This window comes from Plectrocnemia conspersa, unplaced genomic scaffold, assembly GCF_051122295.1.
Source record: "Plectrocnemia conspersa isolate PC_06_02 unplaced genomic scaffold, ASM5112229v1 ptg000012l, whole genome shotgun sequence".
Classification (NCBI taxonomy): Eukaryota; Metazoa; Arthropoda; class Insecta; order Trichoptera; family Polycentropodidae; genus Plectrocnemia; species Plectrocnemia conspersa.
The window spans coordinates 3709669-3853847 of record NW_028277176.1 but is presented as its reverse complement, the minus strand read 5'-3'; the positions used below and the strand labels follow the sequence as shown (position 1 = coordinate 3853847).

The window sequence follows — 144179 nt, the reverse complement described above, 5'->3', positions numbered from 1 at the left end:
TAACATACGCTTGCTCGGTGTGGAGTAACAACTATGTGGCAATCACCCTGAATCGTCAAAAATTCATAAACACTAATGAAATTTATGTTTTTACGAAATTGTATAAAAACAGTGTCATCTTGAGTAGATTGCAGAAAAGTTTTTGTAGACAATACAACTAGCAACATGACACTAAAATTTTATTTTTGGCTTTAACGAAATTAATGATTTTAAAGAAATCCATTACTCCTACAGCATTAGAACATTTTTTGCTTAAGGACTAAGTTGTTATTTTATTGAGCAATGAGCATATTTATTTTGAGCGCAATGATTAATGCTTATAGATTATTGAAAGATTTGGTAACGTAACAGCAATTTCTAATTTTTGGAAGTTCTCATGTTTGTTTTTTGGAGAATTAAGCTTTTAACTCAATCCATTACACATGCAGCACTAGAATCTATTAATAAGATAATAACAGAGTTCCTGTACTGCCCATTAATTACATGGTTTCCTATTTTATTTTAAACTTATAACATACGCAAGAATTTGCTATTGAACTCACTACTTGTGAAGCTCACACCACAACGACACAGATCCAGTATAAGTCCAGACCTTTAAACGTACACCACCGAAATACCACCACCGATATTTTTGCAATAACAATAATTTAAGAACAACTAATCTCAAATATTGGAAATATAAGCACATTTTCCATATTTACAATTTTTTCATTGGCAGAAAATATGCATGAAGAATTTTATTGTATGATAACTTTAATATTGAGCTCTTCTAAAATAGATATGATATTTCAAATTTATATCATCAAACTAACAATTTGTTTATTGGTTGTCATAAGATCACTGAATTACATCTTTCAGCACTATAAACACTTGTACGAGGTGCAATAATTTAAGCAGCTCTTTTTTTGATTCAACTAATACTGTAATGCCATTAACAAATCTCACTTAACTTATTATGTGTCTATTAATTGCTATTCCACCTATTCAAACCTCAAGGGCTTTCTTTATTTTGCATTCTCCGAATACATGTATTTTGAAGGAACAGTGAGAGTACACACCCCTATCTAACTCCAATTCCCAATTTAAACTTCTCTGACAGAACATTATCTACCTTAAATTTAACGAAAAAACTTATCTACATATTATTTCAAAGGTGCTTAACTAGTCGATTGCATACTTTTGATGTAAGAATCATAGATCAAATTTATTTGGAATCGCATTTTAATTGGCAACCCAACAAAAGCGCGCAGGACAAAATGACGCTGTCAAAAGCGCGCGATCAAATTCATGACACGACAAAAGCGCGCAGTTTTAAAAATGTTTTTAATGTATTTTCATATCAATAAATATATTTTCTCCCAAAATTTATTTTTCAAGTATCATCCTATAGTTTATATTATCACACATAAAGCTGTATTGCAGCGTCTTTTAATACCCAGCAGTTGGCTTCGTGCCACATCGATGTTAATTTCAAACTAAATGAACTTTGGTTGTAATTTGCTAAACCACATGCGTTAACTGCACAAATGGCTGTCTTCTCGTTTTATGCACTTGCGAATAGTAAAACATGCGACATTAGCACTATTTATTGCTAAACAATGCAACTTTGCTTCGTCTCAAATAAACCTCCGTTTTTTTATACATCAACTGCGAAACGATTGTTTGTTATAATAATATACATACATAAACGACGTTTGTTGGTTTAAATTTAACGGCACAACCATAATTTCCACAGAACGGGGCGTAACTGCAGATTAAAACCGCATTTGTATGAATTGCTCGTTTTGTTCGCGTTGCGTTTAACTTTAACTCATTTATAAATACGTAATGTCTGTTTGTTTATAAACAGAGTTTTGCTTCATCCGAAAACTTGTTATTTTTGAATTAAAAATGGATGTTTAGTCATCCGTTTTGAATCTAAAAATTTGCAGGTTAAAAAAAAAATATATAGAAAATGTAAATGCATGGTTTTATATTTTAAAAACATTGAATAATAAATTTTGTATTCTATACCTAATCTAAAATATTTTAAATATTATTATATAGATTGTTTAAAAAAATATAATTTATAGAGGAAATAACTGCGTTTTCAAAAATGATTGTCATGGAGATTAAGAGAATAATTCTCTATTTGCTCGTACATACAAAGATTATGAAAGAAATGATTAGGTCATAAAAACAAGATCATCTCTAAAGTGGAAATGTCACAACCCTCTTTCTTACAAAATAAAAAGCAATAAATAAGTTAGTGGGTCAAGAACATATTTCATGACATACATCGTTAAAATTTTTAATCAAACGGTATTTTTACTAATTTTTTTAAAGAAAATAATTACGAAGCATTCAGTTTATTGATTCACTACTAATTATTTCTCAATTTGTTAGAATTTACAACTATTTATGTAAATACTTGATTTAAATTAGTATATGATTAAATTAAATTCTGCCTGTTTTTATTGAGTTTATTTATTAGATTTTAGTTAGTAATTAAATTAATTTTTTAATAGTCTTATACAAATGTAACTTAAAAAAATAATAATTTATTGTGTATTTTTAAATTTAATTTCGATCAAAATTTTATAATAAATGTTTTTATTAGTATTGCAATAAATAATTAATTGGCTTAGATGTTTTACCTGTGATAGGTTATTATTTTGAAAAGCAGCTTTATTGATCATTAATAAAAAAAAACAATTTCATTACAATTTTTTCTACCACCAATATTAACAATAACTGATATATCAATATTAATATAAGAAAACTCTATACTAATAGTGGGTGAAACGATAAAAAAATTACAGTGTTATTGTTAGCAAAAAATCATTGATCACTTAAATAAAAAAATTATATATACATTTTTAATGGTGATTTTTCTAAATTTTTTTATCGCATCATATTTATTGAACATAATAAATATATTTTATTTTATAAAATACAAAAACATTAACGAGAAGCTCATTAAATATACAGGAATAAAAATAATACAATGTATTAAATAAGTTTTATTTGTTTGCAAATGATTAATCAAATCCAGAATGTTTTATATTTAGAGAGGTTAAAAATAAAATAATTAAATCTACAGTTCTCAGAACGAACAAATACCAGTATTACAACGAAAATATGGGTCGTTATATTTTTATTGAGACTAGGAAAAATTGCTTTTAAACATAAATTCCTGGAATCAGAAACATTGGCTAAAGCAATAAATATAGAAATATTTGCAATAAAATCAAAATAATAGGGATCACAATTTTAATCGAAAAGCTATTTACAATACAATGTAAGGTATTTTTACTTTTTATCTTATCAAATAGATTATTTCTGATTTTTCTCTGTGACTCGTATTGAGAATTTAATTGCGTTTATAAATCAATTTTACTATTGATTTAAATAGGTACTTTAAGCTTAATGCCATGAATCGTATATTCCACAATTGATTAACGATAGATCAATGGTAATTAATACCTGAAAGACTATATGGACCCGATCGTTTTTGGAAGATCGTAATTTGTGATTATAAAAATACAATTAAAAAAAAAAATTGAGCCGCAAAATTTACTATAGCAAAATTTTTACGAAGTGAACAAAATTGTATAATATGTTACATGAATTTATTTAAAAAACTACGCTAACTAGAATCATTTGTAAAGTAGTAGATGATTCTATACATTTTGAACGAAAAATTGTGTTATTAATAATAGTCCTAGATGGGGAAACAAGCAAAGATAGACGATGCTGCAGAAAAGAAAGCAAATCCTACTTAAACTATTCATTAACTGGTCGAGAAACTAAAACAGTCCGATTGAACAGTGCATAGACGCATTAAACAAATTGGGAAAGCTTGGAAACAATGTGTATATGTATAGAGCGAAAAAAACAAGTAGGCGCATATTTGCATTATTTAAGAGCTTCTGTATCTTAAAATTAAGTTGCCTTTCTTGATAATTTAATAACCAATGATTAACAACAGTCGTGATCCAAAAATCATGTGGTAAGACCTACGTCGACACCCGGGCATACAGTAAAAAAAAAGTTTTGTGTATATGGTGGGACTTCAAAAATACTGTGCATTACGAAACTCTCGAATCTGGCAAAATAATAATAGTAAGATTATATTGTGATTATCTGGTTGGTTTGCACGAGTAAAAAAAGATCTGCACTTATCCACAAAAGGTAAACAGTTCTACGATACGACAATGCGCGTCCCCATGTAGCAAAATTGACTCGGTAAAATTAAGGAACTGCGCTGTTTTTATCTCATCCACCTTAATATTCAGACCTTTCTCCCGACTACTAACACTTCCTAGACGAATTTGTTTTAAAATGGGGCTATCAAAGTAATTTTAATCAAAGCCTGCAACATTTTATGCTAATGGAATTAAATAAATTATTGAGAGGTGGATGAAGGTTGTTTAAAAAAAAATGTTTTTTTATTTAAAATACGACATTTATTTAGGAAGTACCTATTATATTTTATAGTCAACATAAATTAATGCTAATGTTAATAAGGGTAAACGATATAATATTTTTTTTCTATACGTAAGTTTTAAGCACAAAGTTACTTAAGGATGTGATGTTAAAGGTGCACTGCCTTTCCAAGAATAGCAAAGTTAAGAAGATGCCTGAAAAGTTTTAATTAAAACGTCTTTTTCATACTAGATAATCTATAATATTATGCAGATTGAATGTGTGTACTTAGAAGGTTGCAGACCTTTTATTAAAATGTTTGTTTTTAGCTTGTAATACGTTATATATTTTACTTAATAAAATGTGAAGTGTAAAAACTTATATTTTTCAAGGGTACGGCAGTCAAAGGGTTAAATATCTTTATTATTAATGTTCGATTGCTACAAACCGACTGCCCCCGGAGCTGTTTGGTTCGTACCGGACATCCAATCGAATATATACATTATTTATTGTGGTAATTGTGACTGTTGCCCAGGGCGGGCATGTTAATTGGCCGGATAAGGGTGGTTTCGTAAACTAAATGATTCGTGATTTAGATTTCAAGCTTTTAGCGTGTTAAACAAGTTATTCAGATTAAGAATATGTATATCGATGTATCTTGAGTTAAGGTGTAATGTATATAAATGTTCTGCTCAAAGGATAATTGGCAAACGGCAAGAAAAAAATATCATTTATATTTTTGTTAATACATCTATTAGTGTATTACATAAATAAATAGTATATTTCTTACGACTATGGAGCTTTAGTTATTTATAAAAGTATCTGTGGAGGTTTTAACTTGTTATAATTTAGAGGTCGTTCTAATGATTGTTTTGAACAAACTAAAACAAGTCTCGAAAGTTATGCCACATACAGTATTTTCACAACAATGGAAAATATATCTCGTGACCAAACATTTTAAGAGTCAACTAATAGCACATCCTTTCCGAAAATTAAATCACTCAAAAGCACAGCTAAAATACTACGCTTTGTTTGAAAAGAATGTGCGATGAACATCGCGTTCTAACGTGAGCATAATACTATTGTTCGTTTACCCTTAGTTATCGATCGCCGGGGTAGCCAGACATTTGGATTGTTGAATTTTCGACTCCTGATTTTAATGTAGCAATTAAATTAAATTGAATCTAATAAATCATTGCGGTATAAAATTAATTATTTTTGATAACCAGAAAGGATTATTACAACAGAATCATATTGTAGGGAAATTTAAACTTTACATTGAAAATTAACCAGAACACATCCGATGTTGGTAAACAGACTTGTAGAGATATTGCTTCATGATAATGCGAGACCTCATACTTAGCTAATTTGAAATTTTGCCTCATTCCCCATATTCTCCCCTACATATTTTAACATTTTTAAACTTTAACCCTTTTTTTGAAGTCATCACGAAAATCACCAGTACTCATTGGGCACTGCCATAAACCTTTGAGCCTAATAATATTGTAATTTAGTATAATTTAAGGCAGTAAATCACTTGAATTTATTGAACCATAATATTTTTTTAAATATGGCATTTAGGCGTCCAGTGTCCACCACATATTAACAAATTTCTAAATGGCGCACAAAAATATCAGTCGCGGTGAAAAGGTTAAGATCTTTTATTCGAATAAGAAAATTAAATAATACAAACCTTTGATGACTGCACAACGGCTTTAAATTAATAGTTTAGTAAACGAGGAATTCATTCATTGTTAAATTGTTAAGGAAATATTATAAAATAAAATACATATGTAAAGTACTTTTTTTATTACAATTAAACTCCAACGTTTAATTGTAATAAAAAATTGTTTATCTAACAACAAAATTTTCAAGGATAATGAATATTAATAATATAAAATATATATTCTGCTTTAATTGCACTCGATGTATCAGTTAAAGCCTAATATTATAAATTGTGAATACGCGCACCAGTTAGAAATACGCGTTCTTCGAAACGATAAATATGCTCTCAGGTACCAGCCAAGTTTATATTAACAATTTCCAAGAATCTCAGAATGCTTGGAATGCTATGGACTAGCTTGATTCTATTTTTATTTTCCAATCATAATAATATTTTTATTGCAAGTATAATAATAAGGTTTTCGCAGAAAACCTTTCACCTAAATACACCACGCTTAAGTAAATCGTATAAATAACGTATACAATTATTTGGTGCACTTCCAAGTCATGTCTCTAATTTGGGCATAGGTCGATTTTTCGTAGGTTTCCAACGTTGAAGCTTGAAGAGTCCAAACATTGTGATATTAATATTTTGTCCGCGATGCTACTTTGTTATACTAAAAGTATGGGATTTATGGCGTTCACACTGGCAATATGCCAAAGCCATTGTTCGCTGCAAAAGTACGTCGCGGCATAAACGATTGAGTGTAACTAACATGTTGCCGGCCAAAGACCCAACGATGTGTCCGTGCACAAAAATATAATACTACATCATACTGCTACATAAAAACGAGTCATTGAATATAAATTGAATTTATATGTATGTGTATGTCAACGAGTTCGATTAAGATCTGCACTAGCTTGTTATGAGTTTCTGAAGTAATTCAATTTTATATATCGTAGGAGAAAAATGAACGTCGGGTGTGTTGCACAATATGCGCAGAAGTTATAAAGTGCAGTTAAGGATGGAAGTAATCGAACCGTTTTCAGTTGCCACTGACAGGCGCAAAATTGGCTTGGTGATTGAACTGTATGGGGTGGATTACCATCGGCTCCCTATTTATGTAAGTAAACATCTGTGTATGTTTATTTCATGTATTGAGCATGCATATGTACATATACGTGCTTGTATTTTATTTCTTAATATTTTATTTAAATAGTACAGAGTAGTAAGCTTTCAAATTAATTTTATAATATCATTCCTACAACGTATGTTAAAATTTTAATATCAAAAATTACGACATAATAAATAAATTTTATTTTGATATATACCAAAGAACAAAGCTCAGCAAACTACAGCCCGCGAGCTGGAAATAGATTTTAAACGTGAGCAATGTACAATTTAAAGAAAAATAGACTTTATCGTGTCAGATGCGGAACCGGTAAAATGCAAGGTATTTAAAGTAAATTATTTATTGTATTATAAACCAGCAGATACTACGTGGGAAATATCTCAAACTTAAATGTGTTATTGAACCAGTTCTGTCAGCTGTGAACAATACCGTTCCAAATATCTTATTTTATTAAAAATAGAAGCTTAATATCCTGACTTTTAGTCATGTTAAAGTTTTATTGATTTTTTTTTAATTTTTATGACATTTTTCCGTTTATTCTACGAGACAAATAAAACAATTTAAATGAAAATTCATCAGAATATATTTTAATAATTAAATTTCGTTAAATAAATTATATTATTATCATAAACTCACGTTAAAATCAGTGACAAACAATGATAAATTAGACAATATTGCGACAACACAAAGCCCTCATTACAACTAGAACTAAAGAGTTTCCTATATATAACACGCAAGGATTCTCTGGTTCTTTGTTACGAAACGGTCACAGGAAACAATATATCACTAGAAGACAAAAAGCACCGTAAAGTCACAACTTTCCCGTTGCACAATTCGATCTCGGAGATGTCCATCAAGCAAACGTCACTTTCAAAAAGCGTATACATATTTCGTTGTTCTAAGAAGCGAGTGCAACGATTGGCTGGATGATCGCTGCATAATTATGATTGATCAGCAAGCTTTGCAGCCCTGAATTTAAAAGGCTGGCCTTTAACAAGACACCGGCAGATACTCAAAGAGACTAGCAGACACACATCCTGAGAGGGATTCCACTATACGAGCACCGCAGCAGAGAGAAACCAACCTTTTTACCAACTAATCAGAACTTTAATGATCATACACGGACATCATCCCTGCGCCACCTTCTCCACCACTACTCAAAGCAATTATATATTTTCATAAGTAAAGATTATTACTAAAGACACGATAGATGCCTAAATTCATAATAGTTTCGAATAGATAAAATTGTAAATTTTATACAGTATAACGATTTTTTTGGAGCTCAACAAACTTTCTCTCTGGTTTATGGGCCATATGAAAATATTTATATATTTTTTAGAATTAATTACAGAACTCGAAATTGATTGTTTACAAGATTTTTAATGAAATCTCGTTTGAGTGATTCTAGGACAAAATCTATATTATCCAAACAACCACCAGATAAATTCTCTAAGTAGGTCGCAATCATCAACAACGAGGACACGGACTGGAATAAATGAAAAAGAAGACATGCAACCTATTAGAGAAAAATAATAAATTTACTTTGCTCGCAAGATCCAATACGAACGCTCATGCATATCAGGATTTTCAAAGGATATAACTGTTCGCGGCCAAAACCGTATGCAGTGTTTAACGACTAGACGGTATAACGGTTCTGCATGCAGCCAGTTAGTTGACAATACAACCGCGCCGGGCTCAGCAGCGCTGCAGTCGTTGATCCTTAGTTATGGTGGAGACGACAGCCGAATGCGACAACAACTGCACAATTTGTATACAATAGTACACACGAGAGACTGCTCTGCGAATAAAAGCGGCCGGCTCCATTGTTGTACTCTCTCACATCCGAAAGGGTCAAATAAATTAAGTCTCACCTGTATGTAACGCTGCACACCCACTCGCAATCATCTTATAGAAATAAATTTATACTAATACAATTTATATTATAAATATAAACTATTAGCTAACCTAATATAAGCCAAGCACACACGCACGGATCTGTCTGTCTGAGTTTGGACAGTCGGTCCCTCACTATCGTGAGGTACCGCAGCTAGTAAGTGTATAAATACGGGACCCTCAACTTTTAGAGTTTTAAATATATTTTTAGATTCATTCTGATATTTTTTAAATCTAGTTTTTGTATTTATTTGTTGAAATTGTATATATAAATCACTGTGTAGCTGTGCGCTACAGTGTAGAATATAAATTTGATGAAAAGGTACACTACACTGCATACCTTTATTGTTATTTCCTAGATGGTTTAGTTTTAAAATGGCTGCTTAAGTAATTACTAAGGCAACATATTATATTTTACACTACTATCATGTTACCAAACAATTCAGTTTTGTACTTCCATCCTGAGATGTTAATCACCCATTAGTACCATTGAAACTACTCTTTGTTTGGAAAGGACGCACACTAGACCGTACATTCTACAATATGCATAATAATATTGGACCGTTTTTTTAATGCAGAAACATATTATTCGTGCGTCTAATAAGTGATGCAATTGGCTCACAAAAGAGACTGCATCGAATTGTAATTTCTCTGCTACTGTTAAATTTTTGCACGTTCGTGTTCGATAGACATGCGGTTGTGCCAGCGTTACTGTGTGAATTAACGTACTACATGAATTATTACTTGACAAATTTTTAACAATTATATAATGTAGTTCTTTCTGTGTACAGACTACAACATACATTTAAATATTTTGAAAATATGTTTGAATAATCATAAAACAAAACATTTATGCTATTTAAAAAGAGGTTTGCAACATATATATATATATGAATACAACAAAATTTATATTATTTAAAAGTTGGTTTGACAACTGGGCTAAAAATAATAATAAATAGCATCTGTTACACATCCAATTAAAAATATAAGACTGAAAAATATTTCATTCTACCTGACTGACCACTTGTATATTTGTTTCAATGCGCTTAATTATATGTCATTGATTGTGTTGTAGCGCATTTTTAGTATTTTTGTTAAAATCAAGTTTCTCTTAATGTATCTATATTGAAAAAAATATAGCTTGTTATATTGCTATGTTATGTTATTTTAACTATGATGGAAAGTTTAAATTAAACTGTTAACTGCCAGAAACATATTCAGATCGCAAAGGGTTATGTTGAATAACGGCCTCAGCTTACAAAGCTAAGACTATAACTTATGCCCTAATCACAAATACGTCCGATTTAAGTTACGACGCGCGATTGGAGAGCAGAAAATTTATTTTTCTAAGTAGGTGGATGTGAGCCGCCGACACACATAACAGCTGAGGCTTTAACTGAATGAAATACACGGTACAGAAAACTGTACTATCTCACTTTATCCCAGTGTTGGTATATGTGTGTTTAAAGGAATTTATTAGATAAACGCATCGTGCCGGGGCGTTGTTCTGAATAAAGCACGGAATAAACTTGGGTATAATAAACATATTTAAAAAAATGTTAAATGATAAAAATCACTTTTTCAATATTTAGTGTTTTTATCAACTTAGTTGATTAAATTTAAAATTAGCTATATAATATATTTATAAATGCAAAAAATTATAATAAAGTATGGACAATGTTGATGAGTGGAGAAATGTTTTTGAAGATTAAATTAGCTATATAATATATTTATAAATGCAAAAAATTATAATAAAGTATGGACAATGTTGATGAGTGGAGAGCACAATGATTAAATGATAAAAAATAATAACATATGAGCCGTTGATTTTGAAAGTGGTGCAAGTCCATTTTGTTAAAAAAAAAGTGTTAGAGCTAATTTTCAATATAAATTATTTTTAAATTTCTGTTTTTAATTCATTCTCAATCATATCTATAAATAACAGGCTAAATTTTTTACTAGTCATTTTTTGGTCAATGATTTTAAAAGTGAGTCAAGTCCACTCAAAACAAAATAATTTTAGTTAATATGTTAGTTACTTTTTAAGAAAAGACCGTAAATAATATAAAATGAGTATATTATTGCATACTGATATTTTTAAATCAGTTCAAACGCAAACCATTCATCCAACAATAACATAATATGGTCTTGCCCCACTTTCAAAATCAACGACTCATGTGAGACACATGTGAGACCAAAGCTGAAAATCTCAAAAACTCAAGAATACCAAATATATAATGCAATGAATTTTTGATATCATTTTTCCATGTTTTTTACTGTATTATATACTCCAAGATGGCGAAGTAGTTGGATATATGCTATAAATATGGCGAAGAACGAAGTCTCGCGATTAAAATTGGCACGATAAAATAACGAACATACTTTATGGAAGCATAAATTTGATGCTGGATTATCAATTAGTAAGTGTTGTTTTTAATTAGAAGCTTGTAAGCCGCTGTTCGCCCGTTGGGTGCATGTAATCGTTTATGGGATAGATGCTAACCTAGCGAGTTTCCTGTTTCGCTATAGATTGGGCAATCAATTGTAAATAACATGCGTTTAGCACTAAATAAAGTAGCAAATATAAATTTTGCTTGAGTCAGTATTTACCGTTGATTGCTAATCGGTAAATATTTTTTTTAATTAATGAACTGTAGCTGCTAGCTTTTTAACGTGTCATCAAAAATCATCGATTTTGTATGTATTAATAAATTATAAAATATAAATATTCTTCATTAAATATCATTTGATACTTAGATCCAATTAATTAATATTATATTAGTATTACAGAAAATATAAAAATAATAAATTAATTATGTTATTACCTAATTTTATCACATAAGTAATATAGTAACTATTCTATAAGATTTTACAGCCACAAAAAAAACTGTAAATATATTTTAAACATGGCGTGCGAACAATAAATATTTATTAACCAGCCGTGCACTGTTTCAATTATACGGACTGTCGGCGCCTCTTTCGGAGTCTGGACCTCAAATTAACGCATTCGCATACATTTTTCGAATCCCCACAAGTTGGACTCGGTACACGATATTCCCACAAAAAGCCCGAAACCGGTATTTGCATAAGACCGGTTTCTTGCGGTGCGTTTACGGTGGCATTGATTGATGCGCTCTGCGCAATAATTAGATAAGCGCTGAATATAAAAATTGAACTCGCGAACGAGCTTTAAGTTTTCTTTAGAGGGGCCATGATTTATGTGCAGATAATCGACTAGTAGAGCTGTAGATGAATAGTGTTAAAACTAAGTATATGGAGAAGGAGAATCAGTTGGTTATTTATATCCAAATAGGAAAGTTAATTGGTGGTATAAAATAATCAGTTTATATAATGATTGGAAATTCTTCATATTTTATTGCGTTAATATTTTATGAAGTACTTTATAAATTAAATAGTATATTTTAATTTAATATTTCTAGATAATAAAATGTTCTTAAGAGCGCGGCATTTTCCACGATATGTTATGTAATTGAGATGGTATCACTAGTTTCAACTATTTGAATATCAAATAGTATAGGATTAAATATTTGAATATTAGAATATATTCATAAAGTTATAAAAAAAATTAAAAATACAGTTTTTATAGTGACAACATGTTGATTCAAACTTTAAATTTCATTGAAATTATTCCTGCTGCAAAAAAGACTCATCTAATTCCTGTTTTTGTAGACTTTATGTCAACAATAGATTGCAGCAACTTATTCAGAAAAAAATCCACAGAGAATGCATTAAATTATAAATGATTATTGGACAAGAATAAGTACAATATCATTGGAGCTGTGTTCTTGAATTTCAGGAGAACTTTTGAAACAATAGGTAAAAGTATAATTTTAAATAAAATAGATATTATAGGAATAAGTAAAATAGTGTTAGGATAGCTAACTAATTATTGAAAAAAAAATCAAATGGTGATTTCAATTAGAAAATAATATCTCACACTTGATAGTACATCATTAAAAAAAAGCTTTTCAACCTGAAATTCTGTATATTATTGCAAAATTTAAAAATAAAAACGTTACGGTATATGTAGATAAATTAGATAACCCAATAATCAAAGAACTTCTTAAAAATATTATCCATTAACTAACGAACATTTTTACGGATGCTTGTTATTTTGATATTTCCTCACCATTTGGAAAACTGGAATGATTCACAGATTTAGAAACTAGGGAGAAAAGCTACAATTCGGATAAGTTATCACCGTATTAGTTTATTTTCGTCATTAAGTTAAATATTTAAAAATAATATTTGAGAAATAATTAATAAAAATGATTTTTTCATTCCAAATATTTTGTATAAATTGAAAATGGTTGCAATGGTTTCAAACTAGTTATTTGTAATTTAATAATATGTATACTTAAATGTATAAATGATTTATAAAAAATATCTATTTATAATATAATATAAAATGCACTCACCCAATTTTTCGGCGTCCTTTTTCTGTTTACAACTGTCACGGACACATTTATTTTTATCATTACACAAACCACACTATATCACTATTTGTATTTATTTTGATTATTTGCACATTTTTTTATTGACACTATTCACATTTTTTTATACGTATAAAAACATTCATCACAACTTCTGCACATGTATGCTGTATCTTTCCTTATTCCACGCGCAAAACAAACACGATATTTTCTTCTCACATGTTTCTCACCACATTTTATTGGCTGATGATTTTAAAGCTTATCCGAAAGCCTTACTGGTGGATCGACAGCACGGTAAGATGTGGAAGAAACTGGTGAAATGTCTTCAAAATCGATACATTTCACTTAATTCTGCATCTATCCTTTAGCCTCACTCAAAAAAAATCTTTGAATTTAATTTTACTGTTACGATTCAAATTTTAACAGACACGAACGAAATAAACAATGCACACTGAAATAAATGAAAAAACAACATTTTTTTGTTTATTCCGTTGTTTTTTTTAAATATTATGTAACTATGTAACGATCAACGCTTTTTATATATTTATTATATTCATTATATTATACATTGAGGCTTATATATTGTTTGGCCGGTCGTTCTAGTTTTTTCGCGAGTCTATCACCTGGCTATTCGGCCAGCCACCGGCCACCAAGCAAAGTTCGGCAAAAAAATCCCCGGGCGGTAAGCTGTTAATTTATTACATAGGTTATCATGTTAAATAATGTACCTAAACTAAATGTATGAATATTTATTATAAAGGTATGATAGATAATAGTTTAAAAATAGGTATTTATGTTTTAGTAATAGTTGATAATATAAAATATTTAGGAGTAATTGTAAATAAAAAATAAAATTTAAGAAGCATACAAAAAAATTTACAATGGTATTATAATGATCCACTTCAATTATTATGTATACAATATTATAATATATTCATAATAAATTAGATAAGACGATGTTGCAAAAAATACAAAATAGGGCAATTAGAGTAGTTTATAAATATATTGATTTAGGAGAGATGCGTGCCATTAAAAAATCTGAATAATAAAATATATGATTAATTTCTGGAATTTCGGCAAATAATATTTATTTTTCCAATATTTTATATGCGACTGCTTATTTGTCAGCTTTTATCTAGGCTTTATCTGTCAAAAAAACTTAAAAATAACTATATTAATTCCGCAAAAAAAAAGCTACTATAAGATATATATGTGTATATAATATATAGCAACGGTACAGCTAAAAAAAAAGTTGTTTAATTGTGTTTTTAGAATTAGGGCAATATTCATTTAAAAAAATTAAATAATTCATTACAAATATAAACGATAGTTAAAGAAATAAATGAATAAAAAATTATTAAAAAACTGGCAAATATATTCGGTATTCGAATAATTAGATTGAAGTCTTTAGTTAAAACTAATAAAAAAAAAACAGTGAAGAAAAGTGAAAGTGAAGACTGATTAAGAGCCAATTGCGTGACTCTTTAGCTTCACTTCTTATTCATTCCATTGTGAAATCCTAAGTTTCAAAGTTGAGCGACCGTCCAATAATTACAAAGGATTTGTACAACAATTCTTATTCGGTGCAAGGGTTATCTATGTTTTTTTTACGGGTTTTTAAAAGTCTATTGTGCGATTCTTGGGTGTTCCTAATATGACAACTTTGTTAAGCCATACATGCAGCTTTCTAGATAGTAATATTTTAATTTAATAAATGTATTTAATTTTTTTTTAAATACATCAGTTTGCTTTGACGAAAAATTGCTGATTAGTAAACCCTCTTAAACTGAATTTTGAACTCTACGTTTTAATAATATTTTATTTAGGAAAGATAAGGAAAATTGCTTTTACTCTGAATTACATTTGAAAGTGAAAATTCTCTCTTTATTTAAATTATATTTTTGCTACTCTTTGAGGTTTCTCGGTTTTGATTGCGTTTCATTTTGATAGTCCATCTGTGATTCACTTTCTTTATACACTTAATTTTAAATAATAATTTTTCACGATAAAATGTCTCTTTTTAAAAAAAGTATAGTTATTATCCTCTTCTGTATTTTTATTATTTATTTTGGGTTATGATTCGCTGTGTTATCATAAAAAGTTATACATTGTAAAACATTTTTTCCTATTATTTAAAGGGTCTATAGGGAATACTTTTATAGATAAAAAAATGTTGAGCAACGCGTTTTTTTAATATATAATATATATATATATGTCAGTTATATTTTTGCATTAAATGTTTTATGTTTCATTTAAATACGTTTCATTTGCTTTCGATCTTTATGATACATTAGAGCTAACTATTATTAGGTTAAGATTATTCTAGTTTAATAAATAAATTAACTATATAAAGCTTACTCAGCTATTTTGCTTGTGTACCTTCTTTAGCTACGGCATTTTGCCCAAAAATCACGAATAAATAGTAAAAGTTTTGCCAATGCGTTACTGTGGTGCAAATTTCCAGAGCTATTGTAGTACTGCCTTTTTGAAAAAAACATAATATAAAATTAATTGCGAGATTTTATGTGTTGATTATTTTGTAGTGTAGATGATTTCCATATTTGCTGTTTAAGTGGTGGTTATGATGACTTCTCAATCTGTGATTAATGACACAGGTGATTCACAGCAATTCATAATTGTCAGCGACTTCGTTAAACAATTGCTCAGAAATTTCTCTATGATACTGTTTTTATAAAAATTTTAATATTTTTAGAACAAAATCAAAATTGATTCGGTGACATTTAAGCTACATTTTTCTTAGTAAATGATGAGCTAGACTGCACATTTCTCTGTAAAAATGTCTATCATTCATAAGCCCTATTTGGATACAGCATAATCATCAAAAGTAATTATGTATTTATGCCTCTACAATCAGTATGATATGTTATATTACATACCTATACAATATATAATACAATATTTTAAAATTCTTTATCTTAGCTACCGTATTGTTATCAATAATACAAACACTAATTCAATATCGATCGGATATTTTCAATTAACCGAACTGGTTTGCTGACAAGTCGGTTTCTTCTTTGTGATCAGATTAAAAAAACTAGACCACCCAGCTCCGTGACTTATACGGAGCAGACGAATACACTGTGAAAGTTAAAAAAGCTCACAGAGAGCGCAGGAAACAGAGAAGTGACTCACTCATTTAAAACTGGTCGCAGAGCATGTAAAAGCCTTCCTGTTTTGGGACGACAATATATGTATGTACTTAAGCAAATTATACGTATTTTTACATACAGGATGTATTTAATGATTAATTTTAAAACATTTAAAACAATATAAAAAAACATATATTTATTTATTTACAGATACAGAAATTAAATAATATAATTTAAACAGTTAAAAAACGTATATTTTAGAATACAATACTTTACCTCAAGAATATTACAATATAACGAACACATTTTGTAAATGTAAATCTTAAGTATAAGCTCGATGAAAAACGATATTAGTACAAGTTCTCGTATCGACTATATTTATTAATATGATACCCAGGTACGTTTGAGGAATGCTCTCCATTAAATCAATTAATGCATGTAAATCAAATTCGAACGTGTAGTGTCGAAGGTTGACTATAAACGTTTATCATGAATATATCATAGAATATTTAAAGCGTATCATAAAATGTGATGTGTTGTGTAAGTGAGCATAACGGCATATGAAATATATTTGAACATAAATATTTTTCAAACATATAGTGAACAATTCATGCCAATGTTTCGGAACAATCTCTCGATGTTTTCATATCTGCGAAATGTATGCGGGAAGCATTGAACAAAGCGAAGGGCAATAAATCGGTTTTGGATATATGTATGTACGCAATGTTCAACTTTGAGATATGATTAAAACCACATAAAATATTAATATTTATTTTTTATACTATGTATTTTAATAATATAAATATATTCCTAATAATTTATTAGGAATATATTTATATTATTATTAATTAAGGAATTTATTACTTCTCAAAACATAATATGTGAACAACAATCGGGATTCAGAGAAAAGCATTCCACTGAAACTGCATTACAAGTAGTGATAAATGATTGGCTGTTGGCTAAGGATACAAACAAAATCATTGGAGCAGTTTTCTTGGATTTCAAGAGAGCCTTCGAAACAATAGACAGAAAAATAATGTTAAAGAAATTGGAGAGTATAGGTATAAGTGATATAGTTTTAAGATGGTTTAATAATTACTTATATAAAAGAAAACAAAAAGTTAAAATAAATAATGTATATTCTGAAGAGAAATTAGTGTCTTATGGAGTACCACAAGGGTCTAAATTGGGACCATTGTTATTTGTTTTGTATATTAATGATATAGTTAATAACGTGAAAAAATGTAAAATTCATCTATTTGCGGATGACACATTAATGTATTGCATAGGTGATAACATTAAAGAAATTGTAAATAATTTAAATAATGAATTAAGTATATTAGAAATATGGTTAAAGAATAATGTACTTAAATTAAATGAGAATAAAACTAAATGTATGTTTATTAATTATAAAAATGTGTTAGATAATAGTACCAAAATAGTAATAAATAACTCTAGTATAGAAATAGTGGATAATATAAAATATTTAGGAGTAATTGTTGATACAAAATTAAATTTTAAAGAACATTGTAATTACATATTAATAAAAAATAGTAGAAAAATAGGTTTATTATCTAGATTAAGAAATATATTAAGTATAAATACAAAAAAAATAATTTACAATAGTATAATATTGCCCCATTTTAATTATTGTGCAACACTGTTAAATATGTTAAATAAATTAGATAAACAAATGTTGCAAAAATTACAAAATAGGGCAATGAGAGTAATCTTAAATAAAAATAGATTAACTAATTGTAAAAGTATGATTGATAGATTAGAATGGTTGAATGTTCAAGAAATATTGAGTATGAATGTTTTAGTATTTATATATAAGTTAGAAAATAATATGTTACCAGAATATTTTAATAAGTATTTAATAAGAAATAAAGATGTACATAAATATAATACTATAAATAGAGAAAATTTAAAGATAATTAAGTATAAGAAAACGAGTACGGCTAGGGGAATTATGTACGGAGGTTTTGATTTATATAATAGTCTTCCAAGAGAAATCCGAAACAGCAAAAATATAACGGGTTTCATAAATGGAATAAAAAAACACCTTCGTACATATAGAAAAAAATTATAATATTAAGACTTTATTATTGTATATTTTTATTTTTTCTTTCTCTTATGTATTTTTTATATATTTTTATATATGTTTACTAAATTTGTTAGATGTAAAGATTAGCTATTAAGCTTAATAAATTAATAAAATAAAATAAATAAAATAATAATTAGCCCCAATATATATTTTTTATAACTATTTAATTTATACAGCAAACTTTGGTTAAAGAACAAAGACTTTCCAATCTACGAAATACAGACGAGTTAAAGTAAATTTCCGATCGAGTCGACAATGAAAGCTAATTAATGGATAAACAATCAACATATATTAAACATAACTCATTGATCACAAATTCTAGTAATGGTGACTAAAAATAAAAACCAAAATTAGTATGACAAAAGAAGCAATATATAAACCACTAAAAAATTAGTAAAAGAATATGACAAATATTTGTTTGAAGCATAAATATTTTAATTTACTTTAATAAATTGCTTCTTTTAATTAATAAAATATAATATTACGTCAAAGAAGTTGTAAAGACTTGAACGCATAGTCAAACGCCAAACCCTTTTCGCGATTTTCATATACATATTTAGATTTTATAAGTAAATTTTTATTTAGTATATATTAACTGTTCTTATTTATTATCTACAAATTTTAATTTGAATCGAAAATAAAACACACAGAACATCGAACTCCAAAGGAAGCTTTCCACCTCGTCGCTGCTACATTAATTTATTACATACACAAACGGGAATCGAACCATATAAAGTCTTTACGATGGCAACATAATGACACAACAAGTGCCGCGCGATGAACCAATCATTGATTTTTTATATACGTTTTTTTTCCTACGACACTGCGTCAGTCATAAAAATCAAACATTTAAGAACAACATCATTACCATAGATTATATAATGCAAACGAACGACCGTGGAAAGTCGTCAAAAATATTTTGATGCATGACGGACTCTTCAAACTGGTACCTGTAGCAATAAAAAGATTTGTTATCTGCGATTATCTAAATCGTAACGTGTGTTCTAATTATTATTTTGACTATTCGTGTACGCGTCGAAAGACCGATTATGTAATCCGGTCTAATGGTAAAAACCAATACTAGATCAAGTTTACTATTAATTGAATTATAAATCACGAGATTGACATGCGTTGTATCGATTTGGAAACGTCCCACTGATTGATATCTTATAAATAAGTATTTTAATACGAATCGGTATGTTTATAGCAATCGGCCCACCGGATTAATCGAAGTAAATCTAAATCGATTCCATCTGTAATAGCGGAAATGAAATCTATATCAATTACTTCTTCTGATTTGATTGTATCAGTTTTACATATTTATTATATAAAATAGCGAAGTGTATAAATTGCATCCTGCCATAATTACGTTTACATAGGAAATACCAAATAAACATCTCCGAAATTACATAGTTAGCGTCAAAGTTATTAATAAATTATGCAAAATGACAAAAAATAATTTGTATTTAATTAGATAACAAATATTTATTCAAACGCACAAAGAAAATATAACGCTTATCATACTTATATTATAAATATTTTTTATTAATAAAATCTATAAGGCATTCAGACATAATTTTCAATGAAACCCAATAAGACATTATAATAAAGATTTCTGTATTTCAATTGAGCCAACGTGTTCAACTTAACCATTAATATAAACCATAATTCCAATAGAATTGTGCAACATTCTATTGCAATAATGCAATAATATAAACAGTATGCAAAATCAGCTTTATTCAATCGAATGAATGCACAGTGATGAACAAATTCACTGTATTATCAACAAACACGTCACGACGTATTTAATTAACACATACAAATAATCATATTAAATCATAATCAATAAAAAAATACTACCTATTTTATAAGACACAATATGTAATAATTATACTATATACTTATATTATTTTTACCAAATAATTCTAAAATTTGCAGAGCATAGATATAAAATATATTAGCATTGCATCAAAATTAGAAGGATCCTAGAACACTAAAGTCAATAACGGTATCCATAGTACTAACTTTCAGTTTATACTAAAATCGTTAGGTCGCACTTTAACAAAAAAAGGAGTCAGTGCAGATATATTCACCAGTAGATCCTAACAAGCATTGCTAACTAATACGATTTTAAATCTACTGGTACACACTCTGGTTTAGCCCCATTGGTCAAAGGATCGAAGGCCGAAAGTGACATGGGATTTCTCCTACCTCTTAATAGTAAATAAGCAAGTGCACATAATCATTTCTGTCAAGACGAACACTATCTTCAGTCAAATTTTTCATCGTAGAACTTAGCTTTCAACATGGAATAACGATAGCTCAGTTGAACTCACACCAGCGGAGCTACGCCGAATCGATCAAGACAATGCATCATAAGAAGCGCGTAAAAAAGTATTCGCCTTTACTTCGGCCATCCGATCTGATCCAGCCGAACAATCCTCAATATTTAACACAATTTACAATTTCAAACTGTTGTGTTTTAAACATAATTTATGGGGCCTCAAGAATTAGGTAGCTTTTTTTACATAAAAGTGTGTAAAAAAGAGGTTTTATATTTTTATTTTTTGCGATTTAAATATCTATAATATACAATTTTTAACTTGTTATTTTTTGTAGCGATAAACAGATCAACGCATATATGAAAATAGAAACACAAAGAATAAATAATAATAAGTGAAATATTGATAAAATAAAAACCTGATTTATTTAAATTTTTGCTGTTTTTAATTTGCGCAATTAAAATATTTTAAATTAGTCAAATTTCATTAGTTTTAAATAAGTTTTGGATAAGGATAAATAAAAATAAAATTTATCTTTTCATTTAAAATATTATTATCGAGACATATATAAGAACACGATAGATCACAGCCGATAATAATTCAACTCGGCACTCCAGCGAAAACTTTTAAGACTTGCTATTTCGGCGTATACATTTCCATATATATGTAGTAATTTAGAAATGCTTATAAAATAAACTGTAACCAGCTTTTCCAGTGTTTATTTTGGCTGCAAAACCACGCCCCATTGGCCTCAATTAATATTTGACTTAAAAAATCACATAAAAAGAAGCTTAGCTTAAGTCTTCACGCCTTTGCTACGGTGCCAAATTACTGTATTTAGAATAAGTTGTATTAAACATACATAATATCAAAGTAAATATTATATACACAATACAGAATCCTACATTGTTCTTTAAAATATGAATTATATTCTTGTAAAAATCGTTGTTACAAAGCCATTAGCTAATAAAATATTTAGAAAATAAACGCAGCTACTACTAATGGACAATAATTTCGAAATAATAAGACTCTACTAGTCGTATAATGCCAATTGTCACAAGAAATAACAATGCTTTAAAGCACTCTCTTTTATTTTTAAGCAATTAAAGTATTTATGGCCAAAATGTCATTATGGCTTACCGCCCTTATGATCTCCATTGTTAAAAGACAAATAATTGCGCACAAAATACTGACCATATTTTTGCCACTAGATGCGTGCCAAATAGAGGGGATTAATTGATTGGTGATGAGTCAAATGTGCTGAAGAACACACATAAAAGACTCGTTTTTAAAAGTCGTTTCACACATGATGATGAAGAAAACAAAACAAAAATTTAATTCGTCATTTAATCCTGGATTTTACAACATTAAACCAATCGTTATAACTCATAGAAAAGCCTACTCAATCGAAACTTGTACCTGATTTATATTTCTTATTGAAAAATGCTTACTTATTGCACAATACATACATCTATACACAATGCAAGTCACAATAAATAAATACCCAAAATTAATAGTACATGACTTGCAGCTGAAATATTGCAACAAATAAAAATTTATTGTATATTAATTTTTAGTAATATAATGCTTTCTATTTTAAATGTTTTTATGACCAAAAAATCTTATATTTATAGAATCATAATAAATTTAATAATTTATTTCCTACAAATAGCTATAATAGTTTATCAAATATAAGCTTTATAAGTATACATATTTTGTATATTATAAAGTATTTATAGCGCCTTTTAATAACCGATTAGCTAATAGAAGCCATATTAAAAAAATTCTAAATTAGCTACATATTTGCTTTGTAAATCATAGAATATATAATTTATTTATTTCCTTAAGAAGATCTTGATTTAAACGCAAATGCGAAATAATAGAATAGTCCTCGTATATGCATAGACGTGTATAATAAATATTATTCAATACGTAGGCGTTCGAACAAGCTATAAACAATATTCAACATCTGAAAAACCATTTGTCTCGAAACGAAGTCGGCACTGGCGGACAAGTCTTCCATGCAATTATATTATTTATAGAGAGAATAAAGTACGACGGCCTTTGTGTATGACTATGCGACTTTTTGTGTAATTTACACGTTCATTCATTATCTCTGTCGAACAAGAACGACAAAGTTGTTTTCCACACAATGCCGAACACAGACCGTTTTCTGCTACTGTGTGAAAGTTGAAATTGTCAGCCGAGATTCATATCTGGTGTTCATTTGCATTTGCAATTCATATTAAGCGTGTTGATAATGTGTAACGCTTTTTTTTGTTGTCTGTGAATTATGGACTCATTTGCAATCGAAAGTGGCGATCGGATTACTAAATTTAATTTTGAAAGTCTTATTTTTTAGTGAAAGAAAACGTCTAATTATTGTAGTATCTCTGCGCATATTTTATCTATTAGAGCAATTTCTCTATTTCTTCATTTTATGTATGTATAATATACTTTTACCTCTCGTTTAAAAATAATGAACAGCATAAAAAATCACTTTCGAGTTTTAATGTTTAATATCGTTAAACGTAATGATTAAATTATATACATTCATACTAAAACTTCTATTTAAACAATTTTATTTCATTCATAATATAAATAATTCGCAATACAGGCGGCCCTCAACTTTCGCACATAATTGGTTCCTGAAAATGTGTGCGAATGTTGAATTTACGAAAGTCGAGGGAAGTAAAAAAATTGAAATTGTGTGTATTTTAAAATATTTATTTATCAAGTAAATATAAGAGACACGTTTAAGTGGGGTTTGCGGGTGTTTCCTTTGAAAAGTTATCAAGAGTTAACTGTTTTCCACTATTCTTTTTCTTTTCTTCATATAGTATTTTATAACATGCTATGTTTTTATTGATCGCCCTACGCACTTGAGATATGCGTTCTCCATTGGGATCACAATCTTCCATAATATTTAAAAATTTGTCAAGGTGCGTGAAGGCTTCATTCATATTTTTCATTGTTAAAGAGTTTTCCAAAATAAACCTGTCTCATCTACATTAAATATTTGGCTAGAGGAACATTCTCCATCTTCAATAATTTTGGATAATTAGGAAATAAATTCTTTTGCAGCATCTTTATCCGCATCAGCCGATTCTCCCGTAAACTTAATATTATGAAAAGAATACCTCATTTTAAAATTATAAAATCAACCGTTACTTGCTTAAAAAACCGTGTTAAATTCTTTTTTTAATCTATCCTTCCAATCTTTGTGCAAACTAAGAGCTTTTGCTTGAATACTTCAAATACTCAGAGGGACATCTTTTTGATGTTGGTCATCGATCCACGATGACAAAGATTTTCCATTTCATCAATTTTTTTTTTGCTGTGTTTTTTTTGGAAACATATCTTTAAAGATTGCGAAAATACATCTTTATTTTTCACAATTTTGAACGTATTTCTTAATTATATTTTTATTTTGCAAACTTGAACATATCGTAGACCTGTTTGTATCATACAAACGTCCGATTGAAGCAAAAGATTCATCGCTATCAGAACGTCTAATAATTTCCATCTTTGTCTTGAATCATGTGAAGTTTATGAGTCCTTGATTTATTTTTGTTCGTATCAACACAAGTTTTTCCGTTTCTCACTCGTGTTTATAATTTATTTAATTTTTTTCTTAAAAAAAAATTAAATTTAAAAAAATTGTTTTTTTTTTTAATGTGCGAAATAGCGAATTGTGCGAAAGTCGAACGTCCGAAAGTCGAGGGCCGCCTGTATCTTTACTATTAAACCTAAAAAACATGTGTCTGTAAAAAGAGTTCCTCCCAAACGGACAGTAATGATGTGACATTTGCACATATCATTCTGGCGGTCATTTATATGTCAACTGAACAATTTTCAACTTTCAATTTTAAAGTTGAGCGTTTAAAGTTGAGCTCAACAGCAACGTGATGATGACCGCTTGGCAATGAAACCGCTTATGAAACTGAACGACGACCGATCCCGTGCTACTGTAACATTTGAAAACAAGAGGCTAAATATATGTATATAGCCAAGTATTTAAATCAATTTGTAATGTCTAATGCTTTTGAATTTATCCTAGGCAGCGCTAGTATATAATAAAATATTAATAAGAATCTGTTTTTTTGACTTTATATATTTTTAACACTTACTCATACACGTCGGAGTCTGCGCTGGAGTGTTGAGTTGAATTATTGTCGGCTATGATCTATCGTTATGTGTGATACTAGACGAATCTAATGTCTCGTGCTGTGACTTTTTATATAAATAGTATTTTTTCTTTAATAGTAATTATTGTATTTTAATCTTTGCCTTACCCTACATATATTTTATTTTAATTATTTTTATAAATGATACTGTTTTACTTATTTAATTTTTTTTAATCTGCTTGTATTTATTTTTATGCAATAACTATAAAATTTTAATGTATTTTCGATATAGTATATTTTACTGTACAATGTTTTTTATGAATGAAATAGCTATTGTATTTCATTCATGATATTTAGTAGCTCAGACAAATAGCAAAACACACCTTATGAATTATAATATTTTATAAAAATACTCGAAGTAAAACCCACACACGACTTTTTCAAACATAAATGATGATCATTGGTAACAGTCTCCTTCAACTCACGATTGACGATGATTATCAATTCAGACACACTGACAATGCTCGCAGAAAGAGCATTATTCCCAACGTGGAAGCGATTAACAGCCATCAACATGGTACGTTAAGAGGATTTAAGTCACTGTTGTGTTACGAGTTAGTACCTAACATATTCTGGATACATAGTCACGCTTTATTCTTAATAATAATTAAAACTGAGGTTCATTAGCAACGACTGTAATAACACCACTTTCTAAAAGAAACATTTTTTAACCAACATTTAAAATAAAATAAAAACAGTTTTGTGCTTGGATAAGATACAAAATAGCTTTATTGTTATGATTTTTTAGCAATTTGTATTTATTTTTAATAATAAAATATCTTATTATTTTAAAAACTATTTTCTTTGGAGTTCGGTCTTTTAATTAAAACTATCATATTAATTTCGTTACATATTTGGCTATCAATCAAATCCTTTTACCAAATAATAATAAAATTAAATTTTTAAAATAATAAGAGATATTATAAGCTTTGACTATTTTTATTTGTGTAATAAAAAAAGCTAAGTGTTACGTCACACAATAATATATTTTATTATGACTCGCATATATTTACAATATACTATATAAATAAGTACTATTATTTACATATATTTATTACAACTCCAAGTTTAATGTAGAAAGTTGGCAATCCACTTTAGCTCTTTCCTGTATGTAATATAAACAAACAATAATTTTAAATATATATTAACATAATTCAATTACATTTTATCATTATTAACTACATAGCTAAAAACAATAATAAATTTTAATTTATTATAAGACTTTATTAGACATTTATAACCAATAACTCTTCATCAATAATCTTCATTTTCATTATAACCTCAATATACTTTTCATGTTAATTTTACATATTGCTATATTTTATCGTTTATGTTAATTAGTAATGTTTTACCATCGTAACATTTATAACCACATATATAATTAATATTTAGTTCGCAATGTATTTATAGAAAAGACAGTCAAAACTTAACTTTTCTGTTTACTATGTTGAAAAAAATATTTTATATTTTTTTTCGATTACGAATGAGTATTCGGGGTATCCAAATTATATATCCTGATTCAAGAATGCTGCTAACAAAAGTTTAATAAAGGATACGAATAGCTGACGGATCGTCAAAGTGAAACCTAATAACGATGCCATTTTGAAGATTTTGCTCGATGTTAAATTAAGTTTTTCACCGAGATCGTAGAAATATTTTTAAAGGGAATGAGATCGGGAATATGCTACTTTCAGGTAATAAAAGGGTTGACGAAAGCCAGTCTATATTGAGAACATAAAGCACACTAAAGAAAAATGCTAATAAACTGTTGTTTTACTCTAAGGAAGAAATTCAAAACATTTGAAGCTCCGCTCCCGATCACTGTTGCTTGCTCGCGCTATTGTATGATAAAGGTAATTCATATTAATATAAATAGGACATGTTCTGAATTCAGTTATTAATTATTACTTTTAAAATGTAACTCTTGTTAAAACTAGCGGCGGTTATGCTTTAACTTATTTAAAATACAACTTCTCTTTGCGGTGTAAGAGAACTCCTGCGGGGACAGTGTTTTGCATTCGAATATCCTAAGCAGATGTTAATGTGGTTGCCTGAGGTGGTCAGCATTTATTCATATCCTCGGCAGGTGTCCCAAGGAAACAGCGGGGAGGAGAGATCCTTGTCTGAAGAGAGACAACGATCCGCATCCGTTTTTGCTCTCAATAATTGCCCGTTCAATCATAATAAACCAAATAAAAAAAAATGCTGCACGGTCGTAAAATCTGAGCGGATATCCTAAACGAGATAATGAATTACTGTGCGTTATAAAAAATGTGGCAAATTGCTACTATTGTTAATTATATTTTCACATCCACTTTCTCATTTTCATGGGAAATTAAATGCTTCACATAATTGCAAAGAATCTTTCGTTTTGAGAGTGGTGTAAATTTTCCACGTCGCATAGTGCTGTCTTAACGCATAAAATTAGTTACAAGGGACAATAGCTACATTTTAGATATTTTATTTAAAAGATTTAATATTGTTCTAAAATAATAAGCAATACAGCAATGCATGTGTTATAGCGTTTGTAACATTTATTTCATTCTTCTTTAAATCGCTTTTGTGTTTTTATTTGAGACAGAAACATTCTTATTTACCACAAAATAAAGACACGGTATTTTCGGTATTTCAAATTTTATTTTTCAACTCAGTTTATCGTTCATCTCCCTGTCGTTTTTCCTTAGTTTTTCAGAAAAATGCAACCAACGAAACTCATCTAGCGTGTATTCAAAAACGGTAGCGTGACTGACATCGTTGTAAAAAATCTCGGTAAAAGTTATATTTTTCTAAGAATTTCACATTATTTTTTATACATATGTATAATACATACGTATTTACGGTTTTTCACGTTAAACGTTTCGGTAGAACGTAGCGAAGTAATTACTCGGCGAGGGCCATAGGTTATGCGTTGTATGTGCGTCGAAACGCTGACTGTGTCGTGCCAATAGAGGAAAACGTGAGTTATGATCTGAAACTAATTGAACCATGATAATAATAATAATAATAATAAACTAGAAAACGTAATCGATGAAGGATGCTTTGGTTCAAAATAAAAGAACAAAGGATATCGTAATGCTTATTGAAGAGTAAAATAATACACAGGCGTTTGTTAAACAAGTTTTTTTCACAAAGAATAGTAAAATAATTTTTATTTTATCGTCGATTTTATATTTTATTATTTAATAAATTTATCGTTTTCTAACACTAAAAATCTTAGACTTAAATACCATAAAGAAAATATTTATTTATATATTTATATTAAAATCATCGCGACCATTGTAAAAATAAATATTTCATATATATCAATGTAATATAAAGTAGTTCAGTTCAGCCCTTTTTATACATACAATAAATAAAAGGAGCGGAACATTGCCTTTAAAAGCACCCACTTTTTAGGTAATACTTTCACAATTATCATTATTATTCAAATGGATCAATAATTTGTCAACTGAATTAAATGCAGAAAAATAAATAAATATTACATTAAGTTTTATGTGGTTATTCCTATAAGAAAATCTAGAAAAACAGTGTCAAATCTATCCCAAAAATATTTTTTAAAATATGTCATTTCGGTAAAACTATATCGGAATACATTTTCACTAGTAAATATATATTCTTACCGGTGAAAATATAAATTATCAGGCAGTTACTAGTACAATTATATGATTTTAGCTTTTTAATATATAGTATATTTACATACTTATAATTATGTATTTACGTCCGATGTATAAATGTTGCAGTGAATATATATATTTTATGATAAATTTATATTTTCACCAGCAAAATTCAAATGCATTTTCACCAGTAGATATATTTCTACTAGCGAAAATATAATTTTACTGATAGGAGCTATTATTCTGCTTTGAAATGTCTATGAAGCTCAATTTGACAGTTGCGAAACGTCCATTTGCTGTTCAAACCTAAACTTAACTTAATGAAAGTTCTAAAACTAATTATAGTCTTACAACTTTTATTAGGTCATGTTACTTTTTTGTTATATTGTATATTTGTTTATTTATTATTTTTACCAATATATATCTGAATTTTTAGCTCCAATTTAAACTATTAAGTTCTATACATATATTTATAAAATAAATATATATCTCATGTCTTTTTCAGGTCTTGCCTCATTGGCGTGAAGCTTGATTGGTTCAAGCGGCACCTGCTCCGTCGGCAGTTAGCTCTTGAAGACTTCTTTAAGAGAGATACTCCTCGGACAACATTCCAGCCGCGACCAGAATCGAGACTAATTAGCATAAGGTCTAATCCCTACGACTATAAGACAGGCCTGAGCGTTTGCACAGCTTTGTATGCAGATTCTACTTCAGATCTTGGCGCTGTGGAAGTCAGATAAAGCCCTTCGAGCCGCCACTAACTAGTTAAGATAAAGTTATTTATTATTGCGGAAAACCTGAGCTTAATATGTTAATTTACCCTGATGTGTGTATGTTAGTAGGTAGGTACTACTATGCACCTACAGTTTGCATCTTCATCTGGTGCACTATACAAATCCTTTGAGGTATTCATGAGCATCGTGATTAATCGCGCTCGGAGGCTGAAAGCTCGCGCCGAGCTTTCGATGAATCGGCGAAAAGTGTAATAAGCTCGGCGATTTAAAATTGTTGCGAATCACTGGCCGCAATTATCCACCGCGTTCATATTTTTATATCCGTAAGAATCTTTAATCTTTATTTAAGTGAAGTTTCCATTTTCATAATAATAAAACATGTCGGCTAGATTATTGCTTCTACTTTATTATCAATAATTGATGCAATAATATATGGATAATAAGAACGGGAGTCAGCAATCTTCACGGCTATATTCCACTTTTAATATAATTGTGAATAATAATCTAGAAATTATAACTGATAATAAATGCATAAAATATATTTTACAAAAATATATAAATTACTAACATATTTTATTAATTATTAAATAATAATATATCTGACAAAAATATACGTCATTTCAACACAATTTTCATCCGTGAGACTAAAAAAAAAATAGGGTAATCTAATCTGTGAAGATCTATTGAAATTAACATTATATATTAATTACCAATTTTAATCTATGTACTATGTTTTACTAAATTTATATAAAACTGATGCATTAGGTCAAATTAAAACATTTGATTTAAACCCTATTATACCACGGCAAAATTTTTAGAAGAGCTACACAGATTAATAAGTATTTTAGTGCACATCACCTTTATATTTTATTTTTAAGCTCTTTATGATGTTGAGGGCTAACAAATAAAGCTTTTTCCAAAATGAGACTTAACGGCGTCCTCTTTCGCCTCGTTTATTTTAAAGTACAGTGAGTTGTATTGTCATTTAAAAAATTAAAGAAAGAACTTATATTTACAATTAATGGCTATAACTCTAATATATTAATTATATAATTTTAAAATCTAGTTTTTATTTCAAGCAAATGAAACTATACACACGTAAACAAAGTAAATATATTTAATTATAATTAATAAAAATAAAAATAGAGTCGGCACGATGATTTTCGAACCTCTGCTAATGAATTCTTTTGTTGTCGACCAATGAAAAATAAGCATTCAAATATAAAACAAGATGGTCGACATCAACATGACAACAGTTTTAAATAATTATTATTTGTAACAAAAATTTTCTACGCGACAATTTCATTAATTTGTCATGTGTGTTGTTCGATTTGACTGAATATAAATATTTGGATTGCAAATTAACCAGGTATGTTATAACTATGAAAATGAAATATATACATAATGTGTGTAAGGATTATAAGAATACATTGATTAATCTAGATAAACAATCATAGAACAATCTTCGTAATGAAATCTTCAAATTTTGAATTCCCGTCGACGGGCTCCGAGGCCAAAAAGTGAGTTTTTTCTTTTACAATACATAAAAATTATCATTGCTTCTGATTTAATGCACATATTTGTTAGATTTGACGAATTGCATATAAACCAGGTGCGTTTTAAACGTTAACGTGTAATATATCCTTAGTATGTATGAGGATTGAAAGTTAATGTTGATCAAATCTGCGCCGTCGCAGTGGGAACGGACAGCTTATAAATGTGTATTTTCTTGAATGTTATCTAATAGACAACATTTTACAAAGATTATAAATATATGATTGCATACCTGGAATAATCGATAGTCAAAATATCTAAGAGTGGCTTATTTTTAATTTCGATATGGCAAAATATGTATCTATGTCATGGTTTTATTTCAATTTTTCTTCTGTGCAATAATTTCTCTTTTGGAACAGCCAAATTCAGGATATTCAGTTACATCAAACTTATGTAGTATGTTCTTTATAAAAAGATAATACTTGCTGACAGTGACTTCAACTTTTTGTTTATGTGGACCCATTCTACGTTGTTGTCATATAGGTCATCAAATTGTTCTATCATTGTTTCTGAAAAATAATTAAAAGCATTTATCAAGAGTTAAACATTGAACACGTTATTACTACTAATATAATCCATTAATTAAATTTAAACGACAACTGAAGAACAAAATTAAAGGAAATTACCGTAGAGGATTAAACACGTAGATTGGCATAACTTCTTAAACTGATAAGTTTTACGTCATATTTTAATTGTTTGCCATACGTAAATGTTATTAGATCTTTTATTGCTTCGGAGAATTAGCTGTAAACGATACTATATAGTGTTTACACTAATATGAGATTTTTCATTATTACTACCATTGTAATATGTTTTATTAACTTTGGTATGTATATCTTTAATTGCCAAATCACTGCTGTGTCTTTGAATATTTGATCCTAGAAAGTCAAATAGTAATTTTGTTAGAATAACCGTGATATATTATTCATACAACCAAACACTTACTGGCACACTCATATTTTGAATCATCTTCAATTAACACTGTATGAAAAATGCTGTGATTATAACATATTTCACTGTTTATTTAATTGCACTAACCTACACGTGGCGTGCGCTTGACAGATGGCAAGAGTTGTCATATGTAAGCAAACATCAAAAAAAGTTTGGGGAAGTCCCAGTTTTAAGCGCGCTGGAGAACGAACGACGCAATTGATTTTATAGATTCAAGTTGTAAAACACATATCAAAATATGTAAAAAAATCATCAAGTTCTAAAAAAAATATTTTTATAACTTTAGAAAAATATATTTAGTTCAAAAGAGATTTTAAATATAATATAAATAATGTAGATTTGTATTAACTTCTCCATACAAAAAAAAAGTTAATTTAAATTTTCCCAATTTAAATTTATATTTTTTAGAAAATTTTTATTTTTATTTTATTTAAATTAAATATTTTTTAAATTATAAGATTTTAGGATTTATTAAAAATATTTTTTTCAACCTTAAAATATATATTTTTCTTTTGAATATCAAATATTTTTAGATTATCATAGATTTTAAATATGATTAGTTTATTAGACATTTTAAATACAGTGAAAACTTTTTACACTTATTAATTATTAAAGTATATAACGCTGTGCAGAAAAAAATTTAAAAGAATGTAAATTAAAATATTTTTTAATAAAAATAGACAATGTTCCTAAAATTATTGATATTTTTAAAGCAAATATTGTACTCACTGTACGTTTTTGGTCTAAAACAACAGATTAGGAGATCGATATTTTCAGTTTGTTTTTTTCTAATTAGTAAATGTAATTAAAAACTGGCTTTTATATTTACACATATAACACATTTTTTTAAATATAAAGTAACTTATGATAAAAGTATGATGAAATTGTGTTAAATGTTATTTATTTCACATAGTAATATAGAATACAATTTTTTTATATTGATATGGTTATTTAAGCAAAAAACATTATTTGAAAAAAAGGGACCTCAAACACATAAAACACACTCAAACACAATCAATGACTTATAATTGCTCACATTGAACAAACTATAGATCATTGATTGTGTTGTAACGTCAGTAAGGTGTAACAAAACATTTTTTATTATAAGTCATATTTCCGAGCAGATGTAATAGATGCTATTTATTATAATTATTTATTTAAACCACAAACCTTCTTTTAAATTATACAAAATGTTACGTTTCAATATTATTTTTTATGTTGAAAACATTTTGCTATTTTTTTGTTTTATTAATATTTAGTTAAGTTGCAAACCAATTTTGAATCGTAATACAATGAAATCTCTTTGTAACGAATACCGAAATAACGAAATTTCCAGTATAACGAATTTTTAATTTGTCCCAGAACTTTAATTGTAACGAAGACCGATCTTAGTACAACGAAATATTTTGTTCCGAATTTAATAATGACGTTACAACTTGACACAATATTTCGCTGAATTCAGTTTGACCTTGACTTGTTGTGTGCCAGGTGTGTTCACAAGCAACATTCAAGGTGTTTCGCCTACCCTCAAAATTTATTTTTAAGACATTTTTTTAAGAATTTTTATTGTGTTGAAAAAAAATTGATAAAAATCTGTTAATCTTATAAGAGGTTATTTTTATATAGTTGTATATGGAAATAAAAATAAAAATATATCATCTTCCTTACAATCAATGTAACGAGTTTTCAGTATACCGAATTTTTTTCTTCGGTTCCAGCTTCGTTATACTGAGATTTCACTGTACAACATTTAGTTTGATTGTTATCTAGCTAAGTTTTAATCTTAATCTTAAATGATATGCAATATTTAGTTTAATCATTAAATACCCAAGTTCAATCTAACTTTAAATAATATAAAATGTTTTCTTCTCGAAATTTTTAGCTAAGTTGTAAACCTATTTTCAAATGAAATAAAATGTTAAGTAGTTTTTATAGATTGAATCATTTTGTTTTTATAGATTGAATCTAATTTCAACCATTAAATTTAAAAATAGATTCATAAAAATCAGAATGAAGCAAAAATAATATTTAAAACCTAAAAAGTTGAGGGTCCGGTATTCGCACACTCGCTAGTCTTTTAATAAATTTATTAAGAAAACACCAGATATTTATAACTCTTATAGTATATACTAATACCTTTTACATTTTTTTATTTTTATATAAATTTAACTTTTATATACATACCATCCAATTAAATTGTTTTAAAAACGATTCACATTTGTATTAATCAATGTATAATAAAAGTAAATTAAATATCTCAGCACCTTTAGTTTACTCAATTGACAAGACAATGGACATATAAGAAACTACTAGCTAACCATTTGAGTACTTAAATTCTCTGAATCCAAGTGGATAATTACAATACAAACTAACTCTATTATACTGCAGAGAAATTTAAATCAACCAAAACTGTAATAGTTTGTAACGGCAATGATTTTAATTGACATATTAAATAGCGAGAATGTTTTTATTTTCATTTAAAGCGACTTTCTTATAAAAATATTAAGAAATCCCAATATAAATGTCGTATTTTTAAAATTTAAGTTCAGGTGTAATGAGCATGTGTAATATAGCATGTGATACAATATATAGAACCATAATATTTATATTTGCTTTTAAACTTTTGGATAATTGTTATATTATTTATTATATTACATTATAGGCTACTAGATAGAATTATTGTAATGACGGTAAATTTTTTGGCTTATTGAGGTTAGTAAGGAATTTTATTAAAAACAGCGATAGAGTAAGTTCAGTATTTTACAATAAATAAATTAGACAAAGCTATCGATATAAAGATCTTTAAAACAAAAACAACTAAATATGGCAAATCAAAGTATTAATATTTTTGTAGTTAATTATTTGTACAAAATAAACATACATTTACATATGTATATACATATATTTATTTAATTATATTTTTTAAATAAGTCTTACAGTGAGAAAAAAATAAGAAAACTTAAAGATGCTTGTAGATTTCATTGATTTTTGTATAGTATAAACTAATAAATAAATAATCTTTGCGAAGTATAAATTAATATAAATATTATTTGTTAAGTATAAAGTCTATAAATACGCGTTCGTAATTACAAAAGCCTAAAAAATATGTTTGTCACTAATATAAGCTTCACACTCACTATTTCCCGCGAGCCCTGCTCCCGACCGCTCAAACAAGGTCAATGAAACAAAACAGTTTTTCGAACTATACATTATTAAATATTATTAGTAGCATAGAAAATATATACTTTAGAATACAACTTGAAGAATTATTGTTAAGTTATTTTCTGTATACATTATTTTTTAACAACAATTAACAAAAATATAAAAAAAATAGTATAGGGCTGATAAAACATAGCATTTTCCCCCAGATATAAACTGTTGCTTAACTAACTATTATTATAAATAATATTATTTCTTCAACATTTAATTATAAATATAATTTTATATCTTTATTTATTTATGTAGATCTTATAGTTTGATGGCACTGGAAGTTGTTTTTTCAGTTTATTGTTTATTGGGATTCACTATTCTAGAATAGTATTGCAAAGGTAGTAAAATATATTTTAATTAAGACATAAACTTCTTTTTTTACAGTATTTTACGACTTTCTTACTACCGAGTAATGATAACGTAGTTTCAAGAAACAGGTGTTTAAGCGTCTTTCGTATATTGAAAACTAAGTTAAACTTCTTCTACGTGTTTTGTAATAATTAAATATAAGTTCGTTTAACTTTTACACTAATTTTAACATATAATTATTTTATTTTATGAAATATCTAATTTTAATTGTATTTTGATAGTAAATTTTTATTTCATATTTGATAGTAAATTTATCATACTTTGATAGTGAATTTTTATTTCATATTAAAAATAATTATCATTGTATTACTTTCACATAATGCATGGGTTTTTAAGATGGTATATTATTTTTTAATATTAATTTAATTTGCAACCTTAGTTGTTCACTTTGCTTTCGCATATTTAGAACAATAGTTCAAGTACCAGGAATCATGATAGCCTCTCGGGACGGCTTTGTAGCGATTTAGCTAATGTCTTATTAAAGTATTCAAGCGTACTTCACGTCCCATAAGTGGCACAAGAAGAATCAAAGTGTTATCTAATACTCCGTGTAACGGCCTATAATAAAGCACGATTTGCCAGTGCTTTAATAAATTGCAGGCAATAATTTCCATGCACTTATAGACGATACACGTAGAAAAAAAATCAATATTCATAAATAAATAAATAATTATGTTTCATAAATGGTATGATATTTTTTCTAACTGATATTATATGTAAATTCTCATTTGTGAATGTGACGCAATATTCGCACTGTGCAATTTAATATTTTACGTAGCAAATGATTCAAGATATAATGATATCGCCAGAAGAATCATCCTCATTGCGGTCTCGCTTTGAATACATATGCAGCTGCTTATTTCTCTTTATTATCGTTTGGGTATGTACGAGAATTTTAATAACAATAATAAAAAAGTATTAAGGTGATGTAATTCTGGTGCTGGAATAATATTGCGACTGTTGCGGTCGATGCCGAGTGGCAAAATTACATCTGCCATATGGATTGATATTTCCAAATTAGCATTGTAATATTATATTATCAGGTATAATAATAAAATGTGTCTATTATAGAAAAAATAATGCAATTATATTTATGATTGTACATTTTTTATTGTTCATACATTTAATAATATATATAAACATTTAAATTTAGTAATCCCAAAACGATTTTCGTTTTATTAATAAAGTAAAAAAAATCATTCGAAATATATTTTTTTAAGATATACCCCTTTACTACATCTATGTCATTTTTTAAATTCGATTAGCATAAAATGTTGGAGGCTTTGATGCAAAATATTTCGATAGCCCATTTTTCACATCATCTGCATTGTGAATTTATTTTTCATTTAGGAAGTGTTGCATCGATTAAAATAAATGGTAAAATCTGGAAAATAAGTTGGGTGAGATAAAACATTTCAGCCAAGTTATTCGATTTTATCGAAAACAAATTTCACTACATGGGGACGCGTATTGTCGTGCTATAGAACTATTCTGTTGATAAGCCCAGGCTTATTTTTTTATACTTCCTTGTGCTGAGGGTTTAAGAGTTTCGTATTACAAAATCTCTTTCCAATCCCACCATACACAAAAAATATTTTTTTTACATTGAGTTTTGCTACTTGACATTTAGATAACCACTGTCTTTTACCATGATTGTTGTCGTACAACATCTATTTCTCATCTCCGGTTAACAAATGATATAGAAAACGATATGCTTAAAGATCCATAAGCTCTTAAGATATGATGATACGCACCGATTTGCTGTCTTTGCCTAATTTATATGGAATCAATATACTTTATCTTATGGGTTCATGCACTATTTAATTGGAAGCTAAAATATACATAAAGCAATGATTATTCGTTGTTCGGTGAACAGATAGTCGCAGGTTGGCAATGAGACACAGATTAAATAAAATTTTAATATTTAAATAGTATTTTCGGGGTGAGTTTGCAGCCTAATAAATGCCAAAAAGCTAGTAAAAGTTTATTTAATGTATATAAAAATTACCGCATATATAGAGGAACGTGTATGTGGTGAAGTTGAAAAGGCCGGTCATGGCCGGTCTAAGAACTTTCGCTTGCATGCCGAGTTGTATTATTGTCGGTTGTGATTTTGGCGGTAGTCGTGTTGCTTTCTAAATGGTCTGCTGATATCAATCGTATCAATTTAGTCTCCTTGATCGTCTCTTCTTATCTCTACTGCTGTAAAGACGTCACAGATTTACAAAAAAAAATTGTAAATCTGTGACGTCTCTCCTCTCTGTGACCATGTGTCACATATTTTACAACGCTGGTTCGAGACAGCCACATTTTGCCACATTTGCCCTGTGTCTTTATACATTAATTATATAATGAAGCTTAACGAACCTCGCCCTTGGGATGAGAATACGGTCGTTTTAAGCAAGTCTAATGCCTGCACTACACTCTCTGAAAGTTGTCCGAACCGAAGTTACAACTGAAGTCGGTTTAGAGCTACGAGTTCGAGTAAGCGGGAATGACGTCCGGACGGCGGCTTCTATCACGTACAGCTGGTATATTTGCGCGCGATCGAAAAATGTACCAAATAATCGCAATTTTTAAATTATCATTTTATTAAGTTTGTGTGGGCACTCACCAATACAATATCAGTGAAAACTTTTCGGTCGTGAATATTCAATTTACACAAAATCTTTGTCGGCTTTTGAAAAATGCCATAAGGCATAAAAATTATACTTCAGAATACGAACACCACATCTGTGACTATCCTAGAATTTGTCGCCATCAATTCTAAATAAGAATTCGTTATGGTGTGACATTTATATAAACCGATCTAGGAAAATACATAAGGATATTGGAAACGATTTTTTTAACAAAATCAAGTACCACTAATTATTTTTTAATTATTTAATTTTATATGAATAAAAATATAATAACGATATCTGTTAAAAGAATATACTATCAAAAATATAATTAAACCCTTTTGGTGCCCTAAAATATTTAAAGTTGTCAGTAATAGTCTGTTGAAGTCCCCTATAAGCATGTGATATTATAACTTGACCACATGACTACGATGCAGCACTCGACATGCGTGCTAACCATAGGACGCCTACGCGCATACCGAACCGAGTTACTCGTTCTATCTCAGTTTGCGAAAAACCATATCATTATCTCTCTCACTCTTGTCACTTAATACGCGAGAGAGCGAAAATCTCACCGCTCGCGCTCGAAAGAGCATCTCCGACTTCGGCCCTTTTGCCGACAATGTTCGGAAGTGCTCGAAGCTGGCTAAGTCGACTGAATTACCCCCACTTTACCTTCCGTTCTCGGTAACCTTGGACAACTTCCGAGAGATTTTAAAGCGGGCAGAACCGAACTCGACCGAAGTAACCCACTATATTCTCCGTCCTTGGCCAACCTTGGCGAACTTCCAGAGAGTGTAGTGCAGGCATAACGTTGTTGCGACAGAGAACTATTGTAATAAGCTAGCATGTCGCATGCACCCTAGCAGAAACAAAAATATTGTCCACCAAATAAATAATATTTTTTCCTATCATTATCTTTCGAAACATCCCTCATATATACATATACATGTACATATGTTTGCTTATGAATATACGAGTATGTATTTTATGTTTAAGTCATAATTGCCCCAATTATGTTTCTCAACATTCAACCCACATTCACACCCATAACAAATTCATCGTCCATTCCACCAAACGACCAGATATAAATTCCGCCTAAATTACTTCATATGACAAAGGGGGTCGATTAACGGCAGGGGGTCGCCGCTAACCACAAATGTTTGGCACCACTGACCCGCTGAGCGTCATCATCAGATATCCGATGCCATATAATAACACAAATTACATGTAAAAGTCAAATTGTCGTGTTTCGATCCGTCTCTCTCTGGTAGTGCCACCCAAGATGCGCTCTCACGACTGACATTCTTACATAGACGGCGGTGGTTTTGTCATCTTCATGATGTTCGATTGCCCTCGGAAAGAAGTGTTTTTTTCTTATTCAACAGCAATTGCGGTCTTGAATCAATCAATCTGTGTGATTGTTTCCGTGTTGAGGTATTGTGTTACACAATAATATTACTAGCTATGTCACTATCCAGATTTCTCAGAAAGCCTCGAAAAGTAATTAAATTTAATAAGCTCTCTCAATTTATTTTTTGTACATATTTATTTTTAACAATACTGCATTTAATTATTTTTACTTGATCAGAACCAAGGGGACTTTCTTAAATCATTTTGGTGACTTGAATTATGTAGATATATTTTTGATAAAGACAGGAATGAACTGGTCGTCTCAAGTGAATGGATAAATATGAGTTTAGCTCAGGGATGGTCCGTCTCTAGTCAAATATTTAGTTCTAAATATGGAATTTTCTGGATCAGGGTTGGATTTTGTGTGTTATCTTTCATTTTAGCCTGGTCGGCGTAAGCATAATAGGTTACAACGGAGTAATACGGTACCAATCAGACCTTCAAAATATTTACAAAGCTAAAATTAATCAGATTGAAAGTCTGGGAACTAATTAATTATTTATTATAATTTAAAAGCAAAAGATGTCACCTTGCAGCTGGAGCTAGTTTTTTATAATAAAGTATTTCTTAATTAAAAATTGTAATCTACTGATCCTAATTCATGGCTTCTACGGTATTAGGCCTTACGGACTACACAATTCAGACCTTTTTGGAGCTTGGTAGACGGGACATAGTTCTACAAAGTATCGATATTTCTGTGAAGCAATTGTCTGTAGCGTTCTCAAAATATTTTTTTCTATGAAATGCGTTATACATTTTAATGACGGTTACTTTTATGATTATTTTTTTTATTTTAAAAATTAGGTGTCATACATTTTAATTGGTTTGTTCGTTGAAACTTTTTAAGACTTACTCGTCTGAAAATATTGCATTAGTTATCTACATGTTTTAAATAATTATTTGACCACTTTTATTTATATTCATCAACGAAAAAGCCATAAAATATTTATACTTTTTGAAAAAAAAATGTTTGCCTAATCGGGATATTTATTACGTTACTAAGTCATAAACGTCGGCAGGTTGACTGATCTCTCAAGTACCGCCATATAAATAATAGCTTAGCGCTCGATGCAGATCGATGCTTAATAAATACAACTTTATTTAAATGTTATTAACAACATTTTCGCAATTGGCAAGCGCAATTGTATTATTTAACATCATTTATGTGCCCCAATGACAAGCTAACACTTTTTTTAAATATTTTACGGCAACAGAATTTCAACTGTAACGATTGACCAGGTTTGATAAAACTGTAGTGGATACTACCAGTGCTAGATCATTACACAGACACTATAGCTTTTTTTGGTGCTTATTATATTTCATACTGTGTAATAAATAAAGAATCCATTTTTCATTATAGGTATTAAAATGGTTCGCTCTTATGCTGTGACAGAAATAAATGCAATTTTCTCGAATAATTTATGCGGCACCCATATATCTAGATTGTTTTCTTGCCGATTAGTTTTAAATGGTTCAATATTTTTAAAACATGTAACAGCAAACCTTCTTGCTAGTTCAGATGAATCTGCTTCTATCACAGCTTTCAGCTGCCCACGTAGCTCATTTTTAAAATTAAAATCGCAAAAACCAAACTTCTTAAACCAGTGTCGTACTGTGTGCTCATTAGCTACATTATTTCCAAATACATCGCTGAAATTTTGAGCTGTCTGCTCCAAATTGCTTATTAAAAAATATTACAATTTACTTTATTATGGTTTAAAAAAACTTATCTTAATACAAATAATTCTTAAGGTACTTTTACAATTAAGTAAAACTAAAAACTGGTATAGTGAAATGTCAGATATATCGACTTTCATGCTTAAGAAAATTCACACCTAATAGACTAATATATTCTGGCAGATAAAAATAATTTAACATGTAACATGACCGAGTGTTAAAATACGCGATATAACTGGCAATAAAACCCATGCAAACTCGAGTATGAAAAGTAGCTTATATAATGTAGATTTAGATGTGTTAAAATGTTGAGAAGTGCAATTGTGACTGTCTTGACAGTCGTGACAGTAAAAGTATAAATATTTATATTATGTTATATACGAAACACTTTATATTCCAAGTAAGTACTAAATTGTATCATATATGTTTACGATTTTAATGTATAATATATTTACTTCTTATTATATAATATAATATATTTAAATTATATTTTTATAAATATGTTACGTAATTTAATAACTGTTTTAATGTACCTATGATACGCTAAAGTTAAAATAATTTAAATAGTATAAATTTAATTTAGTTAAGCCCTTTAGTGATTGGCAATTATAGCACTTGATATTAAATCAGTGTCTCTAAATAATATTTAATTGAATCAAGATAGAAGGTTTGGAAATGGAGTTAGTTTAATTTCAAAATATTTAAACCTTGCAAAGTAAATTTGAGCAATTTTTACATTAATGAATAATGTGTTATACCTAACTAAGTTTACGATTCGTCTCCGATTTTTAGGAATAGCCTCTAAAACAATATTTTTGTGTCACTATTTATTTTCTCCTATAAGTGAATAAAAAAAATCCAAGGCTCGCCTTAATAATAAAATTCTATATGCGACACATTATAGAAAAGCAGTAAAAATGGAGCAAAAATTCATATCTACTATTTAATTTAAAAAATCAATCATATGTATTGATAATAATAAAATATTAACAATATACTATATTCATATTATATGCATGAGCATTTATTGGCTGTTTTTAATCAAAATTGTAAAAAAATAGTATTTTTTTTTTAACAATTACTTTTTAGGAAAAGTAAGAATTAACTCTCCTTCTAAAATATCAGTTAAAAACATAATATCAATATATTTTCATTAAACAAAATATCAGTTTTATTAAAATGCGGTAGCACACATTATCTTTAACACTTTACAGTTAGATTGCCTAAATACGAGTAATCGAGGCATTAACAGCTGGTGACGCAAATATGCGTCATTTATAAAACCATCGTTAAAAGCCGCTAATATGCTTCATTCAAAATTTTGTATATGTATTCAAATGCCATCAACTTATTGACGCACTTTTTTCTCTCGCAATTCACCGAATTTACTTTGATAAATCTTGGCGTAGCTCTGTCTTAGCTAGATTAAGCTTTCATGTGATAGAAGTAAAGTAGTATACATACTTGTTGCCGTTAAAAGGACGGAGAAGTATTCTAAATGAAATGTCGTGAGTTTTCTACTGCATGTGTTTCAGCCACACGCATATTTTTGTTGTTTTTAGAGTTTTTTCCAATTACTTTATTAAACTGAAAGATAAATCAAATCGTCTTGAAAGAAAGACTACACACAGTATTTCACGCAACAATTCATGATCAAACAACTACTTTAATAATATACAATATTGCACGAATTTTACGTTATTTTTATTCCCATAAGTACCATCAAAAAAACTACTTTTTGTGTGGAGAGAACGCACATTACTATTGTTCTTCAACTCTTGATTACCGATCGCCAGAATGGCCATCTAAGGCGTGTCCAAGAAGTGATGCAATTATCTCGCAATTAAATCTGCAATTTGCTAGAGCTGTTTGGGATCAGCATTATAAAATATGTAACACTTGGTTACATAGAGAGAGAGATGCAGAAGGTAGAACATACAGAAATGCCACAGATGCAAAGACAATACAAAAAACTGCATTGACACTAAATACATTAGTGGATCATCCATAAGTCCTAGCTGTATCATAGTCATCACAGCCCGCAATAATACAACTCGACACGCCAGCAAAGACTTTTAAGCTGCAGTCACACGTCACACCCCTCAAACCCCGAAACTATATCGATACTATTTTAGTAAATAGGGAAGGTGCTTTGATCTATCCTACTCTCCATGATTCGGCTAATGCGATATTTAAGGGCGGAAACAGACTATGTTGTTGCTACTCTGCTATTATATATATTGCTTGATTAAAAACTATTTTATTAACAGCTAGAGATTTTGTATTGATAGCAAGGGGTACTTATAAGTTAGGTTTCCACTAACCACAAAATTTATACACGTCTCTATGTATTTGCATAGATACTGACTGTAATTTTTAGTTCATTTAAGCAGTGTATTCTGTTCATTGAATCGGTGTATACTGGCATAACACCGACGGGAATAATAAACTTGTTTTTAGGAAGTCACAAATACCTATTGTATTTTTTATAGTAAGTTTTTCATGCTTTTAACAGTATTTGTGCTCAATGGGTGGTCCCGACACGTAAATTTTCGCTTAAAGCGAAAACTGATTAATTCTTATTAATTGATAATTTACTGACTAGAATTATAGTGATTTTATAAAATAGTTGAAAAATATGATATTTTCATAAATTAAACAAAGTTCAGTCGTGAATTACCACTTGATTTTTTAGCAGCTGTTTTAATAAAAAATAATATTTAAAACTGTAATGGTGGTTTACTAGTGAAAGAATCAATAGTCTGTTTCCTTTCTTTACCCAAATTGTGTTTTTTTTTAAATGTGTATGGTATAAAATCAATCTTTATGTCTTTTGAAACTATATGATAAGAATAGGCAATGTGAAAAATCGCATTAATAAAAATTTAGTTGCAGCAAAACCATGAATAAAATCATGTTTATTACTTATTGTTTAATTGTTATTTTAAACCATTCGTAAAAAAATGCTTTGTTATTCCTAATATATTTATATAATACATATTAGTAATGGTTTCTGCGTAACATAATTATAATAAATTACAAAATAATAATCAAGTACAGTGTGTATGCTATGAAATTTAATTGCGGTGTAAACGCTAAGATTATAGAGGAGATTATCTTACATGCGACTAAATTTGCAAAAAAGCAATTCTTTTGAGTTGTTGTTGCCGAGGGAAATAATGTAGAGAGATTGAGATCTACAGAGCGTTGCAAATCGCAGAGAGCTTTGGCAGAATGTCATTGTGTTTTGGAATGGCAGGTGAAAATTGATACTGAATTGTGTGCCGTGCGAAAAGATAAAAAATGTAATGAAATGAAGAAGAATAAAAAATGTTGAAATCAAGAATGTTTGGTATTTTTCTTTACTGTAATGTATCTTTGTTTATATTATTTGTTGAAATATATAAATATATATAATCGACCATATCAAAAATATTCAAGAATCTGGAATTCTATTGTGCCAATTTCATCTGAATCGTGACAAGTCGTAGGATAACTGAAATCTATCTATCCCAATAACTGAAGTCTATCCTTCCAAGTCACATGGAAGACAATGGCAAAAACATGTTCTAAGATTTTCGCCTGATTATCTCACTGTGTGTACACGAAGCGCCGGGTATTTTATTTATAACCCGACTCGGCTTTAAAGTTAACGGCGACTCGTTAAACATTCGACACACAATGGCAGTAAACTTCAAAATAGTTTTCAGAGGATCAGACGAATCGATTATATCACCAGACCGTGGAATATATGCGAAGTGATGGAAGTCTGTGTTCCGAGACTGACCAAAGCACGGTATTAATTATTCAGAATATATTTGCTATCTGGCATCAGATTTTAATGGAATATTCTCTTGTATATTAATTATTCATAAAAACTTGACCTGAAATTATTTTTAATTAAAATAAATATGACACAATGTACTACAATATTTTTGATACAAAAATAAAATAATTCGATTTATAAGTTAAATTAATATAAATTCAACATTTGAAGCATTATATGTTTTTAATGTAGTGTTATAAATTCGCGGCTACTAGATGAAAATCGGTATTTATCGGTCAGATGACTGACCGTATGGTTTGAAATTATTTTTCGGAATGCTGACGAACAAAATAGATTCCCCTATTTATATAATTATGCTAATTAGTAGTTACAGCATCACGAAAAATGGTAATCGCATCTAAAAATAAGTATGCTGGATCAAAACTCGTATGATCTCACGAACAAATAATATAATATATAACAGTAGGTTTTGTTATAAAATATCTTATAGCCTTTATATTAGTTTTAAAATTGAATATTTTCTAATAATAATATATGCTTTTTATTATCTAGTTGGTATGCATTGAAACCGATTATTAAAACATAAAATTTTACTATTGATGAAAGCCGCTTCATGGTAAAACCCGATGAGTATGTTGGCACAATAAACTTTATCGACTTATTTGAACTTAATAAAGTAATGCATGTTTTAATTTAGTTTTTTCTATATATATAAATTGTTAAAATATAATATAAATTTATATTATATAAATTATAGTAAATTTTTTCTTTAATAAAAATCGATATTTTGATTATTACAAAAACATAGTCTGTAAAGTTAGGCCTTAAGGGATTGACGAGAGCTTGCTTTTAAGAACGCATTAAAGTATTAAAAAATATATACATATTTTATGTATTAAGTTGTTATTTTAAAACTTTTTTTAAAAGTTTTATGTTGGCATTCACACGAAGGCATAATTACAAGTACTCACATAATGATTACTTGTAAGTAATGATTATTATTTAAAACAAAAACACTGCAGTTAAATATATATATATTTATTGTAATGTGAATTTAATAAGTATACAAAATAATTTTATTTTCATAATTTGTTGTATGACTTACAGTTCTACAAAGTTCTTTAAATTACTTGATGTACTAGGACAGATAAATTCACTTGATCACATGAGACGCCATGAGTGAGCAAACACGCTCCAGCGGTCAAGAGCGAGTCTCGCGTATAGAATGCCTAATTTCACTTTAGGACTATGCGTCTAACATTTTTAACTTAAATCAATGTTAAGTATAGATTATATCTAGACAACAATAATTCAAATCAACGCATGTCATGTTGCAATGGAATTTTTACATATGATCTATACTTCATCTTACATTATCTAGAAACAAATTACTATGATTTAAGAATAAATACAAAAATAAATTATTAAATTCTAGAGTTATGGAAGGTTATTGCCATTTTCTATTGCTGATTCATTACTGAAAAAATCATGCGATTGTTAATCTCTATTTGAATCGGTCGGATTTATTGCCTACCTCGGTTATGTTAATGTCGCATTATCCAGTTAAACTTAACCGTAGCTTCAAATAAATCATCCTTATTTACAGTAGGAATCCGGACGGCCGCGTCTGGGCAGGTGCATTCTAATAAGTGGCCTAAACTATATAACTGCAATCACGCAAGAATGTGATTTATATTAATCTCGTTTTAGAGATTGGCTATCGGGGCACATGCGGAAGAGATACAAGTTTCGCGCACTCGACTTTCCGACCCTGGCTTAACCGTGTCTTCCTGCTCGTTTTATGATAGTACCTACAAACATGATATACAGGTGGATTGTATCTAGATAATAATATCTTAATCAAATAAATTCAGAATATAATTTGGAAATGTGGTTATAACATGTATGTACTATATTGATTTTTTAAGCCAAGCACATAGATAGCATAGCGTCGTTAATCAACTAAAACCTATTATTGCCTTTTAGTATGTTTTTAATAACCTGTCTTTATAAAATAAATATATCAATATAACTACCATTAAAAGAAATATTATAAAATTGGGTTTATATGCCGTCCGGACGGCGGCTTCTGTCACGTACAGCCGGCAAATTTGCGCGCGATCGAAAAATGTGCCAATTAATCGCAATTTTTAAATTGTCATATTATTAAAATTACGCTACTGATAATTATTAAAGTTTGTGTGGACACTCACCAATACAATATCAGTGAAAACTTTTCGGTCGTAAATATTCAATTTACGCAAAATCTTTGTCGGCTTTTGCAAAATGCCATAAGGCATAAAAATGATACTTCAGAATACGAACACCACATGTGTGACTATCCTATAATTTGTCGCCATCGATTTTAAATATATAAGGATATTTTTTTAACAAAATCAAGTACCACTAATTATTTAATTTCATATGAAAAAAATATAGTATTGATATCTGTTAGAAATATTGTATATACTATCAAAAATATAATTAATCCCTTTTGGTGCTCAAAAATATTAAAAGATGTCAGAAAGAGTCTGTTGAAGTCCCCGATAAGCATGTGGTATTATAACTTGACTACGTGACCACGATGAAGCGCTCGACATGCGTGTTAACCATAGGACGCCTACGCGCAAACTGAAATTGAACCGAGTTACTCGTTTTATCTCAGTTTGCAAAACACCATATCATTATCTCTCACTCTCGTCACTTAAAACGCAAGAGAGCGAAAGGGGAAGTATCTCACCGCTCGCGCTCGAAAGAGCAGCTCCGACTTCGGTCCGTTTGCCGACAATGTTCGGAAGTGCTCGAAGCTGGCCAAGTCAACTGAATTACCACCACTTTACCTCCCGTTCTCGGTAACCTCGGACAACTTCCGAGAAATTTTAGAGCGGGCAGAACCGAATTCAACCAAAGTAACCCACTATATTCTTCGTCTTTGGCCAACCTTGGCCAATTACCAGAGACTGTAGTACAGGCATAAGAAAAACTATTTTGTTATGATCGATCAGTATTATAATTATATAAAAATCACTAATTTTGATTTTCCAGACACGATAGAAATTGAAAAAACACCTATGAGTCTTAAACCCTTGTTTTAAAATGGTTAATTGCACCGCAGATACAATTTTAGTGTCATATTCCTATTACAGTTTTGCCAAAAATATTTTCTGGCGATGCGTTTAAATACATGTAAATAAAAATGACTCTTTAGTCATTATGACTTTTTTGTTGGTTTTTTGAGGTTTTGTTGTATTTTGTACAATTTAATTGCATCAATTTATGATTTTTTTGATTAGTCAGGACCACTGACCGCGAGAAAAAAAAACATTGAAAAAATAACTAATGTAGAAAAAGCTTGTCATAAATACGCATTGACCGTGAAAATGCACTTGTCTCGCATACGCGTTAAAAGCGTAAGAATCTAAAATGCAATTAGTAGAGACACGTATTTTAAACATTTTGATATCAAATTTTCGCAAAGTATCTCATTTAAAAAATTTAAATATATTTTCTTTACATACTTTGTGCTTGCAAAATCAAAGTGAACTTCAAAAAACGGCATTTATTCCGAAAAAAATTGAGACAAATACGCTAAACATGCTTAAAAAATCATATCTTACGAAAAATTTATTTTCTATTATGCTGATGGTCGTGACGATCTTAAGTGTCAAGTGATTTGTATCATTAAATAAGCCAGTAACAACGATTTTTTTGTACCTTTACACAAAATATTAGCATTACATTGATAATACCGATAGAAAGTGGAATGCAAAAAGATAAGTGCAGTGTTGCCAAATCTTTGCTTGCTCAATGCGGTCACGCAAACGGTTGCTAGTCCGATTCCAAATCATTGAGCGAATGCGATCAAAATTTAGTCTTTGATGTATTCTAAAATAAAATATTATATATTCTGTTATTTTATGTACTTGTTTTATATTTTACAATCTTCTGAATACCTATTTGCTTTTAATTTTATTCATTAATCGGTCTTTGCGTATCTTTAATCTCAATAGTCTTAATAAAGTTTATTACCAAAAATGATTTATAACACATTGATATTGTGATAATTTAATTTAATTATAGTTGCTATTTCATTCATATTTTTTTGAACAATTTTTCGAAAAGGTGAATAGTTCAAAAGTAATGCGACAAAACAGTTTTAGATTCCATAAGAAAACAAATATTATTTTTTGTATTATACAAACATATTTTCATTCATTATTTAACACTTCTACATGAATTACCGCTATATGGTAATATGTTAAGAAATTATTTTATTCTTTGACTCTTGAAACTGGTATTGTGAATTAAAATATGGCAAATCACTTATTTCTTGCATAAGTTTATAATATTATGTATTCAACGTTTTTTAGTGTAAATATTGTTAATGGAGATACCGACATTACCATAAGTGGATGTAATTTAAGTCGTCGAGTATATCATACTACTTGTATTTTTTTAGTATACGTAATATAAATCATAAACATTTAAATATGTCTACATAATGGAGATACGCATTCTTTTTCAACTATATTTTTTTAATTAAAACGTATTTTGTATATTCTTGGTAATAAACTTGAATAAAGGTCATCTGATTAAAACATAAGACAATCTTGTAAAGGAAATATGTAAAATATAAATTATGAGTACGCATTAAATGTTTTAGAGCATAATAAAACGTATATAAAAAGATTTAAAACAAGTATATTTAGTATGCATATATGTATGTATTATACATATAGAGAAGAACTGGATAAGATTACTATTATATTGTATTGTATTAGTAAAAATCAGTACTAAAATATATAGCTAATATTTTTCCATAAAATGCCTGAAATTACTTATGAGTATGAGCTTAAATATCTTCAATATCATGTAAAAAAATTATATTTTTTATTATCGCAAAAACAAGATAAAAGTAATTTTATTTTGCGTGTCAAAAATCTTCTTGTATATTTTCCAAGAAAGTATACAAATAAATTATTAAATAATTTAAAGTTAGTATTACAGCAAGGTCTAATATTTTTAACATATATTTCAATTTTAATATCACTTTTATTTTTAAAAGCGTGTCACGGATACTCTTTATCGTCTGATCTCAAAATAAATCAATTTTAACGTTTTACTTTCATTGCATTCTTTAATAACCTAAATAATTTTATTTTTAATCAGTCTAAAAAAATATATGACAATTCAATCATAAGATTTGATTCAATCGCTCAAAGATTTTATTCAATTCAACTTTAAACTAGAGCATGAAAAGGGCTAATGTTCGTAACGGATTTTTCCATCAAAAAAATATACGTATTGTATTTATTTATATTTATTTTAGAGTATCTCTATAGTGACCGGTCAACTATATTACACTGTAGATTGCCTTTCGATTGGACAAAAATGAAAAATTATCTCTCGAAGCAACAGCAGCCGGCGCAAATGAAGTGAGATGATGAAAAAGGTGCACAACGGCTCTCTCTGATAACATATTAAATTTTGCCCTAACTAGATGCTCGTTTCCTGTGCAGAAATTTTAATTAAAAGCCTTTACGTCCAGCATCTGTTGTATAATTGTTTACCTTCGGTGTTTTCATGAAAAACTAAAAAAAATATTAGCTATAACTATGTATTGTACTTATCCATTTTTGATACGTTCAAATTTAATTAACCGTTTTTTGTAATTGCTTTGAATAATATATTAAAAATAACAGCTTCATTGAAACCAGATTTTGTTTATTTAATATAGTGTTCTTGTTAAGTGCGATAACGTTTTACAGTTAAATAGTCCGAGTTTTATTGGCCGGTTTAAGAGCTATACGTGTTGAACCTTCTAAAATTAACCTGTTTGCTAGTTTCTGAAGTAAGACGTAATCGCTTGTTGAATCTGCGTTACCCGATGGATGTTAAGATTATTTTGGTGCATAATTATATATTCATTGGAGTCGTTGTCAATAAATTAAAATGTTACAAATAAATCCATCTTAAAAATGTGTCAAATGAATACGAAATGCTGTGTGTGATTCAACCATAAATTTGTCACAATAATGATAACTCATCTTTATAGTTTTAGTTCAAATTTAAATAATATAATAAATAAGCTTTAGTTTGTATGTAATAAAATATTTATTTCGTGTATTTTTTTTAAATAACATAATTCAGCTATAATATTGAGTGCTCAGTAGTTTTATCTAAGCAGAAGATCATTGATCTGATTTATGATGTTTGTTACTTGTACAATTTGGACGTGGGAATGAGCACATATATTGTAAAATATGTAGAAAAATTAAATAAAGGATTTACACCGTAATCCAAGTGTTTCGCTGGTCCTTCGACGTCAATGTTATAATTTGGCATTCTGGTTTTTCAATCTTTCTCATTCATCGAGATATAAGAAACTTTATTTTCAATTTTTTACTTTCTCGAGTATTCTCAAGAAATTTTGCTAAATAAAAAAAATATGTAATATATAATTATTGGTTATAATAATACAGTTTATTATTGTAGATATCTTTATATACATAAAAATGTAACATATGTATGTATATAAATATATCTAGAATAATATATATTATTTATTTTTGCAATAATTTTTCGCAAATATTTAAAAATGTATTTTTCTGGACTTTTGAAATTTTGATAAATAAAAAAAATGTAATATATAGTATGCGAATTTATTAATACAGTATATTATTATTATATATATATATATATATATATATATATATATATATATATATATATATATATATATATATATATATATATATATATATATATATATATATATATATATATATATATATATATATATATATATATATATATATATATATATATATATATATATATATATATATATATATATATATATATATATATATATATATATATATATATATATATATATATATATATATATATATATATATATATATATATATATATATATATATATATATATATATATATATATATATCTTTATATATAATATTTAAATGTCTTTACTGTTTTTATTGTTGCAATAATTTTCCGCATATATTTAAACATTATAAAATAGCTTTGATAATATTAGAACATTTATCATTTTGTAAAACATATTAATAGGTATATATTATTAAATCAACAAGTTTTTTTGAAAAAGTTTTGGTGGAAAAAAACTTTCTTGAAAGTCCCCATACATTTTTAAATCTGTCGATTCCCACGGTTTTTTCTTAACTGAATATTATTGTAGTGCTTAGATTAGTAAAGCAAAAATTATATAAAATTAGAGTACTCAAAAAAATCGGTAGCAATTTACTAAGAAATTGCAAAAAATGCATATTTTCAAACATCTGTCACGGACCCACCCTTTCTCATACAGCTTTGACAAAAATTCAGTAGATGTAAAATATTCAAACTTTTGTACAAGTTTATTTATGTAGCTGGCTCTCAATTTTCCTACTCTCTCACTCGTCTAAGCTTCTCAAATGACCATTATAAAAGATTTGACGCTTAGTCACATCTCTGCAATAATTTGTTGTTTTATTAATAATAAATTTAAAATCATTGAAGAATGGATGTTTTTTATTTAATTCATTAAAGAAGTTGATAAGGACTTATCTATATTCTTATATTTTAATTCGAAACATACACATTCTATGCTTATAATATATAAAAATCATTAAATTAAAAATAATAGTATGTAGAATATAATGTTTTTTATTTATTACTTCTTCAGTTATATATGTAATTATATAGCTATCTAGGGTACCACAAAACAGTGAAAGATCAACTGTATGCTTCATAAGATTTCCATGTCGTCTGGACGAAGTACCGTTACACGAAATAGCATGCTTGCGTGCGACACCCCTCCCACTTCTATTTCTAGAGGATCAGCATCAGTTCTGGATTGTTAAATGAATAAATTTGATTAACCTACAATACCACTAACTTTATTCCATAATTTTGCTACTTATGTATCTGATTTTTTTTTAATTTTGCGCAGAATTTCAAAGATTTTTTAAATAAATATAATTATTATAGACATTATTAAATGTGTTCCTACTATTGTTGTTTCCAAAAGCAATAAAATATTTGTATTTATTATAAGAAAAGAGCATTATTATATAATAAAAATAAAATGGTGAATATTTCTTTAGAAGCGCAGGGTAACACCCCTACGGTGTATGGCTGAGAGGCAAATAGTAGTGGATTCTAATTAGAATGTAACGGTAAACCGTCGAGCTCGATAGGGAATTTTATGATGCCAACTGTATATGCATGGCGATTCCGCTCAAAAGGTTAATATAGTCATTATTTTTTGTAAATAAATGTTAAACTATGCTTTAAGGTATTTCGAAAAAAAAGCACATGGCAAGAAAAGTGAAAAACCAGTTAATTTCTGATATAAAATTAGGTCCACACAGCGATAAATTTTACAGTATTTTTTAAGGGCTATTTTTAATTGCAGTATTTGTCAGCTCTTAAAATTATTTATTGTCAGTAAGATTAGATAATATATTAGTTATTTATCTCTTAACTCTTACCTGTTTTAATAAATACGGTATAGTATAACATTCTTGTAGAACTGACATAAATATTACGCAGTATATATATTATATATATATATATATACTTTTTTATTCTCGCAACGATGTCTATTAAGGAAGTAGTAATTCAGAATAAGAGATCACTAAAAAATATCTTTCCGGTAATATCCACATAAACCATCGCATTTTTCTCTCTGACCACCGCTCCTGCCTCTTCATGGAAACCTTCTTGCATTGACCTCCAGCGGTTAATACCTGCGAGATACCATCTAGACAGGATCCGCCGGCGACTCTGCCAAAGCAATTCGCGAGCCACAGATTGATCTCACATCGTGTGGGTGGAATCAGGTGCAGTGCCGTTATGTTGGCTCAGGGAGCGTGCCGCGAAATACATTATATATCATTGACTTCTAATGCCGACTCTAATTTGCATACACCTTTTCCGGCGAAACTCTCGATGATTGCTATGATCCGGGGGCTGTTCGGTCAGGGCCTTTACTACAATACACCCCGGGGACATTGCATTCAATTTGCGAATCAATCACGCCGCACGACTGTGATGGATGAATGCAAATGTGAGGTTGTCTGCGGATCTGATCTGGTAAATATTATCTGGCGAGGAAACAACCGCCCTTTCACCCACCGGTCGGGTTGGGTTGAATTGGACGAAAGGCGTGTATGAAGTGCCACGCATAATCGTTAAGTGCGATATTGAATTAGAGAAAACGGAGGATAATGCGATAGAAGTGTTTATAGCCATGTCGTTTGTTTGTGGATATGAATGGGAATAGCATTAAATGGAACGATGTCGGTTAGATGCTGTTAGCTAGTTGGATATAAACGGGTTTTTATTTTTAGCAATTGTACATTATATGTGCTTCCAACAGAAGCTTATTTATGAGTTTCTATAATGTATATTATTCTCGGCAATATATAAAAATATCAAATAAAGTACGCCGCCATACAATAATATCATCCATGAGCCCTAGCGGTGGCCCGTCGTATTGCGTTAGCTGAGTTGCGATTAATTCTATGTATAAAAATTAATTAAAAGACGGCGAGATCTTTTGTTAAGATATTTCTGATCCTCGAATCTCATACTTCCGGAATCATTACATTATTTTTTATATATAAATTTAACTGTGGTCTGATTTCAGTCACGGTTCGCGTTCGGAAGTGAGAGCGAACATCCATAGCGTTCTTGCATCCATAATCGATTATCCGTAGCTAGTTGCTCAGCGATTCTACGTGCGTGTCGGTATGAAATCCAAAAAAGTCGGACATGTCTGTAATTTAATAAACTTTCGATTGTTTTTTGCTCAGTGAGAAATCGAAATCACTGCTTGAATTTCGTTTTCTGACCTCACAGTCCGTGTCGACGGCGCCTGGCTAAAAACAATAACGAACGTGATTTTCTTATATAATATAATTCCATCTCACACTAAAGCTTTTCAACCCAGATAAAATATAAGATAGGTAATTGGAAAAATATTTTGCCGGACGTTGTGAGTACACACAACACTAGATATAAAACGAAACAACGTATTTTTGATTGATCAACTGTTACTATACAAGGTTTGATCGGCAACTACTGCTATACAAGGCCAGACAGCTCGCGCGTGACGTCATCAATGAGATGGATAATACAACAACAGAGCTATATACAGAGTTTTATCACTATATAAATTTATAAATGTGTTATAAATAAATATACACAAATAATTCTAGTCTATTTGTATATTATTAAAAACTTTGAACAGTATTCATACTTATTAATAATCCTAAATAATCCTAATAAATATCTGTTTTCTATCGAACAGATCATAGGTACATTTTTTTTAAAACTAGTCTTTTATTTTACATATAGTATATATTTACAACAGATAGTCTTTTTATAATATTAAGTACCTAAACAAACTTAAACCCTAATATATCACATAAGTTTATAATTATAAAAACATATATAGATATTTAGCTACCTGTTTATGACTTTTATTTATAGATGAAAATTTGGTAAAAACATGTTTTCAAATTGTTATTTTTATTATTATTTTTAAATATATATATATATATATATATATATATATATATGCATTTTTTTACTTTATTAACAATGGAGTCTTAAATACTTAATCAGCCAATGCAAACATAGGTTGTTTATTGTGACTGCCCACCGGTATCCTTTTTAACGCATTTTTTCAAGCTGTAACTAGAGCTAAACTTGCGCCTCTCGCTCTTAAGCATGACTCTAAATTCCTCTTTCTCAATAATGATGGTTCAGGATTAAAAATGTAATCATGCTTCTGCATAATTCAGAATGAACGGGCCCATGCTCTCAGGGGCACCCCGACAAAGCCGCGCAGGACAATCCCGCGCCGTCATAGCCGCGTAAAGTCAAAACAAAATTCATTTTATAACATGGTTTTTATTTATTATTAATTACAAATATATATATAGGAAAAAGGAGGCGTCTCGCTACCGCTCGCGCCGACTTTCACTGTAGAACCAAACAACCTAACCTTTGTTTAATGATATTGTATTGATTTATTTTCATTTCGGTATATTTTATAACTGTCCAGCATCATCCAATCTATGACTAACTGTTCAAAAAGTGAATCACTAGTGATAGAGCTGTCCACAAAACAAAATAATTAGAATTAAAAAAAATATTTTCTTTTATTTTATTCAATTTTATAATTTTGCTTTGCGCGGCAATGTCGGCATTGTATTGCGCGTGATTGTCTTGCGTGGCTATGTCGGGGCGGCTTAGTCGGCGCGGGATTGTCCGGCGCGGCTTTGTCCCCGCTCTCAGGCGACATATCTTCACTTAAGGTTTTTTTTAGTACGATTCTATTTTTCGCTTGTATATATTCTCAAATATAATACACACTGGTTATTTTACCAAAATACTATATTTATAAGCAATGAAATTTAAAAAAATTGCATAATTTTAAACAAATATTTATTTTTTATAATAAAATTTCAAAATATACGAAATATCTTAATTTTCCGAGAACGTTTAACACCAGATTTTTTCCTTTTATTTATTTAAGCAGGCCTAGGGCTTCCAACGATTTTTAGAGGCCCTATGCCTGCCTAAATAAATCTTTAAAATTCGGACCAATTATTTACTTTCAAATACACGAGCTAAATTAAAGAAATTGTCAACAACTCAATTAGAATTATTAAAAAGTATATAAAATTGTAGTAATTAAACCATCACTTTAAAATATTATTTAATAACACTTTTATACCATAAGAAATTAGAACAGGAAAAATTAAGCTAAATTCTAGATTTCAAATAAAAATATCTGAAGCCAACCTGAGTTGAAATGGAGTCGGAGTGTCTTCATTGCGTGTCAAGTTGTATTATTGTCGGTTGTGATTTTTGTGGTGCAGATGGGATCTGTTGTAATCTGTTCTAGTGATGTTTTTTGGATGATCCGCTGATGTCTCTCGTATCGACGCTGTCTTTGTGGGGTTTCTCTCCTTCTGTGGCTAAATGTCTCATATTTTAAAATTCTGGTTTGAGGCAGCTCTAGTGAGTCGCATATGAAGATGTTTGCGAGCCAAGTGCGTCGCTTCTTGGAAACACTCATGAAATGAGTTCGTGCCTTACTAGAAACGGTCCAGATCTATTTATTATCAGTAACTAAATAGTTCAAATAACAATAGGGTAGCGCAGTGTATAATATACTGTCTATCGCACTTTCTTTTACTATTAGGTGGTCCATGAAATATTTTAGTGTGTAGCGCCACTTTTAAAATGGATTGATTTATATTTTCCTTTGTTCGAAATAGTTGTAAATTTTAACAAACTGTGCAGGTGACTATAACAGCTTCAAAATCACAATAAAATTATAAATTTCACCATTATTGCTGATCTCGATGTTGTCGTACATTAAAAACAAACCAAACCTCTTGAAAAGTGTTTATATTAATCATTACGTATTTAAATCACTCGCTAATCACTGTACGTACGATCCTTCAGAATTGGAACACGACAATTTGACTAAACAGTAATCCCCGTCACAATAACGGTTAACCATTATTATGATACAGTGCGGCCCGAGATCGTGATTCAGACACACGACCGACACGCCATAATTTATTGCTAATGCGTAATTGATACCCGATGTGTTTGTTTTACGGCCCAAAAAAATAAATAATATCGCAACCAAAAAACATCGACATACTCCTACCGGTCACTAGAGTCACGTCCGTCGATAAAAGCTAACGACCCCCATATACAACCAACGTACCGGTAGGTCCAAAAGTAACCGGCCTAATTACATATGATACAGATCTTTTATTATTTAATCATATTTCAACGCACTTTTTATTATCTCACTATGAATGTCTCAAATTGTATAATGATAATATCTGAGGCTGTGGTTCATCTGACGAAGTTTGAGAATATAAATTAATACCCTTTTTTGTGTAGTTGCTGAATCATATTCTTGTTAAGTCTTCTCAGAGTATATCACATAATGTTTTGACGAAGGTTTTTAATAGCTTACAAGTAATCCTGATTATTTAATATTATTATTTTTTATTTATACGTTATAAGAGCTGATACTTTTAGACCTTTCGATACGTATATTTAATATTTAGTGCCGATTTTATGACGGCATCAGATACGATACAAAATCGCTTATCACTAAAGACAAATTGCGCTATCCGTCTTGGGTCAAGAGTTTATTTCTAGGGAGGTAAGACGATCTTTCCGTTAAGGTCATGTGTGTAAGTCATAGTAATCTATCGTGGCGAAAACCGGAATCAATCTAACCGCGTGCTATCGTGCGCTATCTGACTTTGCATTGTGTGCAAAAATATGAGACGGTGACATATCGCTTTTTATTAACAGTTAGATGCATATATTTCAGTGGTCAGATTTATAGTTGTTGTCAATGTTATGGCTGTGTCACCCGCTATAAAATAAACGCGTGTATCTACTAAATTTATCGCAAATCAAACGCAGTGGGGCTTATTGGTGATTAATATATCATGGCTTTTAATACAAGCGAAAATTTAATTAGCATAATGGAATTTTAATATGGTTTATTTATCATATATTATAATCCCTTCCAATAGATATTGACTCGAATTTCTAAGCATGTAAATTTTCTTGAAAACTTGTATAAATAAATACACGGCGCACTGTGGGGTATTTGCGTTGTGGGCAGCCAAAATTATTTATACACTTTAGTTGATTCCATAAGTGCTCTTAGTCAAATATATAATATTATAAGTGTTAAAAAATACATTATAGAAAAAAAATTTTTTTTAAAAAACTTAAAAAAAAAACTTTTTTTTTTATTTTTCATGAAATAATTCATGAAATTTTATTTTAATAAGTATTCAAAGTATTTCTTGAATTGTAGGCCCGAGGAAGAGGAATTCCGTGTTGAACAGTCGTGCGTATTTCGCCGCGTCAAGTGTTAAAAATAAAAAATAAATTGTATATGTCACAAAGTTTGATATTTGCTGTTTATTTAACAAGAAAAAGTATTTGACTAGTATTTTATCATACTCGGTATCGTTTTCATTTTTAAATATGTGTATATTTGATGATTCTAAACAAATTTTTATTTTATTAGTACGCAACCCACAATTTGAGGTTTACTGATTTTACCATGGTGATCGTATTATTAAAAAATAACAATCATTATAAAACCGTATTTTAAATTTGACGTTAACTCGTCACCTAATTAAAAAGTTATAATAGTTTAAAACGTTTAGGTCCTAACTTTTGCGACTAAGCCCCGTCCCATTTTTAAGAATAATGGTATGCAATGTGTTAAAAACCGCAAAAATGCGGCAATTTTACATGTATCATAAAGAGAGAAACCTAAGCTTTATATTGTATATAAAATCTACATTAAAAAGTGGTGGGAAATATAACTAATGAAATCAAAATTAGAAAAAAAAATAGGAAGAAGTACTAAAAAATGGTACTTATTCAAAACAACATTGTGTGTTTAATATGACAGCAACTGCAACAAAAAGCTATGAAACGTAGAAACAATTACCTGATTTATCATAATCAATGGTTTGGATTTTTAACTGTACTTAAATAAAATTATAATAATTGTCCAATGTACGAGTATACAATCGACGCCGAGAAAACGATGCGTGCACTCGAAGGAATGACTGACTTCCGACCGATCGTGGGGGCGCTAGCGTTATGCAAGGAGTGGGGGAATTGTTGATTATTATGCGAAAAATTATCAGCTTTACAGAGCAACTTTTTTTTTACCTGCACTTAAATTTTCATAATTGACTTTTGGCCGCCCAGATCGACCAAATACCCCACCGTGCGGCGTCCATTACTAAGGAGAGCGGCAACCGACGCGCCCTCACTGCCGATCTGCGCACGAGTCACGCCAAAGGCGCGAGGCCCGCGCATGCGCATCTCAATATTTACCCCTGAGATTGCAACAATATCCTATGAAATAATATTTATAAGAATATTGTAAACAGTAAAATAAAAAGTCAATATAATTTTGAAACATAATATCGATACAACCCAAAACCGTGGTTTAATGATGATGCTAAAAATTCTTTTAAGAAAAGAGATGAGTCATACAAAATTTCTAATAGATATTTTATTTATATAATTAATTTTGGACTACCTAGGATTTAAATTTGAATTTTAACTTGTAATTTAGGTTTTGAAATGAATTATTATTATATTTAATGTGATTTTAAAAATATTTAGAATACCCTAAGAGTGTGATGAAAATATATACGTACATATTTTGTTAAAAAAACACAATTAAATATTTGAAACTTTCATTAAAATAATCTTATCATATTAGATATGTTATAGAAAAATACATTTTTTTACAATTTCGTAAATTTTTTGTCGTTTTTTGCCTAATACCAATTTATTTATTCGCAGTAAATAATTAAAGGTGTTGTAATCATACACATGTTGCATTCAAATATTTACCAAAGAAAATTACCACATTTTGGATTGAATATATATGTGTAAAATAATGTAATAATAAGTCTATCTCTGAGAAAATGTTAATACCTTTTCGATAAAATTGTATTTGAATATGTGATCCTTGACACGCGAACTCCGAAAAGCCTTTGTCAAAGATCATTATAAATCGAATTTGTAACAACGACGTTCTTAAAACATTTTATTTGTTGCTCTTCACCCTTAATTTTTCGTTGTTTTTTAATCTTAATTTAATGACTTCGTATATAAGGTATTATTGTATCGGCCAACGCTGACAAAAAAAGTGCGGTTGTAGACAAATTTTTTAGTTTTTCGCTGCGCAACAAAATCTTGATAATTTCTTACTTCTTGAAATAAAATAGCTATACAATCAAAATCTGCGCGAATAATTACTTATTTTCAAAACAGTTATAAAAAAATGATAAAAATTTATATTGCACTCAAAATTTAAATGACAATCGATCAGTGAAATATATAAAAAATATTGTTTTGTGAGCCCTAAGATATTTTTTCGATTTAAAAATATATATATATATATAACGAAGATAAAAGGTTAAAGCAAAACATCCACAAAATTTGAGCTACTTGACAAAACATACATTTAGATAATATGTAGTGACGATGGACGCTTTTCGCTTGGCGACGCGACGGAAGGACGTTTTCCGACCGGCCCCTCAATCACTTTCTTGTAACTATGTAAGCATTTAACTCTTTTGTAACTATGTAAATGATATAGTTAAAGCATTGTTTCATTGTCGACCCTAAAAAATCCATTACTATTGTATGGTTTTCATAAGAACAATATATCCTAATTTTGAAACCCCATTATCTAATAAAAAGGAGAGGATATAATAAATAAAAAGGCAATATATAATATGTAAAAAATGTATAAATTCCGTTCCATTATACATTTACTTTTCGCAGTGGCGTAGCTATGGTGGGGCGGAGGGGGCGGGCCGCCCCGGGCGGCACTTGCTTGGGGGCGGCATATTCGCGATGGGATCGTCTAGTGTGGTTCTTAACCCTGAATGCACTAAAACATATATAAATCCACAAATAACAAAATCTTAATAATAATAACCAATTTATTATTTTAAGAATTTTTTATTTTATGACCCTGCAAAAAATTATGAGGGGGGCGGCAATTTTAAGGATTGCCCTGGGCGGCACATGCCCAAGCTACGCCACTGACTCTTCGATATTCAAATAATTAAAAGTAAAGATTGTTTGTAAATATAATCATCTTTAGATAGGTTTATAACATATTACGACCGTGTAACGTTGAGTATTTCAATTTGGATTGTGACGGTGGCATGTGTTGAAATTTTGGAAAAAAATCAGGCATTACATATTGGACGATATATATCTACAATATACTTTTTTTGCGTTTTATTCGACACGTAACGATTCGATTGAGCGTAAAGTTGATTTCGAAAGGACTTTCACAAAGTTAAAATTGAACCGCATATAAATAAATAGCCTGTCCAGCCAACAAATTCAATTAAAACTAATAAGGAGATGACCAGTTTGTTTTGCGGCGCCAGAACTGGATCTAATGCCTTCTTGTGGCCAAGTGTCGAAACGAATGTTTGCTAATTACTGGCAGAGTAACAGAACTAGCAACCACTGACCATTGGTCAGGTTTCCACATGCAAGTTACATACATAAGTGGAAAAGTTGAAAAAAATCATGATAAATGATCGAAACGTATCTCCGGCGCGATTATGACATTATCATAAAATTACTATAAATATAAATTATTATTTTATTATGCGCGTGTCGATTAATAATAATTGTTGAGAAAGCTTTGCTTTATTGTAAAATATATGACCAAATTTTCATATGTCGTCTGTCAAACGCTGGCAGCCGGCAATTATATGCTGATTAAGCGGTTGTGTGACATTTGAGTAATTCGGACTATAAAAAATATAAATAATAGTGCGTGTGTTTTGATTGATAATCCAATTGGTTGATTGAGCGATAAATCGTTAGTTTTACATATATAATATTATATTACATGCTTTATACTATATATTATGTGTAATATAAAAACGTAATGACGAGAGTTCCCATTCAATATACATATATTATGCACGGTTTTTTTAATATTAGATAATCAGATAGATTCACTGTTTTTTTTAATTAATTTGATCGTTAAATCAATAAATATATTACAAAAATTTAAAAATAGCAATTTAATAATAGTCCAGTTAAATATTTATCACATGAATTGTTTATGATCAATTAAGTTTGCTTCCCTTAATTTTTCAGTGGTTACAATGTATGCAAAGACAAGCTCTGAGCTTAATTGAAAAAATATATATCTTTTTAGAACCCAATGAAGGTTTAAAGCGTATTTTCTCTGAGCGTTTTTCATAACTCATAATTTTATTATAGTACAATAGTTAAAAAGATCATTAAAATAATTGCAGTATATGTTTTTGCTCCGCTAACCAGTGCTTAATAAAAAAAAGGAATTTGCACTTTAACCTGTTAGGTGAGCCAAAAAGCGGTCAGCCCTAAATATCTTCATGGAGCAGGCAGCACAGTTTCTAAGATTACACAAAATTCATAAATTAACGAGACACTGTAAAATGCGATTTAATTATGTATATATTAGATAATAACAAATATTCTAGGGTCATCCAGATCCATCTGACTACTAAATTATACCTATTGATTGTAAATTTTACTACATTATAAATGTCATCTATGTTGTTAAATTGCCGCTGGAATGCTGGTAACAGTTTATTTTATAGACATACATAAATAGAGAAACGTAGATGCCGCTATTAGGCGATGAAGTTGATCTGGCAGGTCTTGAAAGTCGAAGAGTATACGTTGGAGTGAGTGTGATCTGTCGTGATGTGTTCTTGTGATGATGTTGGATGTCGTGATGTGTCTTGTGCAGTGATGCTGTGACGCCGCGTCTCCCCTCTATGACCAATAGTCACATATTTTATAATGCTGGTTCGAGACAGCTCTAGCGATTCACAGATAAGGATGTTTGCGGGCCAACTGCATCGTTTTTTGGACACACCCAAGCAGGATATGTGATTCACATGGCGATCCTTAAAATTTCTTCCCCCCCCCATACATTTTTTGCAGGGACATAAATTCAGCATTTCTTAAAATAATAAATTAGTTATTATTAAGCTCTTGTTATTCGTGGATTTATATATGTTTTAGTACATTCAGGGTTAAGAACCACACTAGACGATCTCATCGCGAATATGCTGCCCCCAAGCAAGTGCCGCCCGGGGCGGCCCGCCCCCACATAGCTACGCCATTGCACCCACGACATATGTTCACACCTTAAAATGTAAATGGTACAGATGGCCACCCCAGCGATTGGTAAAAAAAGGGTAGAATAGCAATATTATTCTGCGCAGGATAAAATATATCGTATAGCGCAGATTCTTTTCAAGTAGTAGTTTTTTTCTACGGTACTTATGAGTGATTAATGTCCGTGAAATATCAAGATCACGAAATCTCTTATCCATCGTTGTGAAAATACTGCGGGTAGCTTAAAATTCGAGACTTGTTTTCGTTTTTTGAAATGGTCGTTATAATAACCTTTAAATTATAGCAATATGTGTAGTAGTTAAAACTCTTCAAATATGTGTTTTTGTAGCTGATTGATTTACCCAGTTGTAACATATTGGGCTAACGCCTGGAAAGTTAGAACAAAATATGTAAAAATAAATAAAAAAACATAAATTTGTCAGATTCATTAACTAACCCCCTTCAGATTAAAAGATTAACGCTTATCATCATAAAAATGGTCAGTTCCACACGCGATAAAATATTTTTTTTCGTTGAAGAAAAAATGGGTTTCCGCGTTAAAAATATACCATGTGAGACCATTAAAGATGATGGTTAATCATCTTGTGAGTATATAAGGCAGATTGAAAACGCGCGTAGCCGTTTCCAATCTGCCTTATCGGTCAACATAAATTTATTTTTGTAGAAATTCGCCACCTAGACCTCCAACTTTGGTTCAAATTCGAACGAGCAAAGATCGCAAAAACCACTACTTCTCTATTCTCAACCACTGGTCCAGCTCGTCGCTCAGAATCCAGAGCGACCCACTTCTAAGACGCCTGCAGCCTACGGACGCACCCATGGACAACCGTTACAAAACGTGTGTATGTGCAAGAATCAATATTTTTTTATTAAACTGAAGTGCAAAATCTTGTGGTATATATTCATCTGTTTGACAAAGATGATTTGTGCTGCTATATTTGCGATGGTATCTCCTTATTTAATTGATTTATAGATTGCCGACAATTCATAAGAGCTTATTAATATTGCACAATACATGCTATTTTCGTTTGTGTGTTTGTGAAAGGTCCTTAACGTTCGAAAGTCGGTCATTTTGCGCAAAATCTCAGCTTTTTAAGGTCCGATAAAACGTCGCTTTTCAACACTAATTAAAATTTCAGCATTTTATAAGATCGCTTTCGCTTGAAACGGTCCTTATTTAAAAATGCGACGGTTCTATTTAAGAGCTTCGAAAAAGAATTTTCGCCGTGGGTAAGCGGTGCATAAAAAAAATGAACTTTTTAATATTCAATATCACTTTGCATGAATAAAATATCTGTTTAAATAGGACAAAGTCGTTTCAAAATTAAAATTAAAGCACATTTTTCAGACAATTTTACTTGAAGCGTAAGATGTAATTATTAAGTAATTAAAAATTATATTTTATTTTTACCCGTTGAGCTTCTTTAGTCTTTATCATTTACTTTGTACTGAAACTAACTTAGAATAATTTTTTTTTCGAGAATAAACACAGCTATGTAAAATAAAATAATATATAAACTTGCAATAATTTTATAATATATTTAATAAAAATACAGATTTTATTACAAGATACCGTTAAAGTTTTAACAACTTTAAAAATAAATTGAATCAATATGAATTTAATAAAGCTTTCAAGTTTTGCATTATACGCAATAAAAGTGAGACAATTATTTTGTAATATGCTTTATTTTTACTGTAATTTTCTATGTTGAGAATATTAACGACTAACGCAATAAATGCTTACTTTCAAATAATTTAATTATAAAAATAAGTTTTGGAAGGTTCTGCGCATTGTTTTAATCAATAATAGACAATAATATAAATAAATATTAATTAATAATTGCATTGAATGGATATTTTTTATATTTGATAATTTAATAATTATTTACAAATAATATTTATTTTATTATAGTGCGTCATATTTTTTGATATTATGTGAAAAATTTCGGTTTAAAAGCCTTATTATATTTTTATTATCCCCCTGTGAATATAGCACAGCGTTTTAATAGTACAAATTTTCCAACACAAGGTTAACAAAATACATACATAAATATATAAATCATATTAAAGAATATACAGCATAATTTCATTCTAAAATATCTTGAATATATTATTATAGTTAACATATTATAAAAAGGCTTTATTTTGCTTTTATATAAATTTAATGTATTTAATGAATTGTACATTAAAACAAAGGTGCGGCGACATTAGCGCGCCGACATTAGCGCGCCGACTCTAGCGCGCCGACGTTAGCGCGCGGGATATTATTGCTCAATTTATTATTTATATATTTAATGAAAAAACAAAATACAATAGTTATAAACTTAAAACATTTATTCTGCAAAATTTAAACATATACACAAAGGAATCATATAAACTTTTTTTTTTTAATATATACACATATAACATGTAATCTCCTTATCTTATTATTATTGTGTTAACTCTGCTTTCTTCAAATCACTTGCGTATTATATAAATAATTGTTCACTTCAAAACTACCCGGCAAAAGATATTCTCGTGTATTTTCCATGAAAATCTAAATTGCTAAGGATAAGCAGTTTGAATATCATTAAAAAATTTAATCGATAAAAAAATTATGGATGGGATTGTACAAGTACCAGTTTATCTTAAATTTGATGTTATTTTGGCAGAAAAATGATTTGTAATTAAATGGTCAGAATTTAAATCAAATTTTGGTCAGAATAAAAATCAATTTTCAGTCAGAGTTTTATTAGCAAAATGTTCAGAATATATATTAAATGGCCACAATAAACGATTAGAATAAAGATAATAAGCGGTAAGAATAAAAATAGTATACAGTCAGAATAAAAATAACACATGGTCATAATAAAGTAACTTGCTGCCATAGTCACATATCTTACGCAGGAAACTTGAAGTTAACCTATTTTATCATCTCATTCCAATTGTGGTACTAACATAAGCGTCTTCGCTTTTTGAACAGTTAGTCATAGATTGGATGATGCTGGACAATTACAAGATATACCGAAATGAGAACAAATCAATACAATATCATTAAAAAAAAGGTTAGGTTGTTTGGTTCTATAGTGAAAGTCGGCGCGAGCGGCAGCGAGATGCCTCCTTTTTCCTATATAAATTTGTAATTAATAATAAATAAAAACCATGTTATAAATGAATTTTTGTTTTATTTTAGAATGTTACACTTTGATTATCATTCACCGTAATGGTCGTCGTACCGAAGGTCTAATAGTTGGTGTTGACAAGAGCTGTTGATTCAGCGTTGGCGCGTCAGAACTGTCAATATGTAAACGACAGACGCCATCAAACAATTGTACTTATCTTAAACGATAACACTATTGCCAAAATTGAATCTGACCATGTGGCAACATAAATATTACCATTTAATATTAATTCTGACCGATCCGATTTCAATTCTGACCAATTAATATAAATTATGATAATCTAATATTTATTCTGACCATTTAATATTTATTCTGACCACTAGTATTCTGACCATTTACTATTAATTCTGACACATACAATATAAATTCTGACCAAAACCATGTTAAAATTTTGACCCGAAAGAGACGAGCCCAGAAAAATTATCTTAGGTATGTAAATTTCTTTAAATATGTAGTCAAAAATATAAAATAAACTTATTTTGCGCGCTAATGGCGGCGCGCTAATGTCCTGTGCGCTAACGTCGGGGTTGTACTGCGCGCTAATATCCCGCGCGCTAATGTCGGGGTGCCAAACAAAACCTTAAAAAAATATGAATACAACAAAATAGTAAATAATCCTTTTTTACTCACATTTTTTGAGTAGGATTTGCTTTTTTTCGGCAGCTATTTTTCTGTCTTTGCTGGTTTCCCATATTCAGGACTAATTCGATATCGTTTCAGGATTACCTAATGTTACTAATGTTTATTATGCATGTTTGAATAATTCAAGAAATCAGGTATTAAAAAATGTTCTCGTTAAGCATCTCTATATATATACATATATAGTGGCTTAATGGCAGTATTTTTTAATAAAATAATAAAAATGGTAACTTTCAATAACCACTATAATATTATTACGTTAAATATACATACATATCGTTATAATCTAACAGAGGTTCTCAAAATATTTTTGTTGAATTTTATTATATCCATACGATAAAAAGTCACCCAAAACAAGCTCTAAAAAACCTCTACCTTCTTGTGTTACCTGCGGCCAAATGTCGTTATGGCAGACGTTCCTCAGCCAACAAACTTTAGAGAAGCTCACCTGCGAGCTATCAAGTTAAATTACATAATAATATTAAGTTTCGGTATCGTGTTCCGCCGTGGTCACAGGAAGCTACGATCGATTAGAAGTTACTTATCTTTGGATTTGATCGTCAACTAATGCGCGATTAATCTACAGCCTCCTCCAGTCTGAATTTAGTGAGATATAATGTAAACGGTTCACACGCAAAATATGGTAACTTTATCAAATTCATATTATTAAATTTAAGTATTATATTATGTCTTTATAGTCGATGAGATTTCAAGCTTAAGTTTTTTTTTCCAGATCTCCCGTTAAAGTGCCTTCAATATCAGAGGTTCTATTGTCGTTTTTATTTGGTAAGTGTAACAAGTTTCAGGTCAATCTGCTGGGGTCCGAACAATTTATCGCCAGCAATTAATCGTCAGCAGTTTACCGCCGCATAAATGATCGCTAGAATATTTATCGCCAGGTATTATATATAATTTATATAAATTTATTGGCAATTTTAAATTTAAAATATGATGTATAAATACAGTTTTTCCAATGAAAATTAATATTTTAAATATCTTCAAAAATTAAATAATTTAACAATTTTAATACTACTACTATTATCTTTAATATTACAAATGCATAAAATTGATTATTGTGCTTCCGAAAACAATTATATCGTTATTTCTTTATTTTGTTGTCTTAAATATAATATTAGTGTGTATAATATGAATACACTTAAACAAATTGGAAGACTTAAATAGCTGGAGGGCTGATTATCTGAGGAAAAGATTGCTATCCATAAAATTTGAGATAGAACATTGTCGTTCTGAGACGACTTTTGCGCCATCCATATCACAATTTGATAACAGCAACGTCGCCTGTTGGTACATCCTTTGAAACGTCTCCGAACGTAATTAATTGTCTTGGATCATTAGTACTGTGCACTCGCGAGTGTACATTAACTGAATAAAAGCTCAACCTTTTGTACGTCCGTTGCATTCATAATTTAATTATGCATTTTAGCTACGGTCGCAAGCTTTTGAAACGTACGAAAGTAAATACTCCGCTCGTAATGATTCAGAATGCACTAAAGAGTCCGCTGTTGAAAAATAAATTTAAAATGTAATGAACATATATAATATATTACATGGCGGTTCAGAATAGGAACTGTTGATCTACAGCACCACTAGATATATTTAAAAGCAATCAAATATTTAACAGCAGCTTATTTTTTACCATGGCTGTCATTATGTTATGTGCACATAAAATAATTATGGAGACACGAACATAATTCTACGTCATAAAGATGTTTGTACATATTCCTATTTTATGTATGTTGCGGCTGGAAAAGGTGTTTTGAGAAAATTAAGTGCGCTATAACATTTGCCAAAAGGGGTGAAGTCTAAGTTCATTACTCATGTTACATCTATGCATATAAAAATGGAAATGTATTTGTTTGTATACTATTAGAACGGATTGTACCATTTTCAAGCGACTTTTCTGATATATTTTTAAAAAAGCTTAGACAGTTTCATAAGATTCAACAGAGTTCAAAACTTGTATATATTATTTATTGTCCATTGAATAAAATTATTTATTAAAATATTAGTTTTTGAGCCATTAGCTAAGCTTTTCATCGACTTATTGTAGCTAAAAAATAATTTTGTCGTAATTATTAATATAAGTAATTACGTGCATCTTGACAAATTTAAAAAAAAACATAAACTACTCACACTATACTTCCGTCGTGCTTCATGCCAAACGTATGTTTGCTTTCGTCGCTTTTGGGTTACATTGTTGCCAGTGTACCACCTATGCCATGGCCATCCAAATAAATCGTTTCCCACAATTTTTTTATTATTATTTTAACATTTTGTCTACATAAATCTAAAAATGTATAATAAAGTAATTTAATTTTATATTAATAATTGCTCCATAATTAATAACATATAGGTATACTACAAAAATATGTTTGAGAAGTTATACATTTTAAACTGAATTACGTTTATTAATCAATAGCATACTTGCGACTGATTTATTAAATGTAATCGCCGCTGATTTTAATAAGTACGATACAAGTCAACGAAACAAAAGATTTTTAAGTATTAAAAAACAAGGAATTTACCTTAGTAGCAAAATTAGATTAGGTATATAACTAGTAAAATAATAAATAATTATGAATTTATGTATATGGATATTCTTGGACATCTATCGGTGATTACTATAAGCTCTTATTTTTGTTCAAAAGTACTATAGAAGTTAATCATATCGACAATAGATGTCTATGCTTTATTATAAAATTATGATTTTTAAGTTTATAAAACTTTTAAAGGGTTATCGACTGATATTATTAATAAATGTATTTTCTATATATTATCGTATATTTTATTTAAAATAAACTGCTTCAAACTTATTTTTAGAAAAACAGGTTTAGTCGGTTACTAGTCTAGAACGATTTTTATTGTCAGTAGGAAAAAAACATGTCGAAAAACATATAAAAATAGTAACACATTTAAATGCAGGTGTGGATATCTCAGTTGCTATGTGTTGGTCGTCAGGTGAACTTCATTTTGCGCTAGAGGTGCAAAATTTTTATCTTATTTTTGAATAATTTTACTGATACTAATCACACTAAAGAAACAACAATAAAAACATTTAATCTTTAGTTTAAACAATCAAGTGTTTTAAATAATATTTACATCAACGTGATTACTGATTAAGTTATAAACAAAACTGTTAATGAATGTACAATAAAAACCTGAATAATTGATTCGTTAATAATAATATTTAAAACTAATTATATAACCAGTTAAACATGTAATTACGATGCAAGTGAAAAAAGATCTGATAACAAAATTCAATATTTACATTAAAAATTCGTTAAAATCGTATCATAAACGAGTAATCTATTTGCTATCATTATTAAATTTAAACTGTTGGAAATCTGGTGAGTGAAATCAGATATATAATGATAGTATTTAAACTATTTCTTTTGCAATCCATAACCTCTAACCTCTTTATAATAACAATAAACAAATTAACGCTGATTATAATTTATTGATGGAAAAATTAACTTTCGTTAACATTTAAGAAGCAACGTTAACTATACAACGCTAGTTTTAATTTGTTATTTATTCATAAACCAGATTTTTCAAATCACCTGATGTGAAGGTCGAGAGTTGTATGTGATTATCACAAACAATTTTTATTTAAAATTAACTTTGATATGTTATTTGTCACACAGGGCAGGATTTGCTATAATTAATATTATGCCCAATTTATTAGGCAAAAGTGTAAGACAAAATGCGACTTTTGTAGCAAAAATTGTAACACAATTGAACACTGATAAATTTCGCGTTCTACGAAAGGGAAACCCATAGAAATGTTTGTGTTATCAAGTTCAAATTATCTCGAATAAATCTTGTAAAATTTTGGGTTCATGGAAAAAACAGAAAACCCCAGATGGTATTTCACAATTCAAAAAGATGGGTATAAAACTCCGTCTCTAGAACTTAAAATCAATATAACGCAAACAGTCATTTGAAACCGTGTTATTATTATACGTATTTATATTAATAGATTTAATTACTATAATAAAAGTTATAAATGGATTAAGGAGGAGGAAAGAGTTACTTAATAAAGTATAAATTATTAAAATTTATCATCACTCTTCTTTTATATTTTGTTCTATGATACCGCTAATTACATTTTTTCAACAGGTCGTTGCTATTTGAACGGAAGTAGTATTCAATGGAATATAGACATTAATCATTATTAAAATCATAAAATTTTATTTTAATAAATATAATAACTTATCTTTAAATCTTGATCTGATATTTCACTTTGGATGCCATCGATAATGCATCAACATTATCTGAAACGTACATATTTATATTATAACATATTTATGTTTTTAATTATTTTAGACTATTTCTAAAGCGCTTAATAGAGTCATAATAACAATTTTGTTTCCATATTTATAAAAATTAAATATTTAGTAAAAAAATGCATAAAAATGTTAATTGTAAACAATTTATATATTGAATTTAAAAATCTTTTTACATACAACACCGTTTATACCTGATATAAACTTATGTTTTCAAGAGGTAAAAAAGAAGCATATTCTTAATGTGAAATACACAGATACTAATATGCACATCAATGTAAAAAGTATCTAATTTTAACGAATCCAATGTTAATATTACGTATACGATAGATTAATTATTACACGTGTGAGGGAAATTGTTAAATTTACACTCAAAGTGAACTTGTGAAGCTTCATCTTGTGCAAGTTTGACCGCTTACCACTCAAATGAACACGAGTCATTTGATACTTTCGTCGAGTCGTGTTACCTGGGGGAATTTATCATATATATTTTACATTACAGCTAGTCTGTTGAAGACGACTCAACGTGCTACACATTTTATATAAACACCAGTAAGTATTTTATATTTAAAAATCAATATATACATTTACATAATTTTTTTATTGTTTTTTTCTGTATACTATATACCTGAGCTTAACCTTTTGTGACCGTAGCATTGAATAAATATATTCAAAGATCATTGAACCGTGGTCTTATGTTTTAGTACCAAATCTTCTCGATATGAAATATGAACGGAACTGAAAATGAACCTCTATTGAATAATGCAGCAATCAAATACTCAAATGGACATAATTTACCCAACGGTTTGTCCAAATCATCAGATGAGAATACAAAACCATCAGATAGAAATATACAAAAGTAAATATATTTGTATTTAATTAAACATGTATTATTAACTATATATGATGTAATTATTTTAGTCTTGATCTAAACCATCCATTAACATTTCTTCAAAAGTTGTCCTATGGATTGGGTCACGTTTACAATGATTTGTGTGCAGCAATGTGGTTTTCTTATTCGTTACTGTTCTTCCAAACTATATTACAAATGGAGGCAGCTACTGCAGGATCTATGATGTTATTAGGTATGAAGAATTTTATTAATTTATTTTTCAATATAGAATAGATTGAGTTATACAATTTATCTTTTCTTACTTCGCTTAATTTCATCAAACTTGTGGTTTTTTATTGACACTTATTTTAAACTATTTTAATGACGTTATATATTTTATGATTGCCATTTAAATGTTATTAGATTGTTAATTCGTATATTTTATTAGAAGTAATGGAACATGTTATATTTATGCAATCTGAAAAACATGACTTTATTTTAATGTATGTATATTTTTACTAAGCTAATTTCTATAAGTAGCTAAGTACCTGCAATGAATGGCTTCAAAATCAATACACGTAAAAATCTATGAATTTGATTTCTTATTTCATAGATGACGTAAGTTGTTGCAAGTTAATTTTAATCAATATATAATATATTTGTCGAAGAAACAGTTTATGTTATTCAGTTGCGTTCTTAAATTCCTTAAATATAAATGAATTACCAATATACAAACTAAACCTTACAGCTGGTAACCTTTTTATGCTGTTGAGGAATATGTATACACTAAAAATATGCTAAGTAATGTGGTTGGTTATAAAAACATCTAACACCTTCATATGTGATTGAGGAGAAGATACTGATTGGCATGTTTTAATGCGATAATGTCTAATTAAGGTGATAAAACTCCAAGAGTCTTTAATTCTTGATTTACTGTCTCTTCGTAAAGTTACAAAAAAAATTATAGAGTTGAATACTTCTCTCATAATCATTTTTTATGTTGCACCATTGCGAGCGAATCCAAAACACCTCTATATGCCGGTAGATTAACATAATTTACCAAAGCACATATTTTATGTAATAAAAAATGTTGAAAGATATCATAACAAAATGTGAGCAAAACCCATATGAAATATGTCAATAATAAAAATACAATTATAAATGAAATCACAGTCAGTGGAGTGCTGTGTTAATCCTTAATATTCATAAGTAAGAAAAATATGAAAATATTTGGGTTACATCCCTAAAACTCACCTTAAGAGTCAAGACAAGTACATACAAGCAATATGAAATACAATAAAATAGATTTACAATAGATTTACTACAACAGCTTGAAACACAATAAAATAGATTTTATTACATTGCTTTATAGGTCAAGTAATGGATGCCATTGCGACTCCAATCATAGGATTTTTAGCTGATCGTTGGGGTAGTAAGAGAATATGGCATTTAGCTGGTAAGCAAATCAATAGCGTAGTCTCTATTCTAATATACTTTAATAATAATATTTTTATTTCAAGGAACTGGCTTTGTATTGTTCAGCTTTCCAATGATCTTCTCCCGTTGTCTCGGATGCTGGATGAGCTCCACTGGAACGTATTTGACCTGGTGGCAACCTTTATACTATGCCATTGTTATAATACTATTTCAATGTGGATGGGCAGTCGTTCAAATATCACATTTGGCGATGATACCTATTTTAACTGACAGTTTAAAGGAACGCTCCGAGTTAACGGCAATCAGATACACAGCATCAGTGTGCTCTGGAGTTACGGTGTATCTGATCACTTGGGGAATTCTACATTTAGATCAAACATCCAAGACTACTTTAGGACCTGTTGACGATTATAAATTTCGAGTAATATAGATTATGTTTATATTCACCAAAGATGAGTTTTTATTTATAAAATATTATTACTTTCAGAATATTTCTCTATTTGTGACTGCAATCGGTTGTTTTCTATCTATCGTCTTTCACTTTGGCATCAGACAACAGATGGGATTCTTTAATAGGAAATTATATACAAAAGTAGAAAGCATTGAAGATAATAAACATCAAAACAATATTACCATTGATACCAAAAATTCTAAGAAAAAATCTATTGAGATTGTGAAGATAAATCTTCTTCTATCACCACTACTCTATCAAGTTGCTACTTTGTAAGATAATTTGATTTTTTAATATATCATACATATTAGCAATTAAAATATATTAAAATATTTTTTATAGATATGTAGCTTCTCGTCTATTCAACGCACTAAGTTTAGTTTACGTACCATTATATTTAGAAGAAAGATTAAGTTCGTTGGATTCAGTTGAAACTATTGAATCAATAGCTAGTGTTCCTCTAGTTTCATACATATCTTCATTTGTAATATCCATAGTGTTGAAATATAGAGGAACTTACTTCAACCATAAGGTAATGGATCAATAACTAATGATAATTATCAGTGATATTAATCAAAATATTTTTTAGACTGTGTATATATTAGGTTCTGTAATTAGCATTAGTGCTTGTGTGTGGATTGCTACATTCTTGGGATCATCTTCTGGACCAGCACAACTTTATAGCGTCGCAGTTTTGATCGGTATATTAAAAACTATCTAAAATATATATAGATTCAATTAAATATATTTATTTATATTTTTAGGTATTGGAGGGGCTATTACAATGGTCACTAGTTTGTGCATAACTGCAGATTTGATCGGACCTAATTCTGAACAAGGAGCTGCTGTATATTCGGTTGTAACGTTTGCAGATAAATTGATAACTGGCATAGCAGTCGTCTTGATAGAACAATTGTTAGTAATAATTATATTAAATTTCTTCATATGTTTATCTTATTCTTCATTGTGTTTCAGTAAATGCAAAGAAAGAGCTGATTGCCCAGATTATTATCGTCATGTGTTGGCTTATATTTGTGGAGGAAGTGCTCTCTTAGGAATTGGAACGTTATTAATTTGGAAGATTTATACAATTTTCAATGAGATGTGTAATAAAAAGATTCGTCCTACATAATAAAAAATGTTTTAATTGAGCAATGAGTTTTATTCTAGGTTTAAATTATTTTAATTATAACTAAAAATAAAATATATTATGTTAAATTGAATAAAAAAATATATGCTCTTGCAAAAACATAATAACAATTTTGTAAGAATTTAATATTTTAAAAAATAATTTAAGGACAAAATAATCAACACCTTCATTTAATAATTTAATTTAATTGGTGAAAAAGTCAAAGGTACAAAATTTCGTTACTCCGTCATTAAATAATATACCAAAGTGTTTGAAAATATTCTTTGCTTAGTATGTCATGGGGGTACATATGTGCATTTTTTTGCTGCTACGACAATGACGAAGAGTGTAATTACTACAATTGGATACATTTACTACTTAGAATGTATCTAGTATTTATAATTAACTAAAATAATTAAGTTGTGTAAAAATAGTTAAATTTCGTAATAATGACATTACTAAGGGGGGGGGGGGTGCTACAAAGTTTAAGACAATTGCTACTGGTCTCATTCACCGTTATAATAAATTGCAGAATGACTATCGGAAGTAAATGTGTAAATATTAAAATTGCTTTTGTGGTTTTACATTAAATAGTAGCTTATTTTGTAAAAATATTAAAAAAATAGCGCTTACTCATAAAAATCCAAAAAAATCGATTTCATGAATAAATACACTTCGAATTTTATTTTACTAAAAAAAATTATGAGCGCCACCTAACGAAGCTGTGCAATTGTGTCAGTGGCATCTACCGTCGTTATGGAAAATACAGTTTTGCCAAAAAATGGATCCGTGTCTGTTCCAGATATAACAACTGACATAGTTTTTACATTATTTTATATCTTTATATCAAATATATAACAGCTCAAAATGTTTTGAAGCAACCAACACAATTGTGAAAAAATTACGTGTCCATTATGACGCATTGGGATAACATTTATGGCCATAAATCATAATTTAAAATAAATAGTAGATGACGAATCATGAGTGCACAGTTATGACATCAACACAAAAATACAATTATTCCGATGAAAAGCCAATAACAAAAAGTTCGATTGAATGGTAACGGTTTACTTTAATCATGACGTTACTAGCTATAATACGTCAAAAATGACGGATTTTTTTATTTCTAAGTTCTTGCTTTACATTAATTATTTTTATATCCTAAGAAAAATAATAAAAAACAATAAATATTTAAATTTTATTTGAAGTATTTATTGTTCGGTAATGAGGTTATGAAAAAACAGTGCTGTCTGGTAGCGTTAGGGCTGATTTACACGCTGTCCAGTTCACTGGCGCCTTACCATTTACACATGGTGACGAACATTGTTGATTAATATTGCGAAATAGTGATAGGACGGTTTCATACGTGCCTGATGGATTCACCCGGCACCGGGCCGGTGCCGTGTAGTGGGGATGGTATTGCATGGGCTAGAACCTACCATTTCAGATCCATCCGGCGCCGGTTCGACGCTGCCCATACACAGGGCCGGTCCAAGCGGCAGGCAGTACAGGCGACCGCCTGGGGCGCTAGATCTTGTGGGGCGCCGTGATACCAAATAAAGGCGTAATATTAACTTTAAATTATTAAACAATATTGTTAAAGAATATAATTTAATATTATTTTTTTGTATACACTACTGTGCACTCTTTAGACACGCGTAAAAAATCGCGACGAAAATAAAACTACAAATTCTTAAATACCCACAATCGCAAAAAAGAATATAGTGTCAAATATAATATTAAATTACTTTAATTTGAATTATATTTTGTGCTCGTGAAATGAGTTATTAAAGTATTAATGGGGGGAAGGGGTGCAAATTTAGTTTTTGCCTGAGGCGCCAAATAACCTAGGGCCGGCCCTGCCCATACAACACCACCCCACTACACGGTGCCGGGCAAATCCATCCGGCAAGTGTGAAACCGGCCTTAGTGACGTACATTGTTACATAGAGAATTATGTATTTTTTTAAGTTAACTAAAATACTGTAACGCGATAACACAACAATTCAGACATTAAATATGTCTAAAATGATAATATTTTATGCCGCAGCCATTGTATTATTTATTATATATGTTCTTTTGCAGCTTTAAACTATTTTGTTACCATAAAAGATTAATGAATAAATAGTACATTTTAAGTGGTATTATTTATTATATGTCGGGAATAGTGCATAATTTGTAATTTAGATATAAATTGCTGCAATTGAAGATTTGGCCCAAATAAGAGCAGTCGTTGGCCAAAATACGCAATGACGTGTGACAGAAGTGCCAACATTCTCAATTCATCACAATTACAATTAAATAAAAACGTAAACTCATATATTATTGATTATCTACAATATATTAAAAAAATACGTAAAAAAATAAAAAAAATACAAAGATTATAATTTTTATTTTAAAAAAATATTTATAATTTTTAAATCCTTTTAAATTTATAATAAAAATATTTAATGTTAGTAAAAATATAATTTAATATTTTAGGTAAAAATATTTTATTTTTTTATTTTGCGGATTGAGTAGTTATTTAGTTATCTATATGTGTTTTTGGATTTAAATGTGTAAAATTTGTATTTTTAGCGATGGTGTGAGTTGCGTAACGTCGTTTTGCGTAACGGTTTTTCGAAAACGCTCGTTAGTAGCGTCGCACCATAGACAATCGCTCGTGACGTGTCTCGCTCTGCGCGGCGGAAGCGGAAGGCTCGGCCTCAGTGGCTCGGCCGCGGCGCACCTGGCGGATGGCAGGGCGCTCCCCGCGCCCCTCAGGGCCCACCAGCCCAGCGGGAAACGCCAAGCGTCGCCGCCCTCTGAGCCTGCGCCTTCGTTGACCCCGAGCGCAGATTCTCTATTGCTGCGGCGCGAGGCCGAACACAAAATGGCCGCCAGCGGTTCGGCGGCGAGTATCGAGTGGACGTCTTCCAGAGCCCCCGCGACCCTCCAGGGGCCGACGCTCTCGCCCTCGTGCTGAACAGAGATTCTAGACGCGAAGCGACGCCGACGTGTTACGTAAGCGGCCGGCCGCCGCCGATCGCAGACATGCGTCAGGTACGATTTTCACCAGATCGCTTAGCACTGCGCCCCCCGTTTCGAATCCGCCCGTTTCTTTGGGCCCGTTCTTTCCTCTATACCATATAATCGCTCCGTTCATTTCTCTCCATCAGCCTCGAAACGCAAAATCAAACCGTTCTGCCTTCATATCTATTTGTTTACAATCGTATTTCGATCAAATTATCAATGAAAACATCCGTGTTCCATCGTTTTTGTCGTCGGAATCGATTCTGTGACCTCTACACGACCTTGCGGCGCAAAAAGCGCGAGAATCCCAGGTGGACCCTTTTCCGTAATTTAGCTTTGAAATTGCATATGCACACTTCATAACCTCCATTCTGACGTTTATCTGTATTTTTGCCATGTTTTTATACTCATTTCGCATTATATATATCGATCAATCCGACATTTCATCCCACAAACTGATTTCAAGTCGATCTCTATCTGATTTTAGTGACTTTTTCCAAGTTTTTAGTGCTCCAGCTCATCTGATGATAGCTCCAGATCGCTCCAGTTCTTACAAACTCTTCAATGCAGCTTTCCATAGTGGAGATCTTCGTATCGTTCGACTATTTTATCGCCTAATTGACACCGATCTTCCAGTCCCTCAGGATATCACCTCCGTTTGATCGGCAGCTAATATACTTCGAACTGAAAAATGTTCCGACGTCTTCGTTTTACTTTTACATACCATATTATTGATCTTATAAGCATTTTCAATTGCAGTTAATTCATTTATTTGATATTTTTCTACTTTTAATTATTCCAAAATTTGTCAAAATAATATTTTTAATAAATTAATTCATTTTTATACTTTTTACATGTTTTATAAATATTTATTTTTTGCTGTATTTTCTCTTTTTATTTCATTATTTTGTATTCTTCTTTTTAAAATAAATTCATTAAATTTATTTTTATATATTATTTTATTGTTTTAGAACGGAAGTGCGTCCGGATCTGGCAGTGATTCCGGCAGCGACAATGACAGCAAAAGTAATTCTTCGGGTTCGGGGTCTGGATCGGATAGGTAAATTAATATGTTTAATTACTTATTTTAATATGGCTGAATTAATGATATAATTAATATTTATTAAAAATGTATTATATTGTATTTTTCCTTTAGATTACAACTAATTTCAGCTTATTTTAATTACAAATTACGATTTATTAACTGATTTTATGTAACTAGATGAAAGAAATACATGCATATTTAACAATCAATAACTTTTTATTTAGTAAAAAAAATATTAAGAGCACGCTTTCTTTTCTTAAAAATACCTTTCTATAAATTGTACGATGTACATTTCACTTTTTCAAATTATAAAGAATTACATTTCGGTTTACATTTTTATGACATTTATTTCTATTCTAAACTTAAATGAATTTACTATTGTTAAATTTTCATGTAACATTTCCATTAAAAAGTTAATAAATATTTATTCATACAAACATTTTAGCATTTCTGTGACTTCTCATCCCTAAAAATTCTTTAAATAATATTAAATTTCCTCCATTTGCAAGATCTATTCAAGATTTATTTATCCACAGCTCTTAAAAATTGTTGGTTCATCTGAATTATTGAATTCCAATCCGGGCATTTAGGATCAAATTGAATTCATAGCTGTACTAAATTTTAACAAATATAATTGAGAATATTTAGGGCAAACCCAACAAAAGAATGTTTTGTATAAACGTTTGAGAATCATTAACCTTCAACTAATTAGGTATTTTATGAATTATAAATAAAGAATCTGAACTCTTATGGCGTGGCGATATATCACTCCTCAGATTTTTTCCTAAAAATACAAAGAAGTGACTTATTGCTGTGCCAGATTTATCAAAAAAATTAATGGAAAGTAATGTCGCTCCCGTATTTCTCACACACGTTCATGAGTTCAGAGGTATCAACAATAACCTGTTGCAAGTTGAATTCCCCCTTGATGCTCTTCAAGTTCTGCAATGCAAGATTATTTATTTATTTAATTTATTTTGAAATCAACTTGTTATTAATGTTATTCTTCGTAAAATGAAATAAAAGATAAACCTTGTTGAAGTCTCTTAACCGGGCATAACGCTTAAAGGTGGGGTAATTATATTTCATACATAACAGACGTGACTCAATAGGAGGGACGAAGTTTGTCCTACTTATATTGTATCATCACAATAGACAGTGCGTGGCCGTTTTATGACGAATTTTAGTCATCTGCTTTGTGTTCTGTTTATTTTATGACTAATAAATTTCACTTTTAAATTTTAATTTGACAAATTTAACTGCACGTTCAGAATCAATTGTCAGGTAGTACCGACGATGGTAATCCATGAGACGAGTAGACTCTTGATGGTATATAGGGGCGTCCTTTTTTGCCTGACAAATGAAGGGATTATAGAAGACGAGAAAATATACACAAAATACTTAAAACATTATCTGAATATATAACTTATTTCTTGCACATCTAAAAGTCGAAACATAATAGATTTTGTTTTACACAAAATAATGAAATGGTTAGCATGGACACAATTTTTTTTGACGTTCTATTAAATCCTAATCTTTTTATGAAATTTTATTCAGCATTTAAAGGGTGTTATGGGCAATTTTTTTTGTGTTTTGGAACATCTTCAAGTAACGCAATCAAAGCAAATTTTCATGTCAGTTTCAAGTTGTTCAAGCTATGAGTAGCTGATCCGATTAATATCTTTAAATTTTGTTTTCGACCATTATCACGCGTTGGGAGGTAACTTCATAAGTCATGATGGTAATTTATTTTAATAAATGAATATACACTCGAGAGTGAGTTAAATTTTTACTTTTTTCTTCCATAATTATTTCTGTTATTTATTTATTATTATTTTATATTGCATATATAGTAAATTATAGAAAAAAAATTATTGCTTTAATTTATTTTACAACTTTTTTTAAATAATATGTTTTAATAGTTATTTATTTTACATATTATTTGACTTTTGTGGAACTTTTTTGTGTTAATTCAGAGGCTCTCAAATGTTTTTTATAAAATTAATATAAAATATTTTTTGTTATGTTAGTTCATTTCGTACTCTCAAAATTATTAACATAAAATCAAGTTTAAAATAATATATATAACGTTTTTTATTTCTTATTTCTTTAGTTATATATGTAAATATATAATTATATGGTGTACCTTAAAACAGTGAAAGATTGTCCACCATGCATGTACAGTGATACCGCTCAAAGGGTTAATATCACAATATGTCAGCGGTATCACGGTAAGTCAATTACTAATATCTGGAAGACCCGAGTTCGAATACCATACAAATTTAAGTAATTTTAAAATTCTATTGCGTCTGGGAGATCGGAATTACTAATTATTATATAACTAGCCATAAAAATGACTGACTTTTTACATTTAAATTTTAGATTTACATTTATTAGTTATTTTTATGTCCCAGTGGTATACAAATCAAAACAATTCTCTTTTATAAGCTATTTTTATATTCAATTTTTATTATAAAATAATAAAACGTTAATAAAAATTCAAATTTTATTCATAATATTTTTTGTTCAGTAACTAAATTAAGTGAAAATAGCGCAATCCAGTAGCGTTAGTGATGGACATTGTTGATAAAGGTTGCGAAATAGCATCAGTGACACATTGTTACATAGAGAAATGCTTAATTTTATTTCCTGCGTCATTAAAGATTAGGTTTTCCTAGTTTCTCCTAATCTCTCAGTTGAATATTGTGATGATTAATTATAATCGAGCTAGGTAGTGCCATATACGGTATAAAAAATATTTGATAATGAGCTTGTTACGCTAACATAAAATAGTCACATTTAATCACATTCTGAAATACATATTCAAAGTAAATAAAATTACGTCATATGTAAATAAAGTGACTAATATTTATTTTATATAAATTATGATTGTAAAATGTCAAAATGTCCATCTAAGTAGTGGTAAAACTTAGTACGAATGTTCTAGAGACTTGTACAAATTGTGCTATAATATATTTTTTTAAACGATAATGGAGTCTTTTAAAAAAGTCGTATTTACTATATATAAACCTAAAATCATCAGTTCTGTACATCTACCTAGACAAAACATACTTGTATTTGGCAGATCTTTTAAAGGCGCAGTGAAAAACTGCGTTTGCATTGAAAAATCATACATTCAAGGTGAATTAACGTATGGCTTCCAGAATGTTAGTTAATAGTATTGTTTGTTAATCCATTAGGTTTCATTCGACCTTCATTTAACAGATATATGTTTCAATGTGAACGTATGTATTTGTCTATAATTTTTTTTTATCCATTGATTGTAAAATCCTAATCCTGAAAATGCTTTGCTGTTTTAGTTTGTTTTGATATGCCAGTATGTCATAATGTTTATTTCAAACAAACTAATAGATATTTTTTTTTACTACTTATATGACCTTGTGTGAGACAACACTAAGTACTAACTTCAATGTAATTACACGTTCGTGTTCGTCAATGAAATATAGCGCCCTGAATGAATTATTTTAAGTGTCGAAGGAGTAGATTCAAAAAATAGAATGTGCCTAATAAAAGAAATAGGGAAACAATTTATAATTTAGTGCTGTTTCTGTATAAGTTAAATCTTTGTCATTGTTAGTTCATAACGTAAACTTCATGAGTAAAAGACAATCTGATAAAGTCAACGAAGAATTTCATGACAAATTGTTTATTTTGCGTTGAAGGTTACTTGGTGAGCGTGTTTTGTAAACAATTATGAATGCAAATAAAACTAGCTCAAGGCGATAAACTTTCATTTTTTATCTTTTCAGCGATTCAGGCTCCAGTTCCTCCAGCTCCGGCTCGGATTCCAGATCAGGGTCCGACCGGGGAAATGGCTCTCCGAAGCGGAACACTTCTCCTCCGGCTGACTCTTCGCCGAAGCGCGATGAGGACGCTTCGTCCTTCCAGGGCGAGCAATCGGAGAGCCTGTCGTCTCCCGAGAAGCAACCTCGGAACAACAAGTCATCGGAGAGTTCGCACTCCAAGGCCGGATCCGAGACGTGGGAGGACAATTCGGAAATGTACGGTATTAGGAGATCGAACAGATCGCGTAAGGAACCCGAAAGACTGAAATTAGTTGATAGTGATTCGAGTGATCGACAAGCTAGCAAGCAAACTAGTAGAACATTTAAGGGGAAAGGTTATTCTTCTGGATCCAATTCTGGGTCTTCGGATAGCGAGGATGGCCGACCTCCGCCTCCGCCTAGCAAGAGACCCGGACAGAAGAAGGTCACGTTAAAGAAAAGACCGCCGAGGAAACGGAACAGATATTCAAGTGAAGAAGAATCGACCGACGGTAGCGACGATGAAACCAGACGGTAAATTAAAATGAATAATTATTTATGAATAATTCTTAATGAATAATTTCTTTATGATCTAGGGCGGTTTCTCGGCGCACCACCACCGCAGCCGCCGTTAGCTATAAGGAAACTAGCGATAATGAAAAGACAGATAGCTCAGATCTTCTGGAAGTGGAAGGACCGGAACCTGATCCTACTATTGAAGAAGAAAAGGTTGAAACCATCGAACGAGTTCTTGCACAAAGACGTGGCAAGAAAGGAGGTATGTCTTAATAACATAAAATTGGATTAGTGCCATACAGGTTTAAAAATACCTCACTATTTCTTCTCATGTGGCGTTTACATTTGGAACGCAAATAATTTTGTTATTTTGCTTTTTTGTGGGGTTTTTAAATTTATATTTTGGATTACTTATGTATTTATTTGTATTTCAGTTACTGGAAATGTTACAACTTGTTACTATGTGGAGGAGAATGGGGATCTCAATGCTGATGTAAATTCGAATGACGCTGATGCCACTGAACCTCAGTACCTGATTAAATGGAAAGATTGGTCTCATATACATAACACGTGGGAATCTGAACAAACTCTTAAAGATCAAAAGGTGAAAGGCATGAAGAAGCTGGAGAACTTTGTTAAGAAAGAGGCTGAGTTAGCATGGTGGCGGCAGCATGCTGGCCCTGAAGACATTGATTACTTTGAGTGTCAACTCGAGTTGCATCAGGAGCTCCTCAAAAGTTATTACAACGTTGAGAGGATAATCGGTATGTATATTTTAGTTTACATCTTTCTTCTTGTACCCTCATTATAATTTGATTGGATTACTTCGGTTTCTCTCCTAGTCCTTTTTTATAATGTAAGACTAGTAGCATTTTTGGTTGCGTCTGTTCATCTCTGGTGAAAAAACATATACAGATGTGGTCAAAATAATGGTTTCAATAATTATTTAGTAATGAATAGAGGCAATTTTTCTGGTGACTAGCAGTTAGATTGTTAAAAATATATCACAAATACTATACGGTCGACCCCATTAAAGCGTAGAGATTGGGGCTTCGTTATAGGAATACTATAATCATAATTTTTTCCATAGCTATACAGAAATAAATATTTTCTTGCTGTATTGTGATGAATATCCCTGGAATGCTATAGCGCTGCGGCGTTTCGCCTGTCACAGAATACGTCTAGCGAAATCAAGGGACGAATAGTAACAAAAACTACGCTATAGGAGGGAGTGCTGAATACGTTATAGGAAACTTCGCTATAGGGGGGTTTAGAGTACTAAAATTAGGTGTGACGCTTGTAAGACACAACTTGTCTCGTTAGAATCAGGTGCTCGCTTGTAATCTGATTTTTGCGGATAGGAAATTTCCGAACAAGATTTTTACGGATACTGATTATTCCTGACAAAAAATTATTTAATAAAGTTTATACAAATATTTGGACTGTTCAACCTCCGAGTTCAATGTGAATTATGAATCTTTATTTCTATTGTTAAATTTTATTATTGTTATGTTATAAAAGAGTAATGAGTCACCCCTTATCTGGTTCCTGGAAGTAGTTTGTCATGGCACATGGTCGCCAAATATTATTTTAAAAGGTGTTTCCACTATTTGTAATCAAATTGTATTTCTGAAGTACTGATGTTCTCTTTGTTCTTATTCAATATTTAATTTATTGTTTGGATATCTTTCAGCCGAAGTTACAAGAGAAGATGGTAGTGGACTCGACTATTATTGCAAATGGGAGTCATTGCCATATGCCGAAGCGACATGGGAAGACTCCACTTTGATCCTAAACAAATGGCCCATCAAAATTAACGAGTTCAGAAGTCGTGAAGACTCTCGGACTACTCCATCTAGGCACTGTAAAGCGCTAAAATATAGACCCAAGTTTCATCAGATTCGGGAGCAACCCGAATACATGGGCGGTGATAAGGTATTTCCCAATTTTTTGTCACATAATCCAACAATATTACATGTGGTTTTTCTTGCTGCAATTTCAGGCTCTGACACTAAGAGATTATCAGCTGGATGGTTTGAATTGGCTTGTTCATGCATGGTGTAAAGAAAACTCCGTTATATTGGCAGACGAGATGGGATTAGGAAAAACAATTCAGGTATGCTTGAACGGTGGCGTTCATATTTTTTGTTAGGTAATGGTATTAATTTCTTCTATTGTTTTTTTAGACAATTTGCTTTTTAAACTATTTGTTTAAAGCGCAATCCTTACATGGGCCGTTTTTGTGTGTCGTTCCTTTGAGTACAATGACTGCTTGGCAGAGAGAGTTTCAATTGTGGGCTCCCGAGTTAAACGTAGTCACTTATCTCGGGGACGTCATGTCGAGGGATATCGTAAGATTAATTATATGGATTTATATTTTATTACTTATTTGACGTTACTTACATTCAACGTGTATGTGTATGTTTACAGATCAGACAGTTTGAGTGGATATTCTCGAGTTCAAAGAGACTTAAATTTAATGCAATATTAACTACTTACGAGATAGTTTTAAAAGATCGGGCGTTTTTAGGTTCCTTTAGTTGGGCCGCTTTGTTAGTAGACGAGGCCCATAGGTCAGTATTAATAATTTGTTTTAATTATGTAGAGATTGAACTGTGTTATTGACGATTGTGCTCATTCTAGGTTAAAAAATGACGATTCTTTATTATATAAGGCTTTGAAGGAATTTGATACGAATCATAGGCTGCTTATTACCGGCACTCCTCTCCAAAACTCGTTAAAGGAGCTTTGGGCTTTGCTGTATTTCATTATGCCTGGAAAGTTTTCAACGTGGGAAGAATTTGAAAAGGACCATGAGAATTCGGCGTTAAAGGGATATCATAAACTGCACGCTCAACTTGAACCATTCATTTTGCGTAGGCAGAAAAAAGATGTAGAGAAGTCGCTGCCGGCTAAAGTCGAGCAGATTCTTCGGGTCGAGATGACTTCACTACAGAGGCAGTATTATAAATGGATATTAACTAAAAACTACGGCGCTTTAAGGAAAGGCTTGAAAGGTTCGACTGCATCATTCTTAAATATTGTAGTGGAATTGAAGAAGTGCTGCAATCACGCTTTGCTAATCAAGCAAACTGATTATGATGCTAGATTTGCTCACGACGATCCTGTTCAGGTAATTGATTATTTATTTATTGTAATCATGTTATTGTGTACGAATCATATTAATGAATTTTGATTATCTTCAGAGTTTTGTACGCGGTTCTGGAAAGCTTGTACTCTTGGATAAATTACTCTGTAGATTGAAAGAAACTGGACATCGAGTCCTAATTTTCTCGCAGATGGTGCGGATGTTGGATATACTAGCAGAGTACTTAACAAAAAGGCATTTCTCGTTTCAAAGATTGGACGGTAGTATCAAAGGCGAACTGAGAAGACAGGCGTTGGATCACTTTAATGCCGACGGTTCTCAGGTACGGTACATACATTTTTATATTATTGTTTTTAAGTGTCGAGTGGGTGAACTAGCTTCCTTCTGCCGTATATTTTGTGATAAAATATGCAATTTAACCTCTGTTACTCTAAAAATGATCTTTTAGGTTTATTACCGTTCAGTACATGCGTACACCCACTGGAACAAAAAAAGTTTGATCTATTTTTGCTACGGTTAAACGATATTTATAGTAAGGATATTTAGTATTGATCGAATTATTTGTTGATTTAATAATGTTTTTGCTAATTGCAGGACTTTTGCTTCTTGTTGTCGACTCGTGCCGGAGGCTTGGGAATAAATTTGGCGACGGCCGATACTGTGATAATCTTTGATTCGGATTGGAACCCTCAGAACGATCTCCAAGCTCAAGCGAGAGCGCATAGGATAGGTCAAAAAAATCAAGTATGAATTATTTCTGGTTTGAATTATTGCATATGTTACTTTTTCGCAATGATTAAACTTATGTTTTATTGTAGGTGAATATTTACAGACTAGTTACGGCTCGGTCGATCGAAGAAGAGATTGTAGAGCGAGCGAAACGTAAGATGGTTCTGGATCATTTGGTCATTCAGAGAATGGACACGACCGGTCGCACTGTACTCGATAAAAAGGGTTCGGGAAACGCCAATTCTAGCATACCGTTCAATAAAGAGGACTTGAACGCGATTTTGAAGTTCGGCGCAGAAGAACTGTTCAAAGACGAAGAGGACGGAGACGAGGAACCTGTGGTTGGTTTCAATTTTCAGGATCGATATGTTTTTAGCAATGTTTTTTGAATGATGTTGATTGTAGTGCGATATTGACGAAATCTTGAGGCGCGCCGAGACTCGCGACGATGCGCCCACAATGGTGGGCGACGAGCTCTTGTCCGCTTTTAAAGTTGCCAGTTTTGCGTTCGACGAAGAAAAGACTCCGGATGCGAAGACGGAAAACGATGATGAGAGTAAAGATTGGGTAAGTTATTTTTTTTGTGATTTCTCTTCAAGTCGTATAGAATATATTATAATGTTTTTGTGCGTATTTTTAGGATGATATTATTCCTGAAGATTTTCGAAAGGCCGTACAAGAAGAAGAGAAGCATAAAGAAATGGAAGATCTATATTTACCGCCGAGAGCGAGGAAAACGCTTCAGAATCAGCAAAATCAATCGGAAGCTGCAAGTGGTATTTATAACCGCAACAATTGTATAATAATAATAATTTAGTTGGTAAAATAATTAATAAATTTATTTATTTATTTTAGGTAAAGATCGCAAACGCAATAGGTCTGCTCCCCCCGTCGGTGATGATGGAGATGGAAGTGAAATTGCATCTGAAGGAGACGGTTCAGAACACAGCGATGACGATAGACCGAGAAAGCGAGGTCGACCACCGACCACAAATAGAGAGAAGATCAAAGGATTTACTGATATTGAGGTTTGTTTTTCTTTTCGGCAATGAAAGTAAACTCACAATAAGTCACGTTAAACGATTAACTTGTCTGTAACATAAGTTAATAAAAACAGGATCTTATATGTGAATATAATTTTATAGATACGACGGTTTGTCAAGAGTTACAAAAAATTTTCTGCACCACTCAAACGCTTGGAAGACATTGCCTGTGATGCAGAATTGCAAGAAAAACCTATGGCTGATTTGAAGAAGCTCGGTGAAAACCTCAGAGATCGCTGTCAGGCGCAATTAGCTTCTTTGGGATCAGTAAAGAACGGTCAACAAGAACCTGCCGGTCCCGGAAAGAGAAAAGCTCGCATCACTTTCATGCTCGGCGGAGTCACTGTAAACGCCAAGACTCTTAGTCAGTGCGAAAACGAGATGGCGCCCCTCGATGAGATGCTACCTTCTGATACTGATGAAAAATTAAGATGGCAGCTTGATTTTAGGTATGTTAACACTATTATTAACTTTAATATTGACACTTAATTGTCGGGCTACGGAAAATACTGTTTTTTCTGGACTGTTGTTATCGATGGGCAATGGAATTTTCCGTTTTTCCCTTTCGATACGTGAACACTGACTACTGACGTCAACTGTTTTTTGAGCGTTTTATGATTCTTAGGGAGGTCATATTGAAAAAATAATGAAGGAAATATAGGAGATTTTCTGGAGAAAAGTAAAAGAAAAAATCAAGTATAAGATTTGGGTTTTATTTATTAGTTTTTATTTACGTCATGATACTTCCATATAAACTTTTTTTAATGATGTTTTATTGGTACACAGAACAAGATCTGCAAACTTCGATGTGGATTGGGGAGTCAACGAAGATTCTAAATTGCTCTGCGGCATTCATCAATACGGCATGGGCGCGTGGGAGGCCATCAAGATGGACAAGTCAATAGGGTTGGGCGATAAAATTCTGTTGAACGACGATCGTAAACCGCAGTTGAAACATCTGCAGTCCAGGGCCGAATACCTCTTGAAAATATTGAAAAAATTAAAAGATCTCAAAGCTGGAAAGGTGAGGAAAAAAGCGACGAGAAAGACAAAAGTGGTGTCGAAAGAGATAATCGAAAACGATGAAGTCGTCTCTGGAGACGAAGGTAAAAAACATAATAATAAAGTCACTAAAAATGAAAAGGTCAACGACGATTCGAATCATCCCCCCGATGATGGGACCAACGATAAAAAAGATAAGAAAAAACCGAAAAAGGAGAAAAAGGAGGTCAATAAAACTAAGAACAACAAAAAGAAACCTGTGGGTCCGATGCACTTTACCGCCAACAATGAACCGAGGGCTTTAGAAGTCTTGGGCGACTTGGATCCATCAGTTTTCGAAGAGGTACTTATTTGATTATATTTAATTAATTGTATCGTATATTAATTTTTAAATGTTTACAGTGCAAGGAAAAGATGAGACCGGTCAAAAAGGCTCTTAGAGCGTTGGATAATCCAGATCAGTCATTATCGGAAGCTGAGCAAATGAGTAGAACGAGAGCGTGCTTGCGACAGATCGGAAATCAGATAGATACGTGCTTAGAAAATTACCACGAAGCAGAAAAGAAGCTCGAATGGAGGAGTAATTTGTGGTATTTCGTTTCTAAATTTACGAATTTTGATGCTAAAAAGCTGTACAGGCTATATAAATATGGATTAAAAAAAGGAGACGAGAAAGAGAGCAAGAATGATGGAAAAAATACACAGGATCGCTCTGGTAAAAACTCGCACAATGCTAACAGCGGTGATCAGCATCATAATAATCATAAAGAAAGAACGGAATCCGGTAGCAATAATCATAATAAGCAGAATAGACGAGAGAGGGATAGAGATAAAGAAAGAAACCGAGACAGAGAACGCGATCGAGATAGAAGGGATAATAAAAGGGAAAGGGAAAGAGACATGGGGACGTCGAAGCAAAGTCCGGGAGTAAAAAGAAAATTGGAAGAAGGTGAATGTGATCCAGATCCAGTTGAGAATAAAAGGTTAGCTTATATTAATTTATATGCCTTAGACATTGTGTATAATTTTGTTAATTTTACAGAACTAAAGATGTTGAAGATAAGGATCGTTTATCGAAGAAGGGAATGGATCGTATCGGTGCTCACGAACGCGACAGAGATCGATCCGAGGTCAGAGATAGAGAGAGGGATAGGGACAGAGAGAGGGAAAGGCGTGATAGCGGTGGAATGAGGGGAGGTCCTTTGAATCGCTATTCAGAAGGGGGTCCACCTCACCATGGCGGATCTTGGAATCCTCGTTTCGATAAGAGACCGGCTGCAGATCCTCGCTCGTACGAAAGCGGAGCACAGACTCATCGTCCTTACAGAGGACCTAGAATACATGATAAGAGAAGGTATGTTTTATGTCTTAACTATGTAAGAATATAATTATTATCAAATATATATTATTCATTAAATTAAATCCTTAAATGCACAACTGCGTTGTAATGCTATGTTCCAAATCTTGCACATCAATCACTAGTGTGTGGTTATTTCTGTATTTATTCCATATGCTATAATATGAAGCTGGTGTTTTACAGTGCAGAAGGCTTATTTTACTTTTATCATTTTAGATTTCAACAGTCATACCAATCTCATTACGGCAGCAGTGGTGGCGCTGGAGGTGGCGGAGGAGGCGGTGGTGGAGGCGGCGGCGGCGGCAGCGGTGGTGCATACTATCCAGGGGCGAGTGAGAGTTCGCCCAGTGTTTATGGATCACATCGTGGCTACCCTCAAGAATGGGGAGATTATCCCGATTACCATCAGCCGCTAAACTATGCAGACAGAGAGAGAGATTATCGCCGAGATTATGATCGACGTCCTCCACCTTCATAGTACACCTTCAAATCGACTTTGAGTGCGTCGATTACAACATCATCGTATTGAAGCAATCGCTAATATTATTATCTAAGTTTACATGTATTTATTTGTAAAACTAGTGAGAAAATACATCGCTAAATATATTGATAGATATTCTAAATGTGATATAATCGTGACTATTCATCAAATTTCAATGTACATATGTATATAGTTGTATAATTAGTGCGTGATTATAAAATAATATGCTGATATGAATCTACCTCGACGTTCATTCTCGAATTGTGAACGGCGGTTTTTAGTGGAAAAAACGAATTCATATTTATGTATTTCTTATACATAGTAATGTGATATATAATGTGTGATTCGGATTAGACTATACTGTACTGTAACTATAGTTCGACACCAAATTTAACAAATACATTTTATCGTTAAGGTGCTAGAACTCTTTTTATAATATACAGTGTTAAATTATTTTTTAAATGAGTGTGTTTGTTAAATAATTTTAATTTTTGCTCATTATTTATTATTGTATTATTTTTTCCACTTCAACATCTGCAATTGTATATCTGATGTGAATATTAGTAATTTGTACATAATATATTATCTGGTTGACGTACGCGCGTGTAGATAGCCTGACTGTTGTGAGATAAAAATTGTATAAAAAGAATGCGTACAATTTGTGTATCATTCATATAAAGTAATTTCGTGTAATTAAATTTTATTTAATAAAATTTATTTTTTTACTACACTCGAATTGTTTTTCCGATTTAATTTTTGATACACAGCATTTATTTTTGTATGCTATCTAGTAGTGTGTCAGTGAGTTTTTTTCTTAATGATTAGAAACGCTGACATTAATTTCCATGGATATAATAAAAAAATATATATATATATTTATAATGAATAGTTTACGTATGGCGCAACTGAGGATTTATGTGTCGGGGAAAAGAATATCATCACTGTTTTAGAGTACGATTAATGTAAAATGTAATTATCATGTACCATAATTTTTATTTTATTGTATCAACTGTATAATAAAATACAGTATAAAGTGAACGGTTTTTTTTTATTTATTATTATGAGTTAAACCAATTAGGACCTAAAATTATGATTGAGCGAGACTGACTCAGGGCTCTTGACAATATAATAAAGACAATAGTTTCTAATCATATTAATATGGCAGTAGTGATTAGACTTATAGGCTAATGGGCTGAATAGCAGCATGTAAATATAAGCTTTTCTGGAAAAATTATAATTTTTGTGAAGAATTTACAATATCTATGGAAGTAACATAATTTTTTTTAAAATAATGCGGAACCCGAAGATGATGTTTTATAATAAGACGTCTCATTGAAAAAAACAGCAATTGGATTTATATTTCAACGTAATTTATTTTACCAAATTATTTGAAAGTCATAAGAGTGCAAATGAGCAATGAAACTTCAATTGAGCTTAAGAAACAATAATGCCGATATTTCAGAAGAAACAAAATAATTTGTGATAAAGCAAAAGGACTACTTTTTAGGCTTAGAAGCTCAAGATCCAGGGGACAATATTCATTCAATATTCGCTCGGTTATCTACCGTTCATATTAAGACTTTAAAATTATTACAACTTACAATAAGTGAGAATTAAGTGAAGCATATCTAAACCGAATTTCGACCAATAGGAGGGCGTAAAAAAGATAACCCCTTCTCAGAAGCTAAATATCCACGTTAAAAGCAATAAAATTGTGCCATCGCTGTGGTAGTGCGTACATTCGGTAGTCTAGCGTTCATATTATGACTTTTATAATAATATTATAAATTAAACTAGGAACATACAAACCGAATTTTGACTAATAGGAGAGCGCATAAAACAATTATCCCTTCTCAGAAGCCAAAAATCCACGTCAAAAGCAATAAAATATTGCCGTCGCCGTGGTAGTGGGTATGCTCGGTAATCTAGCGTTCATACTATGCATTTTATAATAATATTTAAAATTAAATGAGAAATATATAAACCGAATCTTGTCTAATAGGAGAGCGCAAATAACAATTATCCCTTCTCAGAAGTTAAAAGCAATATAATCGCGCCATCGCCGAGGTTCCCACTAACTTTTATATATGTAGTAATATATGTATTTGCATACGATGTATAAATATTACAGTGAATGTGTATTTTTTGGTACAGTAATATTTTCACTAGTAAATTCCAAATACATTTTCATCTGTAGATATGTATTTCTGCAAGCGAAAATATAATTTAACTAATATGCTGCTCTAAAATGTTTATATAGCTTAATTTGACAGTTGCGAAACGTCTATTTGTGGTTCAAGCTAAATCTAATTATAGTTTTAGAGCTTACATGGCAAGTCCAAAATACAAATCAAGCCAACTCATCTCTTAAGGGAAAGTAAGCGAAGAATAAGTGCAGACAGACACCGCATTTTACATATTGCTCCATAGTATGTCTGCATTTCAATATTACACTATGTTTTAAAAATATGATAGCCATCTTTACCGATATTACTAATGACTTCTAATATAAAAGGGTATTCAGAAGTATATTCAGACCGAATTTTGGTCAATAGGAGAGCACAAAAACAATTATCACTTCTCAGAAGGCAAAAATTCATGTCATCATCCATCAGCCAGCTTCTCCACCACCGCTCGGAGAATAACAATAATCGCCTACAATAGTTTGTTGCTTTATATTATAAAATAAAATTCATTTCCAGTCTTACTAGCTGCGAAGTCAAACCCCTTAGGGTTAGAAAGCTTAAAGGCTTATACTTCAAATTGAATGAATTAAATATTAAATTACAAGGAAAAATTTATGGTATATGATAGAATGTTTTTAGACAAAATTTTTTCTGAAAATCTTAAAAAAGAAGAATCAAATCACTTTCGTAATAGAAAAAAATGTGTCAGAAATTTCAGTACCACAAATTACGAAAATTATAGTTCAATTATTATAGACCTAAATGCGATATTTGACTACTGATTGCAAGATTTTAAAGAAATTTGTTCAAACTTTTTTTTATTGTGTTATTTAACCACTATGACGAATTATGGAAAACTGTCATATTATAGTGGCCAAATATGTCTTGTTATTTTTTTTTATGTATGTTGAAGAGAGATTTAAAACATATTTTTTATTTTTATTAAGTTTTTTTTTATCAGAGAGTGATCATAAGGGTTTAAATCCTCTTCCTCGAAATTCGTTTATGCTATATTGTCCGTTTAAAATAAAATATAGCTACATTTTTCTAGAGAAATTTGCAATGAAACTAATAAAAGCACAATACAAAGCATTAAAATTGGATAATCTAAAAAAATGATGGATTATCTTCCAGTACACTATTACGTAGACAGCCGAACGCGTAGAACTACACACAGTAGCAATTCTGGAAAACCTCCCCTATTTCGGTCGTCCGGGATAAGGGCGCTCTAGCGTTTCAGTCTGAGATGTAATTAAGATGCGAAGGCACCTCGAGGCTTCTCGTGGAGCTTTTGCATATGTACATATGTACATAGGTACCTTATGTGTAATTGTGGACGGGTACGTTCTGCGACTCGTAGATAACCGTTACGTCCGGCCCGCGGCTCCCGATTGTAGGGGGGGCAACGTGACTTGGAATGAAAATTTCACCATTTTGTTCTAATGTATTCTCGCTTTTTTCGTCAGAAAAAATATTGATTGTCTCCCACCGCCATATTTTTCGGTTTCAGGGTTGGCTTCTGAATGTCAGCCATTCGAAATTAAATTAAAATATTTAAATAAATTATGCTAATCGTCGGTGGAGGGTGGGGGTTGTTTTTTCGCCCCTGCGAAAAAAGGATGAATTAAATTTGCGTTTTTACATATATAATATATATTATTAAATTTCGCCGGATGCGTTTCGTTTTAAATTCGAGAAAGTTGGAAATGGCGGTGCGGTAGATTCGAAGATATTTTTGTGGTCGAGTAGTGGCAGTAAATAAGGTTATGATTTACCCAAATAAACGCTGGAAAGGTAGGTAACAGTTTATTTTATAAACATATACATACATAGTATATATATAAAGAGAGAAATGTAGATATCGCTATAAAGCAGTGGAGTTAAAGTGGTAGGGCTTAAAGTCTAAGAGTCTTCGTTGGGGTATCGAGTTGTATTATTATCGGCTGTAATGTTTGTGAAGCAGTTGAAATTCGTCGTGAGGTGTTCTCGAGTTATTGCAGTCTTCTGTATCGTCTCTGCTGCTGCGACTCCGTATGGCCACGCAACTGCGTTTCTACTATATTTTATCTTTTATTAAATCTTCCGTTGTAGCCTGACAGGCGTAAAGCCCAATGCGTTACAACGGGGAAGACCACCGCCAGACTGAAAGTTTGGAAATCGGTGACATCTATATTAATAATTATAAATTATTATGTGTAATATAATTTATAACCAATAGATGTTTTTTTAATAATAGCGATTTTTTATAAATACATATTTAAGTGCTGCAGCCGGGGCTCGAACCCGCAACCTCAGAGTTACTAGTCTGATACATTACAAACCATGCTATTCCGTCCTTATTATGTGACCCAGTGTCACATACTTTATAATGTTGGTTCGAGACAGCTTTACGAATCACGTATGTTTGTTTGCTAGTTTGCGATGCAATTATTTCGCCTCTTGGACACACCCACGAAATGTATTCACGCATTAAAATAGAAACAGTACAAATGTCCACTCCGGTGATTGGTATCCAAAGGATAAAAGAACAATAAACGCAGTCAAGGCCGGCTTTGATGTCGAGATAACATTTGTTCTAATGCCCCGCGCATAAAGGGATCTCGCATACTGCCGCAAGGTAGCGTCTTTTCATACATAGTATAATTAGGGATACCAAAAGTCAATTTTTGCGCGGTATTGGGGCAAAAAAAAATTGACTTTTGGTACTACTAAATTATTTTATATTTTTAAAATGAACTATAAACAAAAATGAATATAATACACAGAGCTTTTTAATACGATTAACATTTTTGTTATAAAAGTTAGCGTGAAAAATACGGTCCCAAAAACGGCACTTGAAAGATGTTCCGCTCGACAGTCTAACAACGTCGCCTGTTAATCGTTATAAAAGTTAATGAAGGGCCTTTTGGGTGGTGGTGTCGGGGGTGTAAAATTTGTCCACGGCCGCATACAAAACTTCAAACGCGGCCGTAAATTGAAAAACTTTTTGTCGCCATAGTTAAAATTCGGACCCTTTTCATTTTAAACGAGGACCTATCCAATTTCGCTGAAAGGTGAGGAGAGTGAGATATGTATATTTGCCGGCAAACAAAACGCGCCCTTAGACAGAAATATTGGCCGTGATAGTAAATTGAGTTGGATGTTTAAAATTGTTTGGCTCACTTAGTCTGACACTTTTATTGTCGGACGATTTAATTCGGCCTCAGTCTTTACTGCTGGCGAAATCGACGTCAAATGAAGCAAACGCGGCCCTAATGGCGTCGAAGTGGTTGTTCCGCGAATTCCCTCTTTGGCTTGTTGAAATAATGTGGTAAAATTATTATAATTGAGCGACGGGCTTAAGTAAAATTTGAAAGCTTTAACTTCATATTTATCACTTTATAACAATTTTTACGCAGAACGTTAGAACCATTTAACCGTTGACGAGCTCTGATATTAAGTCGCTGAGTCCTTTGTCAATATTCATTAAAATATGGTTTCAATAATAATAAACTGATTAATTAATATGTCAAAGCTCAAGTCATGTCCGCAAAAAACTTTCATTCGGGTTATTGTTGTCTTGACTTTCTCGATCTGGGATTTTATCTTTATTATTTAACAGATTTAACTCTTGAAGATTCAGAGAAACTACCTAGCTAAATCAGATTGGAAAATCGAAGTGAGAAGCGTCTGATTTTTTCATGTTTACAATTACGTGATGAACGAAATTCCTGACGGAAGGGAGTGTTTGAGTATGGCAGTGTCTTAATTCGTCTCGAAGTCATTGGACTCTAAAAATAGGCTTTTGATAACCGATTGAGTTTCAGTGTCATGTCTTAAGGTCTCTGATGCCTACAGAATACCTGTACCATCTCAGTGGATATATTCTCTATAGTGTGATATAGTTTGACGTTAGCCCTGCATATTGTAGACTCGCAATGAATTTTAATAAATATTAAAAAATGGAAAGTCTAACTTCTCTTCTAGTTCTCTATCTTCTGTACAATGTCAATGATTCTGAGTGGAGACAGACTCTTTGATATTGCCTGATACAGATATTATTAGATTTTTTGCACGTATAACTGCGTAACGATAGATTCAAAATCGGTGGACCCTTTTCTTTGATCAAATAAGGATCACGGTTTTTATGCTTTGGAACTGTTATTAAACGTCCATTCGGATACACATAACCGTTATTTGTAACCGTTAAAACCATTTTAGCGCATCTATAAATTTCAATGGAACGGTTATTTGTGATCGCGACGGGGACCCGACAAAGCCGCGCCGGACAATCCGCGCCGACATAGCCGCGCAATACAACCCCGACATTGCCGCGACGATAAAGCCGCGCCGACATTGCCGCGCAAATCAAAATTATAAAATTGAATAAAATGAAAGAAAATTATTTTTTTAATTCTAATTATTTTGTTTTGTGGACAGCTCTATCACTAGTGATTCGCTTTTTGAACAGTTAGTCATAGATTGGATGATGCTGGACAGTTACAAAATATACCGAAATGAAAATAAATCAATACAATATAATTAAAAAAGGTTAGGTTGTTTGGTTCTACAAAGAAAGTCGGCGCGAGCGGTAGCGAGACGCCTTCCTTTTCCTATATATATTTGTAATTATTAATAAATAAAAACCATGTTATAAAATTAATTTTGTTTTGACTTTGCGCGGCTATGACGGCGCGGGATTGTCCTGCGCGGCTTTGTCGGGGTGCCGATCGCGACATAACACTATATCATATTTTTCATTATCATTGTTAAATATTTGATCTGTGTATAAAATTCTATAATATATACTTCCATCTCAATTTGTGAAAAAATGGGATATTGCGACATCTGCTCATGATTTTGTGACCCCGTGCGTGATTGTAACGCACGTATTCTGAGCCGTTTAAGTTTTTTATACGGCTGATAAAAATAAACAACATGTGCAAGATTTATACAGATAAAAAAATCGAACTATCACACTATAATCTCTTAAGAGATAATGTGATATTAGCCAATTTGTTACTTTATTGCTTACGATCCTGCTATTACGGTTATGACCAGACGCTACTAGTGCGATTTTATGATTGGATTATTAGTTGCGATATTAAAACTGAATATCCATTTACGATCTATCGATTACGCCTGCACCATACAGTATCAGTATAATACAGATATAAAATTTAAGATAACTTTTTTAGAGTCTGTCAAAAATAAAACCGAATCAACTATTGTATTACACTTTTAGCTAAAGCTGTAACTCTTAATACGTAATAAATATACATTATTCTTAATATGCTGTACGTATATTTGTACTTAGGAAACAGACTCATTTCCCATATAAACCACTGTTTCTTGGGTGATCGGAATTAGTGATTATTATTTAATTATAATTTTGTTCGATCATCACATAGTAGATTTTCTTAAAATTTACCAATCTCTAATGATAAATAATTAATATAAAATGTTTTGAATGCTCCAGAAAGCATCACGAGAGCACATCACACTGAATCACAGCTGCTCCACAGGAAACACAGCCGACAATAATACTGCTCGATATCCCAGCTAAGATTCTCTGCCTTCCAAGACCTGTAACTTTAACTTCACCGCATTTTTAAATATGTGGCCTCAAAATTGAAAAAAAATAATCAGCTGTAATTATTTAAAATAGCAATATAATTGATTTAAAATGGGATTATTAAAAGAATTTATATAAAATATGATAATATAATACATATAATAATTTACCCATATCTACTAATACTTTAATGTAGAATGCCTGTTATTTTTTCCAGTCGTTAAGGCGACCATGTAACGACATGCTCAAGCAGGCGTCGTCGTTGCTCGATATTTTGTTTATTGTGTAGCAAACAATGGCGGCGAGTGATTGATCGATGTGCAGGTACCGAATGTGCCAACATCGCTAATGGAAAACTGGCGAGAGGGAGTGTGTCAACTGTACGCCCCACGCCGGAGGTAATGCACTGTAAACTGTCGGCGTGCATGTTAGTCGACCGATTTTCATTCACGTCCAACATATGTGAAAATACTACGTTCAAATCTCAGAATAACGCCTAGAAAAGGTGTGGTTGGAAGTGAAGGAGACGAACAGGGATATCAAAATGGAGAAATTTTCCTTATTTGTATATGTCATCGATTCGAGTTTCAATCCAAAAATCTTATTAACATTGAATTTTAACTCAACAAAGTTTATTTCGCACCTTGATACTGATAACTTGACTGACAACAGACAATGATACGGTTGGTAGATATTTTTATTGCACAAATGTATACCGTTATATATGTACATCTGGTGTCAGTGTCGGGCGTCAGTGTCGAATGCAGGAAAGTCCAGATGTCTTTGTTGATACACGGATGCCGCTCCAAGTCTTTTTTTATATGATCTGCACGTCTTTTTTGACAAATGGTAAACGAGCTGATTTTGGATAATTAGGCCGTATGTTAGTTTTTGCGCAGGTGTATTTTTATATATTTATTCTTCAAAATATGATTGAGCAGCAAACCTTAAAGCCCTAAAGTATATAAGGCCGGACTTCAACGAGGAGAGGTAGATAATCAGAGAGTGAGACAGTCATCCAGTCAGGAGACAGGCAGTCAGAGTCACCAGCAGACGCGCCCCTACCGACAGACGCGCCCCTACCGACAGACGCGAAGAGACGACCTGAACTTCCGAACGACCATTACCACAAGAAGAACTACCTCCTGACATTCGATGCGGACAGCCTCAAGAACCATGAGAAACGTCTCGCCAATCGTCAGTCGCACTCATGTAAATATATCAATAAAAAGTCTTACTAGATTCACATTGAGTCTCATTGACTACGAGGTCAATCACCCCTAGGGACTTCTTGCTTAAATTTTTTTTATCTATAATTACTCCTAAATATTAATACCAATGCAGTAAATTAAATTGTCGTATGCAAACAAATGTAACTTACATTTTTCTATATTATTTTTTATATCATTAATATATATTGTAAACAACACCTGTGGTATACCGTGGGATATTATTTTCGCCCAAAGGGTCCAGTCTGGATTTCGGACGTTGCAGTTGTACCAAAGATTACGTGAAGAGGGAAGCGACGGTTTTTTTTCGTACAAACTCTCGTGTTTTCAAGTCGAGGAGCTCAGTTGAATGTTCTGGACGAAATGCTGACGGAATGGAAGTTTCAGAATAGGTACTGTATTTGTGATTTTATACATGCGGTCTGCCTGTGTCAGGTTTTGTGCACCCCCACTTTTTACTACAAAGGCCAATTACAAAGATTTACAAATAATAAATAGATTTTTTATTATCTGTTGGAGTTAGAACAGGTTGCGATGCAGCAATCTGTTCGAATAACGGATAATAAAAAATGCTGCTTATGTCAATGTAAAATAAAGTTGTGTGGCGACTGTCGACCACCATGAACAGTAACGCACAAAAAAATGGCAATTGTCTCATTGTTAATGCCCGTAACCAAGAATGTTCACCATTAACAATGAGACAAACATCATGGCACAAGAGGGATTTCTTTTGACCACACAACACGGGTTGTTAAGAGAATCCCTTTTGTGACTAAACGGTGCGGATGCAATTAATCATCACAACAGCAAACCCTTTCCGTAGAATTCGAAAGTCGGAGCAAGCAAAAACTCGCTTCCAAATATGCAACATCCGATTTCTCGAATTCTACGAAGCGACTCCAGCGATTGGCTAGGAGATCGACGCACAAGCGTGATTGGCCAGCAAGGGTGCATCCCCTAAAAGAGTATAAGCCCGGACTCCGACGAGGAGACGGCAGTTGATCCGAGTTGATCCGCAGTTGGTACACAAGACCTTGGCAGAGGGCCCAACGACAATCCACGAGAGTCAAGCGAGAGTCGAGACGCTGAGGCACGAGACAGACCAGACGCCAGAGAGTGGAATCAGCGGCAGACGACGACCAGCAGCCTTCCTGAGGAACCAGCTACGCGCCCCCACCTGACACTCCTGACACCTGTCGCATGCAGCTTGAGCCATCCTGAGCATCATCAACTGCACGAACTCCGACATCACGAGAAACGTCACGCCGTATTCGTCCATTAACAAACTTGTAAATATAAAATAATAAACAGTCTTATAGGATTCGACCAGGAGTCTCATTGGCCGCGAGGTCAACCACCCCTAGGGTTACGCACCCTAAAGTTGTATTTCTAATTGCACCAATTATGAGTGCTTCTGACTGATCCCTTTGAATTTATGTTGTACGATACACAGTGGAACTCGTCGGACAAAGCTCTCTGCCTAATGATATTTGGTTTATGCTGCTTTTAACGCGTATTATACGATAGGTTATTGTCTTATAGCCGAAGCGTCAATTTCAATGAAAGCAATAAGCGAAACGCATTGAATTTAAGCTGTTTGTTTTGCAATATACATACATACAACATAAATAAATGCTCTTAGCGTCGTCATCCCATTAACCGATAGAAAAAGCGTTAATATTTACTGATGAATATTAAAGTAATTTCTCTATAAAATATTTAAAAAAATAGTAATTCGAAACTGAAAGTGAATTCGACCATTATCAAAGTTTGGTTTCCGTTTTGGCCGACTTTTGCTCAACCGCCTAGTTTTGCGGCGAAGGAGCTTTGCGGTTCGAAGCGTACAAGGGTGGAATGTTCTGCCATTGCAGAAGTGAGCCGTGTTACGGTTCAAACGCTTCCCCACTTCACGGAAAGGCAAATATTTATCCGGGGCGACATTGTGAAATTAAACAACCATTTTATACCCACCGGTGTGGGTATGAAAAAATTCCCCTTGAAAAATTCTTCGCCCGGAATCGGCTTGAAATTCGTCTGAATTGCACAGATAACGAAGTCCTTTGAGCCTCGGATGGGACAATTAAACAAGCCCGAAAATCCCGAAAACATACATTCCCAAATGTCCCGTCGCTTCCTTTTAATTTCAGGGGACTCACTTGCCCATTGTCGGCGAACCAGAATGGTATTGTTTCGGACAAACACGACGGGCGATAGATATTGTTATCGTTCGAGGTTTTATTGTATTGGATAGAGAGGAATGTATAAAGCCTTTAAAACGTTCTACATTAGCCGCAAATGTTGCGAAACAAACTTTCGTTTCGAATAGTTTTTAACAGAATTATGTAGGACGGAATGCTTGTGTGTGTATTCGGTTTTTGTTTTTAAACTGGACAAAACAGTTCTGATGTGGTATATTTATATTTTTACGTTCATTATAAAAGTTCCACTGGAAAAATGTACGATACTTTTATATACAATATGTATAAAATAGGCCATTTACCATTTAAAACCATGTTTTTATTTGTTTATATATTATATTGAATGACTCGTCTGACCATGATGACCAACTCATCTGTGTAAATAATTGAAAATAATCAATAGGTTGTATACAGTTTACGGGAACTTGGGGCCCAGGACATTTATCACTTGGTGGAAATATTGCTATTTTTAAGGTACATTGTCATTACTAGTTATTATTCTCCAATTTTCTAATGTGGTGCGATTTGTTGGAAGTATCGTTTTTTTCGCTATTATTTTAATTGCCTGTATTCCATCTTCGATTCAAGCCAACATGCCTAATTTCGACGTTACTTTCTTTACTATCATCATTGGAAGATGAAAAATCAAACATAAAATCCTCCCCATCTACAAAACATATTATCATTACAATCACTATATTCAGCGATAGCACTGTTTTTTTTACAATGAAATTTAAAAAAAAAATTTCACAATAAAATTTAAAAAAATGAAAAAAATAGTAATTAAAACCAAGTTATTAATCACTATAGTCTTATTTAGACACAAATTATGGACACCCGAGACTCTGTCGAAAACCCAATAGGCAATAAAAACGTCAACGACACGTGTCTACCGAAGGACGATCGCCAACCATTGCCTTCGGAGAAATCAACGGCACATCTGCATTTAAATTTAGTCATCAAAAAAACCCCGACTTATCGCGATAAATGAGCTCTCCCCGGCTTGATTCGAGTAAAAATAATATTTTTTTGATAAAATATGCTTCTTGAAACTCTTGTCTACAACACTGCAAAAACGCCATTCAAAACATGCTCAGGAAATACCCAAAAATCGACGTTATATTTCATTAATTGAAATGGTGCGCCTGACGCACCCTACGAGTAATATAGAGCCAAGTGATGGTGCGTCACACGCACCTTACGAGCGGAAAAGGTTAACTCTGTTAACTAGATAGATTTAGAAGTATTACTGTTGATAGATCTTCTAAAAAGCTCGATTTACAATTGGACCAGAAGAAAAGATACATTTTGAAAATTTATTATCCAAGCTTAGAGACACAGAATGCCATCGAAAAAGTTTCGATTAGCTAGAAAGTAAACCAAAACGCAGTTGACCCTGTGCTAATAGAACCACCCTTGGATTTTTATATAAAAGGCTCGTCACCAATACAAATATTTACATTTAGAGACACGATGCGCAAATATTGGAACATATCAGAATGATCGATTAAAAACGATAATATATTAAAAACATCACTACATTATAAAACATGTCACATATTTTACCTAAGCTTAGGATTTTAAAATATAATTTTCATGTATGTACGTATATGTATAAAAGCTCGTAAAAATAGCTAATATATTAAAAATATATATGACAGTCAAAGACTCATATGATTCCTGTTCTTTATATACACATGTAAATAAAATTTATTATTGATTTTATTACGTAACTTACATGTTAATATAAAATTAAGCTATTTAAAACACATATCACTGGCTATATTCTATTTGTTACCAGCTGAACATAAATACATATATTTACAAATACCTTGTGTTGTATTGAAAGAACAGCGTCCAATTTCAAAAGAGTGTTGATTCATGTATATATATTGTAGAATACTATTCGGTTATTTTCTGTACATTGCATCATTGATCTGTTAACCCTTTGAGGAGTATCGCCGTACATGTACGGCGGTCAAACTTTAACTGTTTTGAGGTACCCCAGATAATTATATATTTACATATAATATAATTGGTATATATTTACATATATAACTGAAAAAGTAAAAACATTGTAATTATTTATTTTTTTAATTTAATTTTTTTGTAAATGATTTCTGTACAAAATAATACCATTAAATTAAAGAGTACGAAATAAATAAATTATTTTATTATTTTTTATTAAATAAATAAAAACGAATAATATATGATAAATATGTAAAATAAATTAACAAAATTTTATAATAGAAGTGTATAATTAATTTAAAAAATTATTAAAACATACTAATACAAAATAGCAATAAAATTTACAGAATCGTTGATTTTTTTTATTATTATTTACTATAAATGCAATATTAAATAATAATAAATAAATAATTATGGAAATATACGTAAAATTAAATCACTCTTAGGTGTATACTAACAAATTAACGGTTTACAAATTAATTCACTACTCAAAGGGTTAATAAAGACAGTCATACAAATAAAAGTCTTCATAAGCTTCATTTTATAGAAATATAGTTTGTCTAATTGGTTTTAAAAAGGTTTAAAATATTTAGTTTTAAATCATTTTTCCTGATCTTTAAACAATTCGACTACAGAGCGTCTAGAAAGGATATTTGTATTTTTTTCGTAATGCTGTATAATAAACATTGTTTTAAGCTCGTAGAATAAATAGTTTCTAGGAATTTATAAACAGTTTTTAAATAATGTATATAAGTTTAATTTAAAAAACTCATATTTTTTACTTTAAACGTAATACGTATGACTTTTAAATCCTCTAGGATTTATTACATATTTAGATAACAGCTATTTTCACAGAATTTCAAAACAATCCCACGTTTCAATTATTTTCTTTGAAACAAAAAAATAATTTTGCAAAGCCTTTACTTTTTTACAATAGTTCAGTTATGGGTCGTTCATTATACGGTAGGCGAATTCCCAAAATACACGCGTTAGAGCGCCACAGTGACGTCACGATGACGTTTCACGCCGGCGCCAAAATCAGTTCCACAAATACTCACAGGCGTCGCTTCAAACGCCGCTGCGACCGAGGGATCAGTTGGTCATAGATTGAATGATGCTGGACAATTACAAGATATACCGAAATGAGAACAAATCAATACAATATCATTAAAAAAAGGTTAGGTTGCTTGGTCTATGGTAATAGTCGGCGCGAGCGGCAGCGAGGCGCCTCCAATATGACGCTAGAAAGAGACGAGTGAATGCTAGAAAGAGACGCGAGATGTGACGTCGACATGGCGCCCTAATGCAATATTAAATAAAGGCATTTCAATTAGTACAAAAATTCGAGAATAATATAATTAAACACGATTCGTAAAGAGCAAGTATATATTTTGGAATATAAAAAATATTTTAATGACTATAAAATACTGACATACATACATCTGGTATGCAAGTACTAAAAGCTCTCAGCTCCCTGATGACTTATTTTTAATTGATTGAGGTTAATATTCAATTTCAATAATGTTTAGTCAATCACGCTTTTAATTACTTCTACAATATATATTATTATGTTAATTATTTTTGTGGAACATTTTATTCGCGGTTTAACATTTAAATGTGGTTTTCCGTTTACAAAACGGATACTGTTAAATAGTTTTTAGCGCAGTTAAACATATACGATACTAATTGTAATTAAATTATAATATTAGATCAGAAAAATTAAATTATTAATATTCTGAATATGTATCAATATGATAACAAAAAAATCTTAAATACAGGTATCTATAATATATTGCATCAATATTTAACGGTATTTAAAAGTTTTAATGTATACTAGAATACCGGTATTGAGAGTCTTAAAGGCAAAGGAAAATTAATACAGCTATGTATAATTTGTTTAAAGTCACTTAAACTGATAATATATTAAAATAGCACAGATACAAAGAAAATGATTTCTGAATATGAAAGAGTTCCGATTTTTTTATCTACATATATAAATGTTAACCAAATTTCTCACACTATTTCTATCTATCTTATTGTGTATGTATTAAATGTATTAAATTTATTTTAAAATGTAACAATATTTTATTCTAATCTAACGTTGATTTTTATATTAAAAAATCAACGTTATCAACATTAAAACCATTGATATTTAAATAAAAATATGATAAAATATAATAATTGTCGCTTGAGACAAGTTGCACCGAAGCGATTTTGATGCTGTGTTTGCACTTGGAAGCGCTGTTATTTTAACTAGGTAATTTAATGTCGGATGCTGTTAAGCTATTCATTTTAAAATATCTAAGAAAGAGGATACTATGTATTCAGACTCACACTCAATCACTTGATGCTAAGTACTCATCATCCTTTCTACTGTTACATTTACCGTCAAAACACTGTCACAAAGTCCTTTAATAAGATATTTCAGTATTTCTTGATATTTCCATTAGTGTCTCCGTCGCCACAATGTGTCACACGAGAGCGTTTCGCCACAATAATAATGCTGGGCCATAAAAATACTTGTTGCGACACTTGCACAGACATTAGGGGCCAACTTTGTACGGCCCAGGCTTTACATGTTTCATTATCACCGCGGAGAGAAAGAGCCCCATAAAAAGTTACCCCGCGAAGGCTGTAAAACACGAACAACGCAAATGATAACGCTGTGTGATTGATGACGTGACGTTCTTTGTTACAAACGTGTGGGGGTGATGTAAATGTAAAAACATGGCACCCGGATTTGTGTTCAGATTGTAAATATCCGATCTCATTGTTTCACATTAGATTTAATTTTTATAAATTTTAACTTATATAAAATAATGAAGTAGAGAAAGCAGAAATTAACACATAAAAGAAGAACATATTTTTCATTGAATTAAAAATCTGGTAGAAATAAAATACTACCCAATAATATAAGTGGAATCAAGAAATCTGAAATGTCAATACAGATAAATACAAAAAAGGATTTAGAAGAGGTAAATCAATAAATTAAACCGGGGAATTTTCTATGGAAATTTCACATATTTTTAAAGCTGCATATAATAAATATAAATTAATTTTATGCAGCATTTGCTGTATAAGATTATCTAAAGTGATGATAAAACTTTTAAAAGGCAATTTCCAGAGTGAGAAATCAGAATTTTATATATTGTTTTAGATCACCTCCACAGAGGCTCTAAATATTTTTATAAATAGTGCGAATCCGCATTTGTGTGAATGCTAGGGTCTCCAATTCGAGTAATCGAGTACTCGATACTCGAGTATTTTTGTCTATTTTTCAAGTACTTGATAATCGAGTATTTTGAAAATTACTCGATTAATACTCGAAATTAAAAAATTTTGAAATATTTCAGAAACAAAAATAACTTTAGCTCGGTCCGGTAAAGGTTAACGTCTTGCTTTTATTTGGCGTTTATGCCCGAAGTCCCGAGTTAGAGCGGTTACTATCAGGTATAATTTTTTCATAGTTCCATAGTTGCATAGTTCCGGTCGTCGGCTATGTTAGTGGGTACGATGGAGAAATTTCTTTTGTGTTTTCTGTTCGACAGTCCCGACTTATCTAATTTATGGCAATGAACAATATGAAATATCAACAAAAAAAATTTTTAGGTTTTATGACTATGCAATTGTAGCGTAAAGTGTTGTAAATTGTTTACACTGATCCCTCAGCTTAAAATATAAATCAAAACAATTGTGTGTTTTAAAGGCATTTACAGTAAAGTCAGTTCTTTGCGAACCGTTTAGCTCTAGAGTGAAAGGGATTCACCCAAATACATCTTCGAAGGATATAGATTTAAATTCTTCGCATTAATCAGAAGGAGTAGAATATTGTACATTGTTAAGAAAAAAATCTATTCAAGAAGAATTACAAAATGCTATTTTGTCAATAGTCGAAGGAAATAAGAGAAAAGCAAAGAAGGGAATGAAAGAAGAGAACATAAAAAGAGAGTTCAAAAAATTTGATATTTATAAAAAGCGAACAGATATAAATTAGAAGCCTTTTCCAACGCGTAAATGACAATAAGACCAACATCAACAGCAACGGAAAGGGTTTTTTCCATAACGGGAATAATAAAACCAAAGGTTAGCAGTAATATTAAGTTCGAGACACTTTTTGCATTATTATTTTTAAAAAGTATGTTCGTGAAGTTAAAATAATTGTAAAAATTAACATACTAAGTATTTTATTTACTTATTTATATGTGCACGAATTTGAATATTAGCTATTTTGGTACATTTGGTAAATACTCGAAAGTACTCGAGTACTCGAGTATTTTAAAATTTTAATATTCGATACTCGAGTAGTTGATGGTTCGAGTAATTGGAGACTCTAGTGAATGCTCTGGCATACTTTCAGGTCATCAGCATATAATAAATATCCCATAGAGAAAATCTATATACTATGTCACACTATTCAGATTGTTTATAAAATAATAAATATATACTGTGCTTAGAAAATTATTATCTCAATCGATCAATTCAAATTTTATAGTATAACAAGATTATATATGTCGAGGTTTTAAAATCATTTTCAGATTCCTTTAAGTCTAGTATTTATAGACGACCACACTTTGACAACAACTTCAACAATATACACTCAAGATTTCGTTGAACTGATTTCTAAACGTAGATGAACTAATCAAGTAAGCAAACTTTTGAGAAACTAGAGCGTCTAGATATTGCACCAAAGTTGTAAATTTGATTCAACTAATATTATTATATGCTCCAGTTAGAAGTTATTTATTACATCACATACTGTTTGGTTAGTATATAGTGTTTGTTAGATAGCATTTTAAAGTCTTTAAAAGAGTTCTATGGTCACGTCGACACATGAAGCGAGAAGTTGGCGCTTTGACGGATGGTCTTTCTCTGTTGAGGGGTTAAATTTACCCCATTCCGTTACTGGTTTTCTCGCTGAAAACTTGTGTCGGTTTGACGACCATTTTCCGGCTTTCGTTAATTGCAAAGTCTTGTTTTTAAAGCGTTTAAACAAGTTTTGCTTGAAATGTTCGTTAAGCCTAAGATAATGCATTTCCACTTATTGAAAAAATAGTTTTTAAAAATTGAGTCACAACTATATAAAAACACGTCACAAATATGTTATGTTCCTCACTCCTAACTATATAACATAAATATATAACACTATAATAAAAAAGCATGCATCGATTTTCAATCATGTTTAGTATTTATGGTTTATGATGTTTTGATACAATAGTTTTCAATACTGTTCTCCATTATGTCCAAACGATACTTTCAATCCAATCAATGTAATAACTGACTCTTGTATATACACCAGGGATTTTTACTCCAAGGCATCCAATACCAAAGGAAGTAACACCAGCTATAAAATTTCCGCCATCTGTTAAAATAGCTAAAGGTCCTCCACTATCGCCCTAAAATATTAAAAAAAAATTGTAAGCTCAGTTATAATTTTTTGTAGTAGGTATAACGAATTTTAAAGTTACCCGACACATGTCTTGTGTGCCGTTAGCTCCAGCGCAAAATTGTGAATCGATTATCCCATTCGGCAGATTTCTTCTATTTTTATATCCAGCATTGCAAGTTACATTATCTACTAATGTTAATGTAACTTTTTGAAGAATATCTGAAGATTTTGCTGAAATAATTTTAAAACAGTATATTAAAGTAAACTGTATTTAATTCATTATAAATTTATAAACATTACAGTTTTTCATAAGAAAATGATAAACTGCTTTATGATTACTGTTTAAATTTTATGCCTAAACTACACTCTCTGGAAGTTGTCCGAACCAAAGTTACAACTGAAGTCAGCCGAGATCTACGACTTCGAGTAAGCGACCACACTGTCGCAAATTTAATATGCCGTTCGGACGGCGGCTTCTGTCACAAACAGCGCGCGATCGAAAAATGTGCCAAATAATTGCAATTTTTAAATTGTCATATTATTAAAATTACGCTACTGATAATTATAAAAGTTTATGTGGGCACTAACCAATACAATATCAGTGAAAACTTTCGGTCGTATATATTCAATTTACGCAAAATCTTTGTCGGCTTTTGCAAAATGCCATAAGGCATAAAAATAATACTTCAGAATACGAACACCGCATCTGTGATGATCCTAGAATTTGTTGCCATCGATTCTAAATGAGAATTCGTTATTGTATGACATTTATATAAACCGATCTAGGAAAATACATAAGGATATTCGAAACGATTTTTTTTAACAAAATCAAGTACCACTAATTATTTAATTTCATATGAAAAAAATATAATATTGATATCTGTTTGAAGAATATACCTTCACAAATATAATTAATCCCTTTTGGTGCCCTAAAATATTCAAAGATGTCAGTAAGAGTCTGTTGAAGTCCCCGATAAGCATGTGGTATTATAACTTGACCACGATGCAGCGCTCGACATGCGTGCTAACCATAGGACGCCTACGCGCATACTGAAATTAACCCGAGTTACTCGTTCTATCTCAGTTTGCGAAATACCATATCATTATCTCTCTCACTTTCGTCACTTAACATGCGAGAGAGCGAAAGGGAAAGTATCTCACCGCTCGCGCTCGAAAGAGCAGCTCCGACTTTGGTCCGTTTGCCAACAATGTTCGGAAGCACTCGAAGCTGGCAAAGTCGACTTTACCTCCCGTTCTCGGTTACCTCGGACAACTTCCGAGAGATTTTAAAGCGGGCAGAACCGAACTCGACCGAAGTAACCCACTATATTCTCTGTCCTTGGCCAACTTCCAGAGAGTGTAGTGCTGTCATTAAAGTTGTTTTTTTTTTTAAAAACAAACAAGTTGAGTTTGACTTTATTATACCAGACGCTATAGATTTGTTTGAAACATATTTACATTTTCCTGTTTCACCCCAACCAAAACCATTAAATATAGATGTTGGTGGTACTATATTATTCTCAGGTTTAACACCAAATGAGAAATCATTCCTTTGCAATAAACACGCTATCTCAATTGTTTTGGTGAAGCTACAAAATTAAAAAATTCTAATTAATAAAAATTGTAATTTATCATTCGACCTACTGCATTATATTTTTTTACTAATTACTGAAAATTGTTCATATATTATTAAAATATTGCTTTTGAAACACAGTAGGATACAGAAACGACGCAGTAGCTATTGTATTTTTAAAGCCAACTTGTATTTGTGTATGCGATATAGAAAGCTCTTACCTAACTTTTCCTGCGAGCCTTAATAATGCGATATCATTGTATTTAACAGGAGGCTTATATTGTGGATGTACATATATTTCAGCGATTGCTACATCTCGTGAGTGAGTCGAAGATTCCTTTAAATTAATAGTACCTAACTTGACTATGTTCGGATTTATACTGTAAATTAAAAATAAATTTAATCAATATGTGTTTTATTTATATTATTTAAAAGCACTAACGTATTTAATCGAGGATCTATTGCTGTTGTGCAATGAGCTGCAGTCAGAACATATAATTCACTGATAAGTGTGCCTCCGCAGTTCCAAGCGTAGCCTGTTTCATCTGCCAATAGCCATCCAACTGCAACCTATTTAATTGTAGAGGTTAATTTTAATCGAAGTTAAGACAAGTAAAGTTTTTTTAATATGTGCTCATACCACGCCAGCAAATTCACCATCAAATGCATCCACACCTCCGCCGCCCAAAATTTTCGGAGAATTATAAACATTGCTTAGACAAACTTGGATAAAAAAAAAATTTATTAGTATTTTAATACCAGATTTATTCTTACTGTTTAATTTGTTTTGCGTATCAAGTAGGGCTAACTCTTTAAACATGTGTATTTAACCGATCCTAATAACTGCAGTAAATGATCATTACGCATTTAGCACATTAATACCTGCACTACACTCTCTGGAAGTTGTTCGAACCGAAGTTAATGACGTCTGGACGGCGGCTTCTGTCACGTACAGCCGGCATATTTGCGCGCGATCGAAAAAAGTGCCAAAGAAACACAATTTTTAAATTATCATATTATTAAAATTACGCTACTGATAATTATAAAAGTTTGTGTGGGCACTCACCACTACAATATCAATGAAAACTTTTCAATCGTAAATATTCAATTTACGCAAAATCTTTGTCGGCTTTTGCAAAATGTCATAAGGCATAAAAATGATACTTCAGAATACGAACACCACATCTGTGACTATCCTAACATTTGTCGCCATCGATTCTAAATAAGAATTCGTTATGGTGTGACATTTATATAAACCGATCTACGAAAAGACAATATTTTAAACGATTTTTTTAGCAAAATCAAGTACCACTAATTATTTTTTAATTATTTAATTTTATATGAAAAAAAATATAATAACCAAGTCGACTGAATTACCCCACTTTATTAATTAACCACGGACAAATTCCGAGAGATTTTAGAGCAGGCAAAACCGAACTCGATCAAAGTAACCCACTATATTCTCCGTCCTTGGCCAACTTCTAGCGAGTGTAGTGCAGGCATAAGAAGAAAGCCACTAAAATTGATATAGTTCTGTGTTCTGATAATAAAATAATATAACTAAATGACAATTTATCATAAAAATTGTACTTTTGCAAATATGTGGTCAATAACTAATACTCATGCCTTTATATGTTGGGTCTAGAATACCTAGTTGAGGATGTTAAAGGTTATTTAAGCGTTTTAATCAAATTTATTATTTAGTTTTATTATTAATTCATGGCCAATTTAATTTATGGGTTTCCGTCACTTTTTATCAAGACTATCGGTTACAGAAAATCATGCATTTCGTGAAAATTTTCTAATATTTTATTTTCACAAAAAAAGTAATTTGAGAATTTTAATAAAATATTTATCTAAATTATCAATTGGTGCAATATCTTGTATAAATTTAGGTAAATAATGAAATCTCGAAAACGTAACGAAATTATCAGGTTACAGGGTTTGATATAGAAAAAAATATATAATATTAGAAAAAAAAACAAAAAAACACATTAAAAATACAAAATCTATCAAACCTAATTATTAGACCTTCTATGGAATTTCGCATAAGTGAATTTAATTCCACGTGTAAAAATAAAGCAGAATAGCTAAAATGTTAAAAATATATTACAGTTTAAGGCCAGGTCTCCGACGTTTCCTGTACTCTTTGTCTTCAATAAAATAGGTTTAGGTCTCGGACAACAGACGATCGGCGTAAAACCTTTATAAACATTTGTATATTAAATAAATTAGTAATATTAATACATAACTTATATATTTTGATAATATTATACCACTAAAACTACACGTCACTGGCATTATTTTCTTTGTTTTCAGCTGATCTTGAACAATTGGACATTGATACATATATTTACAAACACCCTGAGTTGTACTATTGAAAGTACAGCTTTCCCCTTCTAAAGAATCAAACATATATAATAAACACTATATATTAAATATCTAAAAAAAATATGCACGTGTTTACCAAATAGGTTTAGTCTAGGATTAGTACATTGCACCACTGATCTGTTTATAAGAACAAACAAAAAAATAAAAGTTTTTATTAGCCACATTTTCTAGCAGAACAATAGTTTGTCTAATTGATTTTAAGAAAGGTATTATATTTTTATATTGGATTCTAAAAAAATAATATAAGCTCAAGCCATTGAGCGCAACGACTGAACTGAAGAGAACTGAAAGAGTTGTATGCAATTATAAACTCTTTATCTAGTTTAAAATTCTATGTACAGAGCATTTAAGAAGTTTATTTGCAGTGTTTTTATTCATATTAAAAAATATACTCTATTGAAAAAATACACAAAACACAAAATTGTAAGTATATTTAAATTAATAAACAAAATACTGTTTCACAACCAAATATTTTTTTTTTGCAATAAAAAAAAATATTTGCAATAAAAAAAAACGATTTAAATTTATTAAAAAATATTGAATTAATCCTTAAAACTTATGTAAACCCCGTAAATTCTAATTAAACGTATTTTAGTCTTTTAAACTTTTAATTTGTCCTAAATATTTTTTTTATATTAAATATTTCTAGATTCACGCATTAGTCGCAGCTTTCCGTTTTACCATTATTATTTTATTTTAACATACTTTATTAGGTACAGTGTTTGTATAAAAACAGCAGAAAATACAATTTATAAGGTCTCATTTGGCACACAGTTCATCCGGATTTGCACCAGCCGCAGCCCTGGTCCAGCTGAGAAGCCCGAAATCTAGAGTTTAACCCGATCTTAAAAGGCTGATAAAGGTAAAATAATGTATTTATCAATATAAATAATCATTCAAATTATATTTGTTTCAATAAAAATGTGGCGGATTTAATAATAATTTATAGTATTAAAAACTTTGCCTTTTACAAATAAACGTCTGACCACTAGGTCAGCAAAAGTATAATACTATTGTGAAAAATGACATATATTTGCATACATATGACAACGAATTACGCAATGTCTACTATTGTCGTTTACAATCAATGACCATGCATAATTTTTGAGAGCGATTTATCAATAACTTGTATGCGACGACCGGATGTTCAAAAACAAAACATATTTATATTCGGTTATTTTGCAATATTTGCTAAATATGTTTGTGGTTATATGGTTTTATAAGTACAAATATTCAATTACTTTACATTGTGGTGTCATAATAACCTTTTTACGAATCGCTAAATATGTCCTCGTATCGTTCTCTCATTGGTTCTAAAAAGTAATTTCACCTCACTATCTGCACGAGCAATAACATCCACGACACGCGCTCAGGGACAAGCACTGACGCCTTCCAGAAGGAGATATTCATGTAGTTTGTATCACTATATAGAAATATATATTTTTAATTACATTCTTTAAATAATATATCATACGTGTAAAATTGTTATTTACCTCTGAATAAACTTGCCGAAGTATGTCGATTTCTCGACAATAACCCTTATTGCAGTGCAGGTAGAAACAAAAATAACAAACAATCGTATTTTATTGCAACGTATATGACGTTCTTCTTGTGACTCAGCTCTAGCATGCGCCAATGCACATATGTGTGTAAAAATTGGAAGGTCTGAAGTTCAATGTTATAGATCCTATTAAAAATATCTATTACATATTAAAATTAAGTACTAATTTCTAACATATTATAATACAAAATTAAATGTATAATTATATGCATTTTAATAAGTCACATTATGGTGAAAAATATGTTGTATTATAAAACGCAAATTGCATTTAAATAATATAACTATACAATACTAAAAGCATACATCGAAATCCAATAATTTTTTTTACGTTTTGGTGCTCACAATTTGCGGTTTATGATGTTTTGATAAAATGGTTTCCATTATGCCCAAACGATACCTTTAATCCAATCAATGTAATAACTGACTCTTGTGTATACATCAGGAATTTTTACTCCAAGGCATCCAATACCAAAGGAAGTAACACCAGCTATAAAATAGCTAAAGGTCCTCCACTATCACCCTAAAATATTAAAAAAAATTGTAAACTCAGTTATAAATTTTTGTAATATAACGTATTTTAGAATTACCCAACACAAGTCTTGTGTGCCGTTAGCTCCTGCGCAAAATTGTGAGTCGATTATTCCTATTGGCAAACTTCTTCTATTTTTATATCCAGCATTGTAAGTTATATTATCTACTAATTTTAATGTTACTCTTTGAAGCATATCTGAAGATTTTGCTGAAATATAATTTAAAACGATGTGTTAAAGTGTACTTTATTATTTAATTATAAAAATGAGGCGTGTGGAATATTAATGTATATTTTTAAAACAATGCGTATATTTTTTTATATTGTCTGTATATTCTAGAATTCATAAGGGCAAATGATTGAAAATACGAATGGAACTAATACACCATAAAATAAAATAAAATGTGAACTTTTATGTTTTTTTTAATTTAAATGTAAATTTGTATTTCCTAGTTTTTACTGTTTAAACTTTTAGGTAATGTTAAAAATACACAGTTGTTGAGTTTGACTTCATTATTCCAGACGCTATATATAGGTATTAAACATATTTACATTTTCCTGCTTCACCCCAACCAAACCATTAAATACAGAGCTTGGTGGTAGTATATTGGTGGTAGTATGGTGGTGGAGAAATCATTCCTTTGTAATAAACAGGCCATCTCAATTGTTTCGGTGATTCTATAATACAAAATGAGGCATTTGCTAATTAAAAATATATTTAAAAAATGGTGATGTATCAATCATACAGTTATTTTATTATTCCTTAAGAAACGACAATCATTTTAGGATTATCAAATATTAACAACGTTTCTTACATATAAAATACTACTTTTGTAAATAAATAAAAACGGACTTTATATTTTAAATACATGAAATATTTTTATTGATTATTTATTAGCATGTCTGTAATACACCTCGGATTGTTTAAACCAGGGCTGTGGAGTCGTTAAAAAAAAACACGACTCCGACTCCGATTCCGATATTTACCAACAACACGACTCCACTCCGACTCCTACTCCGACTTCGACTCCGACTCAAAAAAGTTTAATTTTATCAGGTATTTTTGGTGTTTTTCTACACGTTTAATATTCATACGCTATACACATTCATTATTACGCAATTAAAAATTCATAAATTTCATAATTTAAAAAAATGGTCGGAGTTGCTCATTTTTCACGACTCCGACTCCGACTCCGACTCCACAGCCCTGGTTTAAACTTATGTTTAATTTCCGTAATATCTACCGTAAATTGTTTCTAATTAAAACTTGCTGTATTCCTGAGGCTAATTCACAATTAATCTTTTGACTAGTTAAGCAAACATAATAAAAATATTTAAATTAATGAACATTTCCTGTCTAAAGTGAGTTATAATATGTATTACTGTAGCTATAGATATAGACTAATCTCATTGCATGAAAATGGCTAGAATATGTAGAGCCAGAGACATTTATGGTGAGAATAGGTTAAATAAAGATAATGGAACTCTTACCTAGCTTCTTCTGCGAGCCTTAATAATGCAATATCATTGTATTTAACAGGAGGTTTATATTGTGGATGTACATATATTTCAGCGATTGCTACATCTTGTGAGTGATTCGAAGATTCCTTTAAATTAATAGTACCTAACTTGACTGTTGGATTTACACTGTAAATTAAAAATAAATTTAATCAATATGTGTTTTATTTATATTATTTAAAAGCACTAACGTATTTAATCGAGGATCTATTGCTGTTGTGCAATGAGCTGCAGTCAGATAAGTGTGCCTCCGCAGTTCCAAGCGTAGCCTGTTTCATCTGCCAATGGCCATCCATCTGCAACCTATTTAATTGTAAAGGTTAATTTTAATAAAAAATATATTTAATCTTGTGTTTTATTTATATTATTTTTAAGCACAAACGTTTTCAAATTAGAATTTCTTTCTGTTGTACAATGAGCTGCAGTCAGAACATATAATTTACTACTGAGTGTACCTCCGCAGCTCCAAGCGTAGCCTGTCCTATTTGTCAATGGCCATCCAACTGCAACCTATTTATTGTTAAAGGTTTATTTAAATTGATAATAAAACAACTTATGTTTATTTTAATATGTGCTCATACCATGCTAGCAAATTCACCAGAAAATGCATTTATTCCGCCACCGGCAATGCGATACGTCGGGGAATAAATATTGCTTAGACAAACTTGGATACAAAAAACATTTTTTATTTCAGTTTTAGTTTTATACATAACTTAAAGATCAGGTTTCTAATGCTAATAAAATAATAATATTAAGTAAGGAAAAAGCATAACAATCATCGAGACAACTCAACCTAAATGGTACATATTTTTGAACAAGACAAAACCACACTAGCAAACATAATTATAAGACTTTTTATAATGAAATTTTATGGGTTTTGCACAAGTAAATTTAATTCCAAATGTAAAAATAAAAAAAAGAGTTAAATATGTATTACAGTTTAAGGCCAAGTCTCCGACGATTCCTGCACTCTTTGTCTTTTTATTATGTAATTTTCAGATATTAGTCTTTATAACACTATCAAATATTAGCTATATAAGTTATTCATACCCTAAGGAGTGTGACTTCGCAGCCAGAAAAACGCCATTGGAAACTATTAATTTTCTATTTTTATAATATAATTGTTCTAAGCCGCTTCCGGACGCGCACACTTTAAAATTAAACATTATAAGCTTCATCTTCTACTTTGTAAATCGTATCGCTTTGTATGAACGGTGTATAATACTACACGTAAACAAAAGAAATATATTTAATTATAATTAATAAAAATAAAAATAGAGTCGGCACAATGATTTTCGAGCCTCCGCTAATGTATTCTTTTGTTGTCGACCAATGAAAAATAAGCATTCAAATATGAAACAAGATGGCCGACATCAACATGACAACAGTTTTAAATAATTATTATTTATAACAAAAATTTTCTACCGACAATTTCATTAATTTGTCATGTGTGTTGTTCGATTTGACTGAATATAAATATTTGGATTGCAAATTAACCAGGTATGTTATAACTATGAAAATGAAATATATACATAATGTGTGTAAGGATTATAAGAATATATTGATTAATCTAGATAAACAATCATAGAACAATCTTCGTAATGAAATCTTCAAATTTTGAATTCCCGTCGCCAGGCTCCGAGGCCAAAAAGTGAGTTTTACCTTTTACAATACATAAAATTTTCATTGCTTCTGATTTAATGCACATATTCGTTAGATTTGACGAATTGCAAATAAACCAGATACATTTTAAATTTGAACGTGTAATATATCCTTAGTATGTATAAGGAATGAAAGTTAATGTCGATCAAATCGGTGCAGTCGTAGTGGTAACGCTATATATACTATGACAGCCAACGGAGAGCTTATAAATGTGGAGTTTCTTGGATCTATCTAATAGGCGACATTATACAATGATTATGATATTATTATATGATTGCATACCTGGAATAATCGATAGCCAAAATATCTAAGAGTAGCTTATTTTTAATTCCGATGTGGCAAAATATGTCCTGGTTTTTATAAATTTTTCTTCTGTGCAATAATTTGTCTTTTAGAACAGCCAAATTTAGGATATTCACTTACATAAAACTTATGTTATGTTCATTGTAAAAAGATAATACTTGCTGACAGTGACTTCAACTTTTTGTTTATATATATTCCAATTCTACGTTGTCGTCATATAGGTCATCAAATTGTTCTATCATTGCTTCTGAAAAATAATAAGACATTTATCAAGAGTTAAACATTGAACACGTTATTACTACTAATATAATCCATAAATGAAATTGAAGGTACTGTAGAGGATTAAACACATAAATTTGCATCACTTCTTAAACTGATAAGTTGTACGTCATATTTTAATTGCTTGCCATACATAAATGTTAATAGAACTTTCGTTGCTTCTAAAAATTAACTGTAAGCGATACTATATAGTGGGTAAAATGTAACTTTTTGTTTACACTAATGAGATTTTTCATTATTACTACCATTGTAATATGTTTGATTAACTTTGGTATGTATATCTTTAATTGCCAAATCACTGGTGTTTGTCTTTGAATATTTGATCCTAGAAAGTCAATAGTAATTTTGATAGAATAACTGTGATATATTATTCATATAATAAAACACTTACTGGCACACTCATAATTTATAGTTTTGAGTGCTACATCATTTGAAATCATCTTCAATTAACACTTTGTAAGAGAAATGCTGTGATTACAACATATTTCACTGTTTATTTAATTGCACCGAACTGCGCGCTGTCAGACAGAAGAGCTGTCACGTGTATGGAAATTTGAGCGATATTAGGGAAATCCCAGTTTTGGGCTCACTTGAGAACGAACTACACAATTGATTTTATCGATTTAAATTGTAAATTACATATCAAAATATGTATAAAAATCATGATATCCTAAAAAAAATATTTTTTTTACTAAAGAAAAATATGTTTTTACGGGATTTTAAATATAATATAAGTAATGTGGATTTGTATTGGCTTTTCTATACAGAAAAAAAGTGTACTTAAACTTTGGCGAACCTTGGAAATTTAAAGTTGTAGTTTTTAGAGAATTTTTAAAATTTCGCTTGAAATAACATTTCCAACAAAACGGGCAAAGTTGCAAAATAAGTAATAATCATTAACAATCAACTACTATATTTTCGGTTTATTGTTTATTTCTAATTAGTAAATGTAATTAAAACTGGCTTTTATATTTACATATAAAACATATAAACATTTTTTTTTAATTATAAAGTAACTTATGGTGTAACTAAGAAACGTTCTAATTAGACAGCTAGTTTATTATATAATATTACATATATTGCGACAAGCTCTGGTGTGCGAGTATCGTTTTTCTCCGAGCAGTGGTGGAGAAACTGGCGAATAGATGATGTCCTGTAGACGGTCCTCAGAAATCTTGTGGTTGTGGCAGCGGCAATGTGATCTCTGCTGCGGTGATCGTATGGTGGAGTCCCTCTTTGGCTTCGAGCCGTATCTGATCGTGTCTGACCTCTCTTCATTGGAAACCAGCCTTAAGTATCAAAGGTTGCAAAGCTCGCTGACGAATCACGACCATGCAGCGATCATCCAACAATTATTGCGCTCGTTTATTTGACCGACGAAATATGTATACGCCTCTAGAAAGTTACATTTGCTTAGTGGACATCTTTTCGAGGTCGAATGATGCAACAGGAATATTGTGACTTTAAAATATTATTTCCTATTTTATTTAGTAATTACGTGTTATTTATGTGAAAAACTTTTTTTCTAGACGTAACGAGGGCTTTTGTGTGGCCCTATTCTTTTTACTCTATTTTTATTTATTAAATCTTCCGTTAAATCTGACAGGTGTAAGTCTTGAGTTGTTAAAAAAAAACAATTAATAATATTAATACCTTTGGCTTTTATAAAAATAAACGCGTAAACCACAATATAAGTGAGCGCAATTGAAATACAATCATAAAAATGGCATGTATTTACATACAAAAACAAAGTACACAATGTGCACTATTGTCGTTCAAAATCAAAGGCCAAGTATTTTGTTTAAGAGCGATTTAATTATAAATTATTTTGCTTAGACCGGGTTTTCCGAAACAATGTTTTTTCTTATTTTGTAATATTTGCAAAGTATGTATAAATACAAATTATATAATAACATTATTACAATTCGTTGAATTGGTCCTAATTATAAATAATGATGACAAAAGTGGTCGAGCCCTAAGCCTCTCTCTAGAGGGGCCATGTGTTTACTCCAGCTTGGAATCGCTGAATTTATACAAACAAAATATTTTTTAGATTGAATTAATGGTTTAAAACATGTTTTATATACCAGAATACCGGTGTTGAAAATCTTAAACGGATAACCATCACACCATTCAACTTTATGTCATCTACCTCGAAAGCAATATTGTTATGAAAGAAAACGCTCTCTAGTATTTTCCATAAAGAAAATGCATGAAAGATAAATAAAATAGGAGAAATTGCAGCTGAAGTTTTCCTCAGGCGAAAATCACATTGGTAGAAAGAAAATGTATGCGGGCAATTTTTTCTTCTAGTAACTTTTCGGAATGCGTTTTGTGCTACCGAGTACGGCGACAGCGGGTTTCATACCGTTCATACATATATGTATACATGTATGTACATACATATGTATGTATGACGCACGGATGACTCTTCAAAATATTCTATGTTCTCGTATTTACGTCAGGAAATCGGGAATCATGCCGATCACGTAACTGTGCACGAGCCCTAATGACGGCAAAAATTGCGGTTGCATTTTCGTTCAGCGAACTGGATTTTGATCAATGGGACGTGATCCTATAACAGGATACGTCTATACCTATTATATACGAATGTGGTGCGAGAAATCATATTGTGTCCATACACCAGAAGCAATTAAACTACATACATATGTTGTATTGTAAATACATCGCTATAAATTGACACGTGCAATTTTGATACAATATGTAAATTATACTATATAGGCTAAAGCCATAGTTACTAAGGTGGTCAAACTAATGATAAATTTGGGTATACTTCAGGAAGATTGTTTTTAATGATAAATTTAATCTAATCAAAACTCGAACAGTCTTCCTGTTTCTTGTCTTCTTCCTCAAATAATTCCGTTCCTTTAAATGTAAGTCAACAATTCAATATACATATGTATATTATTCGGTAGAATTATAAATTTTATTCATATATAGAAAACCAAATATGTATTGGTGATTTGTTTTCAAAAGATATTACTGCGGTGTCAACTATCTTTAAAAAACAGTTTATCCTAAAATTTTCTTCGTCACTAAATATTCTTAAAGATAGAAGTATTCGTCTTCTCCCTTGAAGTCATTTTTAAAATTATTTTTCACCCTCTTGACAATATTTTGAACTCTGCCATGTATCTAATTACTTTTAAATTTGTTTACCTTGTTTTGTTGCCTATTTAAATGCTTTACTTTTGTATATTTTAAAGAAATCATTTAAATAATTTAAATGCAGCATAACTGAATCCATGTGTATTTATGGACGTTGCGAAACTTGGTTTACAATATTAAATTTTAATTATAAATCATACTAACCCTTAGACCGCCGACCGGTAAATTCTTAATTACTCGCTGTACGCCATGCGTTTTTAGCGATATAAATTTTTGGCTACTTACTCTGTTTAACACATCATTACAGCCAAAATACTCAATTTTTATATCTTAAAATTATATATGTATGATTAACACGATTTAAAAATTCTAATTATATCAATAAACAAACATTTTTAGTTGTATTGTTGAAAATATGAAGTGAACAAAAATAAATCAATTGGTCGGTCCGCGTGTTGGCTCGCGTGCACACACCTACACACACATGAACGCGCGCGGCACTATACAAGCGAATGACAAGCAGGGTCATGCTCACACTGAGACAATTTTAATATATAAATCTGCAACGCATTTTTTCTTCGTCTGACCTACATCCTGTTATAAAAATTTACAAATCGACAAGATTTCTTTGATGCATACAAAATCACATATATCGTACACAAAAATAACCCTAATAACCAAACCGTTTGTTTTTGATCAATGGTGTTTGCAATTGGTTGTTGTTGAAGGTTGTCATATTTCTTTATATATAAAAATAATAAATAATAAAACTTGATAGCAAGATACGATGTTACATTTAACTATATATAATTATATGTATAATTTATAATATATACATATTCTTCATCTTCTTCCACGGCGCTACAACCGGTGATCGGTTTTGGCCTTTCCACCTAATTTCTTGTAGGGCTTCTAGATATATCTTGAGTATTTCTTCCGCTATTGTTTGCATTTTTCCTGGTTGTAATATTGCACATTCCAGCTTCCAAAATTGAAGTTCAATCGTTTATCTAGATTTCGATCGTCGAATCGGGGCGGATTTATTATTTCTTTGTGATTTTTTCATAACTATTTGGATTTATCCACGTTGGTTGGTTTGCTCCATGATAGAAGCCCTCCTCCTTTATCCGGGCTTGGGACCGGCAAGAGTGCAACATATCTACACTCCAGGCGGAATATGTAATATATATTACACACACACACACACACATATATATACAATAAATAATAAACTTTTCGACCATCGTGACGCATTGGGGTAACCTGTTAGGTCACGATGGTATTAATTTAATGTAAATAAATAAACATATTACAAATAAATTTTAAAAAATAGAACAAGTAAAATAAAATGATTCTACGACAAGGAATCGTTTTTGTTATTATTATTATTATTTAATATTTACTAAGAGTTATTATTGATATTTTATTAATTATATCTTATTTATTTTTATTAATAAGTATTTAATAGTAATTATTATTATTATTATTTAATTATTACAAACAATAAAAACCAATCACAAAAAACAGTTGACAATATTAAAACAGTCGAAATAACGTATAAATATATTCACAAGTACTTACAAATCACAATTATCATTGAAATATAGATGACATAATTTAATTTCGATTTATAAATTAAAGTATAAAAAAACGAATTTCCGCGATGCGTTTGTGCTAACCCTAAAAGTGGCCTAAAGAAGCACGATCGAAACCGCGCGCGAAATACAAACGACTAAAATTAAGGCGTGACTTTATAATTATATATACCACTGTTTCATCGCAAATTCTATAAATAAAATCACTGAAATCGTTTACTAGGAACTCAAACTGATCTTTAAAACATATATTGCCAACTTTTACCTTTCCGTTTCTTTAAAAATAGAAAGTTTTAACGAGCGCATCATATCATGCGCTTGGCGTTAGACAGTAGATTTACTTGCGCATCATATCATGTGCTTGGCGTTGAAAGGACTAATAATGATTTTTCGCCATACTCTAATGTTTTAAATAAAAGGATACAAATTTCGTTTAAATGTAGACGAGTGTTCTTTGTTTTTATTTTTTTTAAATAAGTACGAACTTTTATTTACATTAGCGGTCCACAGGCGTCTTAAAAAGTTATATCTCTAGTATATTTATAATAATATTTAATTAGCATGGATAGGGGATTATCAAATTTAAAATAATATTACATATATAGAAAGTTTAAAACAGTAATCCTTCAAATAAATTTAAACATTTATTTACATGAGGAATTATTTATTATAATACATAAAAGTAAAAACTATTTTTATGTAGTAACGTTTTAAGCTCTGAAGCAATTTTTTAGCGTATATTTTAACATACGAAAAAAATCACAACATAATATAAATCAAAAATTGAATGCAAAATATATTTTTGCAGATAAAAACCGATTGACGCGTTATTACAACAATATTTTAAGAATAAATTGCCGCATTTAACAGTTATCTGTGCCTTCGCTTGTAACAGAGGCGATATTTCATTAATTATTAAACATAACATATCTGCATGTGATTTATGAGCTTATAACCACAGCGTAGCTTTAACAAAAAAATGAACACTCAGTGAAAAATTAAATCGATATTCTATCATAATTGCAAGTCACTAGATATTTTAGTTTTTATAAAAATATTTTTACTGTAACTACTTTTTTTATTTTTGAGTATTTTAAAAGTAATTTTAACGTAGTTTTTTGTGTAAGTTTGAGCTATTAGTTTTAAAACCATGAGTTAATAAATACTTTTCTTTCAGTAATGTAATGCACTGACTTTGTAAAAACTGCATTTTATAATTAAAGAAATGTATGTAGGATTATTCGCAAATTCCGCATCTTATATATTATTATTAATTTTATGTAATAAAATCTATATGACGTCACAGAATATAAAATATTACTATATATACAAAGCATTAGGCTTAGAAAAGAGATATCTGGAAATTGGATTTCATTTCCTGCATACCTATTTCACGGAGAATATAAACCATACATCTTTACGCCAATCCGTGAGCAAACTCAAATTCAATATTTCCCCTGATTTGGCAATCTCACCCGAAAATACATGCCGAGTTTAGAAGTGTACAAGGAAAAAAATGTATAAAAGAATCTCTTGTCCTTTTTATCCTAAGCTCTCTTTGAAGTTTTTTTGCTGGCATTCTCCTGATTTTATTCTCCCACCCCAATATCAATTCTTTGACTCTTTTTTTCCATCATACGTCGCAATACTTTTAGGCCTTTTTCGTTGTGTTTTAATCGATTTTATTATTGTTATTGCTTGTTGCGTCTTTTTGTTAGGCATTCGACAAATAATGGACAGAGGCGCGGGTAGAAATGCTGCAAAAAAATCAACTGTAGTAAAATTCGCAAAACGTGGGAGAAAAGTCACATTCCAGTCATAAAATATTTTTAACGTTTGTTGTCGAGCACAAAAGGCGCCCTTTGACGCTGAAAACCCGCGACAATGTCAACAAAATAGCTCAAATATCGCGAGTGCGTTTCCAATCAGCAAATGAGATGTTTCGGACAAAATAATATGACTTAAAACATTTAATGATATTAGAGGAAAATAGTATACTAATAAAAAGTGAAACATTAAATGACACATTTTTTGCTCACAAGTATTTATATTTATATAATTTTAATTTATCATTTATTTAGTTTTAATTTGCAATCTGTATTTTAATACTGACATTCAACAAAACTTTTTTTATGTTGGTGAATCGCCCATTAGCGATAAATCAATCATTTTCATCTTTAATCGTTTATATTATTTTCCGGTAATTTAAAATTTTTTTTTTCTGTATATGAATTATGCCTAGTCATTTTAATTATGGAATTAACTTAAGCAAAGTTAAGTTGATGAGGTGTTTCTAGAAATTATTGTATTTTTCTTGCTTATTTTATAAACAGGTTGCTAAAAATAATTCTAAAACTTACGTTAGGAGATCAGAAAATTAATTAAGCATATTTAGTTAATGTTCTTATGTTATTAAGCATTTACACGTACTATCAAATTATCATTAAATACGTAAGTTTATATAAAATATCAGTTAATGACGCAAAAGTAAGGTTCTTACAACATCAAGGGTCTCTTATTTAAAACAAATTGCCATTGGTCACTGGAGCAGGTTAGAATCCTTATTTTTTCAAGACGACAGATTTTTTAAACATTCTGATTTATAGCACATATACTTTGTCATTTAAGCTGTTAAAAGTGTACCCATGGTGGTGTCCCATTTTTTTTATCACAAGCCGATTAGCCATTTTTATGATTTGGGAGTATAAGTTAATCCCCTTAATTGTGAAAAGTGGTTCAAATAATGAACCCTTAAATATTTATTTTAAATTCTGTTAACTTACCAAGAGTGCCTATTGACCAAAATATAACTGTATTTTTTTTCATCTTAAGTATATGAAGCTGCAAATATGCATTCAAAGTAGTACTGCTTAATCTACCTACAAATGAGTTACCGCAGATTTATTTAGAAAAATATAGTAACTATTAAAATACCATTGAGAGTAGAGAAGTAAACGAATTAACAATGCAAATTACCAGATGTTTAAAATGCATCAACAGCAATCATGGTGGCCAAAACTATTATACTTTTCGAAACAATGGCTTTGCTTCACTTGATAAATAGCATTTCTATTCTAGCTCTACTACTTAAGATGAGTCACGTATTTAATTCACTCATGTACTCAATGTTTTTGGTGTAAAAAGTGATATTTTTGTCGCAATTAATAATTTAATTTTAAGAACGTTTATCTTCAGATAATGTTTATTACGTTATACTTCGAAGTAAAGTTAAGGCACCCTGATTTATTGGATTATTATTTTAATATACACAATGTAAATAATGGCGATGACACTTCTTATGGTTGACTCAATTCCGGAGATTTTACTGTAACACTAATGTAAAATATCCAAAGTAAATAAAATTATGTTAATAAAAACATATATTTTAAGTATGCATATATTCTGATGATTTCAATTTTAGATAATTTTGCCATATTTAATTTTTTCATGTCTGAAACGTGATTCGAAAATCCGATTTAGGCACATTGTCAGACTGAAAAGCTGAGCATGTCTAAGCGAAATGTCCATTGGCCGAAGCTTTCAGAGGATTTGATAGAGTTAAAGAGAGTCTCTCTCTCTCGCGTTTAAGTGAATTTCAATATATGCCACCAAAGTAGTTTAGAGAGTAAATACGTCATGTGTCATGGACTTGGAGCTTGCATAATACTCAAAGGACGGTAATCTAATATAGGATTCAAACCTTGCATTTGCTTTATGCATGAACATACGTAATGGCGTTGCATTCAAAGCAATGTGAGTGAATAATTAATATTTTCATAGATGAACAATAAATTTCTATTTTTTTCTATTTTTGAGCTTAGATAAGTTCTCCCTCAAAATATTTATTTTTAAGAATAATCAAAATTAGGTCTAATCTTAATATTTTTTAGAAGACTAGAACTAAAATTATTCTAACCTAACTGTTAGTGAATTATTTAAAAAACATTTTTTTATATATTTAAATTTAAATAATAATATTATTTGTTTTAAATTTGAAACAAACATATTTTAAACTGATTTTCAATTCTACTTTTTCGGATCTTAGATTAAGGTGAAACATACAGAAAAAAATATAATTATAATGCACATATGCATTATGAAAAACTCTAAAACATTTTTAGTATGCAAAATATTAAACGTTTTAAATTAGAATGTTAAAAATAGAAAAACTTTTATGCAACATAACATAACTTCGTAACGTAGTGAAATGAAAAATTAAACGCGTGATTAATTTCTCTAAGGTTTATATATTAATTTATTTTAATAATCTTTTAAATTATTATTTTTATTTATATTTAATTGTTTGATTAAATTAATTAAAATATAAATATCTGTATGGGTCCACCACTTCACGGTAGTTCCAGCTACTATACCAAAATCAAAGCCGACAATAACACAACTCGACACTCCAGCGATGGCTCTTTATCTTTTAAAAGTAGTTTTAGTTTTGTTAGACCAACAGCACGGGTTTCATCCTGCCCGTTCCACTGTTAATAACCTTCTGTCGTTCACCAAAACGGTGACAACTTCTCTCGATGCGGGAATTCAAGTAGACGTCGTGTATACAGATTTTGAGAAAGCCTTTGACAAAGTTTGTCATAGGTTATTATTAAAAAAATTGTCGAACCTCGGTTGCTCGGATAATTTAACTCGGTTATTCTCGAGTTATTTAAGCAATCGTAGACAGTTTGTAACCTATGGTGACCCATTGTCAAAAGAATATTTAACCCCTTCCGGGGTTCCTCAAGAATCCAATCTGGGACCTCTGCTTTTTGTGTTATTTATTAATTACATAAATACAGCAATTAAAAATTCAAGTTTTCTTCTCTACGCAGATGATTTAAAATTATATAAATGCATTCGATCTGTTGTGGACTCCTTCTCTCTACAAAGTGATTTAGACTCTCTGTGGAGATGGGCTTCCGTAGTGTCGGAAAGTGGCATACTGTGTCATTTTCTCGATCCCGTTCGCCATCAGCTTATTTTTACCGTCTCGGTGGTAACATTTTGACTAGAGAAACTTCCACTAAAGATCTCGGAATCACTTTCGAGAGCAAACGGAGGTTCTCTCTACACATACACGACGTCTGTGATAAATCTTCCAAGATACTCGGCTTTGTTATGAGGAATGCCTTTCACTTTGACGATCCGTCAGTTATTCGCATCCTCTATGACACCTTAGTTCGTAGCATTCTTGAATCGGGATCTATAATTTGGAATCATCAAATAGCAAAATATTCCCTTTTAGTGGAAAAAATTCAAAAAAGGTATTTAAGATACCTTTACTAAAGGACATTTGGTTATTATCCGTACATATATCCCAGTGCCTTTCTTTTAGGAGCGTTGGGATACGATTCGCTGATTTCTCGCAGTTGTATGTCGCTAAGCATTATTTCAAATTACTGTCGACAATCCAGCTATTCTCAAGAAATTCCAGTTTTGGGTTCCGGAACATTTTCGAGAATCACGATCGCGTCCTCTTTTGATGGCCCCGACTCGCCTATAGCTGTGGCCATTTGGCTCCTTAATACGCTGGCATTACATGTTGACTTATTTAATGTTAGCTACGAAGATCTGATCCAGTTTGTATCATTTCATTTTGATATTTTATAACTTTTTGCTATGTTTAAGTATTGTTATATTTATGTATATATATACGTTTTTTTATGTTTTATAAATTTAAAATTTGTTTTTGATCATCGTGGCGCATTGGGGTAACCTGTTAGGCCACGATGGTCTTAATTTAATCTAAAAAAAATAAAAAAAAATAAAAAACCGCATTCGTTAAACGTCACTATTTTTAATAATGTGGTAATTTTTTTTTATTAAAAATAAACTGGTATAATTTTTTTCGGCTTTTCTTTGGTCACAAAGAAAAGCTGAGAGCTTCTGGTGGAGTCCGACGTGATTCAACACCGAAATATATTTTCATAAGCGAGTACGATAGACCTATATAACTTGGGTATAAATCCTATATGAACCCTAATATTTTTTTAAATTCCTAGCATGTTATTATTATTGCAATTATTACATATTATTGCAATTAGAATTATTGATTATTATATAATAATTTTTTCGATTATCACAGATCGTGTTTTATGAGATTTTCTTTGTGACATTTATTTCTGTAACACTAGTATATATTTATTCACTTTTACGGACTGATTTTAGTCTGGTCTTGTAGGTGTTGATTGTGTTAACCCTGTTGTACCCCATTGATTTATAAAAAATAAATATAGATATTTTTAAATATTTTATTAACTTAACTATACTAATAATGGTTATTCAATGAAGTGTGATCAACAATTCAGTTTCAAACAACGAAAGAAATGAATCGTTATATTGTATGTCTAGACTTCTAGACTAACAAAAAACACAATCTAGAAATTGGTCTCGTTGGCCGATATATCAATGGAGGCAATTTGGGTTCCCATAATGGAATATAATAAGTGGTCTGCCTCATATTTCGTTTTTACACTGTGCATTCTGTTTTGTTCGCTCTTTATAGACGTTTGCGATCGCATAAAGGACAATGAGCAATTTAATTAATTAGATAATTGAGTTCGATTAATAAAGACGCGTCAAACGGAGCAGATAATTAAAGTATTTCTTTCGTATAGTATAGTTATACATATAATACTGTTAGATATATCTAATATATGATAATAAAAAACGCTAATTACGCCTCTATTCATTAACTTGAGATATTTTAATTGGTGTCCCGTCTAGGAGATTGTAATTAATAATCGTTTTAGGAAAGATGAGGAAAAACTACATGGTTTTCATTAGAGTTATACAAAATGTCTCCCGTAAGCAGGAACCGCATTCCATAACTGGTGTGATGCTAATTTATGCATCGGGCAACATCCTTCGGCAGATTTCCAGCAATAATTCACGAATGGAATTGCATCCAAATTTGTGCCATTTGCCTGCAGGCGAGCACCATTAAGGAACTTTCAGCAGACTGGCTGGAATATATAATTTCAACTGTAAAATGGACTTTCGTGCGCTTGCAAATATCCAAATTCACGCAATTAGAATAATAATTTGCAATCACAAACATAATATCGCTTAAGGACATCAATCAATATTCAAAAGTTAAAGAAATACTTGCTGAGACTGATTGAGATCATATATATGTATTTTTTCACATCTACGCGACGCGTTTTAATTATAATTAAAGACCAGTTACGCTTAATTGTATTAAATTATTTTAATTAGGAACAAAAGGCTAAAAAAGTCAAGTTTATTAAATATATAGAAGTCAGACGGCATTGATCAAAGGTTTATCTACGATTGGTCGCGAATTAGATAAGCCGAAATGCGAGACCTCATTACGTAATTGAAAAGATATATCGTCAAAGAGGTCCGAATTACCCCCGACCCCACTTCCTTTCTACCCCCGCCCCTCGTCATCGAGGGTCCATTCTTTGAAGAAACTAATTAAATTTGGGCGGATAAGAAAAATGGGGAGACGAATTATGAATTATTATGAGATATTCGGCATGGGGGAGGACTGCTGTTTACGCAGTGCCTTCATTTGATCTTTTAATCTTCTAATTGTGTGCCAGAATTCAAAGGTGGGCTAAAGCAGGTGCGCTCTTTCAAATTGGAGCCCGAATTGATGACGGTCGTTACCGAGGCCTACGAAATTTGCGGTCTCTTTCATATAATACGTAAGACAGTGTTGTGTATGTGTGTAAATTATTCACAATGGTAATACAAAAGTCGTTGCTTTATTTATTATGATGTATTGTTTAATCTAGATAAGTACTGTATAAAATCGTAAAGCAAAAAAATATAATTTTATTTATTTTAACTGCTGATGGAAAGGCTGAAAATATTTATAACATACTTAAAAATAATGCACTGTTGATTCTAGTAAGCCTTAAAATTATTTTATTTACCGATTTCAATAGCAAGTCAATGACTAGTCTCGTCGTCTTTCTTTTTTAGCAGTTCTTCGTGAACTAGAATTTATAATATATATTTAAAATTGTTATATAAATATAATTCATGTAAAGTTTTTTAAAGATATGAATAAACAAATACCTACTTTTAAAAAAAATTAAACCTAAAATTTTGAACATGCTTAAATATTATCACTTATCTCAAATGTGCTTATATATGAACTTTTTTATTATTAAGATTATCATTATTAATAATTAATATCGACCATTTGTTACACCTAACTTATTACTCACAACCTAAATATATTTTTATTTAAATATATCATAAAAGTTTAGAGTACATTATCAGGGGAAGCAGACCATTGGCGACGCGCCATCGGCGTTTTAGGAACTATTGTAGATGGAGTGAATTCTGGAGTCGTTGACTGACCCTCTAAGGAAGGCTTTTCTATAAGAAGGCCAACCGAAATTATGTTTCAAATAGGATGGAGTCTTCAGTGGGATTGCCCGGCCAAGGTTATGAGTATAATAAATGGCAACACACTGCAGACTTAAAATTATGGTCATGAAGAAACGTCAGGCCAAGAAAAATAAACGTTCGCTGTTCTCTCTGTTATGGTTGACAACCCAAATAAAACTTTGTGGCGTTTCATAAAACTGTTGCTACCCTTTTGTGCCTCAAAAACGTGTGACTATCCAACGTTTTTTATTTTTTTTAGACAGAATTTTTAGGTTTTTAAAGCAATTCGGTACCTCACTGTCGTGAGGTACCGAAGCTAGCGAGTGTGCGAATGCCGGACCCTCATTTTTTTGCGTTTTAAATATTATTTTTACTTCGTTCTGATTTTTTTTCGATATTTTTACTCTTTGATATTAATAAAATATCACACAATAAAAAAATTGGATTTAGATGCTCACATTCCGCTACCTACTAATTACATCAAGTTGCGAAGCATATTCTCAGAATCTTTGACAGGAGAATGTCTATTGGACCAGCTCCTGAACATTGCTTAAGTTTTTAATCAAGTTTCTTATGCAAGCAGTAAATATTAATTAATTATAAGCATTTTTCAATAATGGTTTTGGATTGTAGAAATACAATATAAAAAATAATAAATATATCTATCTGCGTTCCTCAAGATTAAATTTTATCTCTATTGCTATTAACGATACATATTAGTGATTTTTTAAACTAAATCATATAGAAATAATTTCATATTTGCTATTAACGCGGCTATTTTATAATTATTTGAAAACTCAAATTAAAAATTACTATTATACTGAAAATTTGTCTAAAAGCGCCAAACATTGTAGTGTTCTCAACTTTTATGGAAATGTTAAAATAATTAATTTTTAATGGATTAAGCTATTTGAATAATTTAACTATATTCATTAATAAAAAGAAATTGATAATTTACTAAATTATTATAAAAATATACGTTTTGGCAAGTTGATTTAAATAAAAGACGGATTTTATTTTATGTAAAATGTTGTTGTAAAATTTTTGCTTCATATAATTCGCTTCCAAATTTATATAATTAAATCCTTAAATAATGATTAAGAAAAAAACAAAATAAAAAAGAGAAAATGCCAAATCGGAAGCTGCTCTTGTAAACTTAATTCATTATCGGTGTTAATTGGGCGGACGCAAAATCGAGCCGAGAAAAATCTATTTAATCCGTTCAAGACCCTCCTTGCATCTCAATAGAGCCTCTCTTGTCTCAGAAGATGAAAGGAGGGTGGATCTGTGGAAGAGTTCTCCATAAAAACTTTCGGACGTTTAGTCTTAAAGATTCATAACCCGACCATATAATACGGTTCGATTGAGACGTCTAGAATGAATGATGGGACAAGCGGACATTTAAATTAAAAAAGTGTGTCATAAAAGTATTTAAAGATTCAATATCGACTGATGTGAAATGGATAGACTTTTATTACTCGCTTCATGTTGGACGGAATGAAAAAAAGAGTTTACGAGCAGAAAAAAGGAATAGTCCTCTCAAAGATTAATTGCACTTCGAAGAATTCGCACGGAGGGAATTGATTTAAGAGCAGGTGTTTTTGCGGATTCGTAATTTGTCTAATGCTTTATTTGGATTAAGCTACTCTCTCTCTCTCTTTCTAATTTATGTATACTTATACAATTTATTATTAAATTTATCTCAAAACATACTTATATGTTAAAAATAATATTTTAACTGTTAAAATAAATTTCATGGTCATTATCAATTTTTATAAGCAAATATATAGAGGCTTTGTATATATAGAATTTTGTAGTTTATTTAGTATAATCACAGACATTTATTATTTAATTTATATGAACTAAATGCTATCAAGTTATTAGCCCAAATAATTAATTGTCTTATTTATCAAGATAAAGAAATTTAAATTGGGTTTGTAATTAAACCTTTGAATAAAATTTGTTGATATAAAATTAATACGCTTAAAGGTACAGGATTTTGTTGGTCATCATGTACATGCTTTATGTTTTCAATTAATATACTTGTAAACACATTATTCAATTTATGGATAATTTCTACATTTTCGCTGATCGAGCTTTATTAAGGTTCACATTTGATAAATCCACTGAATTGCGTTTTACATCCGCAGAGATTAAATTCTACTATAAATATATCTATATTGAAGTACTAAAATTTTTTTGTAATTTTTGTAATTTTTGAGAAGTAACAGTCACCACGTATTTTATGTCGTATCATTAAACATACATTTCGAGAGCATATTTAAGCACTTTGAACCTTCGCAATGAAATAATTTATTTTAAGTAAAAAATTATCTCGCAATTTTATGTTATATAATGTAAAAAATAAAAACTGTAACTATTGCAACTAAAAATATATAAGATTTTTGTGGTTTAAAAATATCGAAGACGGCTTAAAAAGTGTAATTTAAATAGTATTTTTAAAAGTAAAAGACAAAAAGAGTCTGCAAAAGCACTTAATAGAATAGATAGTTTATGGAAGCAGAAAAAATGGATCAAAAATCCACTGATCAAAAACGAAACGCATTTTTAACTATCTAAAGTTGTATTTGATTTAAGGACGAAGAAAACTGACATAAATAAGGTCTTATAAGGTATGATAAGACTGTCAAAGAATAATTAATAATTCGAAGTCTCCTGATTTTTATGAAAGAGGTGTGGGGATTCATGATACACAAATACAGTCAAGAGACACGACATACGCGCGTCTGAAGTTTTGTGAGCGGTACTTGAGGATCTAGTGCCGTTGAAATATACGCACCCGCAATCATCCGATTCCTACTAACGTACGTGGTGGGGATATGGCAGGCCCGCGCGACCTTGTATATAACGCGGTACCAAAACCAAAACCGACACACTCAACTCAGACTATTTTGTCGTCTAATGACTACGACTTTAAAACGGATACATACCGACACAATAAAACACTTACTATTGAAACAACTATAACCTGTATACATTAGACAATAAATGATTAAAAGAAAGGTAGAAAATTTTTATTTTATAAATTAAGTTATATTTTAGATGAAATAAATTAATAATTAAAATTGTTCTAAATTGATATAAATTGATATAAATTGTAATTTAAGTAATTTATATGTCTTTACATATCTTCCAGAGTCGACTTTACCTGATACCATAAACGACGTACTAAAAACGAGATGAGCTGTGAGAAGTGCCGCGCAGGGATGTCGAGGATCCACCCCCAATTACAACACACCGCAGAAAAATATTGACGTATTCGTCCCACACTAATAACAAGTATGTTTTTTTTTGTATACGTACAGTGATATTCTTTGTGTTTTCTTAGTCTTATACCTACGAACTTGAACTAATAAACAAGTGGAAATTTATTTCTTAGGTTGACGAAATGTTTTGAAATATGTTGCTTAAAGCATAAAAAATATTTGCTTGATTTATTTAAAACTTTAATGAATAAGTTTTTTTTTTCGTTGGCATTATAAGATTGTATTTCAACCTACATGAAAAAAATACCGACTACATCTAAGCACATTTTTTTGATAATTTTGGTGATAATACAGAGCCGAAGGGTCGGTGTATAATGCAATGGAATGAGTCGTAATTAATGAAATTACATCATTGCCAAGTTTACTGATTTTTAAACCCCAGTTATGTAAAATATATTTAGATATTTGGTAGAAAGTAACAAATATTCTGTTTCTGCTCGCAACTATTGCATTAAATAGACGAACGAGAACAGGAAAGGCAAAGGACTCACCCTACTAGACAATTTATCAGACTCTTCAGTCTGAATTTTTACTACTTTTCTTCTGACTTAAAATTTTTCACTTTAGGTGTTTGTCAAAATAGAATCTGGAATCCCAACAGCTTAAATATATGCTAAAGATATTAAAACATATATATTTTAATAACAATATCTTAAAAGTACAATAATTTAATTTAATCTTTTTAAATCAAGTAAAATGATATAGTATATAAATTGTCGTGTTATAGAGCGAACATGAATTTAAAACGCAAATTGAAAAACTAATCGGCACATAAATCGTTAAAGTGTTGAAATTTACTACCTCTATGTTCTGCAGCAAATCCTTTTTGCTCCAGTGTATCTAAAACATTCGAAAGCGGCTCGAAAAACGAAAAAGCACTCTTTTCAGCCGAAGCGAGTGCCTGCAAACTTTAATTTTCCGCGATCGTAAGCAACACAACTTTCCACTGTGTTTTTCATTTTTTCTTTTTATTGAGCAACTTTTCCTCTACGTTTATCAGCGGTCCAACTGAGAAATTAAAATTTATTACTACAAAACGTTTATAATTCTAATAACGCCGGCGAGAATTAATAACATGTAATAATAAAATATGAAAACAGGTCGCGTGAAAAAATCCACTTTGCTTCTCGGAAAATAATCTGGATCGTTTTTCCTCTGTTTTTCATTCAAAGCATCTCAGATTGTTCAATTGCATTAAGAGCATGCTCCAGAAAATTTTAGATTAAAATATTTCCGCGCAACTTATTTTTGCTAAATTTTTGCGTTCGATGGAGAGAGTGTGTAAGAGAGAAAAAGGATCTCGCAAAATCTGCAATGACCGCGAAAAGTGTTCGATCCCGATTTATTATAGCCCCAAAAATGTATCATAAAATATTTTATATTAAACATTATAATATATTCCACCCTCGAGTAACATCTGTTTTAAAATTAGGCAAATAAAAGTGTAAATATTTACCCCGCAACGAAAAATGTCGCTAGGGGGCGTGAGGATATTAAAAAAGCTCCTTTCTCTATATAGACAGCGAGGCGTGGTGAAAAATTTACATTTTATGAAGTTTTCGTTATTCGATAGCTTTCCAATAAACTGTTAGTTGTTTGAAGGACCGAGCAGCTGCTGTTTCCCGTTTAACGAGCTCTTTAATATTCTTCATAATATAATATAAAATATACACATATGTATGATGCATAATTCAAAGTGTGTTTATGTGAAGGTTGTACAGGACGAGCAGAAAAAGGTATAAAATAAAATATTTGTATTATTTTATTCAACAAGCACAAGCTATAATATATGTAAAAATGACTACCGATAAAACTTCGTCGATAAATATTTTAAGGAATGGCAACAAAATTGACTTTTTTCATTAAAAAACTTCTTTATATTAATATGAAAACTATTAAGTTTGCAAGTTTGCATCTACCTGTATTTTTGCACATGTGTACATATTGTAGTATATAGCATTCAGAAAGCTAAAGATCGCATTTTGTGTAGAGCTCGTTGGTATTTTGTGTTATATTAAATATAATATGTAAATGTATGTAAAAGTATAATATATGAAACTTGCTTATAAATATCCATAGTTAATATTTATTAGGAATATCAAAACTATGAAATTCGCAAGTGCAGTGCTTTAGAATTTTTATTATAACTGAAACATATACAATTTAAAATAATACTACTTGGTTTTAAAATCTGAAGAAACATTAACATATATATTGTAGTATTTCTATTTAAAAATAATGCAATAACATGAAAGAACACTAATTTAAAAAAAACTAATCATCAATTAATTGTAATATAATTTAGGCTGAAATATTTGACACAAATTGTTAAGCAGAATGAGTGTACTTTTTGCGAATGATTTATGCTAGTCGTGTATTTTATAATGCACAAAAAATGGGATTGAAACATAAAACTGAATAATAAAAAAAAATATTATTAAAATTGGTGACGAATATCTAAATTATTAAGGCATGTTCTGGAACAATACATAGTGTAAAAAAATCTGTAGGAAAGTCAAATATGAATTATGCTATGGCCATTATAAAAGAGATTACTACAATGCAAAATATAATAAAATAGCTCAATGAAGAGATATATAATGCTAGTATAATTTAAAAATAAAAAAATGTCAGAAACTTAATTTTAATAATATTAAAAATTATGTTGCAAAAAACAAGACTCCAGTTAGGTTATGATATAGATTATCGACGTAAAAAATTTAACTGTTAAGGAAAAATATTTTTTTAAATATTATACCATATAAAAAGAAACCCTTTATTTCTCACCCCTAAAAGTGTTGTAAGCAGAGTGTGAGAAATATCATTTCGTTCATTGTTTTCTCGCGTAATTACTTCATCATTGATTTATTATCTGACGGTATTGTTCGACGAAGGAGAGTGCGAACAATTGCTCAGCTACAACTATATTAGCGAGTTTCAAGTTGCGGAAGTTTAAAGTTTTCCTGATTAAGCCCTGTCTTTTTAATTAAAAACCCGCGAAGGAGCCTGTAAAAATATATTCAACAATGAAGCTCTCGAATTTTTTAGACGTGGCTTAATTTTTTACGGCTTCATATTATATGCTATATACTGGCAAATTTATAGAGATGGCGAGTCGTTATTGATTGACTTTTGCTCAGTAGCTTATGTTTATTTTTTTAAAACTTGTATTTAAAAATAAATATATACATATCTAAAATAGCTTCATTGAAATTCGCTCATCGCTTTCGAAGATGCTCGATGAAAATTTAAGTGATTTATCCAGCGATGGAATGTGGCGTAATACGATTTTCGTCGGGAGAGAAAGAAAAATTTAATCATCTTAAATTTTCTTTTGGGGGAACAACCGAAAAGGAAAAAAGGACGTTTATTATACGTCGTTTAAAATTGTCCTTTCGTTATCGTAATGCAATATTCCACGGTATACATTCCCGTTAATCGGATTACGTAATCTCGTTTCATGTCCAAGTGAATTATCGACCTATCGATCGCATTTTTTTCATTACTTTTTTTGTATAAAATGTTATAATATTTCACAAAGATTTTATTGCTAAAATCTTTGAATTTTTTTAAATAATATTTTAGACATTTAATAAATTAATAATAGTACTGATTTAATAATTATTTTTAGTGGCAAATCGTAAAGTATATACTTTAATTATTATATTTTTTATAAATATTTTCAAGTAAATTTCTGCATGTATAACTTAAGATAATATGTACCTTAAATATTAAGTGAATTTGTGATGTACTCAAAAATAAAATAAGCTACTAATATTTTTTAATATATTATTAGTTGCAGTACATACATTTTAAACTTATGCATGGTGATTCATTTAAAGAAACAAAGCACTACTATATTTAGCTAAGCTCCATTCTTTAGAACGATATAATAAAATAGGTCATGTTTAAAAATTATTCAATATCGAGTAGACTTTTTCTCAATTTATTTATTTGTGTAATTTATTTAATTTCCAGCCGAATTTTTATTTATAAAAATACGTTAATAATAAAATTATGAATTATAATTTATTATATAGATATTACCGTCAGTTGTACATATTCACACCGTTGTAATGCATTGGGCTCACGCCTATTAGGCTATAACGAAAGATTACAATATAAAAATAAAAATGTTAAAAACATTTGACTTACGCCTAACAGACACAGTTCTAAAGTTTAAAAAAAGGCTATCGCTTTTGATTTATTTGCCCAATTTAGTACAACCAAGCAGTTGCTTTGAATCTCCAAGAGTTAAACTTGCTCTTAGAAACGACTTTTAAACGCGTTGGAATATAAGAATATCTGTAGCGACCACACACAGATGACCACGTTTGAAAGGGTCTTTGTCTCAAAACTTTCTTTTTTGCGAAACAGTCACAGATATAATAAATCACCAGATCTACGAAATTCCCGTTGCAATTTAATACGACCATGGACAATGCCCATCAAGCGAACGTCGCTTTCTAAAGGCGTATATCTATTTCGCTGTTCTGAGAAGTGACTTCAGCGATTGGCTGGGTGATTGGTCAGAAGTCTGGACTACAATGAGAAGAGGGCAGTCACAAGCAGCAACTCAAGAGACTAGTAGACGCCCGCCATCTGCAGACAACATACGATCATGGACTCACACATCCGGCCGCCAGCTTCTCTACTACCGATCGGAGAATATACTGTCGCTGCCACACCAGTCAGAACTCTGAGAATCGTCCATTGAAATCAGCCCTCCGCCAGCTTCTCCGCCACCACTCGGAGAAAACATATTATATATATAAATATAACGTAATAAAATTACATCCTGTCTCGCTGGCTAATAATAGGCGTAAAGCTAATATTTCTGTTTGGATAAATAATGTGTATTGGTAGTATTCAGATTAAAAAATGTCTGAAAAAAATTAATGTATTTTTTAAAACATAAATTTTAGTTATATGATTTTTTTAAAGAACGACACTATATAGGAAAAATATTAATACAGATAAAATTAGTGTTTATTTTTACGTATAAATTATTGTGTGGCAAGAAATACAGATACAATAAATATTATTTTTTTAACTTATGGTAAGTGTTAGTTTTTTTTACGTATTGTAATATAAATATATGATATATGTCACTTTTTTCTGATAAATTAAAAAAATTGTTATTATAGAAAGTACTTAAATTTGAGCCATTGCTATAAGAAATTTCGGCGTCTGGTATTTTTTTCATCTGCTTTCGGTATTTTAATAGTCAATTTGACTTTAAATCTTTTCGCCATTTGTATGGGACCCTCGCGCCAAATGCCCTTTTTATTTTTCCGGCAGCGTATCCCTTCAGGCACCTGAACGTCCGCACAATTTTAATTTGGGCCCGGTCACGTAAATCTGTGTTGTTTCAATACCCTGCCAATGCATCCGGGCGTACAAACAAGTGGACCGTGAGAGACAAGTTTTCGAGGAGATTCCTTGGGAGGATCTTTTCCTATAAGAAGTGGAACGTCGTTAATTTGCAACCAAAGCACGAGCCGGCCCAAACACTGAATCCGCAATTGGGGCGGCAGACGAAAGCTCGGTTTATCAGCTTTCGTTGTATGTCGCAGGGGATTCGTTAAAGCGCTTACAATTGACGGCGAAAAGTCACGGCTGGCACCTCAAGTTTAAATAATTACTGAAAATACGATTTTCGTACGAATGCTATTTGGTTCAAGGTAGTAACTAAAATATTCTTGTTGTGAGCTTAACTATTAAATATAAATATAACTTAGAAAAAAAACAAAGTATGCAAGACTAGAGCAATTATCTATTTAAATATATAAAAAATAATAGCATTATTTTAATGTACAATGCGACCTGATATTTCACTTTTCATATCAACAAAAATCATATTTTCTAACAAATGTTGGTTTTATATAAACAGAGCAAACATATACAATAGTATAACATATATTTCAGAACTAATGATTTAAAATAAAATATAATATTAAAACTAATTGTCAGTCTCTCGTTGTGGTTACCGCAGTTAGCATGCGTGCGGGTACAGGACGCTTAACATTTTGTGCTTTTTTTCGAGCTCTTCCAAAATATTTTTAATACTCGATTGCTGCAATTGAAAAATAAAAAAAATTAAAATAAAAATATTGCATTTTTAAATTGCTTATTTTGATTGATATTTACCGTTTAGGTATATTTAACTCAAAATTATATTTTAATATCCATATTTATTTGCTTAAAAATATTTTTATTATTACTTATGCAACTATAAATAACTTTAATTTTATAACGCAAACGACCATTCCCGCACTTATGCGTTTATTATACAGTGACTTCTGTTGACAAATTAAATATCACTTTTATTAATTGTATAAATAGCTATTATTAAGTAATTTTATCAGAAATAAAATATACTATTATTTTACTTGACTGAATTTCTGTGTATTTATTTTATTATAAATTATTTATAAGAATCCATTTATGTATTGTGTCCATACGTGCTTTCTTAGGATAGTTTTTTTATTTAAAAAAAATATATATTTATATTATAAACATAATTATTTATTGAAACGCTGTATACACTCACGTGCAGCCTCTTCATAAATACATCTTTATGATAGGATGCGATCGAGAACTTTCAATATTAAACAATATTACTTTTATCTTATTTTTTAATTTATCGATCCACTAATAATAGAAAAATACTTCGTTTTAATAAATTATATTAAGTCAAAATCCTTTATATAAAATTGCACGGTAATAGTGCACATATCTAACAAGCCAATCTATTAACCTTAAATTTATTATAAATTGTAATGATTTTCGTTCGATATATTAAACAGAACTAAAATAAAATAGTTAAATAGTGACTTATGTATATATTTTTCAAACCACTCGTTCATTTTGTGAAAATTGTCCCAAAGGCAAAAAAATACTCGTACCAATCCATTTTTTTTCTAATATCAAACACTCATAAATTATCCCATAATCCTGACGTTTTCCGCCAATGCCATAGATATCTTTTTGCATACATTTACATATCGCGCATCCTCCGTAGGTACACGCCTATACACATAAGATGAATCGATAGTGCGTCGGGATATATTAAATTTCAGGCAATCGAAACGTATTGTTGCATTGACAATATCAATTTTTCACCATCGCCTTTTCATCCTTCGCATTCCTCCCCTGCGGAAAATATGTCAGCCGTAGTGTGTAAGCATGTAAAATATCGTTTCCGTACACGATTTTTACTTTACTAGGTGGTCCAAAAAACACAGAAAGATATTTAATATGCAATATAATTAAACATAAACAAATACTCTGTCTTTCCATCATAGTTGATACATAAATGTTGATGCGTAGAGAGGAGGTGCGGTTAAGCCAAATACTATAGGGTCATAGACAATAGCAAATGGCGGCTTATTAAAAGCAGTGGCAGCGGGTGGTAAAGGTATTGTTTTCGAGGCTTAGAGAAATATATTTAATAGTTTTAGCATAA

The 144179-nt window shown here is 30.6% G+C and overlaps 3 protein-coding genes and 1 long non-coding RNA gene across 8 annotated transcripts; 2 read left to right on the top strand and 2 right to left on the bottom strand.

Moving 5' to 3' along the window:
- The first annotated feature begins 29353 nt into the window (after positions 1-29353).
- On the top strand, positions 29354-75936 carry LOC148227976 (major facilitator superfamily domain-containing protein 12-like). 2 transcript variants are annotated; one of them, XM_088200027.1, is made up of 13 exons: positions 29354-29613; positions 64623-64800; positions 68492-68657; positions 72568-72617; positions 72770-72924; positions 72987-73150; positions 74270-74353; positions 74418-74755; positions 74822-75057; positions 75128-75317; positions 75375-75486; positions 75550-75700; positions 75761-75936. In XM_088200027.1, exons 5-13 carry the CDS (start codon positions 72794-72796, stop codon positions 75915-75917), a joined length of 1563 nt encoding a protein of 520 aa, XP_088056153.1. In that variant the 5' UTR covers positions 29354-29613; positions 64623-64800; positions 68492-68657; positions 72568-72617; positions 72770-72793; the 3' UTR covers positions 75918-75936. The 2 variants fall into 2 exon arrangements, with proteins under 2 accessions (XP_088056153.1, XP_088056152.1); XM_088200026.1 differs by lacking the exons at positions 29354-29613; positions 64623-64800; positions 68492-68657 and adding an exon at positions 70681-70760.
- A 2642-nt stretch (positions 75937-78578) lies between these two features.
- Chd1 (chromodomain-helicase-DNA-binding protein 1) lies at positions 78579-92723 on the top strand. Of its 2 annotated transcripts, XM_088200023.1 has the most exons (21): positions 78579-78956; positions 79898-79986; positions 83742-84290; positions 84353-84534; positions 84707-85036; positions 85966-86207; positions 86275-86388; positions 86459-86623; positions 86703-86845; positions 86916-87405; positions 87479-87703; positions 87976-88125; positions 88200-88451; positions 88516-88677; positions 88751-88886; positions 88966-89138; positions 89256-89602; positions 89940-90498; positions 90558-91138; positions 91198-91509; positions 91729-92723. In XM_088200023.1, the coding sequence occupies exons 1-21, from the start codon at positions 78948-78950 to the stop codon at positions 91988-91990; spliced, it is 5472 nt and encodes a 1823-aa protein (XP_088056149.1). In that variant the 5' UTR covers positions 78579-78947; the 3' UTR covers positions 91991-92723. The 2 variants fall into 2 exon arrangements, with proteins under 2 accessions (XP_088056149.1, XP_088056151.1); XM_088200025.1 differs by lacking the exons at positions 78579-78956; positions 79898-79986; positions 83742-84290; ... (6 more) ...; positions 86916-87405; positions 87479-87703 and adding an exon at positions 87804-87913.
- A 17567-nt stretch (positions 92724-110290) lies between these two features.
- LOC148227974 (serine protease snk-like) lies at positions 110291-116774 on the bottom strand. 3 transcript variants are annotated; one of them, XM_088200007.1, is made up of 12 exons: positions 116627-116774; positions 116382-116559; positions 115972-116165; positions 115744-115901; positions 114364-114486; positions 114201-114290; positions 112728-112810; positions 112530-112657; positions 112309-112467; positions 111973-112103; positions 110594-110745; positions 110291-110521 (listed from the first exon to the last, which is right to left on the bottom strand). In XM_088200007.1, exons 5-12 carry the CDS (start codon positions 114434-114436, stop codon positions 110363-110365), a joined length of 975 nt encoding a protein of 324 aa, XP_088056133.1. In that variant the 5' UTR covers positions 114437-114486; positions 115744-115901; positions 115972-116165; positions 116382-116559; positions 116627-116774; the 3' UTR covers positions 110291-110362. The 3 variants fall into 3 exon arrangements, with proteins under 3 accessions (XP_088056133.1, XP_088056131.1, XP_088056132.1); XM_088200005.1 differs by lacking the exons at positions 115744-115901; positions 115972-116165; positions 116382-116559; positions 116627-116774 and adding an exon at positions 114555-114768; XM_088200006.1 differs by lacking the exons at positions 115744-115901; positions 115972-116165; positions 116382-116559; positions 116627-116774 and adding an exon at positions 114555-114768 and having other exon boundaries at positions 112728-112762.
- Positions 116775-120166: 3392 nt separating this feature from the next.
- LOC148227973 (uncharacterized) lies at positions 120167-120895 on the bottom strand. Its single transcript, XR_015811661.1, has 3 exons — positions 120722-120895; positions 120576-120655; positions 120167-120298 (listed from the first exon to the last, which is right to left on the bottom strand). It is a non-coding gene; the product is annotated as an uncharacterized LOC148227973 (long non-coding RNA).
- Positions 120896-144179: the final 23284 nt, after the last annotated feature.

What these genes read in the sequence shown, in the direction of transcription:
- LOC148227976 (XM_088200027.1), top strand. Translation starts at nt 72,794, where the DNA reads ATGAACGGAACTGAAAATGAACCTCTATTGAATAATGCAGCAATCAAA. An exon ending in AGGATCTATGATGTTATTAG is followed by an intron (nt 73,151 to 74,269) that starts GTATGAAGAATT and finishes ATTGCTTTATAG; the next exon opens with GTCAAGTAATGGATGCCATT. An exon ending in GAGAATATGGCATTTAGCTG is followed by an intron (nt 74,354 to 74,417) that starts GTAAGCAAATCA and finishes TTTTATTTCAAG; the next exon opens with GAACTGGCTTTGTATTGTTC.
- Chd1 (XM_088200023.1), top strand. An exon ending in ACGGAGACGAGGAACCTGTG is followed by an intron (nt 88,452 to 88,515) that starts GTTGGTTTCAAT and finishes TGTTGATTGTAG; the next exon opens with TGCGATATTGACGAAATCTT. An exon ending in AGATGGCAGCTTGATTTTAG is followed by an intron (nt 89,603 to 89,939) that starts GTATGTTAACAC and finishes ATTGGTACACAG; the next exon opens with AACAAGATCTGCAAACTTCG.
- LOC148227974 (XM_088200005.1), bottom strand. Translation starts at nt 114,642, where the DNA reads ATGTGGCTAATAAAAACTTTTATTTTTTTGTTTGTTCTTATAAACAGA. An exon ending in TTGGGGTGAAACAGGAAAAT is followed by an intron (nt 110,746 to 111,972) that starts GTAAATATGTTT and finishes AAATTATTTCAG; the next exon opens with CAAAATCTTCAGATATTCTT. An exon ending in GCACACAAGACATGTGTCGG is followed by an intron (nt 110,522 to 110,593) that starts GTAACTTTAAAA and finishes TTAATATTTTAG; the next exon opens with GGCGATAGTGGAGGACCTTT.